The 142,322-nt window shown below is 44.5% G+C and overlaps 5 protein-coding genes and 1 pseudogene across 15 annotated transcripts in view; 3 read left to right on the top strand and 3 right to left on the bottom strand.

The window, feature by feature from the left end:
- The window catches only part of THSD1 (thrombospondin type 1 domain containing 1), a 23,207-nt gene extending 2,827 nt beyond the window's left edge, over positions 1 to 20,380 (top strand). The window contains exons 1-5 of one of the 5 annotated variants that reach the window (XM_081906151.1): positions 2,473 to 2,622; positions 3,208 to 3,341; positions 7,317 to 8,255; positions 15,663 to 15,827; positions 18,746 to 20,380. In XM_081906151.1, the coding sequence (XP_081762277.1) occupies positions 3,284 to 3,341; positions 7,317 to 8,255; positions 15,663 to 15,827; positions 18,746 to 20,148 (2,565 nt within the window). In that variant the 5' untranslated portion in view covers positions 2,473 to 2,622; positions 3,208 to 3,283 and the 3' untranslated portion in view covers positions 20,149 to 20,380. Of the gene's footprint in view, positions 1 to 2,472; positions 2,623 to 2,642; positions 2,990 to 3,207; positions 3,342 to 7,316; positions 8,256 to 15,662; positions 15,828 to 18,745 lie in introns of those variants that run through there. The other 4 variants (XM_081906152.1, XM_081906150.1, XM_081906154.1 and 1 more) reach the window with 4 other exon arrangements.
- The window catches only part of LOC309367152 (fibrinogen-like protein 1), a 55,441-nt gene extending 14,895 nt beyond the window's left edge, over positions 1 to 40,546 (bottom strand). The window contains exons 1-9 of one of the 2 annotated variants that reach the window (XR_014166941.1): positions 40,408 to 40,546; positions 39,623 to 39,750; positions 32,807 to 32,890; positions 30,465 to 30,675; positions 29,820 to 29,979; positions 28,758 to 28,855; positions 27,567 to 27,655; positions 26,458 to 26,648; positions 23,972 to 24,261 (exon numbers count right to left, since the gene is read on the bottom strand). Coding sequence is in view for 1 of the 2 variants with exons in the window: in XM_081906506.1 (XP_081762632.1) it covers positions 24,081 to 24,261; positions 26,458 to 26,648; positions 27,567 to 27,655; positions 28,758 to 28,855; positions 29,820 to 29,979; positions 30,465 to 30,675; positions 32,807 to 32,881 (1,005 nt within the window). In the remaining variant the exon portion in view is untranslated. Of the gene's footprint in view, positions 1 to 23,717; positions 24,262 to 26,457; positions 26,649 to 27,566; positions 27,656 to 28,757; positions 28,856 to 29,819; positions 29,980 to 30,464; positions 30,676 to 32,806; positions 32,891 to 39,622; positions 39,751 to 40,407 lie in introns of those variants that run through there. The other variant, XM_081906506.1, reaches the window with a different exon arrangement.
- A 5,209-nt stretch (positions 40,547 to 45,755) lies between these two features.
- LOC309367060 (phosphatidylinositol 3,4,5-trisphosphate 3-phosphatase TPTE2-like) lies at positions 45,756 to 77,021 on the top strand. Of its 4 annotated transcripts, none has more exons than XM_081906332.1 (19): positions 45,756 to 45,780; positions 50,938 to 51,031; positions 53,315 to 53,389; positions 54,423 to 54,470; positions 55,473 to 55,634; positions 56,993 to 57,112; positions 58,397 to 58,496; positions 59,226 to 59,289; positions 61,993 to 62,057; positions 62,958 to 63,018; positions 63,568 to 63,649; positions 64,677 to 64,765; positions 65,885 to 65,946; positions 69,627 to 69,707; positions 71,311 to 71,416; positions 72,092 to 72,189; positions 73,696 to 73,794; positions 74,745 to 74,815; positions 76,722 to 77,021. In XM_081906332.1, the coding sequence occupies exons 2-19, from the start codon at positions 50,982 to 50,984 to the stop codon at positions 76,822 to 76,824; spliced, it is 1,536 nt and encodes a 511-aa protein (XP_081762458.1). In that variant the 5' UTR covers positions 45,756 to 45,780; positions 50,938 to 50,981; the 3' UTR covers positions 76,825 to 77,021. The 4 variants fall into 4 exon arrangements, with proteins under 4 accessions (XP_081762458.1, XP_081762457.1, XP_081762455.1 ...); XM_081906331.1 differs by lacking the exon at positions 45,756 to 45,780 and adding an exon at positions 47,024 to 47,253; XM_081906329.1 differs by lacking the exon at positions 45,756 to 45,780 and adding an exon at positions 47,024 to 47,253 and having other exon boundaries at positions 53,312 to 53,389.
- A 2,670-nt stretch (positions 77,022 to 79,691) lies between these two features.
- SLC25A15 (solute carrier family 25 member 15) lies at positions 79,692 to 93,154 on the bottom strand. The gene is made up of 7 exons (XM_081906534.1): positions 92,994 to 93,154; positions 90,949 to 91,077; positions 87,237 to 87,495; positions 85,287 to 85,424; positions 82,270 to 82,439; positions 80,678 to 80,836; positions 79,692 to 79,958 (listed from the first exon to the last, which is right to left on the bottom strand). Exons 2-7 carry the CDS (start codon positions 91,001 to 91,003, stop codon positions 79,837 to 79,839), a joined length of 903 nt encoding a protein of 300 aa, XP_081762660.1. The 5' UTR covers positions 91,004 to 91,077; positions 92,994 to 93,154; the 3' UTR covers positions 79,692 to 79,836.
- A 3,478-nt stretch (positions 93,155 to 96,632) lies between these two features.
- Positions 96,633 to 98,023, bottom strand: LOC309367149 (WD repeat-containing protein 5 pseudogene; annotated as a pseudogene). The gene has a single exon. The product of its transcript is annotated as a WD repeat-containing protein 5 pseudogene (transcript).
- Positions 98,024 to 100,279: 2,256 nt separating this feature from the next.
- On the top strand, positions 100,280 to 116,869 carry MRPS31 (mitochondrial ribosomal protein S31). Of its 2 annotated transcripts, none has more exons than XM_081906466.1 (7): positions 100,280 to 100,442; positions 102,297 to 102,593; positions 104,212 to 104,367; positions 110,926 to 111,060; positions 112,507 to 112,580; positions 114,083 to 114,226; positions 116,510 to 116,869. In XM_081906466.1, exons 1-7 carry the CDS (start codon positions 100,354 to 100,356, stop codon positions 116,767 to 116,769), a joined length of 1,155 nt encoding a protein of 384 aa, XP_081762592.1. In that variant the 5' UTR covers positions 100,280 to 100,353; the 3' UTR covers positions 116,770 to 116,869. The 2 variants fall into 2 exon arrangements, with proteins under 2 accessions (XP_081762592.1, XP_081762591.1); XM_081906465.1 differs by having other exon boundaries at positions 104,209 to 104,367.
- The last annotated feature ends 25,453 nt before the right edge of the window (positions 116,870 to 142,322 follow it).

Raw genomic sequence — 142,322 nt, 5'->3', positions numbered from 1 at the left:
TGTTAAGTGCAAACCAGTGCAAACATGGTTTGTCATGTTTCAGACAAACCATGAAGTGTAGCCAAGCAAAACAGGTTCACACATAAAACTAAACCAAACCATGGCTTAGCTCTGGTTAGCGAGACAGCAGCAGGACCAGGAGAGGAATGAGGTGGTCGCCATCTTCATTCTGTGTGTCGTGGTCCCATCCCAAAACACAATGACAGTGGCTCTTACTCAAGAGTAAGGAAGAGAACTTTATTCAGGTTATAACAGTAAGAGGCTCAGCACCAAGCACAAGGTCCAGAAGTCAGGATTCCAAGGTACACAAGCAAGGCAAGGGATGCAGGACCGAACTGAAGCAACCAAGATGTCCCAATGGTTGTCATACCCCTCCTGCCAAGTTTTTGAAGATGAGGCAGGAGTGAGCTCACTCACGGGACTGCCACAGGGTCAGGTTTGTGTCCCACCTGGGCAGGTGCATCTGCTCCCTCTTACGCAGGTGATGCTTGGTTCTTGGCAACAAGACTGCGCCCTGCTTTACTGATTCCAGCGTCTCTGGCTCCCCTTTTTTCACTTGGCCTTCTGTTGGATTATTGAAGTCCTCCCCCTTCCCCAATAACACCTTGTGCTCTGAAGGAGGGGTGATGGAGAGCAACATCAGATCTGCTTCCCTGTCTCCAACGCCTTAAGTCACAAGGGGAAGACTTCTCTCCCGGGATACCAGCCTTCAAGCCCCACCCCCTCAGCCCCCTCCTCCTCCTCCTCCTATCATCTGGGTCTGCCAAACTATGGCAGAACCTCACAGAACCAAGGGACCCATGACACCATGCATTTGGACACAAACTTAGCCATCACTTGGCTTAGAATCAATATGGAAGCCAGGTCAATGTGGTGTTCGATTGAAGCTGCAGCAACATTACACTCCCAGTGTTCAAAAGTAGCTAGGCACCAGGTATTTTTTGTGACTGGCACGGGTTCACTTGTGATCCATGTGGTCCAGGTGGGCGGCCGATGTCTTCATCTGGATGGTCCCTCCAGCTTTCCTAAGAAGAAAAGCTCATTTATTGCATTTATATCCCAACTTTTCACCCAGTGAGCTTCATGACTGAGTGGGGATTTGAACCCTGATCTCCCAGGTCCTGGTCCAGCACTCCAACTAATACACCCCCTTGGCTCTCTAGAGTTCTTCTGCTACAGGGCAGCAATATAAGTAGGTAAATAAATATGTGGAAAGCAAATTGTCACTTAGGGAAAGATCTGAAATATTTACTTTGAAGCTTGAATTTGTTTTGTTCTGGATTGTTTTATTTGATGTTTTAAAGTGTTCTAAACTGCTTAGGGGATGCAGGTAGTGCTGTGGGTTAAACCACAGAGCCTAGGACTTGCTGATCAGAAAGTCGGCGGTTCAAATCCCCGTGATGGGGTGAGCTCCTGTTGCTCCGTTCCTTCTCCTGCCAACCTAGCAGTTCGAAAGCACGTCAAAGTGCAAGTAGATTAATAGGTACCTCTCCAGCGGGAAGGTAAACGGCGTTTCCGTGCACTGCTCTGGTTCACCAGAAGCGGCTTACTCATGCTGGCCACATGACCCGGAAGCTGTGCACCGGCTCCCTCAGCCAATAAAGCGAGATGAGCGCCACAACCCCAGAGTCGGTCACAACTGGACCTAATGGTTAGGAGTCCCTTTACCCTTTACCTTTAAACTACTTTGAATTTTCCCCCCTTTAAAATATAAAGCAGTACAGTGGTACCTCGGGTTACATACGCTTCAGGTTACATATGCTTCAGGTTACACACTCCACTAACCCAGAAATAGTGTTTCAGGTTTAGAACTTTGCTTCAGGATAAGAACAGAAATCGGGCTCCGGCGGTGCGGCAGCAGCAGGAGGCCCCATTAGCTAAAGTGGTGCTTCAGGTTAAGAACAGTTTCAGGTTAAGAACGGACCTCTGGAACGAATTAAGTACTTAACCTGAGATACCACTGTATAGAAATGAAATGAATAATAATACAGTGGTGCCCCGCAAGACGAACGCCTCGCAAGACGAAAAACCCGCTAGACGGAAGGGTTTTCCGTTTTGGAGGCGCTTCGTAAAACGAATTCCCCTATGGGGTTGCTTCGCAAGACGAAAAAAATCTTGCACCCCCCCGCGGGTTTTTCCCGCTTTTTCCGCCCTTTTCTTAAGCCGCTAAGCCGCTTATCAGCTGTTCCGCTGATAAGCCGCTTAACAGCTGATCGCTGGAAGCCGCTTGACAGCTGTAGCGCTAATCCGCTAAGCTGTCAATGGGCTTGCTTCGCAAGACGAAAAAACCGCTATACGAAGAGCTTCACGGAACGGATTAATTTCGTCTTGTGAGGCACCACTGTAGCAATAATAAATTTCGGGGCGGGGGGGAGCACATAGGCATTCTGTTCTGGTGACCGTAACCTAGGTTTAAGGTGCCAGCCATTTGGCAATCAGCTTACATATCTGAGTTTCTAATGCTTTACACTCCTGTCACCAATAAAAGCTTTAAGACTATGTTGGCAGTCCTATTATGAGACACCCATGAGTTGCATGTGGCAAGCCTATGCATGTTGACTTGAAAGGAAGCCCTGCCGTGTTCAGTGAGACTGGTTTCCATGCGTAGGATTGCAGCCTGAGGTCCAGCAATACAGAGCTGTATCAACCACCCAGATATCTATGCAATCTTTCGCCCTCTTTAAAAACAATCAGTCTGGCTATTTGCTCTTGCACCAATGGAAGTAGCAGGCTATCGGTTTAATAGATACCGTCTGGGCAGTGTTCATGCGCAGGATTATGTGTCTTTACGATGTGTCAGTTGCCTCATACAACCAATTTAAATTGGTTTCTCAGCTGCTAAAACGTTAAGAGTTACTTCTCTGTGCTTCCACAGATAGGAGCATAGAAAAGTCCAGCTTCTATGTGACAAGAGTCTCTCTTCCTGATTGCCTGTTTGTGTGAAGTCATTCTAGGCTGCTCAAAGCGGCAACTCTGTGTGTAAATCCATGTTAGCACATTTATAATCCAAGTACTGTACTTAAACTTGAGATACCATCTATTATTGTAACTTGGTGAAGTCAAGAGCATGATGAAATAGTTGTTGCGTGTATCCAGTGAGCAGAAGAAAAAAGGTTTGTCAAAATAAATTTCAGAGTGTTGCTCTTCGAGGCAAATCTTAAAAGGCTGTTCGGAAAAATCCTCTGTTGTTTTTTTTTTTTACTGTAGTTGCAAAGACAGAACAGACATTGGACCTGGAACAGGACATGAGGAATAAAAGGAACAGGGAGCCTTTCTGATCAGAATGAAACAGATGTTGAAAGATTTTTCAAATCTACTGCTAGTCGTGCTCTGTGATTATGGTGAGTATTTGGTGTAAGCCGTTGGAGACAATTGACTATGGTTATTTTGGAATCTCTTATAAATGGGTGGCTTGATGTGAACAGAAGAAGAAAGAAAGAAATGGAAATAAAGTGTTATAATTACGTATCTGTTTGCACCTGTAAAGAATACTATGCACGGCCTTCTGAAGTTTCTTAGAAAAAGATGGAAAGGACTATAGCTGTGTTTTTTTCTAGCAGTATTGCTGGAAAGTCAGATCTTGTTCCAGCCAACCCTTTATTTCACAGGTGGAAAACCTCTAGTTTATGGACCATTTCCCCCAAACCTCTTCCATCAGCTGACATCAGTCACCATCTTTTTTTCCAAGTTCTAACACACCTTCCCTTCTTTCCCCCCTTCATAGTGCAAGCTGTTCCTTTTCTTTTCGGTGACTGAAGATTCTCACCCAACCTCCTTTTCTCCAAGCTAAGCATTCCCAGACCATAGCTCCTTCAACCTTTCCCCCTCTAATTTTGTTTTGCACAGTTTTTAAAAAACGTACCCAAAATAGAGTACACCAGAGACGGCATTAAGAGGTATTGCTGAGAAATACACATTACGTGGCTGGAAATAATGTACTGATACTTATTTATAGCATTTCTGATGCACTCCTCAGCTGGAAAAGGCTCCCAGAGCAGCTTGCAGATATCAGTAATAACTGCCCCACTCCTCAGGCTTACATTCTGAAAGTCATGACACTAAAGGGGAGAAAGGATTGGGGGGCGGGACTCTGACCATTAGGTCCAGTCGTGACTGACTCTGGGGTTGCGGCGCTCATCCCGCTTTATTGGCTGAGGGAGCCGGCGTACAGCTTCCGGGTCATGTGGCCAGCATGACTAAGCCGCTTCTGGCGAACCAGAGCAGAGCACAGAAACGCCGTTTACCTTCCCACCGGAGCGGTACCTATTTATCTACTTGCACTTTGACGTCCTTTCGAACTGCTAGGTTGGCAGGAGCAGGGACTGAGCAACGGGAGCTCAGCCCGTTGCAGGGATTCGAACCGCTGACCTTCTGATCAGCAAGTCCTAGGCTCTGTGGTTTAACCCACAGCGCCACCCGTGTCCCTACACATTTGTTTAGCTCCCAGCAATTGAAATATCTTCTTAGAAATGGCTGCCGTGCAGCTGGATGCTGGCTTTTTTGGGGTGGGGTTTTGTCCTTCTGGGGCCCAGCCATTATCTCATCAGGGCCTTCATGAAAATCAGCTCTTGGGTGTTCAGTTAACACCACGGTCCCTAGAGTTGATGCGTACTACAATATATCCAAAACAATGGGAGAAATTGGAAGGATCTCAAAAGAGAAGGCAGACAGGGACTGGAAGGTGTTTAAAAGATACTTGCAAAACTATATCGAAAAATCAGAACTCCTATTAGAATAAACAAGTTTCGTTTCAAATATTGGAATACTAAATAAGATGGATAACAATGTGCAATAGAAAAAGAAGTATGAAATTAGGTTAAAGGTGTGTTAAAGAAAGTAATAGTAGTGGAAAGAAATTGCAATTGAGTAGATTGGAAGTCTAACAAACGGTGAGGGGTGGTAGATGGTGATGGGAATTATCTGTGGGATTGAGTGTAGGTATGTTGTATGAAATGTATGTTTGTATGTGTATTAATGTTGAATTATTTTAACAATAATAAAAAAAATGAAAAGAGAAAAAAGAAAATCAGCTCTTGGGTGTTCAGTTAACACCACGGTCCCTAGAGTTGATGGGTCTGCTGCAGAAGGATGCTTATCGTTCAAGAATTAGGTAGACCTCTGCCCCAATCTTCCTAGAATTCGCCACGATGGGCAGGTAAGGTCCCCAGGCTTCATTCAGGAAGCTTATTAGAATTCGTTGGCATCTCCTTACTGCTGCCACAGCGGGGAAGACTCAGAGGTGGCCCTGGTGACACCCACCAGCAGGGGTAGAATTACTACGAAACTAATGCAGTTTAAGTTTCAGGCTGCTAAGCCTGGAGGGTCCCCAGAAGCAGCTTTAGTCCACACTGCAAATTAACAAAACAGGTATCCGAAGCAACTCCAACCCTCAGCAATCAATCAAAAGTTTGTTGCAGATCCCAGTTCCTGCTTTCACATTTGCTATATGAGCATGTGAGAGCAGGCAAATAGCCAGATACAGTGCTGATGTGTAAATCAGCATCAATTCCCTGCTCTGCCCCAGCCCCCAGCAAAGGAATAGATGTATTTGGACACACACACCCCGCCAGAATCAAGCCAGCTGCAAAAGCTCAGATTTCACCTATTGGACTCCTATACATGTTGAACAGACTAGAGGACAGGATAGATCTCTGTGAGACACCACAGGGAATAGATCATAGAGGGTCCTGCCTTGTGGGAGGCCGAATCCTTTGCTTCTGACTTTTGTCGTTTTTAATTTTCGCGTCTAAATCCCTTCTCTTTTTCTCTGTGATGCGAAGGCTAAATGAAATATTCATAAGCTCTGTCACAAAAGAAGCCTTCAAAAAGAGCGCTGCAGCATTTTATTCTGTTTTTTCAACTTGGGTGGTATTTTCTAGAATTCTGCTTCAGACGCCACCTCCCTTTTCATTTTTATCTTAACTAATATGCAATGTAAATGAAGCATTAGTGGGTCAAGGTGAAGGGAGGAACAAGAATGGCTTGCAGAGCTCAAAGGCGGTGGCGGGTGGGGAAATTGCTCACCAAGCATTCTTCTCTTCCTCCCCGTTGGTTAAATAGTTCAGAAGGAAGTAGATAGGTGAGCTCATCACCCACAGACTTCAGGGTCCTTTATTACAGCGAAGATGCTCCAGGTTCCTCAGGCCTTTCCAGCTTTCCAAATGGTATTATGTTTTAAGACTTTTGAATACTAAGGGCTATTTTAGTGTTAGAGGTCAACTCTGTTCTCTTGTAACTTCCTTTCAGATCCTTGTTAGGGAATATTAAAGGGAAATACTGTGGGGGTGGAGATGTGGGATAATTCGTAAGGTTTGTGGGAGGAGCAAAATATTTTAAAAATGTTAACTGAATATATTTTCTCCGCTAAAAATACTGGGGTGAGTTCATAGGGGAAATGCTGGAAAAGGTTAAATTTTGCTGATAGGGATAAATGAACACCTCCCATTCATGGCCAACATGATAGGCTGAGCTTTACAGTTGACCGTAAGATACTAAGGGGTTCAGAAAGTGTTACTGCATTTCTAAACCAGTAATTGAATAAAATCTCCTTTTCTCCCTGCTCTCTCACACATTTCCCTTTATGAATACTTCACAAAATTGCATGTAAGCAAATTTTGATGCGTTGTCTAGAAGTTTGATATTGTTTTAAAAGTTTGCATATCTATGGGGAAGTCTTCTGCATTATGGGTGGAGTGTCATTTCTGCTGTGGATTCGGTAGTAACTTTGGGGCATGCATGTAATGAATTGGACAAATTGACTTGCCGAACAGAAGGTCGGCGGTTCGAATCCCTGCGACAGGGTGAGCTCCCGTTGTTCGGTCCCTGCTCCTGCCAACCTAGCAATTCGAAAGCACGTCAGAGTGCAAGTAGATAAATAGGTACCGCTCCAGTGGGAAGGTAAACGGCGTTTCTGTGTGCTGCTTTGGTTCGCTAGAAGCGGCTTAGTCATGCTGGCCACATGACCCAGAAGTTGTTTGCGGACAAACGCCGGCTCCCTCGGCCTATAGAGCGAAATGAGCGCCAAAACCCCAGAGTCGGTCACGACTGGACCTAATGGTCAGGGGTCCCTTTACCTTTACTTTACTAGGCTTCTAAAGCCTCTTATAACCAGCTGCATCTGCCTCTTGCTGAGTAACTGACCACCAGCAGGTTGAAACTGAGAACGTTTTTGGGAGCTGCTTGTTAGTGCAGAGTGTGAAGGTTACATTGGATTTCCTAAAAAAACCAAGCCTCTTAAATTTCCCTATCTCCTCCCCTTCCCCATGCGTTGATTCTTTCTCTTCAACTATTGACCTTGTCAAATACTTTCTTTTCAGTTCTTGGGGCAGTGGAGTATCTCCTCTTGGAGCAAGCAACTCACATAGCCTTGAGCAATGGCACTGTGTCGGTTAGCTTCCAGAATTATTATGACAGCAACGTGACATTGAAAAATGGTTCTATCCTGCTCATAGATGCCAGCACCAATCAAACTGTCGCCAGAAAACAGCTTCTGCAAAACCAGGACCAAGATATTGTTGTCTTTGAGTGCTTCCATTTTAAGAGTGCCGGGAACTACTGGTTCAAAATGGCTCCTGAGAACCAGTGGAACGGAGAGAAGACCCCACTGAGTGTGGTCTGGCCTGTATTCCACTTTGATTTGAGGAGGACCTCTGAAGCTTTTGAGTCTTCCCTTCAGCTCAGGCTGTTTACCGATGAATATTTGTGTCCGGTGAATAAGACGGTGGTTTCTCTGGATGTTATACTGACCAGCCGCTTCTATGAACTCGGAAAACAGATCTCGAATGAGACTGTGGGACTGAGAACTAGCAAAGAGCTTTCTCTCGCCAGGTCCCAGTGGGTGGCGCTTGACTGTCGCTTGGTTGGCCAAGAAGCCTACATGACTGTATTCCTGAAATCGGCAGAGACCAAGTCAGTCATTGCTTCGGAAGGTCCTATTGATCTCGTGCGCAGATTTGGATACAAGCTGGTCTTGGCAGGAGAAGTGACATGTGAGTCTTCGGTTGTGGTTTCTGTCATTCCTCCTCCCTGCACGTCTCCTGGTGGGAACGTTGCTGTGTTCAAAGACCTTGGGCCTTCTGGTCAGAGGGCGTTAAGGCTGCAGGAAAGTATCATGAACCCAAAGGACGGCCAGATAGAATTCAACTGCACATTGTTCGACGAGGGCGCAAACAAATACTGCTTTGAATTTACCCTTTTGCCCAGAGACAATGCCCCACCGAGAGCGAGGGAATGTGCGCTAATCCAAAGGAATGTTGGTCTGTATTACCTTTTGAGAAAGGCTTCATTTGAAAACCCAAAGGATTATGAGATGTCTTTGTGATTGCATGCCGTGCATCTGTGCATCGTAGAGCCTGGAATATGATTGCATTTGCAGCGTGACCCACCCCCAATGCAGAGCTGTGAGCGCAGGATAGGACCCCCATAAAACACGATGATAAAGCCCTTTCACTGCCCCTTAACTAGGCGAGCAGCAGGGACAAGGATGGGAGGCGATGACAGGGAAGAGGTTTGTAATACCTTATGGGAAACCCCTCTTGTAGTGGAGAGGGGTTGGGCCATTGGTTTAATCTCAGCTTTTTGCTCATTTTCTAAAATGCCATGTCTCATTCTGATAAGAATAAGAATTTTATTATTTATACCCCAGCCACTCTGAGTGGCTTACAGCATATCTAAAAACATAATAAAAACAAAAATCCTTAAAAACTTCCCTAAACTGCCCTGCCTTCAGATGTCTTCTAAAAGTCAGATAGTTGTTTGTTTCCTTGACACCTGATGGGGGGCCGTGTTCCACAGGGAGGGTGCCACTACCAAGAAGGCAGTTAGACTGGTGACTGGGGGCAGCCGCCAAGACCACATAACACCGGTCTTCAAAGACCTACATTGGCTCCCAGTACGTTTCCGAGCACAATTCAAAGTGATGGTGTTGACCTTTAAAGCCCTAAACGGCCTCGGCCCAGTATACCTGAAGGAGCGTCTCCACCCCCATCGTTCTGCCCGGACACTGAGATCCAGCGCCGAGGGCCTTCTGGCGGTTCCCTCATTGCGAGAAGCAAAGCTACAGGGAACCAGGCAGAGGGCCTTCTCGGTAGTGGCGCCCGCCCTGTGGAACGCCCTCCCACCAGGTGTCAAAGCGATAAACAACTACCTGACATTCAGAAGACATCTTAAGGCAGCCCTGTTCAGGGAAGTTTTTAATGTGTGATTTTACTGTATTTTTGGTTTCTGTGGAAGCCGCCCAGAGTGGCTGGGGAAACCCAGCCAGATGGGCGGGGTACAAATAATAAATTATTATTATTATTATTATTATTATTATTATTATTATTATTATTATTATCTCCCTGCTTTGCCAAAAGGGATTCTAGATAGCCTTGGGCAAGACACTGTGAGCATCATCTCAGAAAGGCAGTCCCCAAACCCTTAGAGAAAAGGGCTTGGGGAAAAGGTGTAACTTAGTGGTAGAGCATCGCTTGTCACATGCAGAAGGTCCCAGGTTCAATCTCTGGCATCTCCAGGGCAGGGCTGCGAAAGACTCCATAGCTCAGGCGCTGATAATGCCAAGGTTGCAGGTTCGATTCCCGTTAAGAGACAGCTGGATATTCTTGCACTGCAGGGGGTTGGACTAGGAGATTCCAACTCTGTCATTCTGTGATTACCTTCTTAGAGCTGCTGCTGGGCGGTTTGAACAATATTGAGCTCTACGGACCAGTGGCCTGACTCTGTGTACAACAGCTTCCTCTGTTCCTATGTCAGAAGACTCCCTGGTGTGTGCTCATAGTGTGTTTGTAGACGTGCACCTCCCCTTTACAATTTATAGCAGCAAGCCACAAGTAGGGCACTTGCAGTGAAAAGTCTGAAGCCCATGTGGTTCTCAGCTTAGCTCGCCCTGCAGAGTTCTTGGGAGGAAATGCACTCCAAGGCTCTTTGCTTCTAATAATGTGTAACCCAGGCAATTGGTAATAAGGGGGCAGCTGTGAAGATGTTTGATCACATTTGCCTACAGGAATGGGGGACCGCATTGCCTGTACTCTTATTCCACAGGTAAAGTTAAAGGGACCCCTGACCATTAGGTCCAGTCGCGGACGACTCTGGGGTTGCGGCGCTCATCTCGCTTTATTGGCCAAGGGAGCTGGCGTACAGCTTCCGGGTCATGTGGCCAGCATGACAAAGCCACTTCTGGCAAACCAGAGCAGCGCACGGAAACGCCGTTTACCTTCCCACCAGAGCGGTACCTATTTATCTACTTGCACTTCATGCTTTCAAACTGCTAGGTTGGCAGGAGCAGGGACTGAACAATGGGAGCTCACCCCGTCGCAGGGATTTGAACTGCTGACCTTCTGATCAGCAAGTCCTAGGCTCTGTGGTTTAACCCACGGCGCCACCTGCGTCCCTTATTCCACATGTACTGGGCACTATAAGACTGACTACAGAGCCCGAACGCAGGCTGTGGGGGGCACTGCTTTACCATGTTTCTGTGCTTCAGTTGCTATCAATGCAGAGGTTGCACTTTGGGGGAAATGTCAATTCCAACCAGCTGATTGAGTGTTAGCTGGGAAAGGTGTGGCTTGCTGCAGGCTTGTTCAAGCCTCCTTTCAGAAGGGCAGGGCAGTCTCACCCCTGCCATTAGCTGGCAATTGCTCCAGAAACCATTCCCGACGCTGATTATGTAGCTGCCTGTTACCTAATCTCTAGCTTCTCTTCCTTTTGAAAAGGGCATGGCAAGATCCCTTGAAGCTTCAGGCACAGGACACGTCACCACTGGGAGACTCCACCTAATTCATTAGCAGTGGGTGCAGCCTAGGAGTGCCGTCTTTTCATATTCATCTTTTCCCTGTGCTTCTTAGCAGTGTGGCATGCAGATTCGTTGCAGTGCAGGGAGCTGGACCAGATGACCCTCATGGTCTACAATTCTACAATTCCTGCTTAAAACAGGGATGAGGAATGTGTGGTCCTCCCAGATGTTGGACTACAGTTCCCATTCCCTCCCGCCCCCCCCCCCCCGGCCATGCTGTCTGAGGCTGGTGAGGGTTGGAATCCAAAAACATCGGGAGCTTCACCGGTTCCTCAATTCTCTCTCTCTCACACACACCATTTTTAATCTCCATGTCAAAAAAAAAAAAAGATCCACCTGTTTATTTTCTCCTGTTAAAGTGAGGTCACCTTTTCCACACCTGTTTTCTCTTTGGTCCCATCAGCCACCTGCCTTCTGCTCTCATTTGCTGCTTAGGAAAATGAATGTTTTGGTGGGTGATGAGATGAGCAGAAAGAAGAAGCTGTAGGTACAGGGAAGGGGGAAAATAATAATAATGATGATAATAATAATAATAATAATAATAATAATAATAATAATAATAATAATAATATATTATTTATACCCCACCCATCTAGCTGGGCTTCCCCAACCACTCTGGGCGGCTTCCAACAAAATATTAAAATACAGTAATGCATCAAACATTAAAAGATTCCCTAAACAGGCTTTTCACTGGCCAGCATCTCAGACCTTTCAGTTGCATAACTAAGGACTCTGTGTTACTGAGGAACACAACAGGTGTGTTTATGAGTCTACACTAATGTGTTCTGCTTTCACCCATCAGTCCCAGAGAATGGATCCTGGTGGCTGTGGTTCTTTCATTGGGGCTGTGAGGGGTTACCAGTGGACCTCCAGGTGTTGTTGGACCACAATGCCCACCACGCTTGACAATTGACCACACTGCCTGGGATGTTGGAGGACAACAACAACTGGAGCACCACAGGTCCCCCATCCCTGATTCAGAGGTTCCTTCTTGTCTGGGTGGAGTCATCTGCAGATGTGCAGGTGACCTCAATGCAGCTGTGACCTCCTTATTTTTCTCCTCTGCATCTTTATTATGTAGCATCTTAAAGGTAAAGGTAAAGGGACCCCTGACCATTAGGTCCAGTCGCGGGGGTTGTAGCGCTCATCTCGCTTTATTGGCCAAGGGAGCCGGCGTACAGCTTCCGGGTCATGTGGCCAGCATGACTAAGCCGCTTCTGGCGAACCAGAGCAGCGCACGGAAATGCCGTTTACCTTCCCGCCAGAGCGGTACCTATTTATCTACTTGCACTTTGACATGCTTTCGTACTGCTAGGTTGGCAGGAGCAGTGACCGAGCAACGGGAGCTCACCCCGTTGCGGGAATTCGAACCGCCGACCTTCTGATCAGCAAGTCCTAGGCTCTGTGGTTTAACCCACAGCGCCACCCGCGTTCCTTATGTAGCATCTTAGCACGGTGCTAATGTGGCACATGGGCCAAATGAAACTCAGTCCAGATGAGGCTGAAGCAGTGTTGACCTGCAGCTCTTTTGACCTAGGGTTGAGTTAGCATCTGACTTTGGGGCTGGTTCCCACACGTACATACTCGAAATTTCTTAACAAGAAAGCTTAATGTGCAAGCTTAATGAGTGAACTGCGCTACCTGAGAAGTATTGTGTTTGAGTTGACTTTGGGTGATAATAGTTTCTTCCTGTGGTGTTGTGGTCTCATTTGCTTATGGAATTTAGGAACCAAGGGTTGTATTCAACAGTGATCTAAGTTGCTTGTTCCATAAGCAGACGGATTTCTCTTGTGCAACAAAACTTTCTCCCCCTGATACCTCCCAACCCTCCAGCTCAGATTTGGGAATAGCTTTGGTCCACATGCAGAGGGGGACAGGGAAGATCCCATTGTACTAGCAGTAATCCTTGCACAGTTATTTAGTTAATATTGCTCTTAGAGATCTGCCTTACATCCAGTCTGTTCTGACCGGCAGTGGCTTACCGAGATCTCAGGAAGAGATCACTCTGCTGCTTGGTATTTTATTGCTAACATGAATTGCCAAGGATTGAACCTGGAATACACACAAAACTTAGGCTCAGCACTGAGCTATGGCCCACCCTTATGTATGTATGTATGTATGTATGTATTTATTTATTTATTTGTTCATTTATTTTAATGCGTATATATATATATATACAAAGGTTATACAAAAAAAATAAATAAAAACAAAACACAAACACAAAAAGTAACACATATAAAGAAAATACAAACCTAAAAACAATTTAAAAAACAAGTAAAATTTCATTCCCTTATTTTCTTATAACTTACTTCCCGGACTTCCTCATACCTCCCCTTTTTGTATTCCAGTTCTGATTATTAGTTCAGCAAATCCTCACCCTTAGTTTTCATTTAATTTTCAACCTTTCTTTTTACTTAATCATTACAGCTGAAAACCACTTAACTTCTAAACCAACATCATTCTAACATTCATTAATTTTACAATATTTCCCAAGATAATCCTTAAATTTCTTCCAATCCTCTTCCGCCGTCTCTCTTCCCTGGTCTCGGATTCTGCCAGTCATTTCTGCCAGTCCCATGTAGTCTATCACCTTCATCTGCCATTCTTCCAAAGTGGGTAGATCTTGTGTCTTCCAGTGCTTTGCGATACTAAAGCGTTTATATACCACTTAATATTTCTGAAATCTGCATGAAAAACATAAACAAGAGAATTAAAACAAAAGCAGCACAAAACCTGTAAAGGAGTAGTACAAGGGCATATGGAAACAATAATTCAGACAAATGAAAAGGGTCCGATGTTATGTGTTACAAGTGTTTATAGTCTATCCTCTTGCAAAACACCAGGGCAGTGTACAACAGCATAAAAAACATTTAAAAGCAATGCATATCGATCATTAAAATGACTGGCTAATTTAGGGACATTTTAGGCAACTGCATAGGCCTATGGGCATAAAAAAAAGTCAACAAGAAATGGCTGAAAGCAAAAGGCGAGATGTGTTTTTACAAGACGTCCGAAGCAACTGATGTTTGCAGCTTTATGTATGGCAGAGTTCAGAAGGACATCCCATAACACAGACAGAACAGTGGCCAGTTTCCAGGTCACTGCTCTGCTGCTACTTAGATGTTGTCACTTGATGCTGTAATCAGTAAGTGAAGAACTGATTTTTAACAGGGAGAAATGTAAAGTATTGCACTTGGGCAAAAAAAATGAGAGGCACAAATACAAGATGGGTGACACCTGGCTTGAGAGCAGTACATGTGAAAAGGATCTAGGAGTCTTGGTTGACCACAAACTTGACATGAGCCAACAGTGTGACGCGGCAGCTAAAAGAGCCAATGCAATTCTGGGCTGCATCAATAGGAGTATAGCATCTAGATCCAGGGAAGTAATAGTGCCACTGTATTCTGCTCTGGTCAGACCTCACCTGGAGTACTGTGTCCAGTTCTGGGCACCACAGTTCAAGAAGGACACTGACAAACTGGAACGTGTCCAGAGGAGGGCAACCAAAATGGTCAAAGGCCTGGAAACGATGCCTTATGAGGAATGGCTAAGGGAGCTGGGCATGTTTAGCCTGGAGAAGAGGAGGTTAAGGGGTGATATGATAGCTATGTTCAAATAGAGGAGGGAGAAAGGTTGTTTTCTGCTGCTCCAGAGAAGCAGACACAGAGCAATGGATCCAAACTACAAGAAAGAAGATTCCACCTAAACATTAGGAAGAACTTCCTGACAGTAAGAGCTGTTCGACAGTGGAATTTGCTGCAAAGGAGTGTGGTGGAGTCTCCTTCTTTGGAGGTCTTTAAGCAGAGGCTTGACAACCATATGTCAGGAGTGCTCTGATGGTGTTTCCTGCTTGGCAGGGGGTTGGACTCGGCCCTTGTGGTCTCTTCCAACTCTATGATTCTATGATTCTATGAACTAGTCCTTGGACCGAAAGGCAAATGGCAACCGGAATGCTTCATTTCCCCACAAGGTGGAGACTTCTATCCAATTTAGACGTTCCCAGTGTCAGTCACGCCCTCACATCTTCAAGCCAGGACTATTGCGACACACGCTGGATACTGAAAACCGTCTGCAGCTGGGGTCGAAGGCAAAAACTTACTTCTCCAGAGGGTTGGGCCACAATATGTTTGTTTCTCAGAGTGCAATATGTTTGTTGCGTCATGAGCACTCTACTTTCTGAGAGGTATTGTGTTCAATAATAGTTCTGTTTATTGTGTTTTGGTCTCATTTGCTTATGAAAGTTAGGAACTTGCCAATACATGGCTGACCGCATCTGTCTTCCACACTGTGCGTAGGGTAGATGTCGGAAGAGGCATTGCTGTTACCCCTGGCAACCAGGCCTGTGATATTTGATGGGTGGAATGGTCAGCTCACCCCCGCAAAGAGACACTTTCAGAAAAGGCCGCTCAGCCTGGAAGGTGATCACCCATAGTTAGTTTGGGTACAGTGGCAATGGAGGACCTGTGTGGCCTTTCAGATGTTGTTAAACTACGACTTCCATCAGCCCCCTGCCAGCATGGCAAATTGGGCAGGCATGATGGGTGTTGTAGTCCAACAACATCTGAAAAGCCGCAGGTTCTCCACCCCTGGTGTAAGGCTGCTATCTGCATCTTGGCGAATCACCCAGGTCCTTTGCTTTCCCCGCTTCCTTCTGTATTCAGCACCCATTTTGCAGTCCTGTTTGCATACAGGATAACTCCCTCCCTGTAAGAGATTGAAAGGCTGGATTTGCCTACTAATATCTCGTAACTGGATCAGCCTACAAAGGAAGGTTGAGGGTCAGATTTGAATGTACCCGTTTTCAAGGCTAGCAATTTTCTGCCTCTCTAATGGAATGTATCTCTCCAGTAATGCAGAGTTTGTATATTCACAGGATCCTGGGGACTTTGGCAGGCCTGGAGCCCCTGTAGTGTGACTTGTGGGGACGGCACCCGAGAGCGCTATCGAGAATGTCCCGCGTCTTTCCCGTTCCCTATAAAGCAAGGCTGCGCTGGGAGACAGCAAGAAACGTCTCTCTGCTCCTTGGAGGAATGCTCCAGTACGTAGTCTTTATGTTGAGATTGCATTCTCACTCACAGTGAGTCTGGGGAAAGGGCAGGATAGCAATAAATAAGACGGCAATAATATTATTATTCTCCTCACCGCTTCGTGTCAGTGAATACAAGCTTTGTCCATCCCAGTGTGTTTTGTGTGGGGACGATTGTCTTTGTGAAATCTCAGGACAGGCAGAAGTGAAGGAAGAAGACCCAAGGGTAGAGCTAAAACGTTTTATAGGCAGACACGCAACATGAAGGTGTCATTTAAGAATGACATACACACCTGCAGAATGCCGATGCCTGAACTACTGTGGTTAAGTTTTCCGTGTCCAGAAAGGGTGATTGCCTGTGGCGATCACACAGGGTCCCCGGACATTTAACGGTCTATTGATCCCTGTGCCACCACTGTGCTCGCTTCCCCACTGCCACCAACCCGTTACTCTCGGGTAAAACACTGAGTCCAGACTGTTGTTAAAAGTGAACCAAATAAACAAGTTTATTTTATAAGCCTTAACAAGTTTATGGTTTCTCAGATAATATTCCTGTCAGTAGCTTAACTTTAGTTTCTTTACCAGCCTATACCTTCCTAATACCTTCTGACTGATTATCTCAACTGTTTGACTGACTCCTCTTAACAAATTCTCTCCCTCTCTCACATCAGACTAGCCCAACCCACAGACTTATCCTCTCTGTCTCTTCTAACTACATACCATCTTCTCAACCACTCTAACTCTAACTCCCTACTCCTCCAAAAACCCTCTGTGCTTAAACCTTATACACAATTAACTCCGCCCCTTGGGTTCCCATTGGTTAGTCATTTTACAATTAGTTAACCATTTCCTTATGAACCCAGTATGATGTCACACACCTAGGAGGGCAAACGCCACACTGCCATACTGGGTGCAGCTAGTAAAAGGTGTCTGTACCCATTGAGGCTCTCCTGTCCACCTAGCAGTTCGAAAGCATGAAGTGCAAGTAGATAAATAGGTACCACTCCGGCGGGAAGGTAAACAGCGTTTCTGTGCGCTGCTCTGTTCGCCAGAAGCGGCTTAGTCATGCTGGCCACATGACCCGGAAGCTGTACGCCGACTCCCTCGGCCAATAAAGCGAGATGAGCGCCGCAACCTGAGTCGTCCGCGACTGGGCCTAACAGTCAGGGGTCCCTTTACCTTTACCCATTGAGGCTACCTGGACCTCCAGTGATTCGGGCAAAGGGCAACCCCATCAGAGCAGGCAGTTGACGCATTTCCTGAACACAGGAACCACTTACCCACAGCACCTTCTGTCTTTCGAGGATTCAGGCTCCATCCCACCACTGTATCCAGGAACCGGGCTAAGGACTGCACAAACATCCTTGATTCAGATGTTATGGAGAAATAGAGCTGAGTGCCATCAGTATCCTGATGGTGCCTTGCCCCCAAACCCTGGCAGACTCTTGGCTCTCAAATTTCAGAGGTGCCTTGTGCAACACTAAAATTCACCCCCCTCCACACCTCTCACACGCTATTCTGAAGCATTGTTTTGGTGCTCCCTTCAGTGGGGCGCCCACACCACCCTAAAGCTACCTCTACCCCAAACTCTTAAGGACTGTGTTCAGCAGCTTCCTCAGATCAAAAGACAGAAAACGAAGGTGCAAGGAACCTTCTTCCTAGGAATGTGATGAGCATTGCTATCTGTTCAGCAATATACCAGTAAATCTTTATCTTCTGGGACTGCTTCATGTGTGTAGTTCTGCTTTTAGGGTTGCATTAAGGTGATGGCCAGGTTGCTGTTTAAAGTATTGATTAAGGTCTGACGTGCTTTTGTTGAACTTCTGCGTTGAAATTCGTTTTTGTACGCTGCTCTGGATACTAACCAGTTAACAAACCGAGTGAACAAATAAATGAATAAAGTAGGCTGGGAGATGTTGGGTTTGAGCAGAGTTTGGGCAGAGCTGAATCCAAGCAGTATTAAGGAAGGAAGGTATCAAGTCTAGACATGAACTCAAGCTGCAGCAACCAGGATGATAGGCAACATCTCAGCCAATGCAAGTACAGTGGTGCCCCGCAAGACGAAAAACCCGTAAGACGAAAGGGTTTTTCGGTTTTTGCGACGCTTCGCTAGACGATTTTCCCTATGGGCTTGCATCGCAAGACGAAAGCCCATAGGGAAATCTCGGGGACCTCTTTTAAATGCTGGCGGTGGGGAGCAAAGCCTTTCCCCCCCCCCCGGACTTCAGAAGAGGTCCAGGAAGGCCGGCGGGGGCAAAAGGCTTTGCTCCCCACCGCCAGCATTTTAAAAGCGGTCCAGGATAGCAGGGAAGCGCTTCCCGCTATCCCGGACGGCTTTTGAAGGCAGGCGGGGGGGAGCAAAGACTTTTGCCCCCCGCCAGCCTTCAGAAGAGGTCCAGGACCTCTTCAGGACAGCGGAAAAGCCTCTGCTGTCCCGGGGGCTTTTAAAATGCTGGCGGGCGGCAGCGAAGCCTTCGCTGCCGCCCGCCAGCATTTTAAGATCGCCCCGGGACAGCGGAAAAGTCTCCGCTGTCCCGGGAAGGCAGGCGGGGGGAAGCAAAGACTTTCGCCCCCGCCAGCCTTCAGAAGAGGTCGGGGGACAGACTGTCCCCAGACCTGGTCTGAAGGCGGTTCGGTTTCCATAGGAACGCATTAATTGATTTTTAATGCATTCCTATGGGAAACCGTGCTTCGCAAGACGAAAAACTCGCAAGACGAAAAGACTTGCGGAACGAATTAATTTCATCTTGCGAGGCACCACTGTATGAGAATTGGATCATATAGATCCAATATAAAGGCACTTGTGATAAGAATATTGGATCTATATGTAGCATTTACAGGAGCCCTTGCCCTTTGTTTCGTGGGTTTTGTATTTGGGGAAATACCTTGTAAATTGACATCTGTTCAACAAGTCACTTCTTTCATTTCAGCCACTAAACCTGTACCCATCACACCACTGCACCCTTCAGAAGACGGCCAAAAAGCCAATAATAATCTAGTAACCGTCACTGGCATATCTTTGTGTTTATCCATCATCTTTGCTACTGTCCTGATCGCCCTATGGAGGAAGCTTTGCAGGACCCAGAAGTGCAGCACCCCTGTGCGCTGCGACCCCACCCACTCGCCCAGCTTCCGGAGGAACTCCGACGAGGAGAACATCTGCCAAGATGAGAGACAGCAGCGAGAGAGCTTTTCTGAGGGAGAAGTTGCTTGTTCGCTTTCTGGAGAACCTCCAGATATGCCCTTGAGCTCCAGGAGAAGTCTTTATTTTGCTCCGGAAGGGGGAGGGGGAGGAGCTTCTGCTAGCGAAAGCTTTGAGTCCACAGCTCAGAAAATAATCCCCCCCATTTTCAGCTACCGCCTTGCACAACAGCAGCTGAAGGAAATGAAGAAGAGAGGCCTCACCGAAACAACCAAGGTCTATCGCGTTTCTCAGAACCCTTTGACAGACACGGTGCTCAACAGCTCTGTGAGCACAGAGAACCAGGAGGCAGCAGCTGGAAGCAAGTTCAGAATCAAGTCTCCTTTTCTGGAGCAGCCCCCTGGCCACCCCATATCCTTAGGAGACAGGCACTGTTCTAGGGCGGATTTTACGCTGCCTCAGGCCAGTCCTACCTTGAGCCCTTGTCAGTCCCTCATTAGAAGAGCTCACCCTAGATACCTTGAGAACAAAGGAGAGCCATCAGAGAGGGTCTGCCCAAGAAGTTCGCAGTTCAGAAGAACAGCCAGCTTCCACGAAACCAGAAAATCCAAGCCGTTCCGGAAGAGAAGCATGTCCACCCTGACACCGTGCCAGACCCACCTCTACCGTGGCAGAGCCAGAACGTGGAGTCGTGTCCCGGAAGGAGAGCACCGGCCTAAATCTAAAAGCACCAGTGAGAGCATTGAAGAGTTTGAGCTGTATTATAGGACTCCTTTAACCACTGAATCAATGGCCTATGGAACACACAACCCCCATAAATGGGAACCCCCAGGGAAGAAAATAGACTCAGTCACCAGACGCCAACCAGTGGCCCAGGAACTGTGCATTGATAGATCAGAGCAGAAGAGAAACGTAAGAGGGCCTTCCCTGGGCTGCGTGGATGCTTGGAAGAACGAGTGTGCTGTGGTGGCTCTCAAAGATATGCACCAAAGAGGAGGTACTCTGAGCCCTACACAGTACAGAAGGAGCAAGTGCCAGAGCTTCCCATCTGATCCTGAATACCACTTCTATGACAACACTTCCTTTGGCCTGGCTGAATTGGAACAGCAAATGACTGACCTGCCTGGGTATTTTGCGTCCGATGAAGGCGGTGGAATAAATACCTTAAGCATTGACCATTTGGTGCTCTGAGTGCCTTGCCGCCATCTTGTAGCAAGACAGAACCTGTGGGCTGATATGAATGGTGGCCAAAAATAAAACAAATGGGCTTTCTAAAAGCACCACCGGTCAAATTCCAAATTGGGGAATGAGGCCCAACTGTTGTTTCGTTTCTCCCCCTGCTTCCTCAACCACTTCAGAGCAGCAAGCGGGAAGTGATGCCTTCACATGTATAAATAAGCTTCCACTAAATTATTCTGCACTGAAGACCTCCGTGACCTAGTCATAGTTCGACTTCCGTGTTCAAAGTACCTCAGAGCCTTCTCGAAAACAAAACTTAGGATCTGATTCTCCTTGCTGCTTTTCCTTGACACAGCTGTTCACAGGACTGACTTGTGAGAATACCAGTAGTCAGGGCTTTGTTCCAGCCGGAACTTGCCAGAACTCAGTTCCGGCACCTGTCAGGTGGGTGCCATTGCCATTCTAAGAGAACGAGGGAGGTGTTCATGGTGAGTTCCGGCACCTCTTTTTCTAGAATAATTGTGCTGCCAATAGTAGTTGACCCAGCCCCTCCTTCATGATTGTAGCAGCTACTGTCTTGTGAATCCATCCTCTCATTTGTCCACAGACCTTGTTAGTTGACTGGGAAGGTGTGGCGTTCATACGGTCGTCTCACGGGCTATTGACCCGTACACCACTAATCCGCTGTCACCAACCAGGTCCTCCCTGGTAAAATCACTTCAGTCTCAGTCAGGTTCTCAATTAATAAAGAAGAGTGTATTTTATTTCAGACACAAACTTTTACGGCATTCCAAACGTTGTTGCTCTTTACTTTCTTAGTCTTATTTTCCTCTATCTCTTCTACCTCCCCACACTCAAGAACCCACTGCCCTGTCTCTCTATTACCAACTGCCTACCAACTGCTTCTCCAACTGCCTTTCCTCACCAGCCAACCTACTAAAACCAACCAACTACCCACCAACAAACTCCTTCCAGAACTGGTTTTATAGTCCAATTGACTCCACCCCCCCGGGTCCTGACTGGGCAACCTGTTTAACTATTTCATCTCCAGCACTCTCTCATATGTTAATCGTCACAGAAGGGTCTATGCATGGCATTGGCAAGGTGACATCCATGCATCATAGTATTCTGAAGCCCATCAAATGAGACTTGAATCTCTTTAGGAAGCTGCCAGTCAGACCATAGATTGATCTAATTCAGCATTGCCTATATCATCCCTCATCCTACCTAAGTTCCCATTACTACAAAACCTCTGGAGGGCATGATCTAGTCCACACAAACCACTATTTCATGGGTAGGCAAACTAAGGCCTGGCGGCCGGATCCAACCTAATCGCCTTCTAAATCCGGCCCGTGGATGGTCAGGAATCAGCGTGTTTTTACATGAGTAGAATGTGTCCTTTTATTTAAAATGCATCTCTGGTTATTTGTGGGGCATAGGAATTCATTCATTCCCCGCCCCCAAATATAGTCCAGCCCCCCCCACAAGGTCTGAGGGACAGTGGACCGGCCCCCTGCTGAAAAAGTTTGCTGACCCCTGCACTATATGATGGCAGCTATACTTGTCCGATAGGCTTTCAGATCTTGCAAGGTGCCTGCCATAATTTCCATGCCTAGTAACAAAGTGATCTTCTGCTTCAGGGAATAATGGCCTTTAAAAACATGGTTCTCAGGAGGTGAATCGTTTCCATACCCAAAGAAGCTACCGCTCCATCAGTTCTACCCGGTTTACAATTTTGGGCTTGCTTTCGCACCTTGTGTCATAATGACTAGTTGTCTTATAAGTTTTTCTCTTTTGAGAGCCCTAACAATATACAGTGGTGCCCCGCAAGACGAATGCCTCGCAAAACGAAAAACGCGCAAGTCGAAAGGGTTTTTCAGTTTTTGCGTCGCTTCGCTAGACGATTTTCCCTATGGGCTTGCTTCGCAAGACGAAACATCTTGCGAGTTCTTGCGAGTTTGTTTCTTTTTTCTTAAAGCCACTAAGCTGCTAAGCTGTTAATAGCCGCTAAGCCGCTAATAGCCGCTAATAGCCGTGCTTCGCAAGACGAAAAAACCGCAAGACGAAGAGACTCGCGGAACGGATTAATTTCGTCTTGCGAGGCACCACTGTACACGGAAGCAAAAAGGTTTTAACGCTTTAATACAAACTTTAGACAAGGATGGAAATAAAGCAGCGTTTTATTTTTGTTGCATCGTATGCGATAGGCTGTCTTTTGTTACAGTGACATCTTTCCACCTTCATTTCATCCAAAAATTTCTGCAAAGCAGTTAATCACTTTCACATTTACTGGGAATTGTTCTCACTGTGTCTTGGCATTTTAGCAGAAGTCCTAGACAGCTAGCCCCAAGACTATACTCAGCCCTCAGTGGCCTCACAGGCTTTTATTAGAATTGTAAAAGCACGTTTTCATTTACTCAATAAAAAAAAAAGTATATGTGGAAATGTATAGTATAGCAAATCTTCTGCTTTATTAGGCGTCAGTCAAGGCTCACCACTCCCCTCCCTTCGCCTTGAGAAATAAATTGGAGACAAAAGGCAAATTAAGAGGTGGGCTCCAATACAATATAGATGAACAGGATGTGCCTCCTATAACCAGAGAAGGATAGCAGGCTAGGCTGTGCTTGTTTACCATTGTAACAAAACTGCAGCTTCTCCCATACACTGGAAATGTTCTGGTGGGCTTTATACAGTGAACAAAAAATTGACTTACATTCTTGCAAGTTTGAACTTTTATCCCCCTACCCCTTTTCTGTTTTGTATCACAAAATGGTTCATTCTTTGCAGTAAACCAGAATATTGCAAATGTTTTGAGTTACAGAGGAAAAAACATGAATATGGAAAGTAAAAGAAATGGCTTGCAGAATCCAGTTGTTTTCCCTAACAGGCTTCCTACCTAGACATCTCACCTGCTTGCCAGTCTTTTCAAAACAAGGTGAGGGGGCTCCTTTTTATTGGAGTGAAGCCTTCCTTCCTTCCTAGGCCAGATTAACCCATACCTCCTATCTCTCAGCAATCCACCTCAATCTGTATTTATTTCTAAACATGGGGAAATGTAACATGAAAACCACACCTTTGAGCATGGCTTATTTGCTGGAAGAACAGCAGAAGTGGCCCAGTTCCAGCTCTTGTTACTTGTTATAACAACAATAATAATTTTATTATTTATATCCCACCCATCTGGCTGGGTTTCCCCAAGCCACTCTGGACAGCTCCCAGCAAAATAGTAAAAACACGACAAAACATCAAACATTAAAATTTTCAGTAACAGGGCTGCCTTCAGATGTCTTCTAAAAGTGAGATAGTTGTTTCCTTGACATCTGAAGTGAAGGTGTTCAACAGGGAAGGTGCCACTACCGAGAAGGCCCTCTGCCTGGTTGTTGCTGTTGTTTAGTCATTTAGTCATGTCCGACTCTTCGTGACCCCCTGGACCAGAGCACGCCAGGCACTCCTGTCTTCCACTGCCTCCCGCAGTTTGGTCAGACTCATGTTTGTAGCTTCGAGAACACTGTCCAACCATCTCGTCTTCTGTCGTCTCCTTCTCCTTGTGCCCTCCATCTTTCCCAACATCAGGGTCTTTTCCTGGCAGTCTTCTCTTCACATGAGGTGGCCAAAGTATTGGAGCCTCAGCTTCAGGATCTGTCCTTCCAGTGAGCACTCAGGGCTGATTTCCTTCAGAATGGATGTGTTTGATCTCCTTGCAGTCCATGGGACTCTCAAGAGTCTCCTCCACACCATAATTCAAAAGCATCCATTCTTCGGCGATCAGCCTTCTTTATGGTCCAGCTCTCACTTCGATACATCACTACTGGGAAAACCATGGCTTTAACTATACAGACCTTTGGTTATTGTTGTGAATAAGGTGACTTAGGCTGAAGACAGTATATATAAACCCCTCAAATCTGTCATATTTTTATTTTCCTCAGATGCATAGTTGGGGCGTGCTAGTCGGCTTCTCCATCTCCACTCTCTCCATCCACAAAGGATGTAGGCCTGATTTTCATGGCTGTGTGTTTCAGGGAATACCACAGCCCCCGCCATGTTGACCAAACCACTCCGTTGTCCAAGGGGCCAGAGTATTTCCCATTTCTGTGATATTGCCCGTTGAGATTTGCTGCATGGCATCTTGCGGAAGTGGAAGGGGGGGGGAAGGAGAGGTTGTTAATCAAGTGCAAAAGAATGGCCCCAATTCATAAAACTAAGAAGACTTTATTATGGAAATCTGAAATTAAGATACCTTCTGCTCTTCTAAGCTAAGACCCAATTAAATTTATGATGTACTTTAAATACTTTGTTGACATGATAGAAGTCCCCGCTCAACTTGTCCTCTTATGTAAAACCCACAATTTCCTTCCATTGTAACAACCATATAAAATGCGCTTTGTTTTTATATTTGTGCTGGCTCTGCTTGCATTTTCTTGACCAAATGCTCTTCCCATTTATTTTGATCGTTATGTGTATATGTCTCCTTTCCTCAAAGGATCTGAAAGTAGCACACATGGTCTATCTCCATTTTGTCCTCACACCAGCTTTGTAAGGTACCGTATTTTTTGCTCTATAAGACGCACTTTTCCCCTGCTAAAAAGTAAGGGGAAATGTGTGTGCGTCTTATGGAGCAAATGCAGGCTGCACAGCTATCGCTGAAGCCAAGAGAGCAAGAGGTTTCCTGGCTTTGCTTCAATGGAGAGGCGCTGCACAGCTTTCCCTCTGCGCAGCACCCCTTTAGCGAAGCGGGAGGAGAAACAGAGCCCCTTCCATTTCTCCTCCCGCTTTGCTGGAGAGGGGCTGAGCAGAGAGGGAGAGAATTTTTTTTTTCTTGTTCTCCTCTAAAACTAGGTGTGTCTTATGGTCGGGTGCGTCTTATAGAGCGAAAATACGGTAAATTTCGTTTGAGAGATGGTGACTGGTCCAAGGTCATCCCATGATCTTCATGGCTGAGTGAGTGGGGATCTTAATCCTGGCCTCCCTGGTCCTAGTCCAACACTCTTAATCACCACACAACACTGCATTCTACCAGTTAAGAGAAACATCTATGTTCAAGTTGCCAGGGGAAACAGTGAAAGGTTCAAAGCAGAAGTCATGGACCGGCTGGCAATTACTGTATCTGTTTATTAACTGATATTTAGTTAAAGCATGGTGCATTTCCCATGTTGGGTAAAAGATTCATGCATTGCCAGGAGTTGAACTGTGGATAGCCCTCACGGTCCCTTCCAACTCTACAAATCTGCAATTCTGTGATTTAAAAGTCTAAAAAGTTGGGTGAGGGCAAGGTGGGAAAGTAACCCAGAGCACTGCTCAGCTTAGTGGAGGAGAAGCAAATGCCATGTTCACACATACACACACACCCTGTTTTAATGAAGGGTGAAAGCAGTGCTTTTTTTCTGGGGGGACGCAGGGGGACGCATTCCCCTAAACATTTTGTGAATCTAAGTTTGGCCTCATTGAGGGGCAGTATTTCAATATGAGTAGGAAAATGAGAGTGCCCCTAAACATTTTTTTAGAAGAAAAGCACTGGATCAAAGTACAATTCTCATGTACAGTGGTACCTCGGGTTAAGTACTTTATTCGTTCCGGAGGTCCGTTCTTAACCTCTGAAGCACCACTTTAGCTAATGGGGCCTCCTGCTGCCGCTGCGCCACCGGAGCACAATTTCTGTTCTCATTCTGAAGCAAAGTTCTTAACCTGAAGCACTATTTCTGGGTTAGCGGAGTCTGTAACCTGAAGCGTATGTAACCTGAAGCATATGTAACCCAAGGTACCACTGTACAGTTTTTTAAACATGAATAACATTTGTTAACATTTGCATCCCTTTAAGTAGCAGTCGTTTTAGAAAAAACCTTCCTAAACATCTTTAGAAACCTGTCAACATCTTTAGAAAAAAGGTTTGTGTGGATTTATTCATTGTATTGGTCTCTTGCCTTTTCCCCTAGAAACTCAAGTTGGTATACATGGGTCTTCCCCACCTATTACACTCTCTTTTAAAAAAAATAATATTTATTAAAGTTTCAAAAAGATTACAAAAAGAAAAAAAAGAAAAACAGAAAATACAAAATACAGGAAAAGTAAAAACACCTATTACACTCTCACAAACAACCCTGTGAGGTAGGTTAGGCTGAAAAGTGATGGTTTCATAGCTGAGTTGGGGATTTGAACCTGATATAACTCAGTACTGGCTTGCCAGAATTAGTAATACACATATTTATCTCTGACTCTGACAGACCGAGGAGATCCAGAGCAGACGCAGAAGAGAGGAAGAACTGCTTAGACGTGGCAGGTCTTCATTTGTTTTTTCAGGGCTAGTTAAGTCATCCCTCTACTCACCTGTTAAACCACCAGCCACATCTGTTCTCTTCTGCACAGCTCCCTGTTAGGAACCTGTCATTGTCCCTGTCAGGAGCTGAGAAGGGCATCCCATTGAGCGACGCAGACCACTGGCTCTCAAAGTTGCTCCCTCCGGACAAAGCATCCCCAGCAGTCCCAGAAAAGGTGCCAAAGCCCATCTGGTAATTATTCTGCCACAGAAAGCCACAGAAACAAATGTTATTCGGTGTCGGGTACAGGTAGCCAGTTAACCCAAACTGCGAGCCAGCAGAATTGTTCATCTTTTCACCATGAAAGTCTCAAAGAACCTATCTGTTGTTTGTCCCCTCCATCTGGGATTCGGAGAAAAAGAGGCGACTGCATTATAATCGCTCCAGCTTTTCTTTTTAAACAAACAACCTTTTTACACCTCTAATTACTTAAGTCTTAACGTTCCCACCTCTAAAATGGGCAGATGTTTTCTGCACAACTTTTACACAGTTAATGCCTTCGTGATATAATGCACATCATGGTGTAATGCATATCATATGTGGCTGGATTAATTTTCGGGTGTTATGTGCTCTGCACACACATCATTTTCCTTTTTTCCAGTTGAGCACAGATTGTGGTTGCTGGATATCATGTTTGTTGACTGATAACAGGAGACTTGTAAATACATGCAATAGATGGATGGGGGGGACATTATAGATGTTGACTTAATAAATAAGACTCTTGCTTTTAGTTTTCATATGTGTACAAGTTCCCTGATTTGCAGCCAAAACTGAGTGATGCTGTCTTAAAATCTTCTGCTTCTTATATCCACGAGATCTTTAACTTAAATATGCATATTCTCCCCCAGCCTCTATCCTGCTCACCAGCAGCTTATGTGCATTTAACTTGCGAGCATTTAGTTCTACGCACTTCACAAATAAAATAAATTTCAAAATGGGGCGGAAAGGGGCCAGGCATACTGGAAAAAAAGACTCTGGCAATCCCACCAGCCATTGAATCCAATGTGTTTTGACTATATGCAGTTTTGGCTTTAGGTTTGATCCTGAGATTGTAAACCCCACATAAGTTGCGAGCTTACTGTCTACATGATAAATGTATTTTACGCTCCAATGACTCACACTCTCATTCTTGATCTGGAAATTATCATAAATTGCATATCGTCTCTTCCCATTCCAGTCCATCAGGTCAATTTTCAAGGATTTTTCTCCTGCAACATAAACAGTGTCATGATGAACTCCCTTGGGTCCAACACACAGTAAAAGGTAAAGGGACCCCTGACTGTTAGGTCCAGTTGCGGACGACTCTGGGGTTGTGGCGCTCATCTCACTTTACTGGCCAAGGGAGCCGGTGTACAGCTTCCGGGTCATGTGGCCAGCATGACTAAGCCGCTTCTGGCAAATCAGAGCAGCGCACGGAAACGCTGTTTACCTTCCCGCCAGAGTGGTACCTATTCATCTACTTGCACTTTGATGTGCTTTCAAACTGCTAGGTTGGCAGGAGCAGGGACCGAGCAACGGGAGCTCACCCTGTTGCAGGGATTCAAACCGCCGACCTTCTGATCAGCAGGTCCTAGGCTCTGTGGTTTAGACCACAGCGCCACCCGCGTCCCTGGTCCAACACACAGTATTGCGAATGGAATACAGGGGTTTATTGGTGCCTTCAGACTATATGCATGTCACATCATTGTAACCAAATTATATGCAGAGAGAAAACAGTGTGTTGGGTGCACCCTAATCAGGAAAACAGTCCAAGGAGAAGGCATTAAGAACCCCTCTTGCCCCATCCCATGCTTCAAAATAAAATTGGAGCCCTCATGGCTGCACTAAAACTTTTTTGTTTTGTTTGTTTTAAAGCCAACAAGAGACACTAAATGTACCTCTAGCATCACATCTAGCTCAAATGCAATCTTTTGGGCTCTATCAAGATGGAAGAAAGCAGTGAAGAGATTGGAAGATCTTCCTCTCTTCATTGGCTGACAGGGGAAGTTAGCTTATTAAGGTTAAAATTACCATATTTTTCGCTCTATAAGACGCACCAGGCCACAAGACGCACCTAGTTTTTGGAGGAGGAAAACAAGAAAAAAAAATATTCTGAATCTCAGAAGCCAGAACAGCAAGAGGGATCGCTGCGCAGTGAAAGCAGCAATCCCTCTTGCTGTTCTGGCTTCTGGGATAGCTGCGCAGCCTGCATTTGCTCCATAAGACACACACACATTTCCCCTTACTTTTTAGGAGGGAAAAAGTGAGTCCTATAGAGCAAAAAATACGGTACTTCATAAAGATGCATCTAGACAGAACAAGGATCCTTACCTTCAAGTAGCAGATCGTGTATTTTATCATTACCCAGCCAATACTCATCACCCTTGCTCTGGAACTGTCCAAACCCTTCTTTGTAATCATCCCAATTTCTGCAAGAAGGGGAGACATACATGTCAAGTTGGCTATTCAGCTGTAACTGGAGGCTGCCAGCTTGGCAATCTAATGTGCTTTTCCAAAGCGTTACAAGGCATTAAGAGGCAACAAATTGACTTTGGTTCAACTCAAAACATTCGCACATACCTGTACGCAGTGCTTTTCCCCCTAGAAAAAATAGGTGCTGGCACTCACCATGAAGTTGTTACTTCCTGTATGACCTAACTGTATGACACTGCCTGTATGACCTAACATGGCGCACCATACAATTTTGTAGGTCATGGTCTCCCCTATTCTCAGCAATAAGGAAACCGTTAAGTGACAGATAAGTGCTGGAGATGCAAAGAGGTGGACGGAACGTTCTTTCACACGTGGTGGACTTGTAAAAGGGTAAAAGAGTATTGGGAAATAATCCATAATGAATTGAAAAAAAATGTACTTTTCCTAAAAAACACCATATAGTCCTTTTTGTTGGGGATAATTCGGACTGAAATTCCCAGGTGTAAAAAAAAATGTTATTTATGTATGCTGCTACTGCGGCCAGTGTTTTGTTAGCCCCAAAATGGAAAATGAGCGAGGTCCCAACCAAAGAAGAATGGCAACTTAAGTTGACAGAATATGCACAGCTTGCAGACTTAACATAAGACAACAAGAAGAACATAGATTGGAATATATGGGAAACAACCGTGTGCACCTGAAAATGTTGGCAGCTTTAAGATAAATTCAACCGTGTAAATAAGTTTTGATGGATGCAATAATGGAATACTGAATGGTTGAGTTTCTGTAAAATATGCAGGGATTTATGATATGCAAAATGTACCAGGGAAAGAGAAGAAGGGAAGTCATGGATATTTTAAGGATGCTTAAATGAGTACTTTAAATTGTAAAACAGAAAATTCAATAAAAATTATTTAAAAAGGAAACCATTATGTGTGCTGTTAACTGCACTCAGCGACGCACCTGTAGAAATTCTCTTTTCCGTTTCTGCGCCGTTGGATCACAGTCCACCCTCCTCCGTCTGACATGTCACAGAAGGCAAGGAAAGGTTCTCTGTCTGCTCTGGGCTTAATTCGGTAGTATCCACTCTCCGTCTTTCCGCTGTTAAATACCATTGCACAATCTAAGTAAAGCAATGCAAGATGGAGAGGTTGGATGGCAACAAATTGAGGGCTGAAAACGTGCAAACACAAGAAGAGGACTGGCCGTAAAGAGCATGTCTGTCTCAAAGATTCCTATCCATTCTGAAGGAAATCAGCCCTGAGTGCTCACTGGAAGGACAGATCGTGAAGTTGAGGTTCCAATACTTTGGCCACCTCATGAGAAGAGAAGACTCCCTGGAAAAGACCCTGATGCTGGGAAAGATGGAGGGCACAAGGAGAAGGGGACGACAGAGGACGAGATGGTTGGACAATGTTCTCGAAGCTACAAACATGAGTTTGACCAAACTGTGGGGGGCAGTGGAAGACAGGAGTGCCTGGCGTGCTCTGGTCCAGGGGGTCACGAAGAGTCGGACACGACTAAATGACTAAACAACAACAATCTCAAAGATTAAAGAAAACACTCAAGCCTTTCAGAAGAACAGACCTCGCCACAGATTTTCCCTACCTTGGTTATAGACTAAGAGACTTCCACTTGTTGAGGGCAAAAGCATGTCCAGCTGTGTGGTCCTCATGGCAGAGAAAACCTTGCTCTTTTGCCTGTGGTAGTTGTTCCCCAGGAGGTCTTTCAGCTGCAGCGCATATAGCTGGGATAAATCTTGGAGTGTTTTTAGCTTCTGCTGTAGTTTGCCGTTTTCTGCCAGGCAGTCCTCCCTTTCCTGAAAGTGAGAAGGAAATTGCCATTCCCTTTTATGCAACTTACAGTCAGGGTGAGTTGGAAGGTATTGATTGTTTTTTTAAAAAAAAATAATATTTATTAACAGTTTAAAGATTAAAGATTACAAAAAGAAAAAAAGATAAAGATTACAAAAAGAAAAAAAGAAATTAAACAAGACAATACAATACATTACAAAAACAAAAACATTACATAAAACATTGAATTAACAAAAGAAAATGAAACAATTAAAAACACATCCAATAATTTTAAAGTCTTAACTTTCATTCACTTGTTTCAGCGACCTCCTCACACCTCCCTTTTCGTATTCCACTTCAGTTAACTGTTTCAGCAATTCCTTTCCATCTTCCTCTGTTTTCCGTCCTGCAGTTTATCTTAACATATTCTAACCTTATTCTCTCTTTAATGCAATGACAATCTATTTGTACTTAATTCCTTATAACATTTCTGCTAAAGCCATATGACTTCATTCCAACATTTTCCTAACATTCATTGATTTTACAGTATTTCTGTAAATAGTCTTTAAACTTTTTCCAGTCTTCTTCCACCAACTCTTCTCCCTGGTCTCGGATTCTGCCAGTCATTTCCGCCAGTTCCAGTTCCATCAACTTCATCTGCCATTCTTCCCGGGTGGGTAAATATTGTGTCTTCCAATACTTCGCAATAAGTACAGTATTCTTGCTGCTGTTGTCGCATACATAAAAAAAGTTTTGTCCTTCTTTGGCACCAATTGGCCGACCATGCCCAGGAGAAAGGCCTCTGGTTTCTTCAGGAAGGTATATTTGAATACCTTTTTCATTTCATTATAAATCATCTCCCAGAATGTCTTAATCCTTGGGCATGTCCACCAAAGGTGAAAGAATGTACCTTCAGTCTCATTACATTTCCAACATTTATTGTCAGGTAAATTATAAATTTTTGCAAGCTTGACTGGTGTCATGTACCACCTATAAATCATTTTCATTAGATTCTCTCTTAAGGCATTACATGCCGTAAATTTCATACCTGTGTTGGAAGGTACTGATTGTTGTCAGTATAAACTAAACAAGTTATAACTTAGGGCCCCACTTTCTTGGGGCCCCCAAAAAAATTTAAAGGGAAAATGCGATGTATATTTCAAAAATATAAGATAAAAAACAAAACAAATAAAACCTACACACAGGAACAGTGTTTGGTGTTGTGTAGGCTCCTATGATGTAAGTCATGGGCCCTGCCTGCTAGCCTGCTCCCTAAAATATCACTGGTTTGCTCATTTCTATATACAGGGTGCCTACATTCCGCACGGACTGGTTACATGACAACATGTGCAAATGGCTTAAGATACCTATTAGGTCCATAAATTACAGTACCATATAGCATATATTCAACACAAAAAGCAGCGACAGTTTGTTGTTGACAAAGGACAGCTGGACATATAAAGGGCCCCGTTACCTTCAGTAGCTTAGGGCCTCATCTGCCCCTGCTTGTTGTGTTCTGTAGTTTTCCCCGTATATTTCTCGGGGGGGGGGGAGATTTCTCAGGATTGTCCTCCTTATAAGGAGAAAGTTTGCTGTCCAAATTTCACTGCACAACACAGGGTCCAGGGTGCTGGGTTTATACCAGTAGCAACTCCTTGAATTGGGCCCGGCGACAAACAGGCAGCGAGTGCGGCTCTCCAAGGACCTGCCATATACGACCCTGCCTTAAAATTAAAAGCGTGGCAGCTGGATTTTACACCATCTGCAGCTTCTACACTGTCTTCAAGGGTATCCCTGCACAGATAGCATTGCAGTACTGCAGTCATGAGGTTAAGATAGGTGTGGATAACTGTGGCCAGGCTATTCACGTCCAAGAGTGGCTGTAGCTGGTGAACTAGCCAGAGCCAGAAAAAAAAGATATGAACCCAATGGCTGTAAATGTTGTCATGAAGAGTGGCAAGTTCACAGCGTTTATTTAGGATTTGCTTTGATTTTGGCCTTATCTTCGTTCGCTGCTGTCTTTTACCACTCCTTTGTAGATATTAAAAGTGTTGATCCGACAAGTTTTGTACGTCTTTTCCTGGATGCTGCTTTGCGATGGATTTTGTCCTGCAAGGTGCAATATCAATATTCTAATAAGTAAAAAAATAAACATACCAGAAGCCGAGGTGCAGGAGAACAAAAGGGTTTCAGGAGTAGCAGCAGCAGCCAACGAATCATCACCGCATTCATTTTACAGAGCTGGAGGGGGAAATGGCATCTTGATTTATGCTATGATAATCATGTGTCGTCTGTCCCTTCCTGCTGCCATTATACTTTTTTTCTGAAGCAACATGCAAACTGAAACACAGCTATCCTTCAAAATGCACACCTACCCAAATTTTGTGTTGGAATTCCCAACCCAAAAACAGGTATATTAGAGGTATTAGTGAAAATAACAGCTAAGAAATGCATTATATTATGGGAAATTGCTTGCAAAAAGGAGTATTTTAAGCAACAAGTGTATATTGTTCAAAACTGATGTTATGTACTGAGTTGAATAGGATCCAAAATGCAGCAGTCTGATTGGTCCTAGAACAACAGGATTCAGAATGCAGCAGTCTGATTGGTCCTAGAACAACAGGATTCAGAATGCAGCAGTCTGATTGGTCCTAGAACAATAGGACCCAGTCTGATTGGTCCACAGGAACCACCCAATCCAGCTCCGGGTGGAAGTGAATCCGCAACCAGATTGGCCCACAGAAGAATCCCAGAATTAGCCAATCACGTGGAGCCCATTGTGTAAATAATGTATAAGGCAGACATTCTGGGGGAACTTCCATTCCTCCTCACCACTATGAGCTGAATAAAGAGCATGAAATCCACTCTCGAGACTGAGTATATTTCAACTGACAAAAATGCAAATGGTTTTCATGAGGATTTTTCTTTGTTTAAAAAAGTAAACTGTTGCAAAAAAAAACCCAAACACACCAAAAAAAACCCCAACCCTGAGAAACCAAGATTGACAAATAATTGCATCCCTACCTGGGACTAAGCCCAATTGAATTCAATAGGACTTGCTTTTGTTTAGACTTACTTCACTTAGGCTGCAAATCTAACACTTGACTGCAAATGTGTGTGTCCTATGCACACCGCATTTTTAGGTGTACAGCAAAAGTAAAGTGAGAATTAGCTCTACAAGGACGGAGGTGAAAGTGAAGGCAACAAGGAGAGAGTGAAGGAAGTTCTTTTGTAAAGAAAAAACACAGTTGTCACAACAAACTAAGAACATTTTGTTCTTTTTGAAAGGGCCCCTGAGATTCTGGAAACCCTGGACTGAGCATCTGCCAAATACACTCACTCTTCTAGGAATAGGCAAGCCTCAGTCTATTGCTAGTTCCTTCCCAACTATTTTATAATAAAAGCTAATTTGTATTAATTTAGGACAAAACTTCTAGCATTCACACTCATTCCTCTGGCTGCAATGTGGGTTAATAAAATATGCCCCCCCCCATTAAAAAGTTTTAATCAAAAGGCCTAGTCACATAGGGGACAGGCTGGCAGCTGCCCCTCCCCAAGATCCACAAAAATTAGTGAAAAGCATTTAAAGTACTCAATTAACTGAGATTCTCTCCCCCCCAGAATTCTGCCCCCCCAAAGCGAAACAACTTTGGCTGTTCCTCCCCCCTAACAAAAATCTTGGCTACACCCATGCTGATGGCTCAGGGGGTTAAAAACTGGGAAGGCTTCAGAAAAACAGCAATTTCACTGACCTCAGAACTGAGTGTGAAATTAAAAAGATACTCTTCTCTGGATTCTGCTAAAAAAAGAAAGGTCTAGAAGGTTGGAAATAGTAAAATATGGAAGGAACAGCCTGCTATCTGGTAAGATGTAAATTAAACCAATTTGGATTTAGGCAAAGTATCTTAATTTAGAGATTAGAGGAGTTTGGCAATAACACAAGGTGTCCAGGGGGAACATATAATCTTCTTTTGTAAACAATTATCACAGATGTTTTAAATATGGAGCATCCTGATTGACTTAAACCACAGTCCTAGACTAAGTAATTCTGATAGATCTATGCGGAGGATCTAAAACTATAGATCCCAGTATTCTTACTCTAACACCTTTGTCATGTACTGAGTTGAATAGGATCCAAAAGGCAGCAGTCTGATTGGTCCTAGAACAATAGGATTCAGAATGCAGCAGTCTGATTGGTCCTAGAACAATAGGATCCAGAATGCAGCAGTCTGATTGGTCCTAGAACAATAGGATCCAGAATGCAGCAGTCTGATTGGTCCACAGGAGCCACCCAATCCAGCTCCAGGTGGAAGGGAATCCGCAACCTGATTGGCCTACAGGAGAATCCCGGAATTAGCCAATCACATGGGGCCCATTGTGTAATAATGTATATAAGGGAGACATTCTGGGGGAACTTCCATTCCTCCTCACCACTATGAGCTGAATAAAGAGCATGAAATCCACTCTCGACTCAGATTATATTTCATCCTCCCTCCCTCATGTTTACTTCTGCCTTGGATCTTGAGCCTTGGGTATTTTGGACCACACACTCACTTCTGGTCCTCTTAGACTGATAGCCAGTTCGTCCGACTCCCGGAATCTGACTGCCAGGCACCTGACTTTTGGTGAGGCCTGACAGTAATTCCTGGTTTTTTTCCTTTTATCACCTGAGAAATGTTTTTAATAAATATTACAGGATCAAGGTCGAGTTCAGTGTGGAAAAAATATTCCTCTTGACACGAAGCAGGTCTGGTATTCAACGTGGCTGTTTTTCAGCCACAATTAGATAGCTAAAACATGAGTGGCAAAAAGCATGTACACGTACACACCTATCTACGGTATATTGTGAAACAGCACCTCTGTTGAGAGACAACTACTATTTGTACTTTTTCAGAAACAATTTAAAGGCTTTTTTTAAAGAAGCTTTTCCAGCTGGGTGAAAATGGGATGTTCGTAATTTGCTCTGAGAGCCCTTTTTTGCTAAAGGGCATAAACGCCCTAAATCAGGCATAGGCAAACTCGGCCCTCCAGATGTTTTTGGACTACAACTCCCATCATCCCTGATCACTGGTCCTGTTAGCTAGGGATGATGGGAGTCCAAAAACATCTGGAGGGCCAGGTTTGCCTATGCCTGCCCTAAATAAATAAAGCACGGGCCCCTCCAGATGTCCTTTTTCTTGTGCATTCATGAGGACTTGTTGTGGTGGTCTGCTTTTAATACTGCTTGTGCTTGCAAACCATTGGGCTAGCCACACAGCTCCATTCCTTATTGGTAAGTGTCCCATAGCTTCCTGCAGAAATCCTGTAACTTTTCGTACCATAGATATTCCACACACCCCACACCCTCTTATATAAGGGTCTGCTGACTTCTGTTTCAGTGTATCTGAAGAAGTGTGCATGCACACGAAAGCTTATACATACCTCGGGTTACCTACGCTTCAGGTTACAGACGCTTCAGGTTACAGACTCCGCTAACCCAGAAATAATACCTCGGGTTAAGAACTTTGCTTCAGGATAAGAACAGAAATTGTGCTCCGGCCGCGCAGCAGCAGCGGAAGGCCCCATTAGCTAAAGTGGTGCTTCAGGTTAAGAACAGTTTCAGGTTAAGAACAGACCTCCGGAACGAATTAAGTACTTAACCCGAGGTACCACTGTACCAAGAACAAACTTAGTTGGTCTCTGAGGTGCTACTGGACATTAATTTTTAAAAATATATATATATATTGACTGCGTCAGACTACCTACCTGAATCTACACCACACATGTTTTTGTTGCACTATAGCAACCTTTTTCAGCTGTGGGGCGGTCCAACATCCCTCAGAACATGTGGTGGGCCGGACTTCCGGTCGGCGCCAGCGTCTAATGGCGGTCCTTGCCTCGAGCTCCGAGGCAGGACTGCTCCGTAAGTTCGGGTCTGACCCGCTACGGCGAGCGGGGGACCCCTAAAATCACAGGTGCTGAAGCCTGTGAACAAGGAGATTCGGTGGGCACCTTTGCGCCCCCCGGTATCGCGAAGGAGCCTTTTTAAAGGCTTCGGAACGGCACCGGGTGTGAGCGCGGTGCTGAGGATCGCAACCCAGCTTACGGAGTGAAGCCGCGTCGCCATTGACGGAGAGCGCCGATTCCTTCCTGAAACAACTGATTGGCAACAATACCCGTGAGTAAGATCTACAAAGTAAAGTGAACGGGACTTTTAAAGTTTTCTAAGAAAATTCGGCTGAAAACGGAGAGGCAAAATTAAGGAAGTCAGCCCTCCGGAACTGCATGATCGTTTAAGCAAAGGAAAAAACCAAGCTATTCTTAAAGGAAATATTTCTTCTAAAACTCAATCGAACTTTTGACATTGAAGATTTCTCCCCCCCCCATAGGCAGGAAAAGGGGGGGGAAGAGGAAAGAAAAATAACTCAATCTGCCAGAGGGAAAGGGACTAGAATTGAAGCTCTCCGCTGCCGAAACCTCTGCTCAGGCTGCCGGAGAGACTAGCGCCTGGAAGTGAACTGTCAGAAAAGTTGCTGGATATAAGGGTTAGACTTAACGGATACAATTTAATGGACTTTGGGTGGAATTTACAGTATTTTGGATTGTAACAAACAGGGCTTTGGCTGGACTTTGATTTATGGAACTTTGCATTGGTTACTTTTTCCCTGTTTTTTGGAGGGTTACTGCTGTTGCCAATGTTTGGATACAATTTCACCCTCTAGAGGACTAAAAGAGAGAGACAGTTGCATTGTGCCAGAAACAGAGAAGTGGGATTTTTAAGAATTTAACATCTAAAAATGTGAACTTATTTAAAGATAATTATGAGAAATGTTGGTTGGATGTGAAGAAAGATCTTGACATATGGACTAGGTTGAGACTTTCCTTGTTAGGCCAAATGGCTGTTATTAAGATGAATGTGTTGCCGAGATTGTTGTTTTTGTTCCAGACACTGCAAATTTTGGATAAGATGGACTGTTTCAAGAAGTGGCAGAAAGACATATCTAATTTCGTCTGGCAGGGCAAAAAGCCCAGAATTAAGTTTAAAATTTTAACTGATGCAAAGGAAAGAGGGGGCTTCGCCCTGCCGGACTTAAGACTTTACTATGAAGCAGCAGCTTTTTGCTGGCTGAAACAGTGGCTACTTCTTGAGAATACAGACATCTTAGATTTAGAAGGGTATGATAACAACTTCGGCTGGCATGCATATTTATGGTATGACAAGGTAAAGGTGCATAGAGGTTTTAAAAACCATATTGTTAGGAAAGCACTGTTCAACGTATGGAACCGCTATAAAGACTTGCTGGAGAATAAAACCCCCAGGTGGTTGTCACCCCTGGAAGCCAAGGCGGTAAAAAAACTTAATATGGATTCAGATTGGCCAAAATATGGTGAAATTCTAGAATACGATGGTGAAAAGATTAAATTACAGAGTATGGAGAAATTAAAACCCAAAGTTCGAGACTGGTTACATTACCAGCAGATCTATGAAACGTTTAAGCAAGACAGGAAAGTAGGATTTCAGAAGGAGAGGTCGAAGTTAGAAACAGAATTATTGGAGCCCAATACTAAGAATTTGTCTAGAATGTATAGTTTGCTGCTGAAATGGAACACACAGGATGAAACAGTAAAATCAGCAATGATTAAATGGGCACAAGATATTGGTCACGATATCATGTTTGCAGACTGGGAATGGTTATGGACCACAGGTATTAAATTCACGGCGTGTAGTGCCTTAAAGGAGAACATAATGAAAATGATCTATAGGTGGTACATGACCCCAACCAGACTAGCAAGGATATATCATTTGCCCAATAATAATTGCTGGAAATGCAATGAATGTGAAGGAACTTTTTATCACCTTTGGTGGACCTGCCCGAAGATTAAGGCCTACTGGGAGATGATCTATAATGAAATTAAGAAAATCCTTAAGCGGACATTTGTTAAGAAACCGGAGGCTTTTCTCTTGGGCATGGTCGGCCAAACAATACTAAGGGAAGATAGAACATTCTTCATGTATGCAACTACGGCGGCAAGAATTCTACTGGCAAAGTATTGGAAGACTCAAGAAATACCTACTCTGGAAGAATGGCAAACCAAGGTGACAGAATTTATGGGACTGGCAGAGATGACCGGCAGAATCCGTGACCAGAGGAGAGAGACGGTGGAAGAGGACTGGAGAAAGTTTAAAATATATCTTAAGAACAACTGTAAAATTTCGGAATGTTAAAATGTCAAAGGGTATGAAATACAGAATTATAGCTGTTAAATTTGAAATATGAGAAAATTTAAGGAAAAATAGCTTTGAACTTGAATGAAGGATTGTTAAAAAATGATATTTTAAAACTAAGGATGCAGTGAAGGGGAGGTTTGGGGAAGTCACATTATGTGTTAGTTTGTCTTGTTCAGTTGTTTTTGTCTTGTGTGTTTTGTTATGTTTGTGAAAACTAATAAAAAATATTTAAAAAAAAAAACAGAACATGTGGTGGGCCGGACTATATATTTTTTGGGGGTGTGTGTGCGAATGAACGAATTCCTATGCCCCACAAATAACCCAGAGATGCATTTTAAATAAAAGGACACATTCTACTTCTGTAAAAACACACTGATTCCTGGATTGTCCGTGGGCCAGATTGAGAAGGCCGCATCCAGCCCCTGGATCTTAGTTTGCCTACCCCTGCACTATAGGAAGAATGGGAAAGCACAGGGGAAGCGTCACAGAACAATGAATAAAGCAGAACGGCAAGGTTGGTTCTGTATAAATCTACCACTAAAGCACTAACATAGTGTCAATTTCATGTTCCAAAAATATGTCGGGGGGGCGGGCGGGGGAAACCTACTCGTCTGAAGGGGCTCATAAATAATGTCAGTGCAGGACCCTGATAGAGGGAGCCACATTCAACAAGTGTTCGACTTCTACGTGAAGGTTAACAAGATTTAAGGCAATGGCTGGGGGTTTCAATGGCAGAATTAACAGATGATGGAAAGGCAAAATACCTGTCTGCTGCTTCTCTGCTACAGATTACGTCCTTCTCACCTGTCGCTGCTTTAGCTCTCTTCAGTAGAAATCAAGGCTGCCAGAGCTGGGTCTGCTGCCGACTGTATAGTTTGGTCCTCAGGGATAGCTACAAGAGGGATACATGTTGAATCAGAGAATTGTAGAGTTGGAAGAGGACCCCAAGGGTCATCTAGTCAAACCCCCTGCAATGCTGGAACTTCAACACACAGTACCCCATCGAACTTGAAACTGGACCAGGCCCTACTTAGCTTTGCAAACAAGCTAGCAGTTTTAGGATAACTTGCACCCCGGTTTCCTAATACAGTGGTACCTCAGGTTACATACGCTTCAGGTTACGTACGCTTCAGGTTACAGACTCTGCTAACCTAGAAATAGTACCTCGGGTTAAGAACTTTGCTGCAGGATGAGAACAGAAATCGTGCTCCGGTGGCGCGGCAGCAGTTGGAGACCCCATTAGCTAAAGTGGTGCTTCAGGTTAAGAACAGTTTCAGGTTAAGAATGGACCTCCGGAACGAATTAAGTACTTAACCTGAGGTACCACTGTAGTGACAACAACAAAAATTCAGGAAAAAAAATTCAGGAAAGCTTGTTTAATGTACAGGTTTGTTTTCCCCCCATCACTTCCATTAATGTCTAAAGAATGCAATCATTAAAGAGCTAAAACTAATACTGAATTGTTGCAGGGTGTGTGTGTGTGTGTGTGTGTGTGTGTGTGTGTGTATAAAATGCAGCAGAAGGCTTAAAGCGAAAAATATAAACTTACCTCATTTGTTATAGTCGGATGCATCAAAGCACCTGAGAGTCTGCGTCTGCATGACAAGAATTTTGCTTTCTAAGCCTCAGTAGAGACGGCAACTTAAAAAATGTAACTGCAGAAAAATCTATCCCTAAAAAAACAACCCCAAATGTCTTGAAAGACCTACAAAGGAACACTTGGAGCTCCCTCTGCTGACTGTAAAGTATTTTAAAAACCCAAACCACTCTTCTTTTCTGAGTCCTTGAGTTGAAATGTTAGGAAGGAAGATTATTTCTTTGATGACGGCAAGAGAAAAGTAATTTAAAATACTGATATGGCACAGAGGAACAGATTTCTTGAGAGAACCCTTACTGTGAAAATGACAGTGTTGCATCGTTGCAACACTGTAAAAGGTACTATGATGCATATATTGTGGAATTGTTTAAACATCAAACAATTTTGGGAAACAATATACAATGAAATGAAAAAAAGGTTCAGATATTCATTTAGGAAAACATCAGAAGGTTTTTCTATTGGGAATAGTACCAGGAAATCTAAAGGAAGAAGACAAGACATTATATTTATACGCAACAGTAGCCGCAAGGCTATTGATTGAGAAAAATTGGAAAAGTGGTATTATACCGACAAAAACAGAGTGCCTGGCCAAATTATTGGAGTATTACAATATATCCAAAACAACGGGAGAAATTCAAAGGATCTCAAAAGAGAAGATAGACAAGGACTGGAAGGTGTTTAAAGGATACTTGCAAAATTATATTGGAAAAATCAGAAACAATATAAACTTAAGGCCTTTGCAGATGACCTAGTATTGACATTACAGGAGCCAGAAACTAGCACCAAGAGGGCCCTAGAAGTAATCCAGGAATTTGGTCAAGTGGCAGGTTTTAAGTTGAATAAGTCAAAAACCAAGGTTTTGGAGAAGAATTTGACACCAATAGAGAGGGAGAGGTTTCAGAAGGAGACAGACTTAACATTGGTAAAGAAGGTAAAATACCTGGGGGTGAATATGACCACTAAGAATGTGAACCTATTTAAAGATAATTATGAGAAATGTTGGTCAGAAGTGAAAAAAGATCTAGAAATTTGGTCAAATTTGAAGCTTTCCTTGCTGGGTCGAATTGCTGTTATCAAGATGAATGTATTGCCGAGAATGTTATTCCTATTTCAATCATTGCAAATTATTGACAAGATGGATTGTTTTAAGAAGTGGCAGAGAGATATATCTAGATTTGTCTGGCAGGGCAAAAAGCCCAGAATAAAATATAAGATACTTACTGATGCTAAAGATAGAGGGGGGTTTGCCCTGCCAGACTTGAAACTCTACTATGAATCAGCAGCTTTTTGCTGGCTGAAGGAATGGCTACTTCTTGAAAACACAGATGTTTTAGACCTTGAAGGGTATGATAATGTATTTGGGTGGCATGCATATTTGTGGTATGGCAAGGTAAAAGCGCATAAGGCATTTAAAAACCATATTGTCAGGAAAGCATTGTTTAATGTCTGGACTAGATATAAAGACTTTTTGGAGAGTAAAACCCCAAGGTGGCTTTCACCTATGGAAGCGAAAGCTCTGAAAAAACTTAATATGGAGGCCAAGTGGCCAAAATATTGGGAAATTTTAGAACAGGAAGGTGACAAATTGAAATTGCAGAGTTATGAGAAGCTCAAAGAGAAGGTGCGAGACTGGCTACACTATTTTCAAATAAGAGAGGTTTACAACCAGGATAAAAAAGTGGGTTTCCAGGTGGAAAGATCAAAGTTAGAGACAGAATTGCTAGAACCCAATGCTAAGATCCTATCAAGAATCTATAATTTGCTGCTGAAATGGAACACTGAGGAAGAAACAGTAAAATCAGCAATGATAAAATGGGCACAAGATATAGGATACAATATTATGTTTGCTGACTGGGAGAGGTTGTGGACCACCGGGATTAAATTTACAGCATGCAATGCCCTAAGAGAGAATATTATGAAAATGATGTACAGGTGGTACATGACCCCAGTCAAGCTTGCAAAAATTTATCATTTGCCTGATAATAAATGTTGGAAATGTAAAGAAAATGAAGGTACATTCTTTCACCTTTGGTGGACGTGCCCAAGGATTAAGGCTTTCTGGGAGATGATCTATAATGAATTGAAAAAGGTATTTAAATACACTTTCCCTAAGAAACCAGAGGCCTTTCTCCTAGGCATAGTCGGCCAATTGGTGCCAAAGAAGGATAGAACTTTCTTTATGTACGCTACAGCAGCAGCAAGAATACTTATTGCAAAGCATTGGAAGACACAAGACCTACCCACTCTGGAAGAATGGCAAGTAATGGACTACATGGAAATGGCGGAAATGACTGGCAGAATCCGAGACCAGGGAGAGGAGTTGGTGGAAGAAGATTGGAGGAAATTTAAAACTTATTTACAGAAACATTGTAAAATTTTTGAATGTTGATGACATTGAAATGAAATGAAGGGGTTTTAGCAACAACGTTAAAAATAAGATTGGATTGATAATAGATAAATTAATTGGATATGAATTTGCTGAATTAATTTCCAATTGGGATACAAAAAAGGGAGATGTGAGGAAGTCAGGAAAATAAGTGAATCAAAGATGAGAAATTAAAAAGAGGGATTTTTGCTTTTGCTTTTTAGTGTGTTTTTTTCCTTCTGCTCTTTTTCTTTTTTATATAAGTTAAATGTTTGTATTTTTTGTATTTTGTAACTTTATATTTTTGTGTATGTGTTTTTTCTTTTTTCTGCTTGTTGTTATTTCTGAAACTTAATAGAATATTATTAATATATATATATATATATATATATATATATATATATATATATATGCTTTCGTAGATTTTCACGGGTACAGGAATGCAGGTTTTGGTGTCCTCGGGTGTCTTCCCGTGTAAAAGTTGGGGTGTCTAGGCGACGTTTCGACGAGGTCTCACTCGTCATCTTCAGGCTGGTGCTTTCGGCTTCTTGTTACTGGAACAGAGCAGGATCTCAGTGTTTGAGTTCCTATAAATACTGTTGAGGGGGTGTGGTGTATAGCCTCCAATGTTCTGGGCAGAGAGGAAGTTCCCAGGCTAGTGTGCCTTTTCTTCTTTTGTTCCTTAATTACTTGAGGGATATCTTGAGTGATTTCTTGAGTGATATCCTGAGTACCACTTAGGTGGGTCATTAGGTGTGGATTAGTTGCTAAAGTCTTTGTGTCTTGACCTCTTGAACTTTGTGAAGAGTTTTTCTGAGAAGATGGCTGTACTGCACTTAGTTGTGCTCTGGCTTGGCTTCGTGTATAGGGGCGAGCTGTGGTTTTGTGGCCTGTGTCAGCCAGATCTGTGTAGGGATTGCAGGGGGGTGCAGCATCCGGAGGTGCCACCATGGTTTGGCTACTGGATGGTGTCTGTAATTTATCTGTGGAGAGGGTCTGGGTTTGGGTCTGGTGTGGTTGATTGGTGATAGCGTTCTGTGTGCCTCTGGATCTGGTGTCAGTTTTTGTGGGGAGGGCTAATTTCCAGATGTCTGGCAAGCGGGATGTGTCGTCACGCTTGTTCATGTTGTGAGGGTGTTTCTCTATCTCGATGGCTTCCATGATTATTCTCTTGTGGTGATAATCATGGAAGCCATCGAGATAGAGAAACACCCTCACAACATGAACAAGCGTGACGACACATCCCGCTTGCCAGACATCTGGAAATTAGCCCTCCCCACAAAAACTGACACCAGATCCAGAGGCACACAGAACGCTATCACCAATCAACCACACCAGACCCAAACCCAGACCCTCTCCACAGATAAATTACAGACACCATCCAGTAGCCAAACCATGGTGGCACCTCCGGATGCTGCACCCCCCTGCAATCCCTACACAGATCTGGCTGACACAGGCCACAAAACCACAGCTCGCCCCTATACACGAAGCCAAGCCAGAGCACAACTAAGTGCAGTACAGCCATCTTCTCAGAAAAACTCTTCACAAAGTTCAAGAGGTCAAGACACAAAGACTTTAGCAACTAATCCACACCTAATGACCCACCTAAGTGGTACTCAGGATATCACTCAAGAAATCACTCAAGATATCCCTCAAGTAATTAAGGAACAAAAGAAGAAAAGGCACACTAGCCTGGGAACTTCCTCTCTGCCCAGAACATTGGAGGCTATACACCACACCCCCTCAACAGTATTTATAGGAACTCAAACACTGAGATCCTGCTCTGTTCCAGTAACAAGAAGCCGAAAGCACCAGCCTGAAGATGACGAGTGAGACCTCGTCGAAACGTCGCCTAGACACCCCAACTTTTACACGGGAAGACACCCGAGGACACCAAAACCTGCATATATATATATATATATATATGCTTTCGTAGATTTTCACGGGTACAGGAATGCAGGTTTTGGTGTCCTCGGGTGTCTTCCCGTGTAAAAGTTGGGGTGTCTAGGCGACGTTTCGACGAGGTCTCACTCGTCATCTTCAACTTTTACACGGGAAGACACCCGAGGACACCAAAACCTGCATATATATATATATATATATATATATATATATATATGAAAAATCAGAACTCCTATTAGAATAAACAAGTTCCGTTATAAATACTGAAATACTAAATAAGATGGATAACAATGTGTAACAGAAAAAGAAGCAGAAAATTGGTCTAAAAGTATGTGAAAGAAAGTAATATAGGTGGAAAGAAATTGCAATTGAGTAGATTGGAAGTTTATCACAAGGGTGGGGTGAAGAGTGAGGGATGGTGGTGGGAAAATGAAGTATTTGTGGGATTGAGTGTGGTTATGTATGAATATTTTTAAGGATTGTATGAAAGGTATGTTTGTATATTCGTAACATGTATGTATTAATGTTGAATTATTTTAATACTAAAAAAATAAAAAAATAAAATGACAGAGAGAACTGTTTCAAAGCAAATAGAGAAATGCTAATATCATTTGACTTATCATGGCTAATACACAAAGCCGCTGATAATGCACACCCAAATTCTGATCGGAGAAATTGGGGACGGGGGACACAAACACATTGAGTACTTAAGAGCATCTTTCCATACCCTCCAACCTTTCTCCGATGAAAATAGGGACATCCCAAGGAAAAGCGGGACAAATCAGAAACCAGGACAGCTTCTGCAAATCCAAGACTGCCCCTGGAAAATAGGGACACTTGGAGGGTCTGTTTTCCTACACAGCAGTAACTGTGGCTCCCAGCCTGTGTGTGTGTGTTTATGCAAATATGCACGGGGTGTGTGTGCGCCAAACTGCTTCTTTGGCCCAGGTAAAAGAAAGCCTAATTTCGCCCATGGTTCCACCAATTCTGGTTTTGCCATGCCTGCTGAGTTTTAAAAGGGGCGACGCTGAGACTAAAGAGGAGGAAGCTGTCAGGCAGTAAATACATATGTAAAAAGGAGGTTGGCTGAGACAAGACGGCTTGAAAATACAGTATTACAATGAACGTGGCCCAACTGCACTGGCTGCCAATCAGTTTCCCAGGCTCAATTCAAAGTTCTGGTTTTGACCTATAAAGCCTTAAACAGCTCAGGATTGCAACACCTCAGATGTCTGGGTTGTGTATACAGTGGTACCTCGGGTTGAGAACTTAATTCGTTCCAGAGGTCCGTTCTTAACCTGAAACTGTTCTTAACCTGAGGTACCCCTTTAGCTGCCATGCAATTTCTGTTCTCATTCTGAAGCAAAGTTCTTAACCCGAGGTACTATTTCTGGGTTAGCGGAGTCTGTAACCTGAAGCTTATGTAACCTGAAGCGTCTGTAACCAGAGGTACCACTGTATGTGCAAGCAAACCATCTATCATAAACACACTCCAGTCTTGTCTTAACTGTGCCTCTTTTCCAAAAGGAAACAGACGCTGGAACCCTGGGAATCTGGCAGGGAGGCTGATAAAGGTAAAGGTAAAGTAAAGGGATCCCTGACCATTAGGTCCAGTCATGGCCGACTCTGGGGTTGCGGCGCTCATCTCGCTTTACTGGCCGAGGGAGCCGGCGTACAGCTTCCGGGTCATGTGGCCAGCATGACTAAGCCGCTTCTGGCGAACCAGAGCAGCGCACAGAAATGCCGTTTACCTTCCCGCCGGAGCGGTACCTATTTATCTACTTGCACTTTTTGTGCTTTCGAACTGCTAGGTTGGCAGGAGCAGGGACTGAGCAACGGGAGCTCACCCCATTGTGGGGATTCGAACCGCCGACCACCTGATCGGCAAGTCCTAGGGTCTGTTGTTTAACCCACAGCGCCACCCGCCTCCCATAGGGAGACTGAAGTGGGGTGCAAAAACAACGGCAACTGCAGACAACTGCAGGGTTTTTCCCAAACTGGGTTTCCAGCTGTTTTTTTGGACTCCAATTCCCATCATCCCTGACCGCTGGTCCTGCTAGCTAGGGATGATGGGAGTCGTAGTCCAACAACAGCTGGAGACCCAAGTTTGAGAAAGCCTGATCCACAGGGCCGCAGGTTTTGCTGCAGGCGACCAGGAGGTCGCTTCCAAAGCGCTGGCCCTTTGGCAATGCGGACGCGGCCTTATCGCGCGCCAAGGAGCAGCAGCAGCCCCGGGGATAATGGTGGCCTCCCGGTGGCCCTGGCAACGGCGTTCCAGGGCCAGGCAGGCTGGAACCAGGCGCGGTTGACTGCGCCCCCCGCCGGCTGACCGGCCGCGCCGCCGCCGCCCCGGCCCCATAAATCAGGCGCGAATCTGGATCAGGTGGAGTCTCCGCCAGGCCGGCATGAAGCTGCGCTTGGCAACGCCCGGCTCTCCCCGCCGCCGGTCGCTCGGCGGGTTTCCTTTAGCCCTGAGGCGACGGGCAGGGAGCCTTTAGCGCTGCGCCGGAGAGACGCGCGGGAGGCGAGAGGTGAGGCGACGCGCAAAAGCGGCCTCTCCAAACGCGCGGCGCTCTTTGCGCCTTGGTTTTGCGCCCGTGCGGCTGGAGGAGATCCGAGGGATTCCTCCCCGGCGGCTGAAAGAGGGGCTTTTGTTCCCCCCTCGCTTTCTTCTCTCCCAGTTCTAGGTCACTCGACCCACAATAGGACTCCTTTAGTCTCCTCGCCACACGGGCGCTGGCAACTTTTCAGGCGTGCGTAAAAACGGGGAAAGCTTTTTCTCCCGCTTCCCTCCTCCCCGGTGCCATTTCCTTCTCCCTCCCTCTCCCAACCTGCTTGTCACGAGTTTCGACCCCCCCCCCCCCGTCCTTGGAAGGGTTTCATTTTTGGAGCTGAGCTTGTCCCCTGCTGAGGTAAATGACTTATTGCTCTGCTTCGACCCGGGGGTGGGGTGGGGGGTGGGATAGGAAAGCAAACCAAACCTGCGTTAACTATGCAGAGGCAGAATTGACCAGGTGGGGGGAGAAGCCCCTGTCGTGACTTTCAGGCGTTTGGAAGCACGGACAGCCCACCCCAAAAACAACCTTGTGAAAATGATCCCTTCGCCAGGGCAAGGAGTAACAGGGGTGGAGATGGGCCGAAAGTCCCAATGAAATGATTTCTTGAAGGGGGAGGATATACGAATAAAGGGCTGGTTCTCACAAAGACATGGGTAGGAGAAGGACGACCCACAAGGTTGCAGTTTTTCCTCTGCCCTGAGTGGGTTTTAGGGGAGCCTTGACAAAGCAAACGTTGGCATGGAAGAGAAGAGTCTTAACTTGGGTCTGTGTTCATGTGCAAAATCTATCACCATTGTCATTAAGGGGGGGGGACTCCCCTAAAAAGCTTTGAACACATTGAACCACCTGTATGCAAGTCGGTGCAAACATCGCAAGCTTCTCTGGTGCAATTCGGTGCTTTATTTATCAAAGTTGCAAGGGCGGTGAGCATAGCCTCTGGTCTGAAATATTAAGAGTGAAAGGCGCTGTAAGATTGTTGTAAAAGCCAGTAGTCTTCAATTAGACATGGGACCAACATTTAACCCAAGTGTGCAGTTGAAGGCTCGTTTTTTTAAAAGAAGGACAAATCAAATATTTGTACGCTTTTGCAACCCACCTTGGATTGGGCTGTGACATAGTAGCGGTCCCACCCACCAGTTGAAGACCCAGTTCATGTCAGCTTATTCTCTCAGCACATCCTGCCTACCTGCTGCTATAGGGATAAGACAGTGCCCTATACTGCATGGATTCTTGAAAATGTAAGCCTAACCTGCAGTGTGGGGAGAGAAGCAGTGGTAAGCTACTCTTTCAGCTTTAGACATGCCCAGGGCTGCAATATTTTCCAAAGGTTGTTGTAAAACTTGCAGTATTCAGTGTCCACTACATTTCAGGGCTGCTGTAAGTTACTCTCTTCCAGGAACAGCCCCATCCAGCAATTTGGGGATAGTAGACTGCTTTTGCTTTGTAATTTGCTTTAGCAGGTTGGTTTTTTTAAAAAAAAAATAGTGTATTAGGATTTTCTGTTGCATCAGCAGGTCCTCTTCCAATTTGGACTTAACGAGTTTCTCTCCTCCTCCCCAACAACCCCAAATTTGCCCTTATATTTTTTGGGGTAGGGTATATGGACCCACTTGCTCCCAACTACAGCTTGTTATTTTTCCTTTGGCTTTCTCCTGTCTTCCATCTCTGGGTGAGATCCAGGAAGTGACCTGCCCGGAATGAGGTGGTTATTATTATTTTAAATAAAAAACCATATATGCATATTTGCATGTATCTGCCTCTCTCAACCAGTTGTCTGTTACTCCTCCCAACTCAGCCAGCTAACATTCTGTGCCATTGAGTTGTTATGTTTGGGGCTTTCTTTCCCCCAAAATAGATTTTGTGCATCTGCAAACTTTGAAGTTAACTCTTTTATGCATGGCTCCATACAGCTCCTCCTGTGGCTTTGGCTCTGGTTCTGCAAGCACAAGAAAACAGAAATTGTTGTACGGAATATGCAGTCTTTACACACTGGGAAATGTTCTCAGGACTACTGAATGCAGATCAGGTGTCTTGCTGTAACAGTGCAGTCTCCTTTTATTGGTTTGGACAAAACGTAAGGTTGCAGGTCCTGTGCATACCTAGGCTAAATACACATTACCATTTACTCTGCTCCCAGTGTGCTCCCACTGCTGGCTTTTGAATACAATTACACAATGTTACTCATGGTTTAGAGATACCCAGTGGTTTAGGCGTTGCCAACCTGGTGTCCTAGTGCCCGAAAAGGCTTTCACAGGTGCCCCAAAGCTTTCATTTAAACAGAGGGGACAGGGAGTAAGTATCTAGCCCTCCTAGAAAGTTATGTGGCGAAACGTACAAATGCTGCCTAAGCACACATTTCTGTCCTGTTTCGTTGGCTGGAGAACTGCAACACAAAATAGGGAGAAATGTGAACTTCAAAGGGCTGCTGTGTTTCTTTCCCAACCCTACTTCCAAGTAAACTTGAGCAGGATTTAGCTGCAAGGGGCTTTCTTATTCTTTCCAACATTTGTTGACAGAAGTGTTCTTGTACTCTTTATGCCACAGGTTGGAAATTGCATGAATGAAACATCAATACCTTTCTGTATGAACCCCACTCCTTCCAGAAATCTAGTGCTTGAACCCTTCTAGTGCATTATCTAAACTTGAACCCTTCTCCCTTACATACTTGTATCGGGGAGGAATCTAGGCTGGAACTCTGACATTCTAGTTTTCTATATGCAGAGAATCCTTTTTGTATGGAGGCTTATTAAATCCCCAGAGCATCCCTCCCGCCCCCATTGCTTGAAGTGATGCAGCCAAGGCACAGACTGACCAGGTCAGGAGGCGTGGCTGACATTAAGCAAACCACTGCTTCCTGGGTCTCAGCCTCGTTGCTTGCATTATGGTCATGAGTTTGACCTGCTCTGCAGGGATGATGTGCGAGTTGGTGAGCAAATGTATACGAAGCTCTTTGATCCAATTCATAATGTGTTGTGTGAATCCTGTTATTCTGCAGAATGAGGCTCTGTGGAGCAAAGTGTAGTGCAGTTCAGGCTGTGTGCACACGCCTGTTTACTCTGCGTCCTCTATGCTTCCACTTCTGGTTTGTGAAGCCTCATACACTGCACAACATTAGCTGCAATCCACATCTGTTCTGTAGCTTCTTAAGAAATACTGCATTTTGATGAATTCCACCCCACCCCCAACCAGCTTTGATCTGATTTTAAACAATAAGTAAGACTTAACCCCCAGGCACTGTGGTCTAAACCACTGTGCCGCTTGGACTTGCTGATCGGAAGGTTGGCGGTTCGAATCCCTGCGACAGGGTGAGCTCCCATTGCTCCATCCCAGCTCCTGCCAGCCTAACAGTTCTAAAGCACGTCAAAGTGCAAGCAGATAAATAGGTAGCGCTCCAGCGGGAAGGTAACTGGAGTTTCCGTGTGTTGCTCTGGTTCGCCAGAAGTGGCTTAGTCATGCTGGCCACATGACCCAGAAAAACTGTCTGCGGACAAACGCTGGCTCCCTTGGCCAGTAAAGCAAGATGAGCGCTGCAACCCCAGAGTCGTTCACAACTGGACTTAACTGTCAGGGGTCCCTTTACCTTTACCTAAATGGGGTTAGGGTTTCAGCCTGGTGTATATAAAGCAACTTCTGGGGTATCCTATTTTGCCCCAACAGGGAAACCATCTGTTTTGTTTTGCTCCGAAAACCACAAGAGAAAAATGGAAACCGAAAGAGATGGACAACATGTGGTGGCCCATGACACTCAAGTGTGAGTTATCCTGAATGGGATATAATGGGAAGGGTTTGCTGGTCAGTAGAAGTGAGTGTGTTTTCTGTGCCGAAACAAGAAAATCCTGGGTTAAGACCATGAACCTGCTGTAAGTGTGTCTAGTGACTCCATATCATATTGCGAGAACACAAATAGATCCTTCAGCCCTTTTATGTGGTTCATGAAGTTTATAAATCACACCTCTGAAATCCGTCCACTTAAGTCTTTTCTGCTGTTCACCTTATTTTTCCCCTATTGGTGCTCTAACAGCACTGTCCTTACTTCTCCACATTTTAAAAGTCCCCCGAGTAATCCCTTTCAGGATTGCAGCCTAAGTCTTCTTCCAACGACCCTAATTTGGTGGCATTGCTATTAAGGTGACTGATGAGAAGTGCATGCCGGTATCCTAAAAGTCGGTCTGTCCAACCTCTTAGCTCTGGTGCTTGCCACGCTGAGGGAAGATGTGCAGCCAGGGACCCAAACAGCAGAACTTGCCCCATCTTGAATCACCAGGTGGGGGAGATAAAGAACACCAGCCTGCCTTTGGCTGACAAAAGCTATCTTGTACCAAGAACCACCTGGAAACGCTCAGAACCTTCTGTTTTGATGAATCTTGAGGGGAAGGGAAACTCTTGTATGCTGGCAGTTTACTTGGCTTTGCATACTATTCCATTTGTGATAACACTTGCCTACCTTGCACACAGGACACGGGTGGCGCTGTGGGTTAAACCACAGAGCCTAGGACTTGCCAGTCAGAAGGTCGGTGGTTCGAATCCCCACGACGGGGTGAGCTCCCGTTGTTCGGTCCCTGCTCCTGCCAACCTAGCAGTTCAAAAGCACGTCAAAGTGCAAGTAGATAAATAGATACCGCTCCGGCAGGAAGGTAAACCTTGCACACAAGTGGGCACCTGGGCAGAGCAGCCAGTGTTAGAAACTCAGATATATAAGCTAGTTGCCAAATGGCTCCTTAAGCCAAGTTTGCAGTCACCAAAATTTCTGGGCAAGGCAGAAAAAGTCTTATTTTTCAGATGATGAACTGACTGTGATTGATTCTCATTCAAACATCTGACTAGTTTAGATGACGACCTTGAGCTAGGTTAAGAACCTGGAAAAGTTGAAGAGGAAAAGGCACTTGACCCAGGTGCAATCCACATATACGTTGGCCTATTCCTACCTCTTTTTCTTAATGGGGACATGGCCCATTCATAATGTAGAGATATTCTTCACAGCTGTGAGCAGGTCAGTGAAGTGGGGTAAATGAAGGGCAAGCGACAACAATTAACTACAACGTCGTTCGCTGCTCTTGCTCAGGCTGCACAGAAATGACATCTTGGTTCCTGAAATTTATTCTGATGGTGCAGATAAAATATAACTGAGAGAATTCTACATAATGCGGTACTAGTGTGCGAAAAAGGGACATGGGTGGTGCTGTGGGTTAAACCACAGAGCCTAGGACTTGCTGATGAGAAGGTCGGCGGTTCGAATCCCCGCGACGGAGTGAGCTCCCGTTGCTCGGTCCCTGCTCCTGCCAACTTAGCAGTTCGAAAGCATGTCAAAGTGCAAGTAGATAAATAAGTACCACTCTGGCGGGAAGGTAAAAGGCGTTTCCGTGTGCTGCTCTGGTTCACCAGAAGCGGCTTCGTCATGCTGGCCACATGACCCGGAAGCTGTACACCGGCTCCCTCGGCCAATAAAGCGAGATGAGTGCCGCAACCCCAGAGTCTGTCACAATGGTCAGGGGTCCCTTTACCTTTACCTTTTTAGTGTGCGTAAACAGTCAAGGGATCCCCAGGCACTCACCTTCAGATGGTGGTGATGTCAGACACCATCCTGAGGCCCAGACATCTTCCCTTGGTCGCAAGTGGCCGATAGCCAGGTACAAAACGCGCCTGGTGAATTTCGAACACTGAGGGCAGTGTGTGGTTGCGGCAGAAGTCACATGCTGCAGAAGGCTGGTCTTCACAAATGCCCTCTCTGCGCATGCCTCTTGCTATCGCTGACCTTGAACTGCTGCTGCCAGTGCTTGAAGCCTTGTGAGAAAAGAGGATGGGTGTAAAGTGGTGGTAGCCTTCCACTCAGTAAAAATGAGAATCTGACACAACTGCTTTCCATTAAGCTTTCACCGCAGGCTGGTACAAGCTCACTGCTGAAATCCGTTAACTTTCAGGGAGGAGGTGAGCTTGTTGACTGCTTGTTAACCCCCATCACTTTAGCTCTTCTTTCTTGTCGCAAGAAGGAATTCTGTTAATATATCTGCTTCCCCAATTAATTCCATGGCAGAAGTCGGATCAGGGAGATTGAAATGGATCTTGACGATGGTGCTGATAAAGAGGAAACTGAATCAGACTCTTCTACAGAGTGAGTTGAACTTGGAGAAAATGTGCCAGACAAGCAGGAGTGATGGATTACCTCTTCGTCGCCTTCTCCCTGCTTTTTTAAATTGAGCTTGCTGAAATGACAGTATTCGTTTTGCCAGCTCCGAATGTGGTCCTCACGAAACTTAACGGTATCCTGTATAGCAGAGGTTTCTGTTAATAGTGGGTAGACATAGCAGACGACGCAGCGATTTCTCCAAAGCAGCTCTTTATTTGTAAGTTGGAACAGAACTGAACTGAAGGGTTCAGCCATCCTGCTTATATAAGAGCTCCACTAGAACGCAACAGTAACCATTTTCTGTAACTATCCAATCACTGAATGTCACTTTCAATCCCTTATTTGCATATGTGGACCTGAGTGAAAACTATCTACAGTAACCCCCTGCTGGCCCAGAGTGGGAACTTCAGTACATAACAGTTTCTACCTTTGTTTCTGCCCAATGACCGCATGGCATCCAGTTTGCACCCCTGCGGTTTGTGATGTTGGTCGCAATCCATATCTATCCTTGAGAAATATGCTGCATTCTGATGTGTTTTCCCCGAGCCGGCTTGGATCCAAATTGAGAAAAGGGTTGCAGTTTAAGCCAGTAATGGGATCGCAGCCTAGAACCAGGAGCCCTGGAAAAAGCAGTGTTTTTAAAAATGAAAAGCTTTGAATGCAGTAGGTATACAGGTGTCCTTATTACCACAATCATATGGCTGAACTACAGAAATTGCTGACTTTAACCGCTATAGAAATAGCTGCCACTACTTACGGACTTGAGAAGGGCTTTTTTGTTGCATTGCAATTAAAGGTTTGCTTGTGATTTAGGTATGTGCCTTGTTTTATATGCTGCTGCTTTATGTATATGATTTATGTTTTATTGGCATTGTTTTACAATGAAGGGCAGGATAGAAATATTTCGGGTGAAGTACCTCTTTGTTTGGGAGGCTTGATTTCTTCAGTTACTATTTCTTTGAAACCCTGATCATAGTCCTAATAATAATAATAATTTCCCTTTCTCCCCCTGAACCAGCCTAATAAAGAAAAAAGTCTCCCAGTTTGTGATGTCTTTTGGATTCAGGTAAGTATTACTACAACATGAACATCAGTGAAGCATGGGAAGGCAATTGTAGATTGGCAAACTTGATACCTTACAGCTTTCTACTTGCAGAATTGCAAACATGGAAATTGCTCTCATTTAAGGAAAGCAACTTTGATTCATTCGTTCTCCCAGTCAACCAACTTTCGGTGGCTTAAGCATAATTTCTAAGCACATCAAACGCTTGCAATATGGAATGTTTCCAGCTGAGTAACATTTGCCCGGATGCGGGTGGCGCTGTGGGTAAAAGCCTCAGTGCCTAGGACTTGCTGATCGCATGGTCGGCGGTTCGAATCCCCGCGGCGGGGTGCGCTCCCATCGTGCGGTCCCAGCGCCTGCCAACCTAGCAGTTCGAAAGCACCCCCGGGTGCAAGTAGATAAATAGGGACCGCTTACCAGCGGGAAGGTAAACGGTGTTCCGTGTGCTGCGCTGGCTCGCCAGATGCAGCTTGTCACACTGGCCACGTGACCCGGAAGTGTCTGCGGACAGGGCTGGCTCCCGGCCTCTTAAGTGAGATGAGCACACAACCCTAGAGTCTGGCAAGACTGGCCCGTACGGGCAGCGGTACCTTTACCTTTACCTTTTAACATTTGCCCAAATCTGTACTGCACACAAGTCTGCTTCTGGGTTGTATGACACATAATGGGATATCAGTTTTCTGGAAACCTGAGATCAGCCAAGATACTTGCATTAGTAAGTTGCTTTGCTCTGCAATGCAGCTGCAAATTGGTTGCCACACCTTTCTGCTTGCTGAACACATGGACTCCTCTACAGACCGAAGCTGAATTGGTGGACAAAGATTGCCCCTGCAGTTCTTTACTGTGTTAAATAGGTCTTCATAAAAGCATATTTGTCTATCCCTTTTCCAGGAGTAATATTTGCACTACAATGAAGGAAAATTATTTTTATTTCCATTTGCATGATTCTTCCCTTGAAGTGACCGTCTTTCTCCTTTTCTTCCCCATTCCCTTCGCTTGTTTTAGGCTTTTTGGAATTGTGCTTATTTTTGTGGACATCTCACTTGTGATTCTGTCTCTAATGATTGCTCACAAATACCACTCTCTTGATGTCATGATTGGAAATATCTCTCTGGCCATAGCATTCTTCTTCCTCTTTGATGTCCTCCTGCGAGTGTCCATTGAAGGGTAAGAGCAGGAATCATTGTAAAGCTGTGCTGCTGTGAAACCGTTTTTTAGCTGCATAAGTTTTCATAGAATAAGGCATTGACCTTGTAGTCAGAGGGCTAGCAGAGAGGTCTTAAAGTTCCCCATAAAACCCCCTCGCAGCAGTATTCTTACTGCATCTGGAATAGGGAGAAAGGCTTAAAAAATGTTCTTTAGGAAACGGGAAGAACAAGTGAAGCCTGTTGTGCTGACTGCTCCTGTTCATAATCCCACCACCTCTTTTCAAGATATTGTGTTCTATTCACACACACACACAACTGATTCAGTCCCCTCTCCCCATTTTTTCCTTCCCCAGCAGTCAATATTCTGTAGCCACTGAGCATGCTCATTCCTAATTAATTGGTCATGGGTATTGGGGTGTTTTTTTCTTTTGAGAGAGTGGGGGTTTGCCCCCTTAGGTTTTTTTCCCTTTAAGAATTTTCATACTTCTGGAAACCTCCCTCCCCAAAGCTTACAGATTCCTTCTCTTGTTTCTTAGCCTCATTTTGTCTACGCCAGGGCGGACTTTGTTAATGTTTCATAATACAGCACCCTGTGCGAGGCCAATATTTTGTGCCCCCAAATTATGGGCCTGCTCAATTTTGCAACCCCTCAGCTTGGCGCACTGTGCAAAGGAACCACCCGCACCGGCCGAAATCCTGCGCTGTCAGAATGCAGTATCTGAGCTGGCTGTTAGCGCGTATAGTTGAGCTGTTCTTTTTGGTGCCCTACCCCAATGTGATGCGCACCCGTGTTATGGCTCGTTCAGTCTCATATTTAAAATTGGCATTTTCTTGTAACTCTTGCATACAGGCCCAGTTCTGGGCATGAGCAGACCTTACTTTAGCCCAACCATTCTGGGATAGGGGGCACACCTGGAATTTGCTGTGCATGACACTCACAAAATGGCTGCATGGCATAATATAAAATGGCCGCCACATCTAAAAAACCAGGAAAACGCAAAGCCACTGGGTGTGTTCAGTGTAGGAGAGGCTGAACTGGTGTAAATGGGAACAGGAAGACCGAACAGTCTTGTGTGCATTGTGCCTTCAAGGGGATAATTGCAGAGACCTTATTCAGTTGCCATAGGAGGCTCTGGAGGGCACACTGGTGCCCACGGGTGCCCTGTTGCTAACCCCTGCAGGTGGCCTCCACTGAACAGGGCTTTCCAGGACTAACCGTGGTTTATACCCTACTTGGACCAATGTCTCCTTGCAAAATTGACTTCTTAAGCCCCTACATATGCTAAATGTTGAATAATCCTAGGTGGCCTACAAGTGAGCAGCTGCTGCTAAATCATTGTTGCTAGTTGTCTTTTGCAGATCTCTTTTTCATTTCAGCTTTGAAAAGTACTTTGAATCCAAGCTAAATATTCTGGATGCTATCATTGTCGGGGTCACGCTGCTGATCGATTTTGTGTATGCCGTCTCTGACTTCAGCGGAATAAGCCTCATTCCAAGGCAAGGAGAGTGCAGAATCTTCTTCCTTCTCTCTCTCCCTCCTTCCTTCCTTCCTTCCTTTCAAAGATGTCTGTTTTTCTTCTTTGGTGGTGAAGGCAAAATGCAAACAAGCATGTGGATAATTTGGCTTTTAAAAGTGCTGGATGTTGAGTGGGGCTGCTAATGTAATCAGGTCTTTTGGTGAAGGGCGGTATATAAATTTAACAAATAAATATAAATTTAAAAACATTGCCCCCTAACAGGCACCTTGTGATCACATCCAACCTTTGGGCCTCCCCAGCTTCGTTTCTGTCTCTTATTTGTGTTCAAAACCTCATCATGCAATTTATTTGTTTCATTAAATTCATAATACCTCCCTTCCTCCGGGGATCACAGGGCATTTTATAGTGTAAGAGTGGTTCTTTTTTGTTTAATGGTATATCATGAGGTTTTAAACCATAAAAGCTTTAAAAAATAACGACAAAACAGTGTCTGTATTTTAGTTGCTTTTCTGTTTCCCTTGTTCATCATGTTGCATTGCCTGTGTCCTCATTTGGTTAGATTTAGTGTACTGTGCTTTTTAACTGGTTATCTACCCACTGATATCTTGTCAATATTCTAGCTCTTTGAATGACTGGTCTCTTAACAGCACTCAGCACCCTTAAAGTACTTTCAGTATATGGTGTGGATTATTTATCTGCACCTAAACATCAGGTAGTGACGTGGGTGGCGCTGTGGGTTAAACCACAGAGCCTAGGACTTGCCGATCAGAAGGTCGGCGGTTCGAATCCCCGTGACAGGGTGAGCTCCCGTTGCTCAGTCCCTGGTCCTGCCAACCTAGCAGTTCGAAAGCACGTCAAAGTGCAAGTAGATAAATAGGTACCGCTCTGGTGGGAAGGTAAATGGCATTTCCATGCGCTGCTCTGGTTCGCCAGAAGCGGCTTAGTCCTGCTGGCCACATGACCTGGAAGCTGTACGCCGGCTCCCTCAGCCAATAAAGCGAGATGAGCACCGCAACCCCAGAGTCGGTCACGACTGGACCTAATGGTCAGGGGTCCCTTTACCTTTTTAAACAACATCAGGTGCTCTTTATTTATGATAAGATCTGGTCACAGAGGCTTAGCATACTGATAACTGTGCAGTTTGCAAGGACTGCACACACTTCACTTCACTTGTCATGCCTATGAACACCTCCATCTAGAAAGACTGTTGAAGCTGTGCATTGTAGACAGACATAAACATGTCTCCTCTTGCCAGCTTTTCATATTGTTATGCTGACCACTTTTTTCTCTCCCTTTTCACCAGAGCGGTTATTATTTTTCGTATCCTGAGGGTTATAATTCTGATACGAATATTTCGACTGGCATCGGAGAAGGAACGACTGGAAAAGCTCACGAGGAGGATAGTAAGCAGCACGGGGCCTTGTCAACTATGGGAGCTAGACACAAGGTCTTTCTCCCTGGGAGGAGGCACATCTTGGCTGCTTGCCTTTCTGCTCCTGTTTCTGTTTGACTTTTTTATATTACAGTCATACCTTGTGTTGTGTTTGCTTCAGGTTGAGCATTTACAGGTTGCGCTCTGCAGTGACCCGGAAGTACTGGAAAGGGTTACTTCCGGCTTTCGCTGCTTGCGCATGAGCAGACGCTCAAACTGACGTCATGCGCAGAAGTGACGAATCACGACACTCGCACGCGCAGACCCGGGTTGCGTTCTGCTCATGTTGCGAACAGGGCTCCGGAATGGATCCCGTTCGCAACCAGAGGTACCGCTGTCCAAAAGTTTGTATTTCATTTTAGTAGACATCCCCAATATGTTTTACATAAACAAATCAATATCAACATTAAAATATTCTAATTGTTGTATTTCTATTTTAAGTTGACTTGAAGGACTCTAATTAATAGGCAGTATAGAAATGCTTTAAAAATGTAGAACAATCAAGATCAGTCATACTTGCATGATTCGGAGTGCAGATATTCAGATTTCTCGCCTTATATTTAAGACTTTGGCTGCTGTTCTATTTTTTTTTTTAAGCCGTTATGAGCAGCCTTGGAAATAGTGACGTCTGTCAGACTAAACTAGCCTATTTGTTCCCCAACTTCCCTCTTTAATTTTCTTCTATGTGTGTTGCTGGCAGGTATCAGAAAACAAAAGGCGTTACACAAGAGATGGCTTTGATCTGGACCTCACGTATGTCACTGGTGTGTATAATAACTTGGTGAAAGGGAAGAAGTTGATCATTATGAACTTTTCTCATGGGAGCTTGGAGAGATCCGGGCAGCCAAGAATTGTGGAAGAAAACAAAGTGTGTGTGCGTGTCTGCCACTGCCTCCTTTGCTCTTGTCCTCTCCTAGCCTTGCTCCTGGGGCAGCTACTAACTGGGGAGACATGGCAATGCGTGACCTTTGCTTGGTTATCGCTTCTCTGAAGGAAGTGAATAAGTGCCTAAGCAGATGGTCCTGGGCAGTTAAAGTCTAACCATGTACAGCCAAGGCACTCAGAGGCACGTAAACGCTGCTTTTGCCACTCTGCCAATGGAACAGGCTTTGACCTTATGGTCATACGAGTTGCAGTCACACCTCTCGTCTTTTGCATCTTGGAATTACTGTATTTTTCGCTCCATAAGATGCACTTTTTCCCCTCCTAAAAAGTAAGGGGAAATGTGTGTGCGTCTTATGGAGCAAATGAAGACGGAAGGCTCTGCTCAGCGCTCCCTTTAAAGAGCCACGCAGAGGATGTGTGCGGCTCTTGGGGGCTTTTCCCCAGGGAAAACCTGCAAGCGCCGCACACATGCTCCATGCAGCTCGTGAAAGGGAGCGCTGAGCAGAACCTGGGATGCATACAGGCTCTGCTCAGCGCTCCCTTTAAAGAACATTTTTTTTCTGGCATTCCCCCTCTAAAAACTAGGTGCGTCTTATGGTCAGGTGCGTCTTATGAAGCGAAAAATATGGCAGCTCTTGATTGCTGATCTAAACGACAAGACAGAATTGCGGCGCTAACACCCACAGTAGAGACTTTGCTTAAATGTGAAATGGTGTTATTTAGTCGTTTAGTCGTGTCCAACTCTTCGTGACCACATGGACCAGAGCACGCCAGGCACTCCTGTCTTCCACTGCCTCCCCAGTTTGGTCCAACTCATGTTAGTAGCTTCGAGAACACTGTCCAACCATCTCGTCCTCTGTCGTCCCCTTCTCCTTGTGCCCTCCATCTTTCCCAACATCAGGGTCTTTTCCAGGGAGTCTTCTCTTCTCATGAGGTGGCCAAAGTATTGGAGCCTCAGCTTCAGGATCTGTCCTTCCAGTGAGCACTCAGGGCTGATTTCCTTAAGAATGGATGCGTTTGATCTTCTTGCAGTCCATGGGACTCTCCAGAGTCTCCTCCAACACCATAATTCAAAAGCATCAATTCTTCTGTGATCAGCCTTCTTTATGGTCCAGCTCTCACTTCCATACACCACTAGTGGGAAAACCATGGCTTTAACTATACAGACCTTTGTTGGCAAAGTGATGTCTCTGCTTTTTAAGATGCTGTCTAGGTTTGCCATCGCCTTTCTCCCAAGGAGCAGGCGTCTTTTAATTTCATGACTGCTGTCACCATCTGCGGTGATCATGGACCAATGGTCCTGGCAGAGGCTAGAGTGCTGGTCCAACAGAAGGGAAACAAAGCATTCGCTGCTGTCACATGGTAGTCTGCTTACCCTAATGTCTAGGTCTTGTGTGTGCAGGCTGTGGGTTCCGATTCCGCTCTACTGGGCCATGGGCAAAGAGGGAGGGAGTTCCATGTACAAGGAGCCAGCACTGAAAAGGCATACCAGAACTTGTCTTTCTCCATCAGTGAAGAACCTGCTTAAATATATATAAATTCATCTGTGTGCCTCTCTGTTGTCTAAGGGGCTTAAGGCAGCTGGGTAGGAATTCTATTTTTGTTTTATAAGAACCCTATGAGGGAAGCTGGTCTGAGGTACAGTGATCTGCTCAGCTAAGCTAACAGTCAGCCTCATAACTGAAAGGGAACTTGAACCTACTCATCTCTGAACCGAAAGCCCAGCCATCAATTTTGCATGGCTGCAAGCCCCAGCACAAGTCAAAACTTTCAGTTGTATCAGGTTTTAGTGATTTGTTAGCTACATGCAGACTTTTCAGTCACGTGTCCACATGTTCAAACAGGTGGGCTTAATTCCCCTATGCTGTCCTTCACCACCACACAAATCAGCTCCACTAGGACTGTTTTTGAAGGGACGCAGGTGGCGCTGTGGGTTAAACCACAGAGCCTAGGACTTGCTGATCAGAAGGTCGGCAGTTCGAATCCCTGCAATGGGGTGAGCTCCCATTGCTCGGTCCCTGCTCCTGCCAACCTAGCAGTTCGAAAGCACGTCAAAGTGCAAGTAGATAAATAGGTACTGCCCCGGCGGGAAGGTAAACAGTGTTTCCGTGCGCTGCTCTGGTTCGCCAGAAGTGGCTTAGCCATGACCCGGAAGCTGTACGCCAGCTCCCTCGGCCAATAAAGCGAGATGAGCGCCGCAACCCCAGAGTCGGTCACGACTGGACCTAATGATCAGGGGTCCCTTTACCTTTACTTTAGGACTGTTTTTAGCCCTTTATGTTATAAGAGTTGGATAAAATTCTTACACGACTGTGTACACAAATGGTCCATGGGATTACGCTGTTTTAAAGTTGGATTTAAAGGGGAAAATTGAGACAGCACAGAAGAAGCTTCTTAGTTTGTCTTACTTGCAAAAGTCTAGTGGTTCATGAGGATGAACGCCTGAGCTCTCAGAAGTCTGAAGTCTAATCTCTGTGAAAACAAATACTTTGAACTGAAATACTGCAAGTTATAAACCAGCAAATGTGTTGCGGTCTCATTAGACTTATTACAGCCTTTATGTGTGTGTTTTTATCTCTCAGCTCGTGTTATAGCAATGTCCTTTCCATCTTCTGGGAAGCAGTCTTGGTACAGGAATCCTATAAAGGTAGCATAAATTCTGAAAGTCTGTGCAGTTAGTTCTCACTGTATAAATATGGCATTTTGCTTTTTTAATTGATACGGTTTTTTGTTTTTTATTCCACACTTGTAATTTAAAGAGAAATTATGCCCTTTCTTCAAGTTCCTGCATTGAGGGGTTGATAACATGATAATTTACTTACATCTTGATTGCTGTAATTGACTTAGAAGCTAGATAAACAACTGAAATATTTACTTAATTGGTGGCGATTTGTTTTCCTTCGTTTCCTTGCCAGATCTAATGACAGGCTGCTGGCATTGTGCTTGATTTTTTCTCTATGATCAGAGGGTCAGAGTTAGGATCTGTTTTGGGCCTTCAGAAATGGGTGTGCTATGTCTTAGAATTATCAGCCAATAAGCTGCAGGCGTTAAACATTTTCTTCTCCACACCACCTTTTTAAGGGCAACTCAAAAGTCTGGTTGCATCCAAACCATCCATTTAAACACAACACATGGCTTCCCACAGATAATCCTGGGAACTGTAGTAAAGGGTGCTGGGAACAGTGGCTCTTTGAGGGGTAAACTATTGCAGTTCCCAGCATTCTTTGGGGAAAGTGTTGAATCTCTGAATATTGACCATGTTGGCAGTGGCTTATGGGTGTCCAACAAGATTAGGAATGCACCACATTGACTTCCTCTGCTTTCATTGGTTCTTAATGTGTATTTAATCTCCCCGCTGAGGCTAAGCCTAACACATTGCTGGAATCCAACCACATCTACAGCAATATGTTGGCACTGAAGACCTCTTTGCACATGGGGAGATCTCAATTTTGCTTGAATTGGCTTCTCTGAATTCTGAAATGGGTTTCACAAATGCATTGCCCCATCATTGGGTCCTAATGCTTCTGGCGTCCTCCTGCTTTTATAGGAAGTTGCAAGGTTTTTGGATACGAAACATGAAGGCCACTACAAAGTCTACAACCTTTGCAGTAAGCATCTCCTATTTAAACCGTTTTTAATTTAGTTATGCCTAGAATAAAACCTGCAAAGGAGGCATCTTACTTCTGAGCGTATACCATAACGGCCTTAAATTTCAATTTGTGTCCTCTTTTTCACATTTTGAACTCTTAAATGTCACCCCTCCTCCATATCACTTAAGGTTGAGTTATACTAAATGTTTCATTTGTTCAAATGACTTCTTCATGCCATTCATCATAGTGGCAACTATGACAGGTGTGGTTTTGTCTTTCTAACCCCACCCAAGGCATTCACTTGAGACTTTGGAACAAAAAGCTGCTGTTTGGGTTGATTTAAATGCTCAATATCCAGACATGTAGAAGCTGACGTGAGTTTTTAATCTGTTTTTAGCTTAGCTGATTTTAATTGTATTTTGAATTTTTTTTAATACCTGGTTTTAGCTTGGTCTTTTATTGGCTTTTTTTTGGTAAATTGCTTAGTGGTTCTGTTTACAATCAAAGAGTGAATAAATTTTGTAAAATAAATACAAATATTTTACATACCCTTCCCCTCCCCTGCAGGTGAACAGGGCTATGACCCAAAGATATTCCATTACCGGGTGGAGAGAATATTTATTGATGACCATAATGTTCCCACTCTAGAGTAAGTATAATTTCAAGGTGCTGCTGTGTGCATATAAGGAGAGAAAATTTAAATGAAAAGACCCATCAGGGCAGCTGAAGAAAGCAAATGGCTCTAGTCCATGAGAAACCAGTTCAGAGAAAATTAAAAAGCACGGTGCCAATGTCTTTTTGTAAATGGCATTGAAACAAGATATTTCCAAGCCAGATGAGATTTAACTTGGTTAATGTATTTCATTTATGTATAGATGACTTTCAAAAATCTCTAAACAATGTCCAAAAATTACTATAAAACTATCAATAATGCACAGAAAACAAATTCAAGACAAGTATGCATAACTAAATTATTGTCTGAGTTGGCTTGCTGGAATAATGTTTTTTAGTCAACTTCTTAAAAGTGTTTTAGTGAAGGCCTAGGAAGTTCCAAAGGGACGCGGGTGGCGCTGTGGGTTAAACCACAGAGCCTAGGACTTGCCAATCAGAAGGTCGGCAGTTCGAATCCCCGCGACGGGGTGAGCTCCCCTTGCTCAGTCCCTGCTCCTGCCAACCTAGCAGTTCAAAAGCACGTCAAAGTGCAAGTAGATAAATAGGTACCGCTCTGGCGGGAAGATAAACAGTGTTTCCATGCGCTGCTCTGGTTCGCCAGAAGCGGCTTAGTCATGCTGGCCACATGACCCGGAAGTTGTACGCCGGCTCCCTCGGCCAGTAAAGCGAGATGAGCGCCGGAACCCCAGAGTCAGCCACGGCTGGACCTAATGGTCAGGGGTCCCTTTACCTTTACTAGGAAGTTCCAAAGCACTGGAGCTGCCACCACAAAAGATCAGTCTGCTTGTGAATGTGGTTTGGCACTTGTAATATTACAAGTTCCACAGACTAAAAGGGGTCGGGCACGTACACAAGCCAACCTTTCAGGTAAACTGATCCCAAGCTGCTAAGGGCTTATTACTGCTCTGATAAAATGATTTTGTGTTAGGTCCCCGGTCCCCCGTCCCCCCGAAGAACATCTCAGAAAAGAAAAATTAAGTGAGATTCCTCTTTCTGCCCTTAAGGGAGATGGTCCAATTCACGCAAAGCGTGATGGAATGGATGTTACAAGATGACAACAACGTCATAGCAATACATTGCAAAGGAGGCAAAGGTAAGTAAGTCCTTTTTAGTGGAAACATTGACATGGAGCTGAAGGAGGTTGATCTTTTTTTTTTAAGGTGTTTTGTTTAGTTAGTTTACAAAAGCTTCTGGAGTTCCAGTATTAAATGATCACTGTTATTTTTCTGAAATAGGTAGTTGAGGCAGAATGAGGTGAGAAACTGCCTTATTGCCAGGCCAGACTTGTTGGTTCAACTAGTTCTGTATATGACTGTGAAGTGAATCTCGAGGGTTTCAGGCAAGTTCCCAGCCCGGTTTGGAGATGACAGTGTTCTTCCACTGAGCTGCGGTCCAAATAATTACCTGGTCCATCACAGCTCTTGGTCCCTCTTCAAAATTTTGGATTGAGGAACTCAGAGTTGGTTATATTTTGCTACTTAAAAGCTGCTGTTTTAAAGGAAGGTGGGTTGGAAGACTTCAAAAGTTGGAATAAAAACTGCAACTTAATTAAGTTAATCATGTACAGTGGGTTACATACGCTTCAGGTTACAGACTCCGCTAACCCAGAAATAGCGCTTCAGGTTAAGAACTTTGCTTCAGGATGAGAACAGAAATTGTGCTCCGGCGGCACAGCAGCAGCAGGAGGCCCCATTAGCTAAAGTGGCGCTTCAGGTTAAGAACAGTTTCAGGTTAAGTACGGACCTCTGGAATGAATTAAGTACTTAACCTGAGGTACCAGTGTAACTTAAATCCATTGGTACAGACCCTACCCTCTAGAGTAGAAGAAAACCAGGTTGTTCCATCTTCCACGTGACAGCCCTTTAGATATTTGAAGATGGCTATCATATCTCCTCTCAGTCTCCTCTTTGCCAGGCTAAACATCCCCAGCTCCCCCAACCGTTCTTCGTAATTCACATGATAGAATTATAGAGTTGGAAGGGACCGCAAGGATCATCTAGTCCAGCCCTCTGCAACGCAGGAATCTTTTGCCCAATGTGGGGTTCAGTCTTGGGGTCATGGGTTCAAGAGTCTCACGCTCTACTGACTGAGCTATCTCTTATGTAGCATAATCTGAATGCGCTAGTGATTCCCTTCTTGAGTACAACTAGAATCCATCCCTGATGGCTTTCCTCTGAAGTCTTGATTCCCCGCCCCTTTTTTAAAAATGCAGGTAGAACTGGAACCATGATTTGCATCTGGCTTATTGAGAACAGCCTGTTTGAAAGTGCAAAGGTACGTAAGGCGATGGCACACGTTAAATCTTCCCTTTGTTTTGTTTTTTTAAGTAATATTTATTAAAGTTTTAAAAGTTAAAAAAGATAAAAACGCCATATTAACCAAAAACAAAACAGCACATCACAATAAAAAAGAGAAAAAAGAAAAGAAGAAACAGAAAAATAGAAACAAGTAAAAAACACCTCAAACATTTCCATAACTTAATAATAATAATAATAATAATAATAATAATAATAATAATAATAATAATTTATATTCCGCCCTCCCCAGCCGAAGCTGGGCTCAGGGCGGCTAACAACAATCAAAATAGTTCAACATTCTAAAAACATTCATTATAAAATTAATTAAAATCAAATTAATGGCAACCATCAAGCAAAATTCTGTGCAGATTGCCAGAGGAGGGGGTCAGGCTGCGCCCTGACCAAAGGCCTGGTGGAACAGCTCTGTCTTGCAGGCCCTGCGGAAAGATGTCAGGTCCCGCAGGGCCCTAGTCTCTTGTGACAGAGCGTTCCACCAGATTGGAGAACTTATCTTTCATTTGCTTGTTTCCTTGACCTCCTCACACCTCCCTTTTTTGTATTCTAATTCGGTTAGCTATTTCAGCAAATCCTTTCCATCTTTTCCAATTTTTGTCCTGTAATTTATCTTAGTATAATAAACCTTAACTTTTCCTCCTTTCACCAATTAACAGTCTATTTTTTCCTAAACCTTTATAACATTTCTGCTAAAACCACATAGCTTCATTTCAACATCCTTCTAACATTCATTAATTTTACAATATTTCTGTAAATAGTCTTTAAATTTCTTCCACTCTTCCTCCACCGACTCTTCTCCCTGGTCTCGGATTCTGCCAGTCATTTCCTCCAGTTCCATATAGTCCATCAACTTCATCTGCCATTCTTCCCTGGTGTTAAATCTTCCCTTTGAACTTGTGTGCTTTAATTCTCTCAAAGACCAAAGAGTGGCTTTTTTCCTGTGTGCAGAGAATGCTGAAGAATGTCTTCCACCTGGGTGGCGATTCATTTAAGTGGCATGACAACCTGAAGTTTATATACATGGTTCAGCTCAGTTGCAGGAGGTGTGCACCTTGTTTATAGCACCATCCCCCTATTGCCAGAAATGCCCAATGCGCAGAGTGAATGCTCATCCCTCAATGCAATTTGGCTGAACCACATAGTGAGCAGTATGCAAACACTGCTACCACCATGTGGAATTTTTTCTGTCACTTCCAAGGGAAATGTTTGATCGAGTCCAGAGCTGGAGTGCCCTAGGCCCAGGTTCTGAATACAACCTTCAGGCCTTTCTCGCTTGCCTAGATTTTTGAGAGTAGTGTACGTAGAAATTAGCCTGCTTACAAAGGTAAAATTTGCATCGATTCCTCCACCTACTTTTGCCTCTGCCTTGCCTACCACTGCCATGTGACTTCTGGAAGATTGCTCAGAAAGGAATGTAGCTCTCAGACGGGACAAAATGATGAAATTTGACTGGTAAACGTGTTACTTAACCCCAGGGCTGTTGTTGGAAAAATTCCAGCAGTGTCTTTTTAGGAGAAGAGAAAAAGCAAGAGGTGATTTTGCCATCCCCCCCCCCCCGAGTGTTGTGGGATTGTTGAACAGCATAGAAGATGGCAGGAAAGGGGCTACATAGGGAACAAGCAATTGACACAAAAGAATCTCCCCCATGACTCTAATGTATCGAAGATCCTTCTGTAAACAGAACAATACCATGAGAGAAAACCAGTGGTCCTGGAGAAGAATTTGAAAATCATCTGGTGGGTGTGGGGGCGGGGTGTCACTTCTTTTGACAATGCAGGTTTTCTATGGCTTGAATCTATGGCTGTGCATACATTACAGCTTACTCTGCTTCCAGTGAATTTCCACTCCTATTTTTTATAAATCCATGTACACACTAAAGGCATTCCATAGTTTCTTTAGAAGTATTGCATTTTGATGTGATTTTCCCCAAGCCAGCTTTACTCCAGTTTGGGAGCTGTAAAGGTAAAGGGACCCCCTGACCATTAGGTCCAGTTGTGGCTGACTCTGGGGTTGCGGTGCTCATCTTGCTTTATTGGGCGAGGGAGCCGGCGTACAGCTTCTGGGTCATGTGGCCAGCATGACTAAGCCGCTTCTGGTGAACCAGAGCAGCGCACGGAAACGCCGTTTACCTTCCCGCCAGAGTGGTACCTATTTATCTACTTGCACTTTGATGTGCTTTCAAACTGCTAGGTTGGCAGGAGCAGGGACTGAGCAACGGGAGCTCACCCCGTCGCGGGGATTCAAACCGCCGACTTTCTGATCGGCAAGTCCTAGGCTCTGTGCCACCCACTGTAGACTTGCTCAATGCACAGCGAATCCCAGGTGTGTACAACTGAAACGAAGAGGATTTCCGCAGGAAGAGACAAGGCAGGGAAAACCAGCCCGGTAATACTGGTCGTTGAACAGCATAGCAGATGGTGGGAGAGGAGCCTCATTAGGAACAAGCAATTGACACAAAAGAATCTCCCCCATGACTCTAATGTATCGAAGATCTTTCTGTAAACAGAACAGTACCATCAGAGAAGACCAATGGTTCTGGAGAGGAATGTTGTGTTATAAGCCAGTAATGTGTACATAGCCAATCTGTACGCAGGAGCAAACTTCACGTTCACCAGGTGCCCAAGGATTAAGGCTTTCTGGGAAATGATCTATAATGAAATGAAAAAGGTATTTAAATATACCTTCTTGAAGAAACCAGAGGCCTTTCTCCTGGGCATGGTCGGCCAATTGGTGCCAAAGAAGGACAGAACTTTCTTTATGTATGCTACAACAGCAGCAAGAATTCTCATCACAAAGTATTGGAAGACACAAGATCTACCCACTCTGGAAGAATGGCAGATGAAAGTGATAGACTATATGGAATTGGCGGAAATGACTGGCAGAATCCGAGACCAGGGAGAAGAGTTGGTGGAAGAAGATTGGAAGAAATTTAAAAACTATCTACAGAAACATTGTAAAATTAATGAATGTTAAAATGATGTTGGATTGAAATGAAATGGCTTTAGCAACAAAGCTAAAAAGAATATGTAAAAATGGATTGATAATCAGATGAAGATATGATGTTTTAATATGTTAAGATATAGAATTAAGATAAAAACAAAAAAGGGAAAGGATTTGCTGAATTAACTATGTGAACTGGAATACAAAAAAGGGAGGTGTGAGGAGGTCAGGAAACAAGTAATTGAAATATAAGACACGAAAAGATTGATCTGTTTTTAATTGTTTTCCCCCCCACGTATTTTGTATTTTTCTTTGTATTTTTGTACCTTTTTTCTTTTTATTCTTATTATTCTTTTCTTATTCTGTAAATTCTTGTCTGTAAAACTTCAATAAATATCATTTTAAAAAAACAAACAAACTTCATGTTCACCAGACGTGCACTTTCCCACCTCCTTTTAACTCTGCAGCCTCTTGTCTCCCTTGAAAACCTGCTTTTGGAGGAACTGTGGGAATGGTGTAGGGATAAGGCGGAAGGGAGCAGATGTAAGAGGAAGTTGGCAGAATCCACTCCACTCTAACTTGAACAGAGGGAAAACCTGGCCTCCAAACCTGTGTCTCTAAAATAACACTTTATAGTTCCTTGGTTTAAAACAAAACACTACAAGATATGGCGACACCTGTTATCATCTTCCTTTTTTTTAGGAAAGTTTACAGTACTTTGGTAAAAGAAGAACCGATGAAAGCACAAGCTCCAAGTTCCAGGGTGTTGAAACTCCATCACAGGTAAGAGTCTACAATGACGTCTCGGTTAAAGACACTGGAACCAGTATCGTAGCAAGGGATTAACACAACTTGCAGAATGTCACGATTTAGCTCTATAACTGGCCATTTTTCCTGCACCACCCTTCTCATACCCCTGCATTTCTGGATGGCGCCTAGAATGCCTTCAGTCCAGCGAACAACCTATAACACTGTGGTGCTATAACAGGGGTCAGCAAACTTACTGCGCTTTGGGCCGGTGTCTCCAGCAGCAATCGCATGGCGGGCCAGAGGGCAGGGGAGCGCGTGCCCATACGCGTGCGCACATGCTATTTCTGGCGCACTTCCGGGTTGGAGGAGCACTGGAAATAGCTTGTGTGCATGTGCACGGGCCTCCGACCCAGAAGTGCACCGGAAATAACGCTTGCGCATGCGCACAAATAATGTACATGCGCACAAGCTATTTCCGGTGCTCCTCCGACCCAGAAGTGGGCAGTCGTGCAGTGCCGGTAAGAGCGGGCGGCGGGGGTCGCTGTGAGCCAGATAAACGAGTCCCTCGGGCCTTATCCGGCCCACGGGCCTTAGTTTGGGGATCCCTGTTGTTATGTACTGAAGTTCTCACCCTGGGCCAGCAGGGGGATACTGTAGATAGTTCAGGTCCACATATGCAAATAAGGGGTCGAAAGTGACGTTCAGTGATTGGATAGTTACAGAAAGTGGTTACAGTTGCGTTGTAGTGGAGCTCTATTTAAGCAGGCTGGCTGAACCCTTCAGTTCAGTTCTGTTCTGGCCTGTGAATAAGAATCGCTGTGTCGTCTGATATGTTCACCCACAACTTAACAAATATATGCTATTTGGTAATTTATGGACCTAATAGGTATCTAAAGCCATTTGCAATAACAAAATACGTATTTTATCAAAGCAATTGTCAAAAAGTCCATGCAGAATGTAGGCTATATACAGAAACTATAGTGATCTTTTAGGGAGCAGGTGGGGCCCATGATTTACATCAGGCACATCCAACAGGTAGATCGTAATCTACTGTTAGATCACTGGACATCTGTGGTAGATCGCCGGATCCCCTAAGAAAAGCTAAACACTTTGCCTGCACCCCCCAAAACAGGGACTTCCTTCTTAAAAAAAGCTGAACAACTTTGGCCTGAACCCCCCAAAAGGCGGTAGATCACTGCCCGTCTTTAACTCTGGTGAGTAGATCACAGTCTCTTGGGAGTTGGTCACCCCTGATTTACATTATAGGAGCCTACACAACACAAAACACTGTTACAATTACATTGTTCTGGAGCTCTATATAAGCAGGCTGGCTGAACCCTTCAGTTCAGTTCTATTCTGGCCTGTGAATAAACAAGAGCTGTTTGAAGAATCGCTGTGTCGCCTGATATGTTCACCCATGTTAACACCTGTGTTATAACATATGATGAGTCCAGGATTTGGGAGTGTTTGGGTAAGGCAAGGCTTGCAGTGACGGGGCTTGAAGGTCACCTTCTCTTGCAGCCAAAAGGTTGCTCTTACTTCAGGGTTGAGTTGGGAGATTTGCTTTCAGCTTTGAAAATGCTGCAGCTTGTTTGTAACTTATTTCTCAAGGCGCGCTCAAATTTTTTCTTTGCAGAATAGGTACGTTGAGTATTACGCAACCTTGAAATGGAAGTATAACCTGCAGCTCCCAAAAGCGAGACCGCTTGAAATAAAAAGCATAAAGCTCTATGCTATCCATGGTAAGCGCTGCTAAAATGCGGTAGGATTTCTAGTGGCATTTAATGTCCTCCTTTCCTCTGTTGTGATGCAAGTTTACTTTTTATTTTTTACTTTTATAATAATATTTATTAAAGTTTCAAAAAAAGTTACAAAAATGAGGGGGGAAAATGAAAAGAAAGAAACAGAGAATACAAAATACAGAAAAATAAGAACAATTAAAAACATTTCCCTCTTTCCATATCTTGTCTTTCATTTACTTATTTCCCTGACCTCCTCACACCTCCCTTTTTTGTATTCTAGTTCAATTAAATATTCCAGCAAATCCTTTCCAGCTTGGTTTTTATCCTAATAGTTTATCTTAATGTACTATAATTTTACATTCTCGTCTTTCAGCAGTTAAAAAATCAGTTTTTACCTAATCTTTTATATCATTTCGGCTAAAACCACATTACTTCATTCCAACAACCTTCTAACATTCCTGGATTTTACAATGTTTCTGTAGATAAACTTTAAATTTTCTCCAATCTTCTTCCACCAACTCTTCACCTTGGTCTCGGATTCTGCCAGTCATCGCCGCCGCAAGTTTACTTTTTAAAGAGTTTGCAGTAGACAATTCAGCATCAGTCCTTGAAATTCAGCCTAATCATTGTCCTGCTATCACTATTTAACCTTTTTTTAAAAAAACTTTTTTTTAGGAGTTGGGAAAGGCAATGGGAGTGATTTGAGGGTGAAGATAATAATGGAAAAGCAAGTGGTATTTCATTGTGTTTGTGCAACCCAAGAAAACTGCCAGGTAAGGGACTCCCGGGTTAGTTTTAAAAGCCTGTCATGAGTGGCTGGCGTAATAAATTGTTACCTGTCCAGAGTTTTTGCAACTGGTGGCATATTTAAGATTCTTTCTGTGCAATGGATCTCTTAATCCCTATAATTAATGTGAATTTGCTAGACGTGCTTTGGAGGTATGTTTTTGATGCAAGGAGAGCAAATGTTTTGAGCATTCCAAAAGTGAAGCATTCTAGAATTGTGGAAAATGCAGTGTTTCTCACAAATGGCCCTTGCATTCCTGCTGTTATAATTGTGTGGAATCATAATTTATTATATCTACCCCACCCATCAGGTTGGGTTTTCCCCTCCACTCTGGGTGGCTTTCAACAGAACGTTAAAAACAGAATAAAACTTCAAACTTTAAAAACTTCCCTGAACAGGGCTGCCTTCAGATGTCTTTTAAAAAGAAGATAGCTGCTTATTTCTTTCACATCTGAAGGTAAGGCGTTCCACAGGGCGGGCGCCACTACCAAGAAGGCCCTCTGCCTGGTTCCCTGTAACTTGGCTTCTCGCAGGGAGTGAACCACCAGAAAGCCCTCAGAGCTGGACCTCAGCGTCCGGGCAAAACGATGGGGGTGGAGACGCTCCTTCAGGTATACTGGGCTGAGGCCATTTAGGACTTTAAAGGTCAGCACCAACACTTTGAATTGTGCTTGGAAACGTACTGGGAGCCAATGTAGGTCTTTCAGGACCGGTGTTATATGGTCTCGGTGGCCACTCCCAGTCATCAGTCTAGCTGCCGCATTCTGAATAAATTGCATGGATGTCACAGGTGCTCTTGGGGTGAGATTATTGGCAGGCAGCCCAGCTACGCTGTCATTCCTGCATCATTTAACACATTTTGCACATTTTCTAGAAGCTAAGCACTTCTTCTGAACTGGAGTTAGGACTGGCAGCCTTTTAAACAAAACGGGGGGGGGGGGGGAAATGACCACATATTGGTTCCACCGCCCCCAGTTAATATATATTACATACCGTAAATACAGCATATTTGTTAGATTGGGACATACAGGAATAACACACACAGGATGAAATGCAGTAGGCAGGAAATTTTTCCTCTAAAATACCTTACATTTTAAAAGAAAAGCGTGGATGGAAGAAAAGGTGTCCATCTTCTAGCTAAACAGAATTTGGTAGTATATTGTGCTCTAAATTCTTCCCTCAACAGCAATGCCTGTGAACCTTACTTTCCAGCTGTGTTCTCCTAAGTAGTAATAGATTAACAGGAGGGAGTGTTGCTAGGCGATTTGAGGAGTAGCCAAGAATTTTATGTTTTAATGGGGCCAAAGGAAAGTTACCAGACCAAATTAGTTTTCAGAGGGCAAATTAAGTTGGGTGATTGGGGAGGGGGCTGCTGGGACCTTACTTGCCAAGCTGCCCCAGTAGGAGGCTATAGTTGATTCAGTAGATAAAAGTTCATGCATTTTGTAACAAGAATATTTCATTGTGACTGAGATGTCCCATCTACTTTCAGTTGTTCTTCGATGGCGAAAACGACTGGGTAGTAATTGCTTTTGAATGCTGTCCCGTAGTTAGCAAAGATGTGAAAGTCAGATTCGAATCTTCTTCATCTGTAAGTAAATGAACTGTGGATCTTTTGTATTTCTCTCACACAGCAGTTGTGTCCTCTGTAGCCATTGCTGACCCATCTCAAACACAAGGTTCGCTTCGTTAAACACACCTTCTGGCCTTTATTTCAGATATTTAAATCCTGCTTTAACATTCAGAATTATAAAAGTGGATAGGGAATTGTTGGGTTTTTATAACCTGCCTTTTGACCCCGTGGAATCTAAATCCTGAAAACTATGATGAAACTAAAGACGCAGGAACACCTCGAGAAATGGAATGTGACTTGTGATATTTCAGAAAGTAAAGGAGGTGTTGTTGAAGGGAAGATTTGATTTATTCCCAGTTTATTGTGGAAACAAAACAACTAATACAGTGGTACCTTGGGTTAAGTACTTAATTCGTTCCAGAAGTCCATTCTTAACCTGAAACTGTTCTTAACCTGAAGCACCACTTTAGCTAATGGGGCCTCCTGCTGCTGCTATGCCGCTGGAGCACGATTTCTGTTCTCATCCTGAAGCAAAGTTCTTAACCCGAGGTACTATTTCTGGGTTAGCGGAGCCTGTAACCTGAAGCATATGTAACCTGAGGTAACACTGTATTGGAAACTAGCTTGACACAGAAAAGGCCCAGTCATAGGTATCAGAGGATGAGTTATTTGGCAGATGCAATGACAAGCACCAAATATAATAAATCACATTAAATCTTAAATTAAACAGCTGATGTAGTGGCTCCGAGTGAAGTCTGTCTCCCTGGTCTGAATATTGTATGTAGCATGAATTCACAATGAAAACTTAGGTGACATAGGCTGTACTCTGCGCTTAGAGAGAACTGCCTTCTGGGATGTGTTGTGATTGTGACAGGGGTAATGCACATGACACATTTTGAACATGGGAAAGCACTATACAAAGGTTAGTAGGTATTAAACATTCTGTCTTTTTGCCTTTTAAAATACAGGCTATACCAAAAGGCTACGATGACTGCGCTTTCTTCTTTTGGTTCCATACAGCCTTTGTAGAGGACAACAGGTAAGCTGTAGTGACCGACATCAGAGGCCTGTGACAAAAAGCTAAGATGCCCTCAAACTTTGGCTGGCTTGGGAACCAGAGTGTGACAAACTTTTATCTGTGTGAAGAAATGGGCCCAATACAAGTCTCTGTTTGCTTTCTTACATGGGACTGCGATATATTTTTAAAAGGTAAACAACCAACCCTTTCCCCTCACATGACCCCACAGAAGAAAGTAGAGCCTGTCATTTGCTACTGGGGACTTGCCTTGAGCCTAGCTCTTCAGAAAGATACAGGCTAAAAAATACTGTCTCTGCTTTGTTGGGGAAGAGGGCATGAGTTCAAGTCTCTGAAGGTTTTTCTTACATTGAAATGCACTGTTGGGCAAGTCTCCAATAAAGGAAGTTGGATGAGTGAAGAACTGAGAAATCCATTTCCTTTCAGGGATGGAGGCCTCATTGCTCACTACTGGAGCATTGCTGCTGATAAACACGATGTAGGAGAAATTAAAGATTAAGCAGCCATGTTGCTACTTTTAAGTAGCAGGAATATGAACACTTGCTCATCTGTCTCCAGGTGCATGTAATCAGACTCGCCCTGTATTGGAAAGGAATCATTATCTACCCCAATTGCAGGCCAGCATGTTATGTAATAGGGACGCGGGTGGCGCTGTGGGTTAAACCACAGAGCCTAGGACTTGCTGATCAGAAGGTTGGCGGTTTGAATCCCTGCGATGGGGTGAGCTCCCGTTGCTCGGTCCCTGCTCCTAACAACCTAGCAGTTCGAAAGCACGTCAAAGTGCAAGTAGATAAATAGGTACTGCTCCGGCGGGAAGGTAAACGGCGTTTCCGTGTGCTGCTCTGGTTCGCCAGAAGCGGTTTACTCATGCTGGCCACATGACCCGGAAGCTGTACGCTGGCTCCCTCAGCCAATAAAGGGAGATGAGCACCGCAACCCCAGAGTCGTCCACGACTGGACCTAATGGTCAGGGGTCCCTTTACCTTTATGTTATGTAATATATGAAGGGACAGAGGGAGTCTACTGAGTCAGAATGCTAGCAGAATTTCACTAGCTTGACAACAAATTAAAAGCCACTATTAACTCATAAAGCAGACTGAGCTGTACATTCTCTTTTTGGGGGTGCAACAAGGGACATCAGAAACAATAGAAATGGCCACAACTTGCACATTTATCTGAGGTCAGGAACAGAAACCATGCAAGCGAATATAAGTGGTATTTGCTATTGCTGTTCTTAGTCGACAAATGTTATTTTCTGCATGGTTTGGGATGTGTCCCTTTCATTGACATTGATCACAGAATTCATTACATTGGTTTTGGCCACAGTGGAGAGAGTGAGGTGAGCTATAAAGGTAAACTATAGCATAACGGAATGGAATGGAAGCAATTATGGTGAGAAATGGAGGACAGAACAGCAATGGCTGCCTCACAGCTGCAACTACTACTGTAGCTCATCAACGCTAGGAGAATGACTGAGCACAAGCTTGAGGACAAGTCCCCAGCAAATGGGAGGCAGCCATGATTTTGTGCTAAAAATGGATTGCGGTTAAAACTGGAGATGAAGACAGCATTTACAGATGAAGTACATGCTCCCGTGTTCTGCCAGTAGCTACTTCGTTTTGTATTTCCAGTGTGACTTATTCAGGTGTTCTGTTTCTGTGTTGGATCAACATGCTAGGGGTTGGTGGCAAGGATGTGCTATCACGTCCCATGAGTTGGGAATGGTAACTTCGGCAAGAGGCAGCCATAGGTTCTACGTGAGGTGTGGAACCCCAAGTTCTCCAGGGTTCTGAATGGTGTGGGGAGCTCCTCCACCATAGGTTGATCAAACGCAGAAGGAAAATACTTGAACATGTGCCATTCCCTGCGCATGGATTTACATGCTCTTCATTAATGCTTCCCTCCCCAGGCTTTACCTTTCTAGAAATGAAATTGATAACCTACACAAGCCGAGGATGTGGAAGACTTTCAGGGAAGACTTTGCTGTGGAGCTGCACTTTGGTGAATGCTAATCAGAAGTGAACAGTGGCAAGTTTTAAAACAAAGAGTTCCTATTCTATTTCCTTCCCAGGATCATGATGCTCTGCTACCCCTATGGTATTGCCTTCTAAATCTCATTTGTGTCTGTATAGGACATTGCAGAACTGAATATTGAACACAGAGCTTGCCTAGCTATTTTGTGTGTATTGCTTATGATTAAAACAATTGATTTTGTCAGCTTGTTTGTGTCTCTATGTGAAAAACAAGTTTCCAGTGTTTCAAACTCTACCCACCCCCTTCCCATCTTCTCAGGTGGCTGATCTCAGTACAAACTCTGTGGTATGTGGACAGTGCATGGTCTTCTTCTGAATGAGACCATTAGACGTTGCTTCGGTCACCAAGACCTGACTAGCTATGTTAAGATTCTCCCATTTAATCCTAGCAGCAATTTTCATTTAATCAAACTGAGCATTTATAAGAGGGATGGGGAGTCTGCAGCTCGCTGGATATTTTTGGCACTCTCAATTCCCATAATTCCTAACCCAATGGCTGTGATCGCTGGGGTTAGTCATAGCTGGGAATGCAATATCCCAGCATTGTGAAAAGAATGCTTTTAGTGCCCTTTTTCTGCTGATGTGGCGTGGATGTTCCTGGACCTGGGAGGCTCGTAATACAGCAGACTTTATATTGTTATACTGACCACTTCACTTGCACAGCAGACTCCCTTCCTGGACTTGTTATTTGGAACTGGAAGTTGCTCAGCCTTGCTGTAAGCTACTTGCACAGAGGTTTGGCTCAGGGACTTGACTTCAGCAATTTGATATTTTTATTATTACTACAGGTTACCTCTAAAGCCTAGGGACGCGGGTGGCGTTGTGGGTTAAACCACAGAGCCTAGGACTTACCGATCAAAAGGTCAGCGGTTCAAATCCCCGCAATGGGGTGAGCTCCCGTTGCTCGGTCCCTGCTCCTAACAACCTAGCAGTTTGAAAGCACGTCAAAGTGCAAGTAGATAAATAGGTACGGCTCTGGCGGGAAGGTAAACGGCGTTTCCGTGTGCTGCTCTGGTTCGCCCGAAGTGGCTTAGTCATGCTGGCCACATGACCCAGAAGCTGTACGCCGGCTCCCTCGGCCAGTAAAGCGAGATGAGCGCCGCAACCCCAGAATCGGCCACGACTGGACCTAATGGTCAGGGGTCCCTTTACCTTTACCTCTAAAGCAGAGATGGTAGCCTGCTAGATTACGTTGCAACTGCAAGTCCCGTGAGTCCAGCAATAATGAATGTGACTAGTGTTGTGGCTCTGAAGCTATTGTTTGACGGCAGGTTCCCGATCCCTGATTTAATGGCGCAGAATACAACCCAGTCATCCTACCCAACCCATTGCAAAAGCTGTCAAATTGGAATGTTCTGCCCTCTTCCATGAAGAGGCTCATGGAACCAACTAGATTCCCGAATTCTAGACCTTACGTGGGATTAGAGTTGACCTGAAGGATAGCAAATTTGAGGGGGGGTTTGGACAGTACTAAGTGGGCTCCGGTTTACAGCAGCTTAAAGATAAAGGGACCCCTGACCGTTAGGTCCAGTTGCGGACGACTCTGTGGTTGCAGCGATCATCTCGCTCTATAAGCTGAGGGAACCAGCGTTTGTATGCTGACAGCTTCCGGGTCATGTGGCCAGCATGACTAAGCCGCTTATGGCGAACCAGAGCAATGCACGGAAACACCGTTTACCTTCCCACTGGAGTGGTACCCATTTATCTACTTGCACTTTGACGTGCTTTCGAACTGCTAGGTGGGCAGGAGCTGGGACTGAACAACGGGAGCTCACCCTGTCGTGGGGATTCGAACTGCTAACCTTCCGATCGGCAAGCCCAAGGCTCAGTGGTTTAGACCACAGCACCACCCGTATCCCTTTACAGCAGTTTAGGCCATATTAAATTTGCTGTCTTTAAAAAGACATAAACCTTCTCTGCCACTTTTACACACCAGTAATTCTCCCTTATTTTGTTTCTTCCGAAAGGAAAAGGCAATATTACTTTTAAGATATTCTGAGAAGTGTGCACACAAAAGATGGAGCAAAACTGCTCTGTAAAACTCTGTAGCGAAACAGAAAACTCAGATGTGAATATAAGCTACTGCACTTAACTGCAAGATTCATTTTCTTGATTTCTCTAGCAACGTAAGAGCAGTGACATTGGGGTGGCATATATGGGGCAGTTTGTGCTTCCATGAATTAACTACTGTTTAGTGCCGGTTTATGGGGACGTGGGTGGCGCCGTGGTCTAAACCACTGAGCCTCTTGGGCTTGCCAGCCGGAAGGCTGGCAGTTTGAATCCATGCGATGGGGTGAGCTCCCATTGCTCAGGCTCCCTAGCCTGAAAAGTGAGTACCCCATAGTCACCTTTGACTGGACTCAGTGGCGTAGCGTGGGTTGTCAGCACCCGGGGCAAGGCAAGTAATTTGTGCCCCCTAACCCGTGGATTTGCGCCCCCTAACCCTAACCCCCAGATGTTGCGCCCGGTGCGGCCGGCCCCCCCTGCACCCCCCACGCTACGCCACTGACTGGACTTAACCATTCAGGTGTCCTTTACCTTTTTGCTTTTACCTTTCCTTTTAGTGCTGGTGAGTCAAACAAACGGGCCAAGCCAGTTGTATAGAATTCTTAACGTTGTTTGGCTTCCCAACAGATTAAGTCTGGACAGCTGTTTCTCTGCTCTTAAGGCATGGAAGTTACTATAACCTGACAGAATTAAATGTGTTACTTTAACATGCTTTTTTTATTTTTAAAAAAGCACTGCTTGTATAGCTCTTGTATTAGTTGACCATGCAAGCTCTCTTAAGAGATCTTATTATCTGCAGTTGTCTAGGCATTGAACGCAAGTAACCACACAAAGTTTAGAAAAAACCCCCAACATATTTATTTAAAACATGATACTTTAAAAAATAAAACCAGAATCTTTAAAACTTGATTTTTTTTTTGTTCTTGCAGCAGCTCTCGTGACCTATAAAGGTTTCCAATGATTTCAAGTCTACAATAAAAAATATTACACATCAAACTGGTTCATCATCAGTTTCCGACTGTATTCATAGGCAAGGAACAATGCACCATTGGCTGGGAAAGCTCGAATCATCGTAGGTTTCAGTCCCGAATACAAGGCAAAGACACCTGTCAATAAGAGTTAAAGTGTTAACAAACCTGCTGCTTGGAACTGGTCCCCCTCCCATTTCTTAAAAGCTTAGGTGCAACTATAGCATTTTTAAAAACGTGGAATAATGGCATTATTTATATACAGAATAGTATAAACTACCCATGACCTTGAGATTAAGAGTCTCATGCTCTACTGCCTTAGCTATCCCAAATGGGCTTACATACTGCTATTCAGAGTAAATCCATTGAAATTAATGGACCCAAGTTAGTTGTAGCCATTAATTTCACTGGGTCTACTTTGAGTAAAAGTTAGTTGCATGCAACCCATATTGCTTAATACCAAAATGGGATTCATTTATGGTGAGGATTGCCGTAACACAGGCACAGGCAAACTCAGCCCTCCAGCTGTTTTGGGACTACAACTCCCATCATCCCTAGCTAACAGGACCAGTGGACAGGGATGGTGGGAGCTGTAGTCCCAAAACATCTGGAGGGCCGAGTTTGCCTATGCCTGCCTTAGCAGGAATTAGAGGCAGAGATAATAGAATAGTAGATTATATACACACACACACACACACACACACACACACACACACACACACACAAACAAACAAACAAACATATAAAGGCTATGGAACACAAGACATTTAGTTCTAGGTATAGTCCACAATTTGTGTCAGTACAGATTCCTTGATATTCCCCGTCCCATAGCCCTGGTTGCGGTTTCATTTTCTAACCTTCTTTCCGGAGCACACTTGCGAAGGTTACCATGAAGCCTGCCTGTTTTCCAGCCATGGAAAGAACCTGAATTCTAGATTTGACGCAGTCAATGGGATATACAGCAATCCAGAGACACATGCCACCGAAACCGCCGCTGATCATCAGTGCCACAGGACCTACAAAACCAAGCAGAGGTGGCCTAAGACGTCTCGGCATCTGAAGCAAAACATCCATCCGTTTCCCTCACTCTAGTAGTGTAAAAACAAATTCTACACACACACAAACACAGAGGGATTGGGCCACGACATGCACAAACACTACAAGATGCATTAAATCTCCGAGGGAAGGTCAGCAGGCAGATATACCGTATTTTTCACTCTATTGGACGCACCGGACCATAGGAGGGGGAGAACAGGAAAAAAATTTTTTTCCTTGTTCTCCCCCTCTAAAACAAGGTGCGTTCTGTGCATTCAAGGTGCGTTCACCCAAACGTTCACCCAAACAACCTTTGGGTTCCTTTCAACCTGCTCTTTGGAGCTGGCGTGGGGGGGGGAGCACTGCTTTCCCCCTCTGCCAGCCCCAAAGACCAGGTGGTGGAACAGCAGGAAGGCAGCGCTCAGCCTCCCCGCTGTCCCCCGAGCTTGTGGGGCTGGTGGTGGGGAGAAACGCTGCTTTCCCCACCACCAGCCTCCAAACCAGGTCGGGTTTGGAGGCTGCTATCCGCAAGCCTTGGGAGCCCGGCGGGAGTTCCCACCAGGCTCCCAAGGCTTACGGATATCTGCCCGAAGCCCGGGGTGCGCTGCGCAGTGATCCCCGGGCTTTGGGATGCAGGCTGCTATCCGCAAGCCTTCGGAGCGCCCGCCACACTCCGAAGGCTTGCGGATAGCTTCCTGAAGCCTGGAGAGTGAGAGGGGTCGGTGCGCACTGACCCCTCTCGCTCTCCAGGCTTCAGCGAAAGCCTGCATTCGCTCCATAGGACACACACACATTTCCCCTTCATTTTTGGAGGGGGAAAAGTGTGCCCTATAGGGCGAAAAATACGGTAGATTGGACACATGGGGGGTTAATTTTAATCGTATGATACCTGTCTTTCCATTCCTACTTCATTGTCCCTTTGGCCTTTCTTGGGATGTGCTCTCAGTTGAGCCTCTGTGTGTGCTGCTAGCCAGCTGTTGAGATAATTGCTGTATTGCAGGGAATGAGGACAACACTTGCCACTCTCAAATGCTCTTTATTTGGGGCAGGTGAGACCAAATGCAAAACTGAGGAGGATGTGGCAGTGTCAAAGAGCAGGTGTAGAATTCATCTCTACAACCATAATATACGTAGAATGTGCATCCTCTTAACACCCCATCACTAGTGCTACATGTAAAAATATATTCCAGCAATCCAGTTTCATAAGAAATTGTCCAATTATCAATCAGTGTATTTTGAAACAAAATGGCTGACTGCAGAACCAAGTCGATGCACTTCATTAACATTCGTTTATGGGAGGATTGGAAAAGTTTCATTCCCAACATTAGAAACACTGTAAAAAACCCTATGGAAGATTGCTCTATCAGAACTATTTAGACTCATTTAAACACCCTTAATAAGTCAACCAACATACCTAATTCCTCTTTTGGCCTTCCAAATGCGAAAAACGTTCGGCTCAGTTCATAGCCTCCGAAGAACAAAAAATAGCCTGGGATTTCGCGCAGCAAAGTGCTGGACCAGCCACGGTAGAATCCAAAGGGACCGTCCTTTTTCAGAACACCTTTCACTACTGACCAAACTGTACTAAGAGAGGAACAAGACTGTCAGAACAGTTACGTAAACAGAAACTGACTGTGTGAATTAATTATTTTTTGAAAAAGTGGGGCCATTTGCTCAAGGCCTTGTACACACAAGGCTGGCAGAAGCACAATTAGGAACGTCAAGCTCCTGTCCTAGAACATGGTGAAATAATGAAATAGTCACAGAACATTAAATCGGAGGCTTTCGTTCCTCAAGAATCAAGTCCAGCTTCATCAGTGGTTTTGTACGATTTAGACATGCAAATGTCCAGTCACTGGTTATCTCAGATGAAAATTTTCATCTTGAGTTGCCAAAGCACTTGTAAGATATGCCGGCAGCCAGTGCAGCTTGAAAAGGGTGAATATGCTCCCATGGCAGAGACCCCGTGAGGAGCCTCGCTGCAGCATTCTGCACCCGCTGGAGTTTCTGGGACAGCTTCAAGGGCAGCCCCGCATAGAGCAAATTACAGTAGTCAAGCCTGGAGGTGACCGTCGCATGGATCACTGTGGCCAGGTTGGGGCAGGACTATCCGGCTCAGCCAGGACTGCTCTGTGCATTGTTGCAACCTTTATTGTAGCAACGTTATGCCCTGGCATATATTTGCAAAAAACCCAGGAGGGGGAAAAAGGCTCCTACCTTGAGGGGAAAGTGCTACTGGAAGGGCTGGGGATAAGAAGGTGCAAGGCCTGAGATGAATTGGGCCAAAGCATATGCAAGGCTGGATATTAAGAGGGGGAAGAATCAACACGAGTCTTTGAGGCAGGCCCAATGGAAGCAGCAGCTTGCAGGAACAGGAAGGGCACCATGTCTACAAGCAGGGGACATCTTGTCAGTACAAAGGATTAGCTGTCAGAACGGGCGTAGACTGCTGGCTAAGAAACAGCGCTACAAACCAGTATGTCTCTGGTTTAATCTAGCCTCTCCCACGAACTTGCTAGGCAAGTAGCCACACTTATCCTGAACCTACCCATCTGAAAACATGAGAGGGATGAGAATACGGACATAGTTGTAAGGGCAATGCATGTGAAACAGTCTGAATGCTCAAAAGGAGTGTGCAGAAATGTTAAGCATTACTGTTAATGGCTTTGGGGCATGCGCACCTAATAGATTTTGCTGAGTACAGCACAAAGCATTGTTCTGGACAGGAGCTTCTAAACCAGGGGTTGGCAAAGTTTTTGTGTCTTGGGCCGGTTCACAGTCCCGCAGACGCCACAGTGGGCCAGAGTGTGCGCGCGCACAGCCACTATTTCCGGCAAAGCTGTCAACTTACAGATTTGAAAATAAGGGACCAGCAGCCTCAAAAATAAGGGATCAGCAGCCAAAATAAGGGATTTTCCAAGCACAGGCATGTTCAACTTCTGAGCCCCTCCGAGCCAAAGACAGAAAGCCCAGCCAGCAGCCAAACGAAGCCTCAAAGAAAACCACCGTCACCTCTCCGCTGGGAAGCGCTGAGCAAAGGCGAGTCCCCAGGCAACACGGCCGATTTGATTGGCACAAGGCATGCAAGCTCCACCCCCCCAGTCATTCTTAGACTCCTTATTGGGTGAGCAACGCAGCCAAGCAACACAGTTGGAGCCCCCCTCTTCCCTGGCCAGCAGGGAGGAAGGGAGAGGAGCTGCTTCCTTTGAAACCCGAGAAATTTAAGGGACATCATCAATAAGGGACAGCAGCGGGACACGGCACTGGGATAAGGGACTTTCCTGCCAAATAAGGGACGGTTGACAGCTATGATTTCCGGAGGAGGTTTGTGCAGCTTCTCATTGGCTGCAGGAGCTTCCTGCGGCCAATGGGAAGCCGGCCAGCATTGCGGAAGGTAGTCCCTGCTCTGCACAATGCCGGTTTAGCGTGGCACATGGGAGCCAACCGACCGAGCGGGCAGTGGGGGTCTATAGGTCGGTTAAACGACCCACATGGGCTGCTTATAATAATAATAATAATTTAATAATAATTTATTATTTATACCCCGCCCATCTGGCTGAGTTTCCCCAGCCACTCTGGGTGGCTCCCAATCAGTGTTAAAAACAGTACAGCATTACATATTAAAAACTTCCCTGAACAGGGCTGCCTTAAGATGTCTTCTGAATGTCAGGTAATTCTTTATCTCTTTGACATCTGATGGGAGGGCGTTCCACAGGGCGGGCACCACTACCGAGAAGGCCCTCTGTCTGGTTCCCTGTAGCCTCACTTCTCGCAATGAGGGAACTGCCAGAAGGCCCTCGGTGCTGGATCTCAGTGTCTGGGCTGAACGATGGGGGTGGAGACGCTCCTTCAGGTATACAGGACCGAGGCCGTTTAGGGCTTTAAAGGTCAGCGCCAACACTTTGAATCATGCTCGGAAACGTACTGGGAGCCAATGCAGATCTCTCAGAACCGGTGTTATGTGGTCCCGGCGGCCACTCCCAGTCACCAGTCTAGCTGCTGCATTCTGGATTAATTGCAGTTTCCGGGTCACCTTCAAAGGTAGCCCCACGTAGAGCGCGTTGCAGTAGTCCAAGCAAGAGATAACCAGAGCATGCACCACTCTGGCGAGACAGTCCGCAGGCAGATAGGGTCTCAGCCTACGTACCAGATGGAGCTGGTAAACAGCTGCCCTGGACACAGATTTGACCTGCGCCTCCGTGGACAGCTGTGAGTCCAAAATGACTCCCAGGCTGCGTACCTGGTCCTTCAGGAGCTCAGTTACCCCATTCAGGACCAGGGAATCCTCCACACCTGCCCGCCTCCTGTCCCCCAAAACAGTACTTCTGTCTTGTCAGGATTCAACCTCAATCTGTTAGCCGCCATCCAACCTCCAACCGCTTATGGCCGATGGGCCTTAGGTTGCTGACCCCTGTTCTAAACAATACTTACTTGTGTCCGTGCACGATCTTCCCAGATAACTGCATTTCGTGCATGGCCTGCAGGCGACACTTCACAAGTTCTGTGGGACAGAGGACCAGGGTGGCAAAGGCAGAAGCAAAGGAGCCAGCAGCAGCATTTTGAAGGTCGCTGCAAGAAAGACAAATTGCATTTGGCACACGGGAGTCAGAAGCTTTGACTTGCAACACAACGGTGGCCATGCAGAGTTCCCGTTCTCCTTGCAGAGGAGCACCTTAGCACAACAGAGTGGTCCCACACAGAGAAGCAGGGGACATTGTTAGTACAAGGATCAGAGCATCTGGCTTCGTTCAGAATCAGGATAGGAAGAGATGTACTGAATCAAGTAGTTCATCCCAGCTGTCAGGCAGGATATGGTATATACATCAATAGGAGTATAGCATCTAGATCAAGGGAAGTAATAGTGCCACAGTATTCTGCTCTGGTCAGACCTCACCTGGAGTACTGTGTCCAGTTCTGGGCACCACAGTTCAAGAAGGACACTGACAAACTGGAACGTGTCCAGAGGAAGGCAACCAAAATGGTCAAAGGCCTGGAAACGATGCCTTATGAGGAACGGCTAAGGGAGCTGGGCATGTTTAGCCTGGAGAAGAGGAGGTTGAGGGGTGATATGATAGCCATGTTCAAATATATCAAAGGATGTCACATAGAGGAGGGAGAAAGGTTGTTTTCTGCTGCTCCAGAGAAGCGGACACGGAGCAATGGATCCAAACTACAAGAAAGAAGATTCCACCTAAACATTAGGAAGAACTTCCTGACAGTAAGAGCTGTTCGACAGTGGAATTTGCTGCCAAGGAGTGTGGTGGAGTCTCCTTCTTTGGAGGTCTTTAAGCAGAGGCTTGACAACCATATGTCAGGAGTGCTCTGATGGTGTTTCCTGCTTGACAGGGGGTTGGACTCGATGGCCCTTGTGGTCTCTTCCAACTCTATGATTCTATGATTCTAACCGAAGTATCACTGGTTGACGCCTTTCCTATCAAACTCCTCTAGCAAACTTGTAAGGAATATCCCAGCCACAAGACGCAACTTATTCCATAAAGCTACAATGGGGTGATTCCAACTAAGACTCAAAACAGATCTACTAAAATGAATGGACCGAAATTAGTCATTTCCATTAGTTTCAGTGGGTCCACTCTGACAAACATTGGATACAACTCAATTATCTTAAAATTTCATTTACATCCTCTCTCCTTTAATTGTCCTTTCTCTGTTAAACATGTTTGAGAAGAGAATCACATACAGTTAATATATTTCTTCATATGGTGTATGCTGATGTTGCTTTTGTTTTTCCATAAATGTTCTGTTATATAAAATATTAATGTATTATATGATTCCCGCCCCCTTTCCCTTATGCATTGTAGTTTAAAAAATAAATAAAATAATCAAGTCATATATTGTGCAGCTAGTAAAAGGACTGTGCTCCTAGCCCTGCCTGTTTTGATACTTATTTTTAGCATCTCCTAGTGACAAGAAGGGACGCGGTTGGCGCTGTGGGTTAAACCACAGAGCCTAGGATTTGCTGATCAGTAGGTCGGCGGTCGAATCCCCACAACGGGGTGAGCTCCCATTGCTTGGTCCCAGCTCCTGCCAACCTAGCAGTTCGAAAGCAAGTAGATAAATAGGTACCGCTCCGGTGGGAAGGTAAACAATGTTTCCGTGCACTGCTCTGGTTTACCAGAAGCGGCTTAGTCATGCTGGCAAGTAGATAAATAGGTACCGCTCCAGCGGGAAGGTAAATGGCGCTGCTCTTAGTCATGCTGGCCACATGACCCAGAAGCTGTACGCCAGCTCCCTCGGCCAATAAAGCAAGATGAGCGCTGCAACCCCTGACCATTAGGTCACGACTGGACCTAATGGTCAGGGGTCTCTTTACCTTTAGTGACAAGAATGGTATATGAGGGAATAGGAAAGTCGGTCACCAACCTCAACTCAGCTTTCCTGTCTAGTCCAACGATTCTCCTCACAATGTTTTGGCAAAAGCCGTAACACATGAAGAGCACTGCGTTTTCAGCAATGTTAGCGACCAGAGCCGGGGTGGTGCCTTTGTAGAAGCCTCGAAACCCCACTTGCTTGTAAGTCTTCACAAAACAGTCCACAAGCCCTCGGTACATGGCAGGGAATGTCTGCATTTTCACCTTGGCGGTATCGAAAGGCTGGCCAGTAATCACACAGGCAGTGCCTCCTGCACACACAAAAAAACAATCATTTGCAAACATGAGAAGTCTCCCTGCGACGATACAAATTTAATCTCTTCACACACCAATGCCCCTTATTAAAATATGGATTAAGGTTTTAAATAGGTTTCCTTAAGGAAGATATTGTTTCAGCTATATTTTGTAAACCATCCTGGAATCTTAACAGAGGAAGGGCAGTTTAAAAAAACAACAACGAAACAAAACAAATAAAGCAAAATGAAACGAGTTTCTGAGAGAGCTAAAATTATGATTGAGAAAAAGCGATGTGGCATGCTTAAAAGTAGCAACTGCTAGAATGAATAGGCACTGCAGTGCACTACAGTGGTACCTTGGGTTACATACGCTTCAGGTTACATACGCTTCAGGTTACATACGCTTCAGGTTACATACGCTTCAGGTTACAGACTCCGCTAACCCAGAAATATTACCTCGGGTTAAGAACTTTGCTTCAGGATGAGAACAGAAATCATGCTCCGGCGGCAGCAGGAGGCCCCATTAGCTAAAGTGGTGCTTCAGGTTAAGAACAGTTTCAGGTTAAGTACGGACCTCCGGAACGAATTAAGTACTTAACCCGAGGTACCACTGTACTTCATTCCACAGAATACTACCAGTTAATTTCCTTTCAGTACAAATGCATGTGCTGCAAAGCTGTAATATCAAGAGCCAGAATGACTTGAGTCCAACAGAACAGTGGTACCTCGGTTCTTGAACGAAATCCGTTCCAGAAGCCCGCTCGGCTTCCGAAACATTTGAAAACTGAGGTACGGCTTCCCATGGGTTGCAAGAGCTTCTTGCACTCAGCGGAAGCCCCATCGCACGTTCGGGTTGCAAAAATTATTCGAAAACGGAAGCATTTCAGCTTTCGAGAACTGAAATGTACAACGGAGGCATTTGGGAACCGAGGTTCCATTGTAGTTAAATAGCCACATCCTCTCTGAACTACTGTGCTTCAGTAGGTGGGGGAGAGGGATGGGATAGACTCACAATTAGGCCCTGAGCTCCTTGGAAAAACGATGGGACACGTTTATGAAATGTAATATAATAACAACCTGATATTATGATGCTTCTTCTGAACACTGTTTGCAAAAAGAGTGGGCAGCAACAGCCTGACTTTTTCCTAATCCTCATCCCCCCCCCTTCCAGTGCGCAGTGTGCACACACTTTGGTGCAAAATGCCTTGTTGTTGTTGTTGTTTAGTCGTTTAGTCGTGTCCGACTCTTCGTGACCCCCTGGACCAGAGCACGCCAGGCACTTCTGTCTTCCACTGCCTCCCACAGTTTGGTCAGACTCATGTTTGTAGCTTCGAGAACACTATCCAACCATCTCATCCTCTATCGTCCCCTTCCCCTTGTGCCCTCCATCTTTCCCAACATCAGGGTCTTTTCCAGGGAGTCTTCTCTTCTCATGAGGTGGCCAAAGTACTGGAGCCTCAGCTTCACGATCTGTCCTTCCAGTGAGCACTGAGGGCTAGTTTCCTTAAGAATGGAGAGGTTTGATCTTCTTGCAGTCGATGGGACTCTCAAGAGTCTCCTCCAGCACCATAATTCAAAAGCATCAATTCTTTGGCGATCAGCCTTCTTTATGGTCCAGCTCTCACTTCCGTACATCACGACTGGGAAAACCACAGCTTTAACTATACGGACCTTTGTTGGCAAGGTGACGTCTCTACTTCTCAAGATGCTGTCTAGGCCTGTCATTGCCCTTCTCCCAAGAAGCAGGCGTCTTTTAATTTCGTGGCTGCTGTCACCCTCTGCAGTGATCATGGAGCCCAACAAAGTAAAATCTCTCACTGCCTCCATTTCTTCCCCTTCTATTTGCCAGGAGGTGATGGGACCAGTGGCCATGATCTTCGGTTTTTTTGATGTTGAGCTTCAGACCATATTTTGCGCTCTCCTCTTTCACCCTCAATAAAAGGTTCTTTAATTCATCCTCACTTTCTGCCATCAAGGTTGTGTCATCTGCATAGAGACCTATATTGTGGAGGCACAGTCTCCCTAAGGCCCAAGGCCCAGAGTGGCTGAATTTGGAGAAAATAGTGCTGGCTTCACTCCTGGCCCATGAAACCATGCTCCCCCAAGCCGGCCCACACAAAAAGCTTGATCCCCACACCCTAAACAAATCCATGCCTCATGGAGGCTCCCCAGAGCAAAGCTATGTACCCAACCCAAAATAAGTGTTTGTCCTGTAGTCAGTGGCGGAACATAGGCCCACGCTGCCCAAGGGTGGTGCACTTCGGGGGGGGGGCGCTCGGGTGCCTGGAGCGTAGTGAGTGCCCTGCCACCAGGGATGGAGCAAACCGTCTATGGGGCCAGAGCAAGCCGCCCATGGCGGACATTCGGCAAACCGCCCGCAACTCCCAAGCCTCCCCCAAGCTGTCAAAATGAAGGGGGAAGGGGGAAATACCGCCGGCAAAGCAGCGCAGCTCTCCCCTTTCCCCAACGGCTCGGGGGAAGCTTGGGAGTTGTGGGCGCACCGAATGTCGCCCGCCTCAGTGAGGGCACCTGGGACGGTCCGCCCACCTTCCTAGGCCCCTGCCTGAAGTCACAGCTTTTGGCAGCCATTCTGAACTTGGAGAGCTGTTGAGCAGCTAGCAATTGTGAAAAGCAACCGTGCCCAACTTATTGCTAGAACAGTTGCCTCTTTTTTTTGCTAGGAGAGGGAAGATACAACAACAAAAGCGACAGCAGCAGGTTTGATGTTTTGGCTGACTTTCAAAGAAAAATTAACAGCTGTTCTTGTGAAACAATGCTATTACCTTTAAAAAAACCCCTGTGATTTATTTTATCCTCACCACAGCACTGTGAAGGAGGTTAGCCTGACAGTAACTCAACATCATCTAAAAAGCTACATGGCTTAGTGATGATTTGAACCCGGGTCTTGAAGCTCCTAGTCTGGCACTCAACTGGGTTCCTGACTGGAGATGCCTGCAATTACAGTGGGCAGGCAGTGGGAGAAACTTTTATATAAAACAAATCACTTTTATATAAAATAAAATACACCCTGATGAAATAAAAAACCAGTAAGATGCTATTTACACAGGAGTACTCTTGGAATATTTGTCTGCAGACCAATAGGAGGTCAACTGACTGGTGTACTAATCCTGTACTGGTTCAATAACGTGAAACACAGAAAACAAATTTATCTCGTCTCTGGTTGCCTTTATTGCTCAACTTTTATTTGTGACGTATTTTGAAATGTTCATGAAAGCTAACACTAAATGAATTCAGAGCCACAGCTGGAAAACTATTAAGACAGAGACGTTTACACTTTTACCTTTCAGCAACAGCCAAGATTTCACTGAAGGAAAGCATCACAACAGAAGCTGGTGATGCATGGTGAAGTCAACATGTTCTCTCCCTCAGGACCCACATTGCTGTCACCTGGAGAAGGGCTATCAGTTTCTAAAGGATCTTGCGAAAATAGGATTTCCTCAGACTTACCTACAGCCCCTGCCGTGAGGTCAATGGCAGCTTGGATGACAGGGTTGGTTTTCATGTTTCCCACTGGTTTTGTGGTGGCTCTAAATCATCAGGTTTGCTGCAGCCCACAGGGAGATGTGATGGGTACCTCTAAAAGGGTGGAAAGAAGAAAATGATTGTGCTTGCACATTGAACAACATCAAATGAAAGAATGAAAGGATTAACGAACATAAAACAAGATTTGAGTATGATATAGTTTTAGATTTTAGACTTACAGTTATGAGAAAAATGAAGTACACCCTCTTTGAATTCTGTAGTTTTACACATCAGGACATAATAACAATAAATTTGTTCCTTAGCAGCTCTCAAAACTTTATCCAGTTGTCATCCCCATACATTTACGCCTGTAATGAGTGTGTGTACATACTTACACAAATTATTGTATGCATGGATATGACATTTTAAAATACATTAAGATTCAGGGACCAGGAGAAGGCTGTAAGAATGTATAGTCCTTTTATTAAATAAACAATCTAGGTAGATTGGGAACATTACAGACAAAAAGCACACTATAAAAGGGAAGCATTTAGCACACACTAAACTGTGCTGCAGTAACATTATCCTATAATCCCATGTGTTTCCCCCAATCCCTTGAATTCCTAATACAACCTACTTAAACACAAGTACTAAGTCATGCTGGTTCTGCAAGAATTGCCAAAATCAAATCATTCAGACAAAGCCATATTAAAAAGTACAATGGGGAACATTTTCATGCATCAACTGTTTCAACCCTTACCAAAGTGAGCCTGCAAAACAAAAGAACAAAACTTGAACATCCTTTCCAGTAACGCCACAGGCGGGGAACAGCTTTTTATATAAAAAAGAGATTGTTGTACAATCCTTAAGCATTCAATATTTTTTTTATATTTTTTTAATCCCCCATCAAAACCAGGACTGGAGTGCCAGGACTGGAGTGCCCTATGTCTGGATGCAAAGGGGAAGCTCATGTAGTCAATTAACCACTTTGTTTTTTTTATTTTATTATGTTATTGTTTTTTATTATTAACAAATAAACCACTTATACTGTCACAAAAAAACTGATTTCTAGCCTCTCTCCCAGTTTCGGAAGTTGCTGCCATTCCAACAGAAAAACAACTCAGCCATCTCTTTAGAGGGGATGGGAATCTTACTACTGTACTGTAATCTCAATGAACTACCAAAACCAAAAAGATATGGAATCTATCTATATCTCCTATATCTATGGGTGGATTTGAACTAGTGAAAAGCACTTTTTGCTGATGTAAGTAAGATGACACACCCAATTTTCAGTGATCTCCCCTATCTATCACTCTCATGCCGAACTTCCCATAGGCATCTGGTTGGACGTAGAAATAGTTAAAAATGATTACCAAGTGCTTGCAGATACAGTGGTACCTCGGGTTACATACGCTTCAGGTTACAGACTCTGCTAACCCAGAAATATTACCTCGGGTTAAGAACTTTGCTTCAGGATGAGAACAGAAATTGTGCTCCGGCGGTGCGGCGGCAGGAGGCCCCATTAGCTAAAGTGGTGCTTCAGGTTAAGAACAGTTTCAGGTTAAGTACAGTCCTCCGGAACGAATTAAGTACTTAACCCGAGGTACCACTGTATATTTTAATATCATTATTTAACATTATAACTGTTTAGCATTGCCAGAAGGTCAAACTGAAATCCCTTGGTTTCCCTAGAGCGCTTATCTTCATCCAATGCAGACTTGCCAAGCCCATAACAGCAGATGAGAATCCCTCACACCCAAAAAACCACATTTTTAAGACCCGTCACACCGGAGAAATTTGCAGGAAATGAAGTTGCATCCCCTAAAATGACACGCCTGCTGCTGCCAAAGCAAGGGCACCGGGCAAGTTCTGGGGCCTTGCGAGGCGCAGAGGGGGCTTCGGGATTGCGCACGGGCGGAAAATGCGCGCCCGGCCTGGGCTCTCGCCACAGCTGCTCTCCAAGGGGCGCCCGGCTGGTGCGCCACGTGGGCGCCTGTTGCTGCAGCAGCGCGCCCACCTCGCCGCCTTACCTGCAGCCGCTGCGCCTCGCCACCGGCTCGCCCGCATCGCCTGCCCCGGACCCCTCGGGTTGCCCTCCGAGGATCCTTTATAAAGCAGCCGGCTTTGGAGGCGCGCGCCCGGCAAAAAGAGCAGCAGCAGGAGGAGGAGGAGCCGCTGCTGCGCGGCCTGGGAAGCGGAACCCGACGCCCGCCCCGCCAGGGGGCGAAGCTGGCCGGCGGCTCCGCGGACGCCCGGGAGGCGGGAACGAAGGCGGGCGGGGAAAGAGGCCTTCGAGTCTGCCCTCCAAGCGATGGCCCCCCCATAACCTCTCCACTCTGTATACACATATATGTGTATATATGTATATATTTAAATTTTCTGATTTACAATCTAAAGTACTCATTTTTACCTCCTTAAGATATCAGTGACTTCCCTTCTTCACTTCCCATGGTTCATTTTACACACCATAAATCCCTGAACATTTTACAAAAACTATACCATTTAGTATTCCCTTATTACATCCAACAGAACTTCTAGTCTATACAGTTCAAGATCACATACAGTTAATATATTTCTTCATATGGTGTATGCTGATGTCGCTTTTGTTTTTCCATAAATGTCCTGTTTTATAAAATATTAATGTATTATATGATTCCCGCCCCCTTTCCCTTATGCATTGTAGTTTAAAAAATAAATAAAATAATCAAGTCATATATTGTGCAGCTAGTAAAAGGACTGTGCTCCTAGCCCTGCCTGTTTTGATACTTATTTTTAGCATCTCCTAGTGACAAGAAGGGACGCGGTTGGTGCTGTGGGATTTGCCGATCAGAAGGTCGGCGGTCGAATCCCCACAACGGGGTGAGCTCCCATTGCTTGGTCCCAGCTCCTGCCAACCTAGCAGTTCGAAAGCACGTCAAGTGCAAGTAGATTAATAGGTGGGAAGGTAAACAATGTTTCCGTGCACTGCTCTGGTTTACCAGAAGCGGCTTAGTCATGGTGGCAAGTAGATAAATAGGTACCGCTCCGGCAGGAAGCTGGCCGGCGGCTCCGTGGACACCCGGGAGGCGAGAACGAAGGCGGACGCCCAGGCGGGCTGAGAAAGAGGCCTTCGAGTCTGCCCTCCAAGCGATGGCACCCCCCATAACCTCTCCACTGTGTGTGTGTGTGTATACACACACATATATGTGTATATATGTATATATTTAAATTTTCTGATTTACAATTTAAAGTACTCATTTTTACAACCTTAAGATATCAGTGGCTTCCCTTCTTAATCGTGATTCAACAAGACTAGGCTTTTGTCCTTCAGGAGAAACATTAAAATACACTTGATCTGACTTTTAAATGATCTTTTATTGCTTTCCAGAAAATAGAACAATGAAAACAGTAAAATAAAATAAAAAATCCACCCTCAAGGAATAGGGCAAGAGTAGTCCCAGCATTCGTCCTAAAAATCCATGCAGTTACCTCTATACTGCTAAACTTTTATATGACTATGCCCACAGTGCACCAGTCAGATTTGGTTGGTGTTTAGGACAGTTCCCCTAGCTTATACTGCCACTAAAACATTATTAATTATTTGTATCTTTGGCAACTCTTTTAAAAGGAAAGCTACCCAGAAAAAATCTTGGCCTGTTGTTACCATGCTTTCTTGACGGCTGGCTCCTAGCTTTATAATCCCCCCACACCTGTGCTTAATTTTGTGCTTTACTGAATTTTGGCCAGGCTTCTTCGTTCCCTGGCCCTCATTCCCAAAAGTGTGCTGGTCAACTCTACAAAGTGGACCTTTATCACTTTTCCTCCTCATATCTGGTTATTTTTGTGCAGCCTCCAGGTGTCAAAAATTGCCTTCGGTTGGGATATTTATTTGGTTTGATGCAAACTGGAAGAAGCAGTGACAGGCAGAAAGGAGGGGTGTTGCATTTTTCACCATGATCAGGATATGCAAATAATCCTTCCCTAAGGTAAAGGGACCCCTGACCATTAGGTCCAGTTGTGACCGACTCTGGGGTTGTGACGCTCATCTCACTTTATTGGCCGAGGGAGCCGGTGTACAGCTTCCGGGCCATGTGGCCAGCATGATTAAGCCGCTTCTGGCGAACCAGAGCAGCGCACGGAAATGCCGTTTACCTTCCCGACAGAGCGGTACCTATTTATCTACTTGCACTTTGACGTCCTTTCGAACTGCTAGGTTGGCAGGAGCAGGGATCGAGCAATGGGAGCTCACCCCGTGGCAGAGATTCAAACCGCCGACCTTTTGATCAGCAAGTCCTAGGCTCTGTGGTTTAACCCACCCATGTCCCTGTTTACCCACCCATGTCCCTGTAATCCTTCCCTACCTGCCTCAAAAAAAACCCACGAAACTTTTTATGCAGGTTTTCTTTTCTTTCTTTCTTTTTCCTCACAAAAGAATCCCACTTTTTTATTGGTAAAATATTGATAAGCGCAGAGAAAACAGAAAAAAGAATAGAAAAGGGATATACCAATGTGGAAGGGGGGGATAGAATAAAGCCATACCATTAGCAAATACAAGTTCATACAATGAGGTTTCTAAGATAAAATAAGTGGTTTTGTTTTTTTACATTGAAAAAACCGTACAGAGTTTGTGAAATTTGCCAGAATATATTTTTAAAGTAAAAAGTCACAAGCAAGGACTTTGCAGGTCAGAGGTTGAACAGATAATTTGGGGTGAGGGTGGGGTGAAAAGCGTGAAAAAACTTTTACTGTCAAGTATCCTCTACCGGAGAGCATGAAGAACAGGGTGCATTACATAGAAGGACAAAGAAAGAGTGATTTAATCACAGGTTCTGGAAACTTGGATGGGTGAGAAATGAGAAGAGGCGAAAGGCAAAAGAACACTTGTTTGGTCACGTTAAAAAAATTGCGTTTAGTAATGAGCCACCATGGCTCTTCTATTTAAAGTTTTATGTACTATGGCCTACCTGCCTGGATCGTTTTTCTTTTTCTTAAAAAATGTTAACATATCCAGATTCTTTCTAAGTTTTTGACTTGGCGGTGGTTGCTGTTAGGAGACAGATTTCCCTCCAAGCAATGAAGATGCCATCTTATTCTCCAAGGAGAGAATAGTTAATGGCTTCCCAGTAGGAAAAGCCACCAATTCTTCAAAGAAAACAGAACCTTTTTATTAGGTAAAAGGTAAAGGGACCCCTGACCATTAGGTCCAGTCGTGGCCGACTCTGGGGTTGCGGCGCTCATCTTGCTTTACTGGCCGAGGGAGCCGGCGTACAGCTTCCGGGTCATGTGGCCAGCAGGACTAAGCCGCTTCTGGCGAACCAGAGCAGTGCACGGAAACGCCGTTTACCTTCCTGCCAGAGCGGTACCTATTTATCTACTTGCACTTGACATGCTTTCGAACTGCTAGGTTGGCAGGAGCAGGGACCGAGGAACGGGAGCTCATCCAGTCGTGGGGATTCGAACTGCGACCTTCTGATCAGCAAGTCCTAGGCTCTGTGGTTTAACCCACAGCTCCACCCTCATCCCCCCAACCCCCCGCTATATTTGCCCAGTTTGGAGACAAGCCAAAGAGAGAAGTTATTTGATCCAAGACTAGGAGACATCACCTTCTCAAAGGTTGCTTTGTTTCCTGGCAAATGGGTCTTCAAAAAACACAGAAACCCCCAGCAGTCTCTGAAGTGATGCTGAAAGCATTTTAACAGTCACTCTTCCAAAGTTTAATTGTTTTGTCGTTTTCTAGAGCTGCTGAGGCAATGATGTTCTCCGTTGGATGGCAAGCTGTAGAGATCACAACATCTGAATGCCCTTGCAGCTTCTGTACAATCTCTTTTGTTTGGAGGTTCCAGATGTAAACCAGATTGTCCTCTGAACCAGACACGATCCACTTTCCACCAGTAACGGAGAAGTTGGCAAAGATGCAGTACTTCTCAGTCTTGTGGCCTGTGTAGGTCTTTAGGCACTTTCCTTTGCTGTAGTCCCAAAGCTTAAGAGTGTTGTCCAACGTTGCCGCTAGAATATATTTCCCATTGGGAGAGAACTTCACAAAAGACACAGGGGAGTTGTTATCATCAACCAGTGTTTTCAAACACTGTCCTGATGCTGTATCCCAGATTCGGCAGAGGCCATCATAGCTGCTGGACAGTATCAGGGAGCCATCACGGTTAAAGTGCACTGCTGAAACTGGGTCAGAATGGGCTGGCAAGGTTTTTAGGCACTTCCCGGTTTTGACTTCCCATATCCGCACACTCTCATCAAAGGATCCTGAGACAACGAGGTTGGACTGTGGGTTGAAATTGCAGCAGAAGGCATAGTTGCTGTGCCCCTGCAGGGTTTTCAAACATTTTCCCGAGCTCACATCCCAAATTTTGAGAGTTTTGTCATCTGAGGCAGATACAAGGAGGTTTGAATCAGATGACCAAGCAACATCAGAGATTTCCAGCTTGTGGCCAGATATGGTTTTCTCAAATTTGCCATCATAGGCGCCCCAGATTTTTATAAGCGTATCGGCCGAAGAACTGGCCAGCCACTCCCCATTGGGACTGAATTTCACTGATGAGACAGCTTTTGTGTGTCCTGCCAGCGTGAATTTCAGGTCATAGTTTGGTTTTACAGGGGCAGGCTTGCCCTGATTGGTTGAAGAGGAGGATGTTGATTGTGTTTTGGTTGATTCTGAATCTGGCTTCTCTTCCGTTGCCATGGCTGTGAAAACTAGCATGCCAAGATCTGAGAACTTCACAGGATGGAAGCCAGTTCAAAGGAGGGTGTGTGTCTCCAAGTGGGCTGCGGCAACTTCAGAGCTGCAAATTCTCCACTCAGCTATTAAGCTCACTAGCTGCGACCTGGGGGACCCAGTCACTGCCTCTCAGCCTGTTGTGTACTGAAGTTCTCACCCTGGGCCAGCAGGAGGATACTGTAGATAGTTTTCACTCAAGTCCACATATGCAAATAAGGGATTGACAGTGACATTCAGTGATTGGATAGTTACAGAAAGTGGTTACTGTTGCATTGTAGTGGAGCTCTATATAAGCAGGCTGGCTGGACCCTTCAGTTCAGTTCTGTTCTGGCCTGTGAATAAACAAGAGCTGTTTGAAGAATCGCTGTGTCATCTGATATGTTCACCCACAACTTAACACAGCCTGACCTACGTCACATGGTTGCTGTGCAGATAGAATAGGGAGGTGGGCGGAAAAAACCACATACATCACTTCGAGCTCCCTTAAAAGCACAGCTAGAGGCACCGCTCTCGCCGCCGCCACCTTCACCTCAGCGCTCGGTGAGAAAAGCAGTAGCAGCAGCACCTCACTTGAGGAAGAGGGGATACCCAGGACCTCACGCAGGTGCACTGAACGGACCCAGCTGGGAAAAAGCGACGCACGCTCACGGCACCTGCCCTCGCGGCAGCTCATGGAAAACTGACAGTAGCAGCAGCGGCTTTGTGCAGGTCTTCTGTGTTTATACTAAAGTATGCCTTTAAAGCACATTGCAAACACAGTTTCCTCCCCCCCCCAAATTCTGGGCACTGTAGTTTTTTAAGAGTTACTGCAAATTGTAATTCTGTGAGGGCTAAACTACAGTGCCCAGAATTCTTTGGTGGTGGAGAATGTGCTTTGGATGTGCTTTAAAGGTGTAGTGTGTAGGAAGCAGTTGTGTGACTTCCGTCCCCTGAAATGTCAGGGGGCTTGCCCCGTGGGTTATAATTGTAATGTTCTGGAGAATCTAGATGAGATTCAGAATTTTCACTCCCTTAGGATTTCCCCAAACGTGTGCCACAGCTTTTCCATACTGGTGCAAACCAATTCTATGCTTGCTCACCTGGAGTTCCCACCCATTTCAACAGAACTTTCTCTCAGTCTAAGATCCCAGCCTTATTCTACTGACTTGTCATGGCTTGGCAAATGCGCTCATTGACAGCATGAGCAGGTTTTCTTAGAAGTATGTTCAATGAACTCTCCTTAGTGAACAGTTAAAATAGGAAAAGGAGGAAGGAAACACACAAGTGAAGGGCAAGTCAGTATGGAGAGAAAGAAAAGAGGAGGACGGGGAAGGAGAAAGAGATGCATGAAGGATGAATGGAAAACCTCTGACAGTAAGAACAGTTCGACAGTGGAACGGTTTTTAAGCAGAGGTTGTCTGACCATCTGTCATGGAGGCTTTAGCTGAGATTCCTGCATGGCAGGGGGTGGGGTAGATAACCCTCGAGCATAGCTGTCAACCATCCCTTATTTGGCGGGAAAGTCCTTATCCCATTGCCGTGTCCCGCTGCTGTCCCTTATTGATGATGTCCCTTAAATTTCCCGTGTTTCAAAGGAAGCAGCTCCTCTCCCTCCCTGCCTGCCGGCCAGGGAAGAGGGAGGCTCCAACTGTGTTGCTTGGCTGCGTTGCTCACCCAATAAGGAGTCTAAGAACGACCGGGGGGGTGGAGCTTGCATGCCTTGTGCCAATCAAATCGGGCGTGTTGCCTGGGGACTCGCCTTTGCTCAGCACTTCCCAGCGGAGAGGTGACGGTGGTTTTCCTTGCTGCATCCCCTTTGCCAGGTTGCTGCGCTGTGGGAACCACCGCTTGAGGCTTCGTTTGGCTGCTGGCTGGGCTTTCTGCCTTTGGCTTGGGTGGGCTCAGAAGTTGAACATACCTGTGCTTGGAAAATCCCTTATTTTGGCTGCTGATCCCTTATTTTCAAGGCTGCTGGTCCCTTATTTTCAAATCTATAAGTTGACAGCTACGCCCTCGAGGTCCCTTCCAGCTCTACAATCAGTGGCGTAGCGCGGGGGGTGCAGGGGGGGCCGGCCGCAACATCTGGGGGTTAGGGTTAGGGGGCGCAAATCCACGGGTTAGGGGGTGCAAATTACTTGCCTTGCCCCGGGTGCTGACAACCCACGCTACGCCACTGTCTACAATCCTCTGATTCTATGACCTGCAACGAGAAACTAGGTCGACTTACCTAAATGCACACCCCTTGCCAGGGAGAAGGGTGCTGAATCCATAAAGCATCCTATTTACAAAATGCCCATAAGGACGGGAGGAAGAAATAGCCAAATACGGATTTATAGGACGCTTGGCTCTAGGTCTTCTTTAGGGCATGATTTGCACGTTGCTTCCTTGTGATGCCAACTCCCTGAAGGCTTGCATTGTAAAGATTCCTTGGAAGGCGTACCAGCCAAAATGCCCCCTTTTGCCCATTTCGGGAAACGAAAAACAACACTGCCCAAATCTCCCCTCGGGCAGCGGAGTCGGCGGGGTGCTCATTTAAGCGACGGAACCAAACACCTGCGCTTGCGCGTTCCGGCCGGACGGATGAGAGCGTGGCGACGCTTTACTCCGGAAGTGCCTTGGGATGCGGGACGGTTAACGGGAACGGACCGGAAGTGGTGGGGGAGCGGGCTGCTCCGTCGGCCTCCTCGTTGCTGTGGGGAACAATGTGGCGGAGGAGCGTCCTCCTTCCCGGGAGCTTCTCTGCTGGCCTTCGCCCGGGAGCGGGGCTGCAGAGGGCCGTGCCTTGGGGCAGGTAGGGCTGCGGAGGGTGGGAAGGCGACCCCCCACCTGGGGAGGCTGAGACTCCGCCCTCCTTTGCCAAGGACACCCAAATTTCTCCCTCAAGATATGTGCAGGGTCTCCTGGCCCTCGGGGAGGGGGTGGGCAGCGCACAGAAATTGGAGGAGGGAGGAAAGCCCTCTTTAGGGAAGCTTTTAATATTGTATTTTAATATTTGGCTGGAAGCACCCCAGAGTGGAGAAACCCAGCCTGATGGGCAGGGGGTTGTTGTTGTTGTTGTTGTTGTACAAGGGCAGCGTTTCCCACACTCGGTTCTCCATCTGCTTTGGACTACAGTTCCCATCATCCCTGGTACTGCCAGATAGTGATCGTGGGATTTGTAGTCCAGCAACAGCTGGAGATCCAAGTTTGGGAAACGCTGCCCAGTACTCCTTCAGGTAGTGATAAAGCGGGATATCAAATCCAAACTCTTCTTCTACTACTACTAGTGGAGAAGGTCTTGCACTGCCTTCCACTACTACAGTGGTGCCTCGGGTTACATACACTTCAGGTTACATACGCTTCAGGTTACAGACTCCACTAACCCAGAAATAGTGCTTCAGGTTAAGAACTTTGCTTTGGGATGAGAACAGAAATCGTGCTCTGGGATCGCGTCAGCTGCAGGAGGCCTCATTAGCTAAAGTGGTGCTTCAGGTTAAGAACAGTTTCAGGTTAAGAACGGACCGCCGGAACGAATTAAGTACTTAACCTGAGGTACCATTGTACAAGCATTCAGATACATGTCTCCCCCAGCTTCATACTTTTGCTGACGGAAATGCAGCAAACATGCCCACCACTGTAAAATGTGTGCTGGCCTTCAGAGAGTTAGGTAAAGGGACCCCTGACCATTAGGTCCAGTCGTGACCAACTCTGGCATTACAGCGCTCATCTCGCTTTACTGGCCAAGGAAGCCGGCGTACAGCTTCCAGGTCATGTGGCCAGCATGACTAAGCCGCTTCTGGCGAACCAGAGCAGCACACGGAAATGCTGTTTACCTTCCCACCGGAGCGGTACCTATTTGTCTACTTGCACTTTGACGTGCTTTCGAACCGCTAGGTTGGCAGGAGCAGGAACAGAGCAACGGGAGCTCACCCCGTCGCGGGGATTCGAACCGCCGACCTTCTGATCGGCAAGTCCTAGGCTCTGTGGTTTAACCCACAGCGCCAGCCGCGTCCCAATAATAATAATAATAATAATAATAATAATGTACAAGGGCAGCTATTCCCAAACTCGGTTCTCCATCTGCTTTGGACTACAGTTCCCATCATCCCTGGTACTGCCAGATAGTGATCGTGGGAGTTGTAGTCCAGCAACAGCTGGAGATCCAAGTTTGGGAAACGCTGTACAGTACTGTACTCCTTCAGGTAGTGGTAAAGCGGGATATCAAATCCAAACTCTTCTACTACTAGTGGAGAAGGTCTTGCACTGCCTTCCACTACTAATGTGTTGGATTGGTTGAATCTGGGCCTCAAGTTCTGCAGTCTTGTTGTACGTGGTGCTACCATGTCTTCATTTGCCATGGGAATTAGGTTGTACAACAGAATTTCTGAGTGGCCAATATTTTATTTGCCTGTTAATTATGCCGTTTTAAATGTGCGTTCTGCTGTTGACCCGCTTTGTAATGATTTATTTTGAAATATTCAAGATAAAATATTTTAATTTCGTGTTAATTGTGTTGCTTTATATTTGACTTTCTTCAGTAATGTTTTATTCCGTGTTGTTTTATTTGATATTTTAATTTAGGTTGTAAACCCTTTCAGCTTAAAAATATAAAGTGGTATAGAAATGAGTAATAATAATAACCCCCCACTTTCCATATCATTTTTAGTAAGACACACAAGTACTTAGGCACCAGCCCTGTTTTGTGTACCAAAGAAGATGACCCTACTCCTCCAGTCAATATCAAAGATACAGAGACTTCACGAAACCAGGAGAAGAAACAGCAAGCAACCACAAAGAAGAATTTGCTAAACATCATTAGTGAAATGAAAGTAGAAATCAGTACAAAGAAGAAGTTCCAGATGTTGAAAGCCCAGAAGATTAAGGATCAAACAACGAACTTGCCAGAAAATATGGAGAGTACAAGTAGCATGTTCCAGAAAGCTACAGAAGACAAAGCTAAGAGGTAAATCTCTGGATATGCGTGTCTCATTCTCTTTGTCCATAAGTATCATGGATTTTGGAAAGTACATTCATTGGGAGGTGTAGCTAAGAATGTTATCAACTCCCAGAGAAAAATATGGAATGCTTGATAAAAGGGCAACAGTAGACATGAGTTCTGTCTCTTTCAGACAGAGTAACTACTTTTGTAAAAGGCTGGGAGGAGGGACCTCCATTTATGCCCCCTTTTTTGGTTTTTCTGTAGAAAGTTGTTTCTTTATTGGTCCTAGATAATACATTATGAACTATCCTCCTTTGTTGTTGTTGTTTAGTCGCTTAGTCATGTCCGACTCTTCATCTTCTTGATGTCTTCTGCTTCTGTTAGGTCCTTACCACTTTTGTCCTTTATTATGGTAATCTTTGTACGAAATGTTCCTTTCATACCTCCAGTTTTCTTGAGCAGATCTCTGGTTCTTCCCATTCTGTTGTTTTCCTCTATTTCTTTGCATTGCTCGTTTAAGAAGGCCTTCTTGTCTCTCCTTCCTTTTTTTTGGAAATCTGCATTCGATTTCCTGTATCTTTCACTTTCTCCCTCGCATTTTCCTTGCTTTCTCTCCCCCGCTATTTGTAAGGCCTCGTTGGACAGCCACTTTGCTTTCTTGCATTTCCTTTTCATTGGGATGGTTTTCGTTGCTGCCTCCTGTATAATGTTACGAGCCTCCATCCATAGTTCTTCAGGCACTTTATCCAGCAAATCTAAATCCTTAAACCTGTTCCTCACTTCCACTGTGTATTCATAAGGGATTTGTTTTAGATTGTATCTTACCGGCTTACTATCCTCTTAGATATTGGCAATGCTAGTGTGTGAAAAAGCTAAGAGAGTGGGCTTCTCCCACATTACCTCAGCAGTGCAGAAAGGAGCTATCCCAGTTAAGCTCTTCTGTTGTTGGATTCTCAACATCCATCAACCCCAGGCAGCATAGCCAATAGTCAGGGATGCTAGGTGTTGCAGTCCAACAATATCTGGAAGGTTGCAGGTTCCCTACTCCTGGCCTAGGGGGATTATGTTGATATTTTCATGCAGATAGTTACAAATTTGAGTCCACAAAACATGCTTTCTTCTACTTTATTAGCTGTATAAAAATGGGTGGTATTAGAAAACATGTAGTAATTACACAGTCGCTTGTCTAACTGTGTCTATTTTCATAGGAATACAATGTGGGAAACAATGAGCAAAGAAAAAATAGCACCTGTTCTTTTAATCTGTTTCGGCCCAGTATACCTGAAGGAGCATCTCCACCCCCATCGTTCAGCTCGGACACTGAGGTCCAGCTCCGAGGGCCTTCTGGTGGTTCCCTCACTATTAGATGTGAGGTTACAGGGAACCAGACAGAGGGCCTTCTCGGTGGAACGCCGTCCCATCAGATGTCAAGGAAATAAACAACTATCTGACTTTTAGAAGACATCTGAAGGATGTCTGTTTAAGGAAGTTTTTAATATTTGATGTTTTATTCTGTTTTTAATCTGTTGGGAGCTGCCCAGAGTAGCTGGGGAAACCCAGCCAAATGGGTGGGGAATGAATGAATGAATGAATGAATAAATAATAGTTGTTGTTGTTGTTGTTGTTGTTGTTATTACAGCAGTGAAACACTCAATCCAGAGCTGGTGGCAGCAGCCTCTGCTGTTGCATCGTCCCTCCCTTTTGACAGGAAAAGGACAGTTTCAGAATTGGTTCAACTACTGAAAAAGCAGAAGGAAGTCACTGATGCACGTAAAAGCGAAGAAGTAACTGACATAAGGTTTGCAAACTGCATGCTGATCCCAATAGTATATTGTGATATTTGTCACACTGTTGGTCAAAAAACAAAGTGAAGGAGGTTGCTGATATTTGCTTGGCTTTGCTTTAAAATGTGCACCCTGCTTTTGGAGATGAAGGACTAGAAGTGGCTTTATACATAGAAATTTTTGGTTTTATTATGATGCTTTGAATAGGTTAAGGTAAAGAATCCCTGGGTGGTTAAATCCAGTCAAATTTGACTATGGGGTGTAGCGCTCATCTCCACTTTCAGGCCGAGGGAGTCGGTTTGTCCACTGACAGCTTTTCTGGGTCATGTGGCCAGCATGACTAAATCGTTTCTGGCACGACGGTATACCATGATGAGTGCCAGAGTGCACAGAAATGCTGTTTACCTTCCTGCCACAGCAATTCCTATTTATTTACTTACGCTGGTATGCTTTCGAACTGCTAGGTTGGCAGGAGCTGGGACAAAGCAACAAGAGCTCATTCCATCACACAGATTTGAACTGCTTACCTTACAATCGGCAAGCCCAAGAGGCTCGGTGGTTTAGACTACACCACCACCTTTGTCCCTAATGCTTTGAATACACAATAAACATCTTATTTTTTGTTTTATCTGTTCAAGAGAAGCAACATTTAAACACAAATTTATGGAGTAGCTTTGTCAGTATTTCAAAACCATGGCTGCTTCCTGTCTTAAGAGGAACTGTCGCAAGCATGATGTTTGTGAACTGCCATATCACAATCGTGATTTACAGCCCTTCGTTATAAGCAACTCCTACAAGATCTCTTTCCTCCTGACTCCATGTTATCTCCATACTCATGGGGACCACACTTCTGCTATGAAATTTCATGCCATTTCTATTTTTTCCAGTTTGATATAATCCCTTTAATAGTGCCTAATCTCCAGAGCCTAGGTCTTGCTACTTTAAAGGTTGGCGGTTTGAATCCCTGTGACGGGGTGAGTTCCTGTTGCTCGGTCCCTGCTCCTGTCAACAGCAGTTTGAAAACACATCAAAGTGCAAGTAGATAAATAGGTACCACTCCGGCAGGAAGGTAAATGGCGTTTCCGTGCGCTGCTCTGGTTCACCAGAAGCGGCTTAGTCCTGCTGGCCACATGACCCGGAAGCTGTACGCCGGCTCCCTCGGCCAATAAAGCGAGATGAGCGCCGCAACCCCAGAGTTGGCCACGACTGTACCTAATGGTCAGGGGTCCCTTTACCTTTACCTTTAAGCTCCAGTCCAGATACTATATATTAGCAGTAAGAACAACAGTGTCTTGTGGCACCTAAAAGGCTAACATAATTTTTAAGCTATGCCTTTGGAAGATATAATAGCAGTGTTTCCTAACTCAATGACATCCCCATATTTTATTAAAATTCTCTTATTTCCCTCCTAACTGTCAGTAATAAGAATGATGCATAAAAACGGTTTTGTTACTGGGCACTACTGGTTGCTCTTCTCCAAGTTAAATATTTGCCTGTTTGGAAAATCTTTTGGCACTTCTCCATTATAGTTCCCTATCAAATAAAACAGTGGCTGTGTTAATATCCACCAATCCCATTTTAAGTACCAAGTAGGCTAGGTCTATTGCACAACCCTCTTTCATAATGGCTAGTTACCTTTTCAGATATAAATAAGGGGATCACTGCTGTACCTTCTTAATTATGGGCTCATTCAGAACTTCCTTTTGTGCCACACTTCGCAGGCACAGGTCCACACTTAAAAGCCCTGTGTCTGAGCCATAGCTGTCAACTTACAGATTTGAAAATAAGGGATCAGCAGCCAAAATAAGGGATTTTCCAAGCACAGGTATGTTCAACTTCTGAGCCCACCCAAGCCAAAGGCAGAAAGCCCAGCCAGCAGCCAAACGAAGCCTGAAGCAGTGGTTCCCACAGTGCAGCAACCCAGCAAAGGGGATGCAGCAAGGAAAACCAGCGTCACCTCTCTGCTGGGAAGCACTGAGCAAAGGCGAGTCCTCAGGCACCGCGGCCGATTTGATCGGCACAAGGCATGCAAGCGCCACCCCCCCCAGTCATTCTTAGACTCCTTATTGGGTGAGCAACGCAGCCAAGCAACACAGTTGGAGCCTCCTTCCTCCCTGGCCGGCAGGCAGGGAGGAAGAGGAGCTGCTTCCTTTGAAACCCAGGAAATTTAAGGGACATCATCAATAAGGGACAGCAGTAGGACACGGCACTGGGATAAGGGACTTTCCCGCCAAATAAGGGATGGTTGACAGCTATGGTCTGAGTGGTTTGGTTTTTGTCCTTGGCCTGCACTTTCCTTAGGGAAACCCATGTTTTACTGCTGAATCAGGGCAAACGGCAATAGGTTTTGCCATTTGCTCTGTTTCAGTGGTAAAATGCAGGTTTACCCAGGGAAAGTGCTGGGACAAAAACCAAACGAAAAACACCATTTGGAAAGAGAGCTTTCTGCCAGTAAATCATAGCTAAGCTGTTCTCCGTTTGTAGTAGCATATATTACCAGCGGGTGTCGCTGCTTTACAGAGTCTTCATCCCTCAGTTTGTTTTGCAGAAGAGGAAGCACTGAATGTTTGCTAAATGGAAATAACAACAGTGCAGAATTTTGAGGAGGAATGAGGTTTCTCTCAGTGAGTGGAAATTATGGCATCATTTTACAAAAACATCAAAGGGTTGAGCTTCATTACAAACAAAATCTAGAATTTAGGAGACATCCTGAATGTCCCAGCCTTCACATTAAAGGTGATAGTTATTATTCCAAGAAATTTATGATCTTTACGACCCAGTCTGACAGATTTAAAGATCTGATGAATCCCACCCCACCCCCTACAAACAAGAAATCTGGGCCTTGTCCATGTAATATGTATCTTGTTGACTTCCAGCGCAGAAGTTTAGTCTGTCCACAGAAAGTGAGGCATGTTGCAAGGCAGTAACATTTTGCTTGGAGCAAAGAAGAGTTTCTTTCAAAGGAGTTTGCTCTTCTTGTTACTATGACTGCCAAGAAAGATGCTGAAGGAAGCAAACTGTACCATCCTTGCCAGGTCAACTTAACTGTGATTTTTTTTTCTGATTTGGTCATCACACTGACCACAAGTGATGACAACAACAAGAGCAGAGTCTAGCACTCTTGGTTTTTTCCATAGTCAGAATCTAATGAAATGATTGAATTTCATTTCATTTCATTGTTGAGTAAGGAAAGCATTCAGACATCAGGCTGTGCTGTCCTGGCTTTTGCTGCCATATAGATATTCAAGTCTGATACTTCTGGAGAAGTATTCTTTCTAAATATTTTCCAAGAACATTTTTGTTTTAAGTCAAATATATTCAAATCAGAGCATTTTTGTGTGTATATGTTTAGAGTGATGGTGGTTTGCAATCTGCTTACTGTCAGAGATAAAATAATTATTGTGCCTCAACCCATTCTCTTTGCCCAAGTATTTATTTAAATCCTGTATACAGTGGTACCTCGGGTTAAGTACTTCATTCATTCCGGAGGTCCATTCTTAACCTGAAACTGTTCTTAACCTGAAGCACCACTTTAGCTAATGGGGCCTCCTGCTGCCACCACGCCGCCGGAGCACGATTTCTGTTCTCATCCTGAAGCAAAGTTCTTAACCCGAGGTAATATTTCTGGGTTAGCGGAGTCTGTAACCTGAAGCGTATGTATCCTGAAGCATCTGTAACCCGAGGTACCACTGTACTTGTCTTATGCTGGCCAATGTTCTAGACAGCTCTTGATCATCATAAACCACCATGGATCATTGTGATCTTGACACTTTTGCTACAGTCTCACTTGCAGTTGTCTGAACTATGTGTTAAGAGGCAACTGTTCCTTGTCTGTTGAAGATTTGGCCCTTAAATTAGTAGGTATCCCCTTTACCCTCAAAATACCCACTGAAGAGATGCAGTGTGTAGTTTAGCAACCACACGCCAAAGGAAACCCTGCCTCCAAACCCACTTCTCTCTACCTTATGAACACCTTGGCCTACAAATGGTGGCCACTGAGGTGGCATTTTTCATTCCTTTTCTGCTTACTTTTGTCAGCCATCACAATTAAATCTCCCCTTCATTCTTGATCCTGCCTTGCATTTGTGTGCTACTGTCTGCTGCCAGAGAAAACATGTGTTCTGAGGGAACTAGTAGGATGTTTTACACAGCCACCCATATTTTTGTGCAAGAATTAAGGAAGTGCAGAGCCTCCTATTCCCCCCCCCCATCACTCCTCTAGCACAGTGTTCCCCAACCTTGGGCCTCCAGCTGTTTTTGGACTACAATTCCCTTCATCCTTGACCACTGGTCTTGCTAGCGAGGGATGATGGGAGTTGTAGTCCAAAAACAGCTGGAGGCCCAAGGTTGGGGAACACTGCTCTAGCACATCCATACACAGAAACCCATTTTACCATTGTGAGATGAGAAAGTAAATGGCTTGAACAGGAGCGACAGAATATCGCACTGAAACTCACAGATCGTGCCGCAGAGCTCATAGCAATAATAATAATAATAATAATAATAATAATAATAATAATAATAATTTATTATTTATACCCTGCCCATCTGGCTGGGTTTCCCCAGCCACTCTGGGCAGCTTCCAACAAAACACTAAAATACAATAACCTATTAAACATTAAAAGCTTCCCTAAACAGGGCTGCCTTTAGATGTCTTCTAAAAGTTTGGTAGTTATTTTTCTCTATGACATCTGGTGGGAGGGCGTTCCACAGGGTGGGTGCCACTACGAGAAGGCCCTCTGCCTGGTTGCCTGTAATTTGGCTTCTCGCAATGAGGGAACTGCCAGAAGGCCCTCGGAGCTGGACCTCAGTGTCCGGGCAGAACGATGGGGGTGGAGATGCTCCTTCAGGTGTACTGGACTGAGGCCGTTTAGGGCTTTAAAGGTCAGCACCAACACTTTGAATTGTGCTCGGAAACGTACTGGGAAGCCAGTGTTTTAGCAAGGTTTTGATATGGTGGTGTTAGTGGCAAATGTGGTTCACTTCTCTGCTGCCACTGCAGTCAGCAAGCTGTTGTTGACTGGAAACAACTGGGTGATGAGGGGCCTGTGAACTACCTGAACTGCTTCACCTGGAGGGAAAGTAATTTACAGGTCTTACCAGCCAGCCAGGTGGAGCCGAAGCCTGAGGCACTGCCTGCTTCTCACTCCTGCAGTTTTACTTTTATGACCCTTGAGAATGTGTTGACTAGAGCTTAGGACTAGCTATGCCATCACATACAGCCTAGATCCCTTTCTATACTTGAGAATTGGCTGTTTCAAAGTGTTCTGTGTGCTGCTTCCTTCACTAGTAGGAGGTTTTGCCTGATGTAAAGCTCTTAATTCTTCTCAGAAGTTGGGAAGTATGTGTATAGTCAAACTGTGTTGATGTAGCTGCACTGGTGAGAGAGTCAGCTTGATTGTATATAGCCAAAGGACTTTACAGTTGATGACAGTGAATAAAAGGAAACTTTCATCTAAAATCATGCATAGCTGCACTGATTATCTGTTGGCATCCATTAAATTAACAAGTTCTGCTAGCAAGGGCTTTTGCTAGGGCAATAAGGCTTTCCCCCTTTCCTCCCCCCTCCCTATGCCACTCCTTGGTTCTGGGGTTTGGGGAGAATCTCCAGAACAAGGCACAGTTGCAGGAAAGGGGGTATTGTTCTGTCTGGCAAGCTTAAAAGTTTGTGGTTGTCATAGCCCTATGCTGAATTCTTCCTAATACTGTACGCTCTTACTGACCTACAGTGCCCTTCAAAGTCTGCAATCTGCCTATCTAGGAAACAAATTCTTCCCACTAATGCTCTCTTCCTTCTCCACCTTTTCAGATCTGTTGTTAGAAAACAAAATAACATGGGGGGGAAGAGCAAGGCTTTCTCTATAGCAGTCCAAACGTTTTAGAAGTCATGCCCTTGTAACAGCTATATGTCTCAGTTGACATGTGGAAGAAATCCATTTTCTAGTTCTAGTAAGATTTTTAGGGAGTGGAGCACCCCATGACATTGCTGCTTTGGGTGATTGGTTCAGGGGTGATGATGGTAACCTTAAGCATTTTACTGCAGGCTAATTATATTGTAGGGATGCGGGTGGCGCTGTGGGTTAAACCACAGAGCCTAGGACTTGCCGATCAGAAAGTTGGCACTTCGAATCCCCACAACGGGGTGAGCTCCCGTTGCTCGGTCCCTGCTCCTGCCAACCTAGCAGTTCGAAAGCACGTCAAAGTGCAAGTAGATAAATAGGTACCGCTCCGGCGGGAAGGTAAGCGGCGTTTCCGTGCGCTGCTCTGGTTCACCAGAAGCGGCTTAGTCATGCCGGCCACATGTCCTGGAAGTTGTACGCCGGCTCCCTTGGCCAATAAAGCGAGATGAGCGCCGCAACCCCAGAGTCGGCCACGACTGGACCTAATTACCTTTACCTAATTATATTGTAAACTGAGAATTATTTTGTTAAACTGGGAAACAGGTGGGAGATACAGGATGTGTGGGGGGTTTTTTAACGTAATCGAATATCACAGGAAGGTAGATAATGTGAAAAGAGTATTGCTGGGCTGTACTGAGCATGTTACTTAACAGACACTGATCTTAATTTCAGCAACATCGTTGCAAACATGAAGATTGGGAGAAATCCACCGGCAAGGGATGCTGCTAGCCCAACCAATCAAATTCGGTTCGATGATGATGGACAAGGTTTTATGCATGAAAGAACACTTGCTGGTAGAATGAGAAGGTACTTTTTCTAGTTTTCCTTGGCATATTCTATTTCCTGATAGAAAGCATCTTTGTTACACTCAAAAGGGGTTATACGGTGATGGTCAAATGCCAGTTGGCAACTTCAGTGAAAGATGCTGAATAGGAGGGACTGTGCTGTGTTTGAGATCAGATGACATCCAGAGCATTTAGTCTGAAAGACCTATCCTACAACCCGCCTTGGATGTTAAGATCAGGAGAGAGGGGCCTTCTTGGGAGTTCAAATGCCCTAAGAAGTTTACTCATTTATTTTCATTTATTTTTTTAATTTTCCAAAAAAACCAAACAAACAAGCATACATCCTGTTTGAATCTTGGTAACATTATTAAGTGACTTCCTCAAATCCCCTTGGTTGAATTTCATTATATATCCTTTTAACAGTTTTCCAAAATCAATTTTCTCAAAAATTTAACTTGGTCACTTAACATCTTAAATCCTATCCTTACATATTATAATCCTAAGCCTAAGCTTTTCCAGTTCAGTTATTTTAACATATTTAACTAAATAGTCTTTAAATTTCATCCATTCTTCCTGGTCCTCCTCCTCCTTCTGGTCGCGGACTCTTCCAGTCAGGTCGGCTAGCTCCGAAAATTCCATCATCTTCATCTGCCAATCTTCCACTGTTGGTACTTCTTGTGTTTTCCAATTCTTCGCTAACAAAATTCTTGCTGCGGTTGTGCCCTAAGAAGTTTAGGTGTTGTTGACCAAGAGAAAGCATTCTCTGTGGCAGCTCCTCTGTTGTTGAATTCCCTCCCTACAGCGGTACGCCTGCCACCTTCATTATATACCTTCCACCATATGATGAATACTTGGCTTTTGACACATGAGGCATGTGTTTTGGGGACCCACCCTATTCCTGTGTCTAGTTTGCTTTAAATTTATTTAATGCTGAATTTTGGATTGTTGTGAGTTACCCTGGGTCCTGGGCAGGTAATAAAAATATATAATAACAAATTCCTATGTAGTTCTGGGCTCACTACCTCTGAGAAGTGGAGCACTGTTTTGGCCTAAAAACAATTTTATAAACAACTTTTGAAATGTTAGTAGTCTTGGTGAATAACTTTACTTGCATTTGTTTGGAGAGTACAGAGCAATGCAGACCGCAGAATCCTGCCCGCAACCACTGGGAATCTTCTTATTCAACAAGCCCTCTGGTTTTTTGAAGTTTCATCATTCATTGCCTATGTACTTGCAAGTGCATCTTTGTAGTCATAAGGGCTAGGAAATTGTTTTGTTCATTAAGAACAGGAACACAAAGTAGTATAAACAGGCTGTTCAGTAAGTGCATATTCTGGCATCACATTTAGAAACTCACCTGGGTTTGTGCAGTACAGATTCACAATGGTATCCCCAGTGGAACCCAAGCAGAACATTATTACACTATTATTGCTATTTTAATAGATTTCCCCCCTATTTTTTTACCTAGAAAAGGACTGTTTTCAGGGAAAAGACTTGATATTTTTACTCCTACTTCTGAAACCGAGGAAGCACTTCAAACAGGTGAGTTGAAAAACGGTAGGAACAAAAAAGCAAACAAGATACTTTAATATAACAAAACTCAACCTGTGGCAATACAGTGTTGTCCTAGAGAATTGGCTTGTGTGCTATGTCTCCGTAGCTTAGAAAAGATGAATTTCTTAATGGAATCTGATTCTCAAAGCTGCCTCACTGTAAAACGAATAATTTTGATGCTGGAGAGAATTAATAATTGTGTGTGAATCTTTGTGTGCAGCTCAACCTTTGTGGCGATTTTGTTGGTATGTTTTGGGCGGCCAGCCTAAAGCTTCACATCTATGTAGTACAAAAAGCGGAGTTTGCAGTCCACACTGCACATTCCTGGCTGCAAAGGAAGAATTGGAAGCACCTTTAGAGCATGCGTCCAACGCTTTCCTTTGAAGTTGGGTCACCTGACATAATGATTGACAGGTGATTGTTGGGTGGGCAGTCTCACCCTCATCAAACCCTGATTCACAGGACCTGCGGGAGCTCAGAATCTGGGCCACTAGCTAGCTGTTGTTCACCATCCCGGCTGTACATAATAGAAATAGAGCTCATTGAATTTAGTGGACTTTTTACTATTTACTAGACTGTGCCAAAGAAAGCTGCCAGTTTTCTTATATTAGTTGCACACAGTTAACACAACGTGTATAAAATTTGTCTAGAAGTGCTAAATACTAGTTTTTCCTCCAGTCTGAATTGGGGAGAAATATATGATTTATTATGAATCCAAATATTTGATCCTAAGTTGTTGTAAAGGTTTGTTTCTGGGGTTAGATGGGATTTTTTGGGGGGGGGAGGGGTTTCCTGAGGGCCTCTCATCAACCTCCCTCAATCTCTTTCACACTTTTGAATACATTCAGTTGCTTACATGTGGAATTCACAATCCACAAAATCTGTATTACTAGAACTGCCCAGTTGTATCCCAACTTTCTTAGAAGAGAGAAGGATGAATTTCCTGATGAATTATTTTGTTTCCAGGTAATTAAGTCCTTTGACGTTTATGTTGAACTAGATACCGTGGACCTAATTCAGAGAAAATGGGGACCTTTCATTGGGAGTGAAGCATATGACAACTTTTTCTATATTGTTCTCCTGTTCCATATAATAGTAACAATGATATCAAGCAAACACCCATTCTCTTTCATGCCAAATTCTGGAAATATTGTGATTTCTGTTAATCCAACCTGTCTTGAGGCTAGTAAAGTACAGGCAACTGTGTGGAAAATGAGGAGAAAAAGCCATGTGCTGAAAAGGCAGCTCCTTGTTTTTAATATTATGACCTGAGAATAAGTTTGTTTTCATAACTCTGGCACTGAATGGGCTTATATTGCAGCAGCACAACGAAGCAGCTATTAACAGACGTTTGAAACTGCAGCTCTTCTGGGTTTTGTTAAAGTTAGCAATCCTGATTGTTTTTTTTTGTTTTTTTTGTCATCTCCAGCCAGCAGCAATAGCATGGCAAATGTTGGCTTGTTGGCTTATTTGTTTCCTTTTGTCAACAGTGACACCACCAACACTTTGGGATCTGGAGCTTGCTAAAGAAATTGAAGCTGTCTGTCAGCAAGGACCTCAGAATGGCTTTGAGGAGATGATACAGTGGACTAAGGAGGGGAAACTATGGGAATTTCCAATCAACAACGAAGCTGGTATGTGCCTTGAAAAGTTAGAATCATAGAATCATAGAGTTGGAAGAGACCACAAGGGCCATCGAGTCCAACCCCCTGCCAAGCAGGAAACACCATCAGAGCACTCCTGACATATGGTTGTCAAGCCTCTGCTTCAAGACCTCCAAAGAAGGAGACTCCACCACACTCCTTGGCAGCAAATTCCACTGTCAAACAGCTCTTACTGTCAGGAAGTTCTTCCTAATGTTTAGGTGGAATCTTCTTTCTTGTAGTTTGGATCCACTGCTCCGTGTCCGCTTCTCTGGAGCAGCAGAAAACAACCTTTCTCCCTCCTCTATTGTGACATCCTTTTATACATTTGAACATGGCTATCATATCACCCCTTAACCTCCTCTTCTTGGCTTGTCCGGTTTTGCTTTCTTCAGTGTTTTCTTCAGAAATTTTGGACTATAACTCTCCCATCAGCTTTAGCCAGCACAGGGCTTGGGGAAGTTTTAGTTCAAAATATGTGGAGGGCACCAGGATGGGGAAGGCTGTACTAATTTATAAAAGATGTGAGGAATTGCTCTTGGAAGTTTCATACTAGGTTTTGTTTTTATCATCTTTATGGGAAAATATGAAGTATAAAATCATAAGCGTACAAGGTAAAATAAGACATGAAAAGAAGAGAATAAAAAAATAACACCCGTGTAAAAAAACAAAACAAAAACGGTATAAACATTACATGATGGTTATTGTAGCTAACCTAAACTTAACCTAATGCAGTGTTTATGAAAATGAATTCCAAATATCATAAAATTTCATGGCAAGTCTATGTTTGTATGCAACTGGTTCATGTGTTGCAAGTTTGTACATATCTTCTATCCATTCCTTGAAGGGAGCTCAAAACACAGTACAGCAGTGCCCGCAAGACGAACGCCTCGCAAGATGGAAAACCCGCTAGACGAAAGGGTTTTCCGTTTTGGAGGCACTTCACAAAACGAATTTCCCTATGGGCTTGCTTCGCAAGACGAAAATGTCTTGCGAGTTCCTGCGAAAATGTCTTGCGAGTTCCTGCGTTTTCCCCCCTCCCCCCCTTTTCCTAAGCCGCTTATCAGCTGATCCGCTGATAAGCCGCTTAACAGCTGATCACTAAAAGCCGCTAAACCGCTAATAGCGCTAATCCGCTAAGCTGTCAATGGGCTTGCTTCGCAAGACGAAAAAACCACTATACGAAGAGCCTCACGGAACGGATTAATTTCGTCTTGCGAGGCACCACTGTACTTCCAAATGAACACGGTTCACACATCAAGGGATGGCCTATCACAAGGGTGGTCAACTCCCAAGAGGCTGCGATTTACTCACAAAGTTAAAAACTGGCAGTGAGAAAGTCAAGGTTGTTGAGCTTTTTTTAGGAAGAAGGACAGCACTTTTATGGAGGGGTTCAGGTCAAAGTGTTTTTAGGGAGGAGGAAAGCCCTGTTTTTTAGGACTGCAAGGGAAAAAGGGAAAAAGCTTATTTTTGGGGAACCAAAGTTGTTGAGCTTCTTTGGGGGGAGCCAGTGATCTACCACAGATGTCCACAATCTACCTGTTGATCACAATCTACCTGTTGGACGTGCCTGGCCTATCGAATAATAAATACACTTTGCAGTTCAGTCACAAGCGGGGCCATAATCTTATTATAGTCGGTAGAAGCATAGTAAATTTAAATTACCAGGAGCAATGCAGCAGAGCAGTGGTTCGCCCCAAAATACTTTAAAAGCCTTTCATCCCCCTAACCAGTCGGTTACACTGAATTTTAAATCTGTTTTGCATTTTAAAAGACTTAAACATCAAGCTGGCTTTTTAAAGTTCAGGAATATCAATTAATATGGATAACAAGCTTTTAAGCCATTTAGCGATGCATTTTCTAATTCTGGTGTTTTGCTAAATTGATTTTACGAAACAAAATTCACAGGCATATCATGACTTGGTCAGAGGATCTTTAATTCTTGGTGAAGCAAATTAGTTCTGTGACTGGAATAAATTACATGACTCAATAAAATGGATTGGAGTAGCTCCACTGAAATCAATGGAATTCATGTTAGTCATGACTCAGTCCCATTGATCAGTGAGTTTACTGTAAGTATGGCTAAGTTTGGATCCCACTTTATACATAGTTTGCAATTTCAACATTTTCTGGGACAAAATAATGGTGGCAATGAAGGGGATGGTATATATGGAAGATAAATTCCACTAAATCTCTTCTGTTTTCATTTTCTGGCTAACAGCTTAACTGTTAATTTTGCAGTGATCTGACAGTTATTGTGGTTGACTTTGTTAGGACTTGAAGACGATGCGGAATTTTATGAGCATATATTTCTGGATAAATACTTGGAAGACTTCCCCAAGGAGGAATCAATTCGCCATTTCATGGAACTTGTAACCTGTGGACTTTCCAAAAACCCATACTTAAGCGTTCAAGAAAAGGTAGAACATATAGCATGGTTCCGGAATTACTTCAAGGAAAAGGAAGAGTTGCTGAAGGAAATTGAATCACATCGAAAGGAAGTCTTGCTTCAAATGGAGAATCAGTCGAAGTGAAAACTTCTCAAAGAAAATGATGCGTTTATGTAAATACATATTGGACAGTTACAGAAGCTAATGTGGAAAAGAGATGAACTGATAAAAAATATTATTAAAACCGCTGGTCATGGCTGTTATTTTAGGAGAAGATGGTGGTCAGCATTTCATCAATACCAAAATTGGGCAACCACTTCGTACCGTATTTTTCGCTCTATAAGACGCACCAGACCACAAGACGCACCTAGTTTTTGGAGGAGGAAAACAAGAAAAAAAATATTCTGAATCTCAGAAGCCAGAACAGCAAGAGGGATTGCTGCACAGTGAAAGCAGCAATCCCTCTTGCTGTTCTGGCTTCTGGGATAGCTGCACAGCCTGCATTCGCTCCATAAGATGCACACACATTTCCCCTTACTTTTTAGGAGGGGAAAAGTGAGTCTTCTAGAGCAAAAAATATGGTAATTCTTTTTGCAGATTGTTCAACATAATCCTTGATGCAGTTGACATGGAAGTGGATCACAGAAAAGGTCCAGCTTGTATTCAGATCGTAAACCTGACTGATAAAACTTCTTCCAGTGAGATATGAATGGTATGCGTATCTTGAAGGCCATAAACAACTCCTTTCCTTTTGTTTCCAGAAAAACTCTAGTAAAACCACCTAGATTTAACTTTGGCTTGAATACCCTCATCCAAATTAACCATCCTTGCCAAAAACTGGTTTGGATCAAAATTTGCTGCTCCAGGGTCTGATGAATATAAGAAATAGAGCTGTGTGATGTCACTCATATGTATATCCGTATAAAATAACTAGGGGCTACTGCCCATGCTGGCATTGCTTGCCAATTCTGCCAACCCCCCATACCAACTCACTTCCTCCCTTTACACCTCACAAAAATGTCCCATCCCCTCACAACTCCAAGTCCCTATATGCCTTCACAGTCCCTCTGTATCCCTTCATCCCTGTTGTTTGAAACACAGTTGTTCAAACAGCCCAATTTAAAACCTCTTTTGCTCCCCTCCCACAACCTGACTTCATGCAATTACAGGACTCAGATGTGGCCCTACAAATCCTCCAATGGGGCTGTGTGATGATAGCCTTACGTTTTTATGTATATAGGAAGATAAGGGGATAGAATTGAATTGTGAAGGATGTGAACGCAACTTCTGCCCCTATTATTTCCTTAAAAAAAACCAAAACATCCAGATAGCGTCTGAATTAACTCAGCACCGCTTCCTTTAATTCGACCATATCTTACTGCTGCTTGTTGAATCAGTTTCTGAAGGTTCCCCTTTCTTTGGGGAATAGAAAAGGGTTGAATCATGGTACTGTATTCTCTCCCACAAGATGTCAGCATTTATCTGTTTTCCTAGGCTTGATGTAGGCTTCCTCTGCTCAGACTTTAACGAAGAGTAACCTAGCGATAATCGAACAACAACCTGCAAGAGATGTTATTATTACAAAATGAGTCAGGGGGGAAAACTGACCAAAAATCCAGTCTCTGCCATGTCCCTTGGTAGCTGCTTTTAACTCTTAAATTCTGAATGCAGCATTTTCTTCAAAGCAAGATGAAATACATTGGGAGTATATCCATGCAGCCCAGAAAGCCTCCTAGTACAATAAAACTTGGGAAGGGCTAGTATGGAAACTTTAAAAGGAGTGGGGATAGGCTCCTTCAGGAAGAAGTGTAGGATATAAATTAAGTAAAGGTAAAGGAACCCCTGACCATTAGGTCCAGTCGTGGCCAACTCTGGGGTTGCAGCACTCATCTCGCTTTATTGGCCGAGGGAGCCAGCGTACAGCTTCTGGGTCATGTGGCCAGCATGACTAAGCCGCTTCTGGCAAACCAGAGCAGCACACGGAAACGCCGTTTACCTTCCCGCCGGAGCGGTACGTATTTATCTACTTGCACTTTGACGTGCTTTCGAACTGCTAGGTTGGCAGGAGCAGGGACTGAGCAACGGGAGCTCACCCCGTCGGGGGATTCGAACCGCCGACCTTCTGATCAGCAAATCCTAGACTCTGGTTCAACCCACAGCGCCACCCGCGTCCCTATAATTAATTAAATATGCAAATAGAAAGCCTTCCTTTATGCCTTCTTTCTTGGCCCGACCGGAGGGAACATTGGTGGCAACAAATTCAGCAGGAAACCAAACAGAAACCTGCTAGTGCAAATGTTCATTTATATTCCCACCACTAGAACTGCTCTGCAAATAACAGGCGTATGCTATCAGCACTTGCTATCTTGCTGACTGCTGGTAGTCGGTAGGATTGTTGTTGAGAATGCGCAGCTGTGCTTCTGACAAAGGAATAGGCTGCAGAAACGGACACTTATCAACTGTTGCCAAGTTGTTAATATTCAGATGACGGTTCTGCTGCGCGCTGGATAACATAGTGGCTCAGAAATCTAAAATGAAGGGATCAGTGCCTTGGCAAGATAGGGATAATCATGTTTTGAACACTTAGATACATGTCTAAAATACCTCGCCTGTGGCCAAAAACTGAATAAAGACAAAACAGCAGAGAGCCAACATTTCTCCTGGAAACCACAGGGTGAATGGCAGTTTTCTGTAGCGGCTGAGTATTTAACCCACCTCACAGCCTAACTAGACTATTTCTGAAACACCCTGGGGGAGCAGCTTACCATCACAGTGAACATTTACGGCACAGACCACATTACATTATTGCGTTTTCAGGGTCTGTTATTGTACAACTTACGTAGATTAGGAGTCCCAAAACTGGTCCATGAGATTCATTTATTTGCTCCGCAATGTGTCCGTCTTAAATACTGTTATTGATTTTCGATATTCAGTATCTTACACTGTATTTTATTATATTGCAATTTGAATTCTATGGAAGGCAAATTGTTACATATTTGCCTTCCGTAGAATTCAAATTGCAGTGCAGTAAAATACAATAAAAAGCACATACCACACAGCATACGACAATTGCTACAACCTGCAGAAAAATAATTAGGTGGGTCACCAAGATCATCAGCAATATTCAAGGGGTCTATGCAGAGAGGGGAGAATTTTGGGAATCGTTGTCTTAAATCTTTATAGCTATAGTTTTTGCTTTCTGGAAACAACCTCAGTGATGAGTGAGTTGATCACCGTCCTCTTGCCAGGGATACAGTCATACCTTGGGTTGAAGTAGCTTTGGGTTGAGCATTTTGGGTTGTGCTCCACAGCGACCCGGAAGTAACAGAGCACGTTACTTCCAGGTTTCACCACATGAGCAGATGCTCAAAATGACGTCACACGCATGCGCAGAAGCGACGAATTGCGGCACACGCAGAGGCGGGTTGTGTTCGCTTCAGGATGCAAACAGGGCTCCGGAACGGATCCCGTTCGCATCCAGAGGTACCACTAATTGCTTCAGGTCAAGCATGCAATTTACTTTTGGAATGTTACCAAACTTCATTTGAACCACCTGACCCTGCTTCATGCTGTGAATAAGCACAGATACTCTGCAAGCTCTGTTAGAAATACTCTTGTGCTATGTAATGTCCCTAGATCTGAGAGGAGGAGATGCTTAAGTTTAAAATAGGAATTTGAATGCGGGGGACGGGACTTTTCAGTATTTGCTGCATGGCTGTGGATTTCAAAATCTTCCTTATAGCCTCCTTTACACAGAATGATTAAAGGTTTATTGAGTTCTTTTTGCAGGATACGATTACCATCTTGTGGAGGAGAGTGTCTGAATAGGGCCTTGGAGTGTAGAGATTCTGATAAGTATAAGGTGTGTTGCCTGAGAAATTACACTTTGTCTCTTGTGAGTATATTCTTCTTGCATTCTGTAAGATTATTTAACCTTGTTTAATTAATTTTTCAGTAGGGATTCTCTCTGTACATAATAATATACATGATTTTTTAAAAAAAATTAGGGTAAAATAGGGTAAAAATTAAGGTAAAAACGTAAGAAAAAATTGAACATTAAAAAAACAACAGGGCTGCCTTCAGATGTCTTCTAAAATTGTCTAGTTACTTATCTCATTGGCTCAGGGGTCGCATAACTCCATGCCCTCCAAGATTTCTCTGATGAAAATAGGGACGTCCTAAGGAAAAGTGGGACATTCTGGGATCAAATCAGAAACTGGGACAGCTTCTGTAGATCCAGAACTGTCCCTGGAAAATAGGGACACTTGAAGGGTCTGTACAGTATCACAAACCTATTATAACTGAGGAAACAACAGATTAAAGCAGGCAAAATATTATTCTAACGCACAAGAACAAGCACTAAACAAGTTACCTCTGTTGCAATATCCCTCGCATGTTATAAGGAGGGGAAAAACAGAATTTAAGTAAACAAAGCAGGAAATTTCAGGACAAGACAGTAGATTTCTGTGACTGAGACCCACACTCAGTCATGCACAGGTCCTTGATCTAAAATATACCTGCAGTTTTGAATAAAAAAGCACTTTGAGGACAAACAGGAATGGAGGGTGCTGCCAGTTTAGAGACATAAAAATGCTTTTTTATTTTTTCAAAATAAAACTAGCCAGTCTGAGCATGCTTTTTTTTTTTTCAAAAGCATGAATAACCCAACACAAGTAAACCACAGCCATTAAAATTCATGATTAAATTTTCTGATGAGCTATTTTGTTGGAGGGGACAGCTACACACCAAACAACATAATGGCACAGTTCAGACGTATCATTAAAAGTTTGGTTTGATGTTATATGCAACAGCTTCTGGTTTGTGTGCTTTCCCCTTCCTTCTTTCCCCCTGGCTCAGCCTTGAGACGGAGATTGGAAGTATCTGTTCCTATTTTTAAGCCAACCAGCAGTCCTTATGGCATCCGAACTTGGGGAACTCCAGTTGGTTTAGAGAACAAGCCAGGATAATAAACCACAGTTTGATTCTGACACGTCGTTGAACAATCCATAGCAGCTTCCTAAACAGATACCCAAGTAATGATGGTGAAACCATAGGGGCTGACGACATAGGCTTTGACAACGGTTAGTGGAACAGCACAGCTCTGGTGGCTATAGGTAAAGGTAAAGGGACCCCTGACCATTAGGTCCAGTCATGGCCGACTCTTGGGTTGTGGCGCTCATCTCGCTTTACTGGCCGAGGGAGCCAGCGTACAGCTTCCGGGTCATGTGGCCAGCATGACTAAGCCGCTTCTGGCGAACCAGAGCAGTGCACAGAAACGGCGTTTACCTTCCCGCCGGAGCGGTATCTATTTATCTACTTGCACTTTGACGTGCTTTCGAACTGCTAGGTTGGCAGCAGCAGGGACTGAGCAACGGGAGCTCACCCTGTCACGGGGATTCGAACCCCCGACCTTCTGATCGGCAAGTCCTAGGCTCTGTGGTTTAACCCACAGCGCCACAGCACAATAATAATCTCCATTGATTTCCAATAATCTTTAAAAAGGCCAGTCCAAGTCCGGGGCAGTGAGTGCCCTTGGGCCTTATCCCTCCCCCCTTTAGAGCGGGAGGGCAGAAGGGGGGCGGTGAACGGTGCAAGATGGCGGCGGGGCTGCTGCAGGTGGGGCTGGGCGGACCCCACGGCAGGGGAGTCGTTCTCCTGAACAAGATTGTCTTCACCAGACCAGCTGTTTGTGTTGCAACTGACAAGCGCCATTCTCTGGCATATAAAATCCACACATTCCCCAGGAGTTTAGCTGGTTCCAAGGCTGCCTCTCTGCACTGGACAGGTGAGCGAGCCGTCAGTGTCCTTCTGCTTGGGCTCCTGCCTGCAGTTTACCTGTATCCTGGACCAGCCACGGACTACTTGCTGGCTGCCACTCTCACACTCCATGGTCACTGGGGCCTTGGGCAAATAGTAACTGACTACGTCCATGGAGAGACATCTATTAAACTGGCCAACACTGCTGCCACTGAGAAGTTAAGAATGATGGAGTGGATTGGAAAGAAGATAGCATCAAAGAACAACATCTAAGCCGGTATGTTGAAACGGAACGGAAAGGAGGGGGAATAAAACTTTCTCTTTTCTTATTATGATATTACCTAACAACCCCCCCCCCCAAAGAACCATCAATACAACCTATAGCAAGTGAGATTGGAGAATAAACTGTGTGGAAATAAAAATATCATCCAAAGCCTTTGTTTTTCGAAATATCTGGAAAGAAATAAAAGGCTCTCCTGTGACGCAGTATTTAATCAGGATCCGCCATTATGAGGCAGACTATGTTGCAGAGTTTTGAATTATGGTGCTGGAGGAGACTCTTGAGAGTCCCATGGACTGCAAGAAGATCAAACCTCTCCATTCTGAAGGAAATCAGCCCTGAGTGCTCACTGGAAGGATAGATCCTGAATCTGAGGCTCCAATGCTTTGGCCACCTCATGAGAAGAGAAGACTCCCTGGAAAAGACCCTGATGTTGGGAAAGATGGAGGGCACAAGGAGAAGGGGGCGACAGAGGACGAGATGGTTGGATAGTGTTTTCGAGGTTACCAGCATGAGTTTGACCAAACTGCGGGAGGCAGTGGAGGACAGAGGTGCCTGGCGTTCTCTGGTCCAGGGGGTCACGAAGAGTCGGACACGACTAAACAACAAATGTTGCAGAGATTAATAGCCATAGGGGGAGGCGAGCCATTACTCTGTTATCATGTTTGTATTTTAAGTTCGACTTGGCAAATCTTCTCTGGAAAGGTTAATGTATGGTGCAACTTGTCTGGAAAAATTAATGAGCAAACGCCTAGATTCTATTTCATCGGATGTGAAAAAAATGGTGTCTGCCACCCGAGGAGGACTTTTGGATGGACTCGGCTTAAATAACAGCTCATGAGGATTTCTTGCAAACAAAAGACTTGCCAGCTTCAAAAAAAGAGAGAGTCATACAGAAGCATAATATTGTTTACTTTAACTTGCCTAGGGAAATAACTCAGAGGCTATTAAGAAGAAGAAGGATAATAACAGGAAGATTGAAAGATAGGACTGGTGAACACTAAAAGCAGCAGAAATATGAGATGATTGGACCCTACTGAACTCGCAGCCTGGGAAGCCCCAACAAGAAAATTAGAATTTGGCAAAATATTTGGACTTTATGATATGTATTGGTATAATTTGGAATAATTAATGTGATGCAATTGGATTGTTAAAATGGAAAACCTAATAAAAATTATTATAAAAATAATAATAAACTGGCCCACACTGGCCTCTACCTGCTCTCAGCGCTCACCTTTGCTGGCCTCTGCTACTTCTGTAGGGCCGTGGCCCATGCTGTGGAGCCTCTGAGGCACAATACGTCACCTACCGGCAACATTCAATGATTGTTCACCGCTGCCTCTGCTTCATTGTATTATTGCCGAGTCACTGAATGAGGAAGAAATAGCAACAGGGGGTCCCCACGCTGCATATAGCAGAATGACTTGGGGGAAAGAGGCATCGAAATATGGGTCAGCAGCCAGAGCCATTCATCAAAATGTGGGGATCTCTGGCTGAGAAAAGAGCTAGGCTTGAGTCAGGCTAGAGAGCTCACAAAGTTTTGGTGTTAATGCAGAGGGCAAACTAGCAGTGATTGTAGTGGCAGCCTTTTTTTTGTATGGCTTACCCTTTCCCCTGTCAAATGGCAGCCCGGTTTCAACAGGTGCAGCAGAACTGGTCTTGAATTCCAGTCACTTGGGGTTTTTTTGGTCCTAATATTGCTGAAATATACTCAGAGTTGCAAAGTGATTTCATGCTCTTTATTCAGCTCATAGTGGTGAGGAGGAATTAATGACTGTCCCCTCAAAGTACAGTGGTGCCCCGCAAGACAGAAAACCCGCTAGATGAAAGGGTTTTTTGTTTTGGAGGTGCTTCGCAAAACGAATTTCCTATGGGCTTACTTCGCAAGACGAAAATGTCTTGCGAGTTCCTGTGGGGGTTTTTTCCTTTCCCCCCCTTTTTCCCAAGCCGCTAAGCCGCTTATCAGCTGATCCGCTAAGCCGCTTAACAGCTGATCCGCTAAGCCGCTTAACAGCTGATCCGCTAAGCCGCTTAACAGCTGATCTGCTAAGCCGCTTAACAGCTGATCCGCTAAGCCGCTTATCAGCTGATCCGCTAAGCCGCTTAACAGCTGATCCGCTAAGCCGCTAATAGCGCTAATCTGCTAAGTCGCTAATGGGCTTGCTTTGCAAGACGAAAAAACCGCAAGACGAAGAGACTCGCGGAACGGATTCTTTTCGTCTTGCGAGGCACCACTGTATCTGCTTTATATACATTATTTACACAATGGGCTGCACATGATTGGCTAATTCCAGAATTCTACTGTAAGCCAATCAGGTTGTGGATTCACTTCTATCTGGAGCATGATTGGGTGGTTCATGCTAACCAATCATACTGCTACATTGTTCTAGGACCAATCAGACTGCTGCATTCTGAATCCTATTGTTCTAGGACCAATCAGACTGCGGCCTTTTGGAGCCTCTTGTTCTAGGACCAATCAGACTGCTGCAGTTTGGATCCTATTCAACTCAGCACATAACAATTGCAATTAGTGGATTGTGTACACAGCATCTTGCATGGTGCTCAGGCTGGGCCCTAAGGAGTTGCTATGCAAAAGGGATTTTTTCTTTTTTGTTGTTGTTGTTTAATTGATGTACAACAAAGAATTTACAGAACCCTCAAAAAAAAAAAAAAAAGGCCAGTCCAATACATTTTGCTGCCTGAGGTGAAAAACAATATGATGCCCCCTCCTGATTCCACATACAAAAGCCTGGAAATCTGAGGCAGCAGTCACCTTACACTGATTAATGGTAGGGCCGGCCGTGATCCTTAAATTCCATTTAGAAACACCTTTAGGAGTAATACGACAGTACTTCGTTATTGTAAAGTTTTGTTTTCAATACTCAGATTAATTTCACACGTAGTTAGAATATATTTGTATGCTGATTTAGCACAGATTCTCTTTCCCTAGAGCAAGGTCTACATCTTTCAGGTTGTTACGAAGGAGACTTCACAGACACTTGCTGCGTCTGCACTTTTTCCAACCGAGTCATCATCTCTGAGCGGTAAATGCAGCCATCCTTACTGAAAATCTGAACCGCTAGTTATATGTGTGATGAAATTGCAACATAAGCAGTTTTGCCCACTTGCCTTCCTTCCAAACACACAAAGGCAAGCAGACAGTTTGAGAGAGAGAGAGAATGTGAATAAGTAAACCTGACTAATTTCTAAAGTTTCTGGGTTTATATCTGGCAGCCTTCAATGCAAAAAAAAAAAACCCTGTTGTACCAAATCTATTTTATGAAGTTATATGTGCTTACATGTGCACAAAGAGCTTGCATCAAACACAACACAGTAGATCTATAGTGTTGTGGCGAGGTGCAGCAGGTAAGAGAAAGCTGCCAAAATTTGGTACCTGCATTTTGGGAGCAGAAGTGCCTTCCCCTTGTGACACACAACCTTTAGAATAAAGATGCTGCTAATTATTATTATTATTACACACCACCCATTTGACTAGATTGCCGCAGGCCCAGCCACTCTGGGCAGCTCCCAACAAAATATTTAAAACACGGTAAAACACCAACCAAGGACGCGGGTGGTGCTGTGGGTTAAACCACAGAGCCTAGGACTTGCTGATCAGAAGGTTGGTCCCTGCTCCTGCCACCCTAGCAGTTCGAAAGCAAGTCAAAGTGCAAGTAGATAAATAGGTACCACTCCGGCGGGAAGGTAAACAGCGTTTCCGTGTGCTGCTCTGGTTCGCCAGAAGTGGCTTAGTCTTGCTGGCCACATGACCCAGAAGCTGTATGCCAGCTCCCTCAGCCAATAAAGCGAGATGAGCGCTGCAACCCCAGAGTCAGTCACAACTGGACCTAATGGTCAGGGTTCCCTTTACCTTTTAAAACACCAACCATAAAAAACTTCCCTGAACAGAGCTGCTTTCATATGTCTTCTAAAAGTCAGACAGTTATTGATTTTCTTGGCATCTGATGGGAGGGTGTTCTACAGGGTGGGCACCACTACTGAAGGCCTTCTGCCTGATTCCCTGTAACCTCACTTCTCGTAGTAAGGGAACAGCCAGATGGCCCTTGGAGCTGGACCTCAGGGTCCGGGCTGGTAATAATAATAGGAAACACACACACAAACAAACAAATCTGTTCTGATATGGCAGAACCACAGATAGGATAGACTTAACACAAAAAAGGACAGGTTTTGAATTTCTGCTTTGAAAGTTCAGCTGAGCCATAAATTCACCAGGTAGTCTTTGGCATGCAAGTATCTCTTGAGCTCAGTGAAACATTTTTAAAATTCTTCATGGTGAGGACTGTGGAATGAGTGAGATAAGGGGAAACCCAGCCGGATGGGCGGGGTAGAAATAATAAACTACTACTACTACTACTACTACTACTACTACTACTACTACTTATTATTATTGGAGATGCTAGCTACATTGATCAAAGTATCTGTGACACTTTAAATAAACCAAGTGTCCTACTACCAATAATAATAGTGCCCAATTGAAATAAATAGGGGCTTGCAGATATGTTTCTGGTATATGTTCCTGCGCACTGCCCCCACCTTAAGTTTTGCCAGACTGCACATTTGGTGGCTGCAATTCAGCTACTGGGAGGTTATTCAGCTTGCTTTCCCATGGTTTTAGATCTATGTTTGCCTCTTGTGAACTTTTTAGGGTTGACCGTATGTTTAAATGCATAAAGGCATCGGCCATGTAGAAAACAGGAAGAAAACATCAGTAAAGTAAATAAAAGAGCTGTGATGCATCATATAGAATTACCGCCGCAGATTCCCCCTTACGAAGCTGAACAACAATTCAAGTTCTTCCATTAAAAAAAGAGAAATGAATTGGCGTAGTCAGTCATCACATGTACTGTTTCTAGTTTCTTGTTTAAACATTAAAATTATTCCCATCTACAAAGGCACCTTGCACAGTGAGTCCCTTTTTGACTTTCCAGCATGACCAAATAGAAAAACAAATCATGAATGTGCTTCAAAATGTGTTAGGTGGGGTCATACTATAATGAATCTTCTGTGCATCAAAACAGCAATGTGACACCCTGGAAAATGCACACGATATTAATGTTGTGTTCTCTGGCGTTTTCGCCTTTCCATATGGGCGAACCACATGATGCCAACTGTTTTGCAACTCGATCTACCTTTACCTCTTGTGACTACACATGGCAGCTCTAAAACAGATGAACTGGGTTTTCTGAATAAAATGTCTTATTCACTATTTATGAAATGCCTTACTGAGTTTCGGTCAAAAGATACCCGGCGTGTTGAAACAACAAACGGAAAATAATGTGCTCAAACACTATTCGCGTGGCATTCCCAGAAAGATGTTTTCTGGTGTTTTGATTACTGTGTCCAGATGGCAATGGGTTTCGGCCGAGCTGACTTGATAGGGGTTGGGGATGAAACCCGTGACCGAGATGTGCTGTGAACCTCTGGAAGAAGGTTGCGAAGCTCCCCATTAAAAAAGCAAGAACCCCAAAACTATTAATAAACCAGGCATTTGTTATTGAAATGTATTATTCAATTGGTTTGATGTTGTATGCTAAGAATGATCATGGATGAGATGATTGTGATATGCAATGGGTCAGATAAGTCATGTTACTGATAATTCTCTCTGATTTGGCCATGGGTTTGAGCAATTCTGACATGACACGATAGTATGTGCAAGGGGCAAATCCATCCATGGTGCCAAAAAATAAATTAAAATAAAATTCAAATAATTAATGTGCATCATGAAGATTGACGTGTGCCCCTTTTCTGCATCTTTTTGCATATACTTGTGTAAAGGTAAAGGGACCCCATTAGGTCCAGTCGTGACCGACTCTGGGGTTGCTGTGCTCATCTCGCTTTATTGGCCAAGGGAGCCGGCGTACTTGTATACCTGCAGTTTAAATATGTCTACCAAATAAGTATTATAATAAAAGCATTGCAGCAAGTCCGAGGATATAAGACCAATTCTGGGCTGACTGCATTGGTTACCAACTGGTTTCTGGGCTCAGTTCAAAGCGGTGGTAGTTTGGTAAATATATTGCAAAAAGTGTGCAGAAAGAAACAGGCTGGTTGAAACACCCTACTGGTTGAAAGGATAAAGAACACTTAAGGTTTATTACTCATAGCAAACAAAGCCATTCTAAGTATAGCTTTTACATGCACCCCAGAAGTTAACATTAGCACATGCTAACTTGTTCTTGCACTGGCTTGAGCTGACTAAATTTGAAGAGGAAGGCAGGAAGTAAGTAAACGTCTGAAAGGAAATAATCTACTTTTCCAACAAGTAGTTACTAAAAGAGAAGGGAAACCCTTCCTGTCTATCACCCCACACTGATTCAGGTAACTTGAACCTCTCTTGGAGGTTTTTTTTTGGGGGGTAGCAATATTTTGTACGACATTTGGAGACATTTTGTAAAAAGCAATGAACAAATATTATAATAATAAGTCACGATGATAATAAGCATGCCACCCCTTTTAACACACTTCTGTGCTTTTTGGCAGACTGAAAGCGGTGTATTGCAGAACAAAGTTGTGCATCTTAGGAGAAATTCGCCCTAAAATGCCAATTTATTTTCACGAGGACTTCTTTAAAGAAATGGCAAACTGAACTGGAAACATGGAAGCCAGAACTTAAAGACTGCAAAAATTAGAAACCGAGAGAAACTGAAATTGTCAGATTTGGCTACCCCTAGGGCTAGAAGTAGGAACTGGGCAGGAAACTATTTGCATGAATTTGCTCCCCCCCATAATTCTAACAGCTTCAAGCACAATAGTTCAGTCGGTAGCCCATGGGTTGTGGGTTCCTGCATTGCAGCGGGTTGGACTAAATGACCCTCGTGGTCCCTTCCAAAACTACTATTCTATGATTCTATGACTATAAAGAGAGCTGGACTATAAAGAAGGCTGACCGCCGAAGAATTGATGCTTTTGAATTTTGGTGCTGGAGGAGACTCTTGAGAGTCCCATGGACTGCAAGAAGATCAAACCTCTCCATTCTGAAGGAAATCAGCCCTGAGTGCTCACTGGAAGGACAGATCGTGAAGCTGAGGCTCCAATACTTTGGCCATCTCAGGAGAAGAGAAGACTCCCTGGAAAAGACCCTGATGTTGGGAAAGATGGAGGGCACAAGGAGAAGGGGACGGCAGAGGACGAGATGGTTGGATAGTGTTTTCGAAGCTACCAGCATGAGTTTGACTAAACTGCGGGAGGCAGTGGAAGACAGGAGTGCCTGGCGTGCTCTGGTCCAGGGGGTCATGAAGAGGCGGACACGACTAAACGACTAAACAACAAAACAACAAATGACTGTTCTTCAGCCCACTGTTCTTTTCCTATAGTTCTGCCACACTGATCATCCTATCCTTAAACCTCTGCGAAAGTTTTCCTTCATCCATGTACTATCTGTTTCGATTCACAAAGCTTGGAATGCCATTCATGTTCTAAAACTGACGACTACCCTTGGTGGATTTCATCTTTAAAGTAACACATTGCGAAAACACACCAGCTGCTGCTGGTGAAATAAACAAAAGGTTCTGGATCTGAATCATAGTATATCAAAAGATCAGTCCTCAGCTCATTACTATGACTGCTGCAGGAAGCAATCACAAGATCACATAGTTCACGGTTCTTCAGGGACACCATTTCAAATTTCACAGTGGGTGGGACATGATTCACAGTCAAGTTCAAAGGGCTGTTCTTGGATACTTTCAAGTAAAAATGGCAAAAAGGCATATAGTAAAATGCTTGGGCGTTTAGTAAAACGCTCTTCTGAGAAATTTGTGCGTTTTGTGTCTTGTGATGCCGTCCAAAATTCCAGTAAAGACAGTTGCAGATTATGATTAAGCAATTTATTTTGGAATTCAGGATACTGAAAATGACATTCAGAATGACCCAGAAAAGGATAAAAGCTGTCAGACTGAGAGTTTCCAATGTAAGTTATTACTGTCAGGCATCAGTACTTACTAAAGTGGTACAGTGATAAGATAAACTTATGTTTCACTGCAAAGCAGACCAAATAAGAATCCAGAGATAGTCCGGGTATGTATGCTTAAAACAGAAAAGTGATTTTGTTATGAGCTTTTTTATTTTTAAAAAGGTAACTACAATAACAAAAAATATAGCTTTAAAAAACTGCTTTGAGGGGTTTATGATGTTCAGCATCCCCATGCTGAAATCTGAAAAGGCATTCCTACAAGAACCAGTTCTAAGAAAGTAAAATACAGTTTCAGCACACCATTGTCAGAAGCAGTTAAATTATGTGTGGCATAGCCAACCTCATATAGCCAGTCTAATTAATGCATGGAAGGGTTAAGGCTTAGCTAGGTCACTCCCTCTCACCTGGGAGGGAGATCATCATGTTTGTAAAGAAGTCTGAACTGATTGCTCCAAGTTCAGACCACATGGCTTTTACAAGCCATTCTTGTATTCCTACACCAATAATTTAGGAACTTTCAAGACTATGCCAATTTCTACTATGTGTGCAAGTTTTTCTGAATGCCGTGTGCAAAAGCACCTGAATCTGACCTTTGGAGGGTTTGTAGGTAAACCATTTTAACAGATGTCAAAGAGAAAAACAACTACCAGACTTTTAGAAGACAACTGAAGGCAGCCCTCTTTAGGGAAGCTTTTAATGTTTAATAGACTATTGTATTTTAATACAGTGGTGCCTTGGGTTAAGTACTTAATTCATTCTGGAGGTCTGTTCTTAACCTGAAACTGTTCTTAACTTGAAGCACCACTTTAGCTAATGGGGCCTCTCGCTGCTGCCGCACCGCCGGAGCACGATTTCTGTTCTCATCCTGAAGCAAAATTCTTAACCTGAAGCACTATTTCTGGGTTAGTGGAGTCTGTAACCTGAAGAGTATGTAACCTGAAGCGCATGTAACCCGAGGTACCACTGTATTCTGTTGCAAGCCGTCCAGAGTGGCTGGGGAAACCCAGCCAGATGGGCGGGGTATAAATTATTATTATTATTATTATTATTATTATTATTATTATTATCCCAATATAAGGTCTTTTTCTGTGCCAGGGGAAGGGGGAAACTTTGGAAAGAACTAAGAAGGGCATGTTTTAAGTCTAACAGCCCATATTTCCATGCTTTACTTTTATGCATATTCTGTAATTTAAAATCTCTCACCAAAAGAGTACTTTCCCCAAACTTGGATCTTGGAATCCAAGGAATTTGTCTTTTTTGTATGCCTACTCTTTTCCTTGTCAGCAACATTATGTACTGGGTGTGCATGCCAAAGGGATATGTGTATGAGCTATACTGAAAATAATTCCATATTTCTCATTAGGTGCAAAAAGTTGCAATCATAAATACACCGCTTCTTTTTGCCATATATTTGTGTGTGTACACAAAATAAATATATTTAACAGTTTATCATAACATTTAACATGCAATCGTTGGTATCCAATGTTGTACCATTTAGTTGCTTTTAGGAATGGTGTGCTGAAAGTGTCAGTCGACCAGAAATATAGGTGTTCTATGGGTGGAGTGTGTGAGATGGATTAACATACAGAATAAAACAGGATATGAGGAGATATGTTCCCCTGCTTACTAAATGGCACTTCTGGTACCTGTGCTTCTTCCTAAGATTTGATATTGACTCTGTACCAACCTTTCTCAACCTTGGGTCCCCATAATGTTGGACTACAATCCCCATCATTCCTGAGCGCTTCTTCTGCTAGCCAGGGACAATGGGAGTTGTAGTTCAACAATATCTGGGCACCCAAGGTTGAGAAAGGCTGCTCTACACTGCCTAGACCAGGCTTCCTCAACCTCGGCCCTCCAGCTGTTTTGAGACTACAATTCCCATCATCCCTGACCACTGATCCTGCTAGCAAGGGATCATGGGAGTTGTAGGCCAGAAACATCTGGAGGACCGAGGTTGAGGAAGCCTGGCCTAGAGATCTCTGCTTCTCTGTGTTAAATCCGGATTCTATTGTATTTCATTATAAACTGCACAGTGATGTTAATGAAGCCAAGCCACACTTTGCTTTGGCCTCACAACCTGACAACATCCCTCTTTCTCTGTGTTATGTACTGAAGTTCTCACCCTGGGCTAGCAGGGGGATACTGTAGATAGTTTTCACTCAGGTCCACATATGCAAATAAGGGATTGAAAGTGACGTTCAGTGATTGGATAGTTACAGAAAGTGGTTACAGTTGCGTTGTAGTGGAGCTCTATTTAAGCAGGCTGGCTGAACCCTTCAGTTCAGTTCTGTTCTGGCCTGTGAATAAACAAGAGCTGTTTGAAGAATCGCTGTGTCCTCTGATATGTTCACCCACAACTTAACACTCTGTATGGTAGCGAGGCTGCCCCTCTTGCATTTTGACTCAGCCCTGACTACACAGCGTACAAATCGTACCTTTGTGGGCCACCACATTCGAGAGCTGGGCTTGGAATAGTTTCAGGACACAGCATTAGTTGTATGAGTCAGATTTCCTGTCTGTTACCAGCCTCTTGGGTGGGTAGCGCAATTGCGTGAAGAGAGGACAGCTGGGCAGGCATTGCAGCACAGCACAGCACACACATCTGATATTTCTCAGAACAAACAGATTATACTGTAAAAGAAACTGAGAAGAGGCTCTAATAACAATGATAATTCTTCCCCCAACCCCAATCTGAAAGAGAGTGGCATACTGAAATATACTCAGAGTCGAGTGTGGATTTCATGCTCTTTATTCAGCTCATAGTAGTGAGGAATGAAAGTTCCCCCAAAATATCTGCTTTATATACATTATTTACACAATGGGTCATACATGATTGGCTAATTCTGGGATTCTTCTGTAGGCCAATCAGGTTGCGGATTCACTTCCACCTGGAGCTGGATTGGGTGGCTCCTGCGGACCAATCAGACTGCTGCTTTTTGGATCCTATTCAACTCAGTACATAACACCTATACCTTGATATGCAGAGATCCACCACGGCCACATCTCCTACAGTTCTGTTATACGTTTCAGAACTCTGCTTCAAACCCTGAAGATATTCCCCCCGTGTCTTAATTTTCTCATTTCTAAGAGATCCAATAACTTAGACTTCTACTCACAGATATCCAGTGAGCAAGGCTGGCTGTGTGAAGAATGCCATTTCAGGTTTCTGATTCTCATTCTGGAACGTTTTTGCCAATATGTGAAAAACAGGCTGTTTTAGGAGCCCTGGTTGTGTGCAGGGCTTTTTTCAGACGGAACTTGCCAGAACTCAGTTCTGGCACCTCTCAGGTGGGCACCTTTGCCATTATAAGAGAACCAGAAAAACAGAACTGGTTGTGTGGTTTTGCTTTACATCTTGAATACCGCATAATGTCTAGTATAAGTGCAGCAAAAGAAAGGATTGCACAACTGTATTCTGTGGGCCTCTGGCACATGGTCATAGGTCTGGGCTGTTTGGAGGTGTTGATTCCTTTTGGTTTGATTGAGGTGAGGCAGTTACCACACTTGGGGGCTATTCCCTCTGAAATAAAATGGCCATGCAGGTTTAAACATAGAGGCTGCTACCTTGCTTGTGGTGAGTATTCGCTAATGTTAGTATTGTTGTTTGTGTTTTCTATTTCTTATCTTTTCCAGGCATCCATATTCTCGTACAGAGTTGTCAGACATGCCAAGTTTAGCTTTCAAGTGTAATTTCTTCTGGCTAACTTTCAAGTATTGTCCTGCAATGTGAACGGTTTAAGCACTGTTATTAAATGTGCAAAGGTGGAGTCCCTAATTGAGAAGGAAAGTCTCCAGACATCATAAACCTTCCATCACTAAACTCCTTAACAATTATGGTTTTGGTGCATTGACTACGGGCTGTTCAAATGCTAGGGGTGTGGCTTCAAGATGCCCTTTTGCAGCAGTTGAGACCACTATTTAGGCCCTAGTAGGTTTACCTATACACTCTTGTTAATGGGTCCTTATGAGACAAGCAACTTACTCTAAGGTAAAGGGACCCCTGACCATTAGGTCCAGTCGTGGCTGACTGGGGTTGCGGCACTCATCTTGCTTTATTTATTGGCCGAGGGAGCCGGCGTACAGCTCAAGTTGCCAGCATGACTAAGCCGCTTCTGGTGAACCAGAGCAGCGCATGGAAACACCGTTTACCTTCCCACCGGAGCAGTACCTATTTATCTACTTACACTTCGTGCTTTCAAACTGCTAGGTGGGCAGGAGCAGGGACCGAGCAACGTGAGCTCACCCCGTCACGGGGATTCGAACCACCAACCTTCTGATTGGCAAGTCCTAGGCTCTGTGCCACCTGCGTCCCAACTTACTCTAGCCATATATTAATCTCCTAATTCACACAAAAAGTATTTTCTCTCTCAGTTGTTGGACAATTTCAAACTGAGGCAACTGTTAGCCGCTGGTTGCTTGAATTAAACTGTGAACTCTGTTTTGGACAGAAGCTATGTTGTTGTTGTTTAGTCGTTTAGTCGTGTCCGACTCTTCGTGACCCCCTGGACCAGAGCACGCCAGGCACTCCTGTCTTCCACTGCCTCCTGCAGTTTGGTCAGCTGTTAAGCGGCTTAGCGGATCAGCTGTTAAGCGGCTTAGCGGATCAGCTGATAAGCGGCTTAGCAGATCAGCTGTTAAGCGGCTTAGCAGATCAGCTGTTAAGCGGCTTAGCGGATCAGCTGTTAAGCGGCTTAGCGGATCAGCTGTTATGCGGCTTAGTGGATCAGCTGATAAGCGGCTTAGCGGCTTGGGAAAAAGGGGGGGAAAGGAAAAAAACCCCGCAGGAACTCGCAAGACATTTTCGTCTTGCGAAGCAAGCCCATAGGAAATTCGTTTTGTGAAGCACCTCCAAAACAGAAAACCCTTTCATCTAGCGGGTTTTCCGTCTTGCGGGGCACCACTGTACTTTGAGGGGACAGTCATTAATTCCTCCTCACCACTATGAGCTGAATAAAGAGCATGAAATCACTTTGCGACTCTGAGTATATTTCAGCAATATTAGGACCAAAAAAACCCCAAGTGACTGGAAGACCACCAGTTCTGCTGCACCTGTTGAAACCAGGCTGCCATTTGACAGGGGAAAGGGTAAGCCATACAAAAAAAAAGGCTGCCACTACAATCACTGCTAGTTTGCCCTCTGCATTAACACCAAAACTTTGTGAGCTCTCTAGCCTGACTCAAGCCTAGCTCTTTTCTCAGCCAGAGATCCCCACATTTTGATGAATGGCTCTGGCTGCTGACCCATATTTCGATGCCTCTTTCCCCCAAGTCATTCTGCTATATGCAGCGTGGGGACCCCCTGTTGCTATTTCTTCCTCATTCAGTGACTCGGCAATAATACAATGAAGCAGAGGCAGCGGTGAACAATCATTGAATGTTGCCGGTAGGTGACGTATTGTGCCTCAGAGGCTCCACAGCATGGGCCACGGCCCTACAGAAGTAGCAGAGGCCAGCAAAGGTGAGCGCTGAGAGCAGGTAGAGGCCAGTGTTGGCCAGTTTATTATTATTTTTATAATAATTTTATTAGGTTTTCCATTTTAACAATCCAATTGCATCACATTAATTATTCCAAATTATACCAATACATATCATAAAGTCCAAATATTTTGCCAAATTCTAATTTTTTTGTTGGGGCTTCCCATGCTTCGAGTTCAGTAGGGTCCAATCATCTCATATTTCTGCTGCTTTTAGTGTTCACCAGTCCTATCTTTCAATCTTCCTGTTATTATCCTTCTTCTTCTTAATAGCCTCTGAGTTATTTCCCTAGGCAAGTTAAAGTAAACAATATTATGCTTCTGTGTGACTCTCTCTTTTTTTGAAGCTGGCAAGTCTTTTGTTTGCAAGAAATCCTCATGAGCTGTTATTTAAGCCGAGTCCATCCAAAAGTCCTCCTCGGGTAGCAGACGCCATCTTTTTCACATCCGATGAAATAGAATCTAGGCGTTTGCTCATTAATTTTTCCAGACAAGTTGCACCATACATTAACCTTTCCAGAGAAGATTTGCCAAGTCGAACTTAAAATACAAACATGATAACAGAGTAATGGCTCGCCTCCCCCTATGGCTATTAATCTCTGCAACATTTGTTGTTTAGTCGTGTCCGACTCTTCGTGACCCCATGGACCAGAGCACGCCAGGCACCTCTGTCCTCCACTGCCTCCCGCAGTTTGGTCAAACTCATGCTGGTAACCTCGAAAACACTATCCAACCATCTCGTCCTCTGTCGCCCCCTTCTCCTTGTGCCCTCCATCTTTCCCAACATCAGGGTCTTTTCCAGGGAGTCTTCTCTTCTCATGAGGTGGCCAAAGCATTGGAGCCTCAGATTCAGGATCTGTCCTTCCAGTGAGCACTCAGGGCTGATTTCCTTCAGAATGGAGAGGTTTGATCTTCTTGCAGTCCATGGGACTCTCAAGAGTCTCCTCCAGCACCATAATTCAAAAGCACCAATTCTTTGGCGATCAGCCTTCTTTATGGAAGAAGCTATAGACCAAGTCGAAGAGAGACTGATTTAGGTATAGAAATTAGTGAAGAGCAACGGAATGCTATGTGACATGGAAAACTATCTTTCTCTGCCTCTACTTTATTAAGGGAGTGAGTTCCTAAGGTGATGTAAAGATGGTGTCTGATTCCAGTTCAGAGGCATTAGATAAACGATACTCTGCTGAAGGAGATGTAGTGAGAGAAGTATTTTTCTTCACACGTGGTGGCACTGCCCTCAAGTTAACCCTTATTGGTTTCAAGTGTTCCGGACCTTATCTAACATTACTCGGCAATCTGTCTTTTATCTATCATTGAGGATGTGAGCGACAAAGTCATACACAGATATCTGCTTCCGTTTTTCTTAGCAGATGCCAGACATGAAATTGCTAAAAATTAGAAGGGAGCTTGAAGATTCTTCATATCTGTAATTTAATATAATTTCAAATATATCTTAACCAGAAAAGCTAACATAACCAAAACATTCTCCAGAAAATTTAATGAAGCAGGATTTATTTGTAGATGTTTGTTGTATTTATAACAAGTTGTACCAATCCACATACTCTACCTATTTGGCAGGTCAGATTTAGGAGATCTACCATTAAATTAAACCTTCTGTAATGGCGCTGTGGGTTAAAGCAATTCACTTTCCCATCAATTCACTTTCCCATTACTTTCTATGGGAAGGTGTGCCTCTACTTATGTACATTTCTAGTTATGACCAGGGGCTGCAACTGGTTCGAATCCCCGTGACAGGGTGAGCTCCCATTGCTCGGTCCCTGCTCCTGCCTACCTAGCAGTTCGAAAGCACATCAAAATGCAAGTAGATAAATAGATACCACTCCGGCGGGAAGGTAAACGGCATTTCCGTGCGCTGCTCTGGTTCGCCAGAAGCGGCTTAGTCATGCTGGCCACATGACCCGGAAGCTGTACACCGGCTCCCTCGGCCAGTAAAGCGAGATGAGCACCGCAACAGGACCTATCGGTCAGGGGTCCCTTTACCTTTAATGTTCTTGATATGTAAGATGAGACATTTTGCCATGCATTCTTTGCCTTGACTTCTGGGATAGTGTTTATTATTGATCAATTGCTTTCTTCGTTCTTGCATTGTTAAAAAAAGAAGCAAACCTTTCATGCCACTTACTTTTTATGATGCTGGGGTATTTTTTGGGGGGTGTCAGTGGTGGCATCTCCCTCCTTAGGGTTTCTCCCCTGTAGATTTTTCTGCAGGGCCAGCCATATGATTAGACAGAGTGAGGTGGCTGCTCCAGATTATAGATGCTGGAGGACTGGGACTGGAATTGACCTGTTTAAGGACAGAACTCTGTATGCGCCACCTGGTATACATTTCACCCCCTTTCCTAGCTTGCATCTCACAGGTGCAGTAAAGGTCATTGTCCTGTTTTCAGTGCTGAAGTTAAGATTTGACTGCCACTTTAATTGGTACATGGAATGGAGACGGATGACCTACTGTTATTTGCCTCAGGCAGCAACATTTATTGGGCCGGTCTTTCCGTTTGGAAGCCCACCAGGCTATAAACAGCCCAGGCCTGTTCTTCTACTTGCTTTCCCCTGCAAAAGATGGCAAAACACAGCAGGAAAAGCCCTGCTGCCCTTCCGCAAGGCTGGAGCTTGTCTCCCTTTGTGAGTTGACAGCAACTGGAGAATATAAATCCCCACTCCACCAGATATTTAGAAATAACGGAGGCCCACCATCTTGGCCATCTCCTCCCCCTTTCAGAAGACTGTCTTTAAAGAAGTGAAGCAGGGTGATTTAAACGTTCGCAAAAGGATCTTGGAGGCTGTTGGCTCTCATATATGAAACAGATAAATGCCTGCTGGGACCACCACAGGAATTACACTTGGAAAGTTGGTAGAGCTTGCTTACATTTATGTGCACATCATAAGCTTACTTTGGTACCCAAGGACTCCTACTTGTACTTGGGTTTGAATAATAATATTCTGCAGCAAGGGAAATATAGTAGTATTTCTCTCAACAGGCCAAAGGTCCACTGCTCATGGAGGGTAACACCATGTGCTGAGGTTGTGTTGAAGTATTTATTAGCTAAGGATAAATAGGCAAAGAGTGAGTAAAAGGCTACCTTGTCCTCTCTAAAGGGAGATAAATAGAGGCCAAATGAACTAGCCTTCTCTGCAGGTGTTTTGTTTAATTCCTTACAAATACCATTTGTCCTGGAAAGTCACAGTACCTTTTTTCACCCTTCAGAGTGAAATTTTATGAGGAGCCACTTCCATTCCTTCAAGTCATTCACATTATGTTGAATGATACAATGGTACCTTTGGTTAATAACTTAATTCGTTCCGGAGGTCCGTTCTTAACCTGAAACTGTTCTTAACCTGAGGCACCACTTTAGCTAATGGGGCCTCCTGCTGCCGCTGCACGATTTCTGTTCTCACCCTGAAGCAAAATTCTTAACCTGAGGTACTATTTCTGGGTTAGTAGAGTCTGTAACCTGAAGCGTATGTAACCCGAGGTACCACTGTACTGTTAATAGCTTAGTAAAGAAGAAGAAGAAGAAATGAAACCTTTATGACTGGGCAAAAGATGTAGAAACGCAATCCGGCGACATGCCTGAATTTAGTATTAGGCCATTAGTTAAGTTCACAAAGGGATGCAGGTGGCGCTGTGGTCTAAACCACTCAGCCTTTTGGGCTTGCCAATCAGGTCGGCGTTTTGAATCCCCGCAACGGGGTGAGCTCCCATTGCTTGGTCCCAGCTCCTGCCAACCTAGCCATTCAAAAGCATGCCAAAAAGTGCAAGTAGATAAATAGGTACCACTCTGATGGGAAGGTAAGCGGCATTTCCGTGTGCTGCTCTGGTTTTGCCAGAAGCAGCTTAGTCATGCTGGCCACATGACCCAGAAAAACTGTCTGCGGACAAACACCAGCTCCCTCAGCGTATAAAGTGAGATGAGTGCTGCAACCCCAGAGTCGTCTGCAGCTGGACTTAACTGTCAGGGGTCCTTTACCTTTAACTTTTAAGTTCACAAATGTTTCACTGCCCGTGGAGGCTGGTGCATTAGGGCAAAAAGAGCACTGCCCCATCAACTTCATTTTTTTAAAAATAAGATATTTATTAAAATTTTTAGAGGTACAAAAAAAACAAAACAAAAAACCCCATCATTTTAAACAAAAAGAAGATAAAATACAAAAAGGAAAAAATAAAAATAAAAAAGAAAGAGCAGAGAATTAAAATCCATTAAGCAAAAAGAAAAAACAAGGAAAAATACTACAAATCTTCCCATTACTTATCTTTCATTAGCTTATTTCCCTGACCTCCTCACACCTCCCTTTTTTGTATTCTAGGTCAATTATCCATTCCAGCAAATCCTTTCCCCCTTTTCAAATTTTTGTCCTGTAATTTATCTTGATATTAATATAACTTTACTTTCCCTCCTTTCACTAATTAACAGTCTGTTTTTTCCTAAATCTTTGTAACATTTCTGCTAAAATCACATAAATTCATTCCAACGTCATTCTAACATTCATTAATTTTGCAATGTTTCTGTAAATAGTCTTTAAATTTCTTCCAATCTTCCTCCACCGACTCTTCTCCCTGGTCTCGGATTCTGCCAGTCATTTCCGCCAGTTCCATGTAGTCCATCACCTTCATCTGCCATTCTTCCCGGGTGGGTAGATCTTGTGTCTTCCAGTACTTTGCAGTACAGTTAAGTATTCTTGCTGCTGTTGTAGCATCTGCCCCATCAACTTCAGTCTGCCCTGCTGCCTGCCCTCTTACAACTGGTCCAGAGGGTGGCAGTGCCTGCTAGCTTCCTCCTAATGACTCTCAGTGTTGTGTTGTTGCAGAATTCAGCAGGGAGGAGGATGGAGACAAAACTGGAATTAGTTGGCTGCTCCCATAATTGGTGCTGGCTACACCTGCTTCAACAAACCTAGACAGCATCTTAAAAAGCAGGGACACCACCTTGCCAACAAAGGTCCGTATAGTTAAAGCTGTGGTTTCCCAGTAGTGATGTATGGAAGTGAGAGCGGGACCATAAAGAAGGCTGGTCGCCGAAGAAGTGATGCTTTTGAATTCTGGTGCTGGAGGAGACTCTTGAGAGTCCCATGGACTGCAAGAAGATCAAACCTCTCCATTCTGAAGGAAATCAGCCCTGAGTGCTCACTGGAAGGACAGATCCTGAAGATGAGGCTCCAATACTTTGGCCATCTCATGAGAAGAGAAGACTGCCTGGAAAAGACCCTGATGTTGGGAAAGATGGAGGGCACAAGGAGAAGGGGATGACAGAGGACGAGATGGTTGGACAGTGTTCTCGAAGCTACCAGCATGAGTCTGACCAAACTGCAGGAGGCAGTGGAAGACAGGAGTGCCTGGCGTTCTCTGGTCCATGGGTTCACGAAGAGTCGGACACGACTAAACGACTGAAGAACAACAACATCTGCTTCTGTATTACAGTCCCAATGTGGGCAGCATGTAGATACATAGGGCAAGGGGATCGGGAAGATTGTGTTGGATATCTGGCAATAAGTCACTGGGAAGTGACCCTAGTTGTGGAATGGCTTGTCTTTACATGAGAGGAAGATTCTGTCTTGCTGTTTTCCATGCAGGATAAAAGACATAATTGGCAGGCATTTGGTTTGTTTACAGCACAATCCTATACATATCTGCTCAGAAGCAAGTTCATGGGGGCTTTCACCCAGTTACAGGATTGCTGTAACTGGGGGCTGTTTATATAGTTGTTGCTTTTTTATTATTGTGTTCTTTTTGAGTGTTGTATGCCACTTTGAAAGTCGGGAAAGCTGCCTATAAATGTTTTAGACAAAGAAATAAAAAAGATTTCAGGTGCCAGAACTGTTCTGTCTCCCGCTTGCTTGACGCCATCTGACAGAGAGGACTTCCGTATGCCAGCAGCTGTAAACTCAGGCATGTTTTAATACCCACCCAGGTTCCAGTTGCCTGCCAATTTCCAAGAGAGGACCACCAAAATGATCTAGCCCAACTCTACTAAATAGTTTCAGTATCAAATGAGTGGTTCCATCCCCAAGCCACTGAACACGTAACATTCAGGGAGACAGGCTTCCATTAACTCTTCAATCGATGCCATTTAAAATACTGGATTTCTCCCCTGCCTCCCTATTTACGTTTCCGAGCACAATTCAAAGTGTTGGTGCTGACCTTTAAAGCCCTAAACGGCCTCGGTCCAGTATACCTGAAGGAGCGTCTCCACCCCCATCATTCTGCCCGGACGCTGAGGTCCAGCGCCGAGGG

This window comes from Podarcis melisellensis (assembly GCF_964234715.1).
Source record: "Podarcis melisellensis genome assembly, chromosome: 3".
In the NCBI taxonomy this organism is placed as follows: Eukaryota; Metazoa; Chordata; class Lepidosauria; order Squamata; family Lacertidae; genus Podarcis; species Podarcis melisellensis.
Note: the sequence above shows the minus strand (reverse complement) of the source record. Positions and strands in the feature narration are given on the sequence as shown.

What these genes read in the sequence shown, in the direction of transcription:
- LOC309367060 (XM_081906329.1), top strand. Translation starts at nt 50,982, where the DNA reads ATGGAAACCGAAAGAGATGGACAACATGTGGTGGCCCATGACACTCAA. An exon ending in GGTACAGGAATCCTATAAAG is followed by an intron (nt 62,058 to 62,957) that starts GTAGCATAAATT and finishes CTGCTTTTATAG; the next exon opens with GAAGTTGCAAGGTTTTTGGA. An exon ending in CATAATGTTCCCACTCTAGA is followed by an intron (nt 63,650 to 64,676) that starts GTAAGTATAATT and finishes TCTGCCCTTAAG; the next exon opens with GGAGATGGTCCAATTCACGC.
- MRPS31 (XM_081906465.1), top strand. Translation starts at nt 100,354, where the DNA reads ATGTGGCGGAGGAGCGTCCTCCTTCCCGGGAGCTTCTCTGCTGGCCTT. An exon ending in CTTGCTGGTAGAATGAGAAG is followed by an intron (nt 111,061 to 112,506) that starts GTACTTTTTCTA and finishes TTTTTTACCTAG; the next exon opens with AAAAGGACTGTTTTCAGGGA. An exon ending in TCCAATCAACAACGAAGCTG is followed by an intron (nt 114,227 to 116,509) that starts GTATGTGCCTTG and finishes TGACTTTGTTAG; the next exon opens with GACTTGAAGACGATGCGGAA.
- SLC25A15 (XM_081906534.1), bottom strand. Translation starts at nt 91,003, where the DNA reads ATGAAAACCAACCCTGTCATCCAAGCTGCCATTGACCTCACGGCAGGG. An exon ending in GACAGGAAAGCTGAGTTGAG is followed by an intron (nt 85,425 to 87,236) that starts GTTGGTGACCGA and finishes TCTTTCTTGCAG; the next exon opens with CGACCTTCAAAATGCTGCTG. An exon ending in AAGGCCAAAAGAGGAATTAG is followed by an intron (nt 80,837 to 82,269) that starts GTATGTTGGTTG and finishes TTGGTTTTGTAG; the next exon opens with GTCCTGTGGCACTGATGATC.